Genomic DNA, 144,179 nt, shown 5'->3' with positions numbered 1-144,179 from the left:
TGACCGGCCCGGACGTGGGAGGCTGAGCGCCCCGGTGTGGGGGCACGGTCATAAGCCGTGTCCTGACAGAGGAGACCAGGGAAGGATGTGCTTTCCACTGGGCCTGCTCTGACAGGGTTCTGGCGACAGAGGGGGACGAGAGTGGCGAGGCTCGTAAGCGGCATGCACTGCCATCCGTGCGCTCTGGGGGCTCAGAGATGGGTGAGTCAGTTCTGTCTTTAACCACATTAGGGGGCCGCTGGCTCCCCCGGCCCTCCAACGGGGGAAGGAGTGGCCCTGCCACCACCTCCTCTACAGAACTGAAGCCCATCTTCAGCTGTCAGCTGTCCGCGTCAGGAGCGCTGGTTTGCCTGGCGTTTAGCAGGCTGCGGGGCTGGAGCGGACTGGGGCGCCTTTCTGCGACCACCTCCACGGCAGCGGCGCCTCAGTGGCGAACAGACTGAGGCAACTGTACCGGCGGCTGGGTGGAGGCAGCAGCTGGCCGCTGTGGCAGTATATGTTTAATGGCCTCAGTCTGTTTCTGGGCGGCCGAGAACTGTTGGGTGAAGTCCTCGACCGTTCCGCCGAAAAGGCCAGCCTGGTATATAGGAGAGTCGAAGAAACGGGTCAGCTCTACCCTCGTGCATGTCTCGGAGCATCCTGACCTGGTAGACCTGAAGGATGGCCATGGCATGCAGTGAGGTGGCAGTTTACCCCGCAGCTCTGTATGATTGCTCAAGCCTTGGAGGGGTGCTTAGGATCGCCACACCACATTGAAGCACTCTGAGGACACAGTTGCATCGCAACAGAGTGTTCAACAGGGGGAATCCTAGTGTACCCTTTAGCCCCAGCCCCGTCAAGGGTAGAGAAGGCGGAGGAGGTCGCCGAACGATCACGGGAAGAAAACGGGGACTTCCAGGATCTCGTGACCTCCTCATGCACCTCTAGGAAGAAAGGAACTGGGGGGGGAAATGCGCTGACGTGTGTCAGCGCGTGCAGCCCCCAAGAACCAATCATCCAACCGTGAGCGCTCAGGACAGGGCGGAGGGTTCCACTCTAGTCTGATGCTCGCGGCGGCCTGGGAAAGCATGGCTGTCAATTCCGGGTCGGACTCGGGCAATGCTGGCACACCCGAAGGCGGCAGAACAGCCGAATCTTTATCCCTGGAAGACTCCAGCCCACCTTGTGATGCGGCGATCAACATCATCTCATCATCTAAAGCCCCGAATGAGACATGGGAAACATCTGTAGATGGCCCCACGATCGCACTCGGAAGACTCACGGGTTGCGGTATATGGCCCGAGGAAGCATTGTCGGGGCGTTGTCCCACACGTAACCCTCAGGTCATCCTGGCCACCAGCCAAAGTATCGCCTCTCGTGGAGGAGATAGATTGGGGTGTGACAGAGGGGACTCTACCTCTATTGAGGTCACAGAGTCTTGACCGCAGCACCGCAATGGTCATGTTCCCACAGTGAGAACATGATTCATCCACGAACACTGCCCTAGCATGCTCTAAGCCCAAACACACAGGACAGCGCTCGTGCCCATCAGATGGCAAGACGGAACAACCGCACCCAGAAGTACACAGGCGAGACATCTTGAAAAAGACGTGCCATGTGCAAGCTCTTTTGTGAGAGGAAGCTCAACAGCTGTGCTGAAGCGCCCAGGGAGAAACACACGCTGTTGCAGACCACTGCACAGATCAGCAGGCAGGAATGTGAAACTCGCTGGAAGTGCCGTCACACCAACACAGACTAGGGAACTGCTCATCTTGAAGATTCTCAAAGATGACATTCAGAAACAGTCTTACAGGAGTGAAGAGGACCTCTTGCTCCGAAGCAAAAAAAATATCTGCATGTTGCCAGTGTACTTCCTTATATACCCACGAGGTGGGGCGGAGTTACGCTATGCAAATTCCGCAGACCCATGGCATTTCCTTGCCATTGGCTCGTTTTGTTAGAACTCGAAGGTGACAGGCTTTCTAAGCGAAACCCCATTCGTCAGTCACTGACGTAACTCGGAGTGACTGAACGAAAGGGAACTACAGACATGGAGGATGTGTGAGTCCGGCGGTTATGTAGAGATGCCTTGTCCAAATACCCACACTTGTGGTCTTTGCACTTGACCACTTGTCTTCTTGCATGATGTATTTCCTCTATTTGTCCCAAGTGTTCAAGTAGGTGTAAATACTGCAAGTGTGTGTAGAACTTTGATTACTCGATGGGTCTTATAGTCTTGCAAAAAATGCAAGTGTTTACATAGCTTTTATTTATTAGATTCTCAATACTTTGCATTTTAAAATAAATTTCTAAATGTCTGTTCAGTAGACATTACTCGATGTATGAATAGACATTAGTCACTATGTACCTAACAGAAGACACAAATTTAAAATAGTGGTGCTTCTACAACTACAACGAGGACCACAATGGAAATAAGTTTTTAACTTTCTTGTGTTATCCTCGACAGTTCTGATTAATGTATAATGTCACTGTGATGACTTCATGTTATGCATTTATTTTTTTACTGTCTAATAAATCAAATCAAATCAAATTCTAATAAAGTGATAAAAACATTTACAAATGTTGTTGTTTTGCTTAGTCTGTTTAATTAGTCATATCATTCACCTGTGTCTTATTAATCAACTTATTAATTCCTTTTGTTTGGTCATGCTTATAAGCCAAGTTCTCCCCGAGGATACGTTTACACGACAACGATATGCTAAAAAACTGACAAGTTTTTCCTTTGAGTTTTCCACATACAGAAGACACCTGGTTGTCAATTCTGAGGATTCTGATTGGCTTGCATGGCTTTATCCTTCTCCCTACACTGCGGCCCATAGGTTTGGCATAGTTATGATGGCGCTCGACGGCGTATTTATGCGGGTTGATGTAAATGGCAACTTTTTTTAAAACGATGTTGTGTGCACAATGTTATTATTGAAAACGGAGGGGGGGAAATATTTGTTTCTCTAAATACCCGGCTATGTGTAAATGTGGCCTAAGATGCATTTTGGTCGATCGGATCACAAGTGGACAGCGCTAAATTCAGGTGTAAACGGGCTCTAAAACATTTTGCGTTGTCCACTTTAAATCACAGAGGTAATGGAAAATGCATTCGACAGGATTGCTTTTATAGTGTAGACACTCATGTGTTTGAACAGCCACAAAAGATCACCTACTCTCTGCCTACTGACTAAATGTATAAACATTATGGGAAGCGCGCTAGCCAGACAGGATTTAAACTTTGTTGGCTGGAGACCCAAGTTTGGTTTGAAGACGAAAAACGTACCAAGCACAATGTTCTCTCACCATTCCTGATATCCAACACACACTAGCAGCGTTGTTATTAACCTCAGTAGGCCTATGTGAAAAAGCTACTTGTGATGATTTTTTACTTCTGTGGTGTTTTTGGAACTTGACCGACCATTCACTTATATTTTTTGGAAACATTCCACTAAACTTTTCATTTTGTGTTTCACATAAGAAAAGAGAGTGAACTTTTATATTCCATTCGCTATTCTTTTAATCCACTTCATCCTTTGTGTAAATATGCCTTTCTTTTGGAATGTCTTTTGGGAAATCTTTTTTCCTGCATCAAGAACATTCTGTATGACCTTCAGTGAATAGAGCCTTTTCATCCTGCATTCAAACTCTAATTCACAGCTCTTTGTGACTTCTTGCACAAGTGCTAATTGAACTAGCGGCAGAGTGTCTTTCGCCTCCCGCTACACAACTGCTCTTGAGATAAAAGCCAACAGATATGAAAGAACAGATTTGCTTCACTCTTCCATGCACAATTCTGATGAGAATTTGTTATTGTCATTTACACAGGAAGCTGGAGTCTCCTGTGAGATTATGGCCTCCCTAAATTGGAACAGCAGTAAGATGTCATATTTTTTTGACTTATCAAGGACAAAACATGGGCCGAACACAGTGCTTTCAGATCGACTGAAAGACCTGACATGGCATGAGAACAACAGTAACACAAATGCTTTCCCGTCTGTGTCTAAAGAGAGCAAACTGAAAGAGGACCCCTTTCTGATGAACAGAGTGAAATATATTCAAATTACAATGAAATGAAAGCTAAAAGGACGGGGCGGGTTAATGTTTTTGATGAAAGAAAACCCAAAAAATGACCCGGAAACCAATCAAGCTTAGCCATCTTGAAGGACATCTCAATTGCACGTGCTGTGAGACATGTCTTAGCGCACGCGAAGGCTTGTGTTGTGTGCAGAGGAGATTTCATGTCCGCGCAGGGTTTGAAATGAGCTCGAGAGTTGCCGTTTCTTCACGTGTAGATCTGTAATCATCTCGCGGAAGTAATTTAGTGTTCTTTTAGGCATTGATTTGCCACCATACAGCCTTCCCTCGCATCCTACAGGGGGTGGAGCTGAGACGCGAGGAAAGGAAGCGAGGAAAAGAAACGAGGATGCACAAATAAGAATTGAGAAGCACACCATGCAGAGGTGGAAAGTAACTAATTACAAATACTTTTGTTACAGTACTTGAGTAGTAATTATTTTTATTTTTTTTCTACTTTTTTGAGTAGAATTAAATTGTGGTACTTTTACTTGAGTAGAATAAAAATAAAGTATTCAACTTTGCTACATTTATTTTTCACCAAAAGTACAAAGTAGGCTACTTTGACAAAGGTGCCGACTGAGCAACAGGGCAAGCTGGCATTTGACAGACACCTTTCAAACTACTGCGGTGGAGCCCTGCGCTTCAGCCAATAACTGACAGGACTCGGGTGGAAAACCAAAACTTCCAGTTCGGCCTGGGGTTGGGGACTTCAAACTGCACTTTGACATTCAATCACTGGCGCTCGTGTTTTGAATCGTTAACGTTTCAATATTTTAGTGAATGTAAATGAGCTAAGCTCACATTCTGATTTTAAATTTTAACACATTAACCATACCCCACTTATTATTTTTTTTTTAAATACTTTTTTATTCATGTAGGACGTAGGATGTAGGAGTATCATAAGCTTAGACGCCTATCGCGGTTTAAACAAATAGGGCTGTGCAACAAACTGAAGCTCCTCTTCTATTATATAGAAATCCTCTTGTCTAATTAAATAGACATTTCTCTTCAAAATTTCTAATTTGCAACCAGGGTTTTGTTTTGCTCTTACCTCTGAGCTTCCACGTTCGTCATTACGTTGTGTGTCGGGTCAGGGGTTAATCTTCCATTCTAAATCGATGCGTACGGCCGTCTGGCAGAAGCTGGTGATTATAGTTTATAAAGTTTTAAATATGGGTATTTTCCTTACACAAACGCATGGTTTCACTTCAGAAGGTCTTTATTAACCCCCTGGAGTAAAAGTGGAGCACTTTTATCATGGATGGATGCACTTTTTGGGGTTTAAAATTTTCTCCAGCCATTCACTGCCATTATAAAGCTTGGAAGAGCCAGAGTTTTTTTTTTTTATATATATAACTCTGATTGTATTCGTCTGAAAGAAGAATGTCATATACACCTATGATGGATTGAGGGTGAGTAAATCATGGGCTAATTTTCCTTTTTGGGTGAACTATCCCTTTAAAGACATACATCATTCTTTTGAAAATACCTGAGATAGCTTGATGAACACAGATATATTATCGCTGTCATGTGTAAGGCATTTCATGAAACGTCATATGTTTAATACTTCTATGAATCTCACTTGTGGACTTTCTGCGCGAGGTATGAATCAGTACTGGGCTTCCAGTATGAATGAAACAGATTACATGAGAGTGTTTAATGCCCATATCCATATAGTGTCCATATCACTATCATCTCTCCATTTTTGGTACAAATAGAAAAATAATACTTAAGTACTTTGTAACGTAGTTACTTGAGTAGTTTTTAAGCAAACTACTTATTTACTCTTACTTGAGTCATATTATTTTTCAGTACTTCTACTTGTACTCAAGAAAATGATTACTTAAGTAGCAATACTTTTACTTAAGTACAATTTTTTAGTACTCTTTCCACCACTGACCCCATGTGTATTTAGTTCCTCTTGTTCATTCAGTGGCTACGTTTACATGCAACCAAGTAATCCGTTAGTAATCGGATTGACGGCTCAATCGGACTGAAAAGCCTTCATGGAAACACCTTAATCGATCCGATTGAGCTCGATCCGAGTGAAATTTCGATCGGATTGAAAGGGGTGGTTTATTGCTTTTCTAATGTGAGAGAACATATAAACACTTGATCGGATTGAAAACCGAAACTGAAAGGACTGCACATGTGCAATGAGTGGAAATCGCGAATTGACTTTTGACGTGCAGTATAAAGTGTCATAAAATGAGTGTACCGTCATTCTAAAATTCTCCTTTCACTTAGTGTCTGTGAAATGAAGTAGTACAACGTCCCACCAGTCCTTGTTTCAGATTCTCATCCACAGACGATGGACACGAGGAGGTGCATTTTTACAGCGTTATAAATATAAGCAGCACGGCACAGAAATGGATCAATATTAAGTCTGCTACAAATAAGTCTAAAACAAATAAATAACCAATGTATGAGAATGGTTGTTATGCGCAAACAGCAGGAAACTGTATTTTCGTGCAGTTTGCGCATGTCAAAAAATCTATTCCGTTTTGAAGCTTGTGACAAACGCGCACATCAACCCGATCACATGTTTAGCGTTCATGTAAACACTATGTTCGGATTCATCAATAGGAATGAATTCAGTCCGATTGAAACAAAAGTTTTGCATGTAAACCTAGCCAGTGTTTGTACGATCATAGTTGCATTTAGTGTGTGTTGCCATGCCTGTTAATTGTATTAGTATTTTCATTAAGTTCAAGTTCAAGTTTCACTTTATTTATCCTTAGAAAGGAAATTTAGTGTGCAGCAGGATATCTAAAAACAAGACAAGATAAGAGCACCACCAGATGCCAACAACATTATAAAACACAACACAGAACTCACATCAACACAACATCAACACAACAACGGAGACACTACTTCCTCAAAAACCAATGACAGAAACCAATACAATACACCATCAGAGTGTCATAATGAACAATGACAAAAATATAAAAATATACTATATAAAATAATTCATAAGATATCACCTAAGTGAATTCATAGTCCTAATAGCCACAGGAATAAAAGAATCCCTGGCACGTCTGGTTCTTAACATGGGTAGCCTAAAACGGCGACCTGAGGGGAGCAAATTAAACTCCCCAAAAAGTGGGTGATCAGAACAATTTAAAATGTGGTTAGCCTTACCCCGGACCCGTTTATCATATACATGTTGCGGCTGTGGTAGCTGTACCCCAACCACCTTAGAGGCAACATTTACCAGCCTAACTAGCTTATGCTTGTTGATCATTGAAAGGCCACTGTACCACGCCACAATACAAAATGTCAAGACTGATTGAATAAAACACTGGTAAAACAAAGTCATCAGAGTCCTACACACGCTAAATGATTTCATTTTCCTCAAGAAGAAAAGTCTCTGTTGGGCCTTTTTACAGGCAGCAACTGTGTTGCTCTCAAAAGATAGTTTGCTGTCAATGATGGTTCCTAAATATTTATATTCATCTACTGTCTCAACATTCATATTCTGAATAACAGTTTCTGAAACATTGTGCTGTAATCTACGAAAATCAATAATCATGTCCTTTGTCTTGGAAACGTTAATAGACAGATAAAAGTTGTCACACCACTCAATAAAATCATCAACTACAGGGCCATGCCCATCCTCATCATTATTCAAAAGGCTCACTATAACAGTATCATCTGCAAATTTCACACAGTGCCTATTCTCATACTTGCTCCTACAGTCATTCGTATATAGAATAAAAAGCAAAGGTGAAAGAACACAGCCCTGCGGAGAGCCTGTGGAGGTAAGGGCTTTTGAGGATGAAACACCATTTACCCTAACACACTGCGACCTGTTCGACAGAAAATCCAGAATCCAGCCAATTAAATTAGAGTTCAAGTTAAAAAGAGACTGAAGTTTCTCAGCCAACAAGAAGGGCTGAATAGTATTAAATGCTGAAGAGAAATCAATAAAAAGGAGCCTCACATGAGTTTTTGAGGATTCCAGATGTTGATAAAGGAAATTTAACAATGTAAGTATTGCATCCTCAACACCTCTACTAGGCCTGTAAGCAAACTGGAGAGGATCTAACTGATCCTCTACCTGCTTTAGTAACTCCTGCTTAATCAACTTCTCAAAAGTCTTCATCACCAATGAGGTGAGAGCTACAGGTCGAAAGTCATTTAAGACCTTAGGGTTCTTACACTTAGCTACAGGAATAATTGTAGAATGTTTCCAAATCTTTGGCACTGTTTGCGTCTGAAGTGATTGAGTAAAAATGACTTTAAAGATCTCACTTAACTGACCAGCACAAGACTTAAGGACTCGACCACTGATGTTGTCAGGGCCAGGACTTTTCCTAACATAACAACTAAGAACTTCTTTTCTGTTAAAAAAAGTATAGTATAGGATGCAGGGACGTCACTAGGATTGGAAGACGGGGGGCTTAGCCCCCAGGGTATTTGTAACTTGCGTTTATAGAAAATCTTACAGTGAATTTGAGTAAAAAACAACTTTGTATATGTTTAGCTGTATTTGTCTCTTCAACCTCGTTACCATCTTCAACCCTGTTACCCTAGTCTCAACCCCGTCACACCTCTTTTTTTATTATTATTTTTTTTAAGTTTATGAATAAGTAATTTAATGTTTGTTGAACTTAGTCAGAAATGTTCAGAGCAATCATAAGAATACTGATTTTAGTTCAAATTCTGAATTTAAGCCATATCTTTGATCAAAAATGATAGGGTTGCTGTCACAAAAAGTGCCCATTTCAGGCTTTATAGCATAAGTGTAAAATAATATGTAAATTTTATGGTGCATGGTACAATTTCTGGTAAGCTACGCTTTTGTATTATTTCAATTCAATTCAATTATTGTAATTTGATTTAATATTGACTAATTTGGATAACTATTAGGTACTCAAGATAGGCATTAATTTTTCTCAAGATAAAAACTCATCCAATTCTGTAAACATACAGACAGCCCTATCAGCTGGTAGTATTAAAAATAACTCAAATTAAATATAATGCGTTTTTTTTATTATAATAACAACAACTTTATTTAATGATATAAGTAAAAATATAATAAATATGTAATATAGAACACATATTTAGCAAAATACTCTCTATAGCTATTTTTTTCTTGCCAACTACGTGCTATAGCCTATGTTCATTAAATGGCTTTCCTGAGGTAAATGTGACATAATTGTTCTCCAGCTATGTTATTGACCTCTTCACGCTGATAAAAAACACTGATTGATCGATATTATGAATGAGAAATATACATTTCGGTAAGTTGTTGCCTACTACTGTATCTTTCAACAGTGTTTGTGTTTTTTTACTATTAGCTAGTAGAGATGATCGGTTCACGTGCGCTAGGGTTCCGTCACATCACATTTACAAGCGCCAAAACGGTATTTATTGTTTGAAATTCGTAATAAAATTGACAGAATCTGAGAGTTGAGATTCTTTTATATCATAAAGTAACCTGCTCTGTCTAGTCTGTCGGTCTCCGTGTCCTCTTTGCTTCACGATTTTTCTGTTTTGCGTGTGTCTCACGGTGAATGAGTGAGAGTTGGCAGGTCCAACTTCCGACTTTCCGGCTATTTTTTGTAGCTGGATATCATTTGTTGCGTCTAAATATGAATGAAGATACGGTTATTGATAAATCGAATTGTTATTGTTGTTCTTATTATCATTTGGGGGGCTTAGGACCATTTTGGGGTAGCTTCAGCCCCCCTAAAATAGGCCTAACGACGTCCCTGATAGGATGAGTAAAGTATTATCTAACATGCATATCACGTGTATAGTATTAATGGAATCTGAATGTACTACATCCACCACCATGTTAGTTAGCATTATCATGTGAGCTTTAGAGTAAGGTGTGTTGTGTCCTGCCATTATTCACAACTCTAAAAAAGCAATGAGACTTCACTGTTGTTGGCTGCCACTCTCAAATTGACTATTTCTCAGAACTCAGTTCTCATATTGAGAGAGCTAAAAGAGCGAGCAAGCAATAGAGAAAAAGAGAGTGAAAGAAATATATAGTAGAGGGAGAAATCGAGATGAAATAGAGTCATAGCAATATGGTGGTAACAAAAATAGTTCCTGTATGAATCTTGTTAAATTATCACTGGTTATGTAATGGGGTGACCCTTTTGGGGTTTCTGTGTGTGGGTGGATGGAGCTGGGCGGAAGAGAAGCTCACGGCACCTTTAAAAATGCGGGGATTTCCTTTTTGAAGGTCATTTTTCCTTTTTTATTCAAAATATTCACAAATTTGTTAGCTATGACATGAAATATCTGATACTCCGATTGTCAAATATATGTAAGTGGAAGTGTTTTGTTGTTTAAACACCTTTATAACGATCGAGTTAGTTGAGCAGTATGCGCGATGGGCGCCGCCATGTTAGTTTGTGCCGCAGACGCAGTTCAGAGAATCGGATCTGTTGGATTTACAACACGTGAATTCATCCACTTCTCCCGAAATACATAAAAGTAAGTGGCTGGTGAACTGGGAGAAGAATAGAGTAAACTTTAAAGTTACTTATACAATGTGTATCTGATATGAATAAAACGTGTCTAATTATAAGGGAAAGGATTATTATTGCCTCTTCCATAGACATCAGTGTGTATTTTACAAACTGTGTATTTTTTTTTAGTACTTAGTATGTTAATTTATATGTCTGAAAATTTAAATAAACATTATGTGGTTGAAAACACTGAAAAGTTGTGATATATGACAGCTCTGAGCACGCCTGTCTCTGGCTCAGCACCAGCCAAAGCACATTTTAATTTAGCAGTTGATGATCATGTGATGCACTGACCGTTATACTCACACCGGTGTGATCGTACGCTCCAGGGACCAGCCTAAACTGATCACACCAGTGTGATCGTACGTGCAAAAGGGTTAAGCGCCGTGGATAAGGAAAATTCCCATCTAATGTTGGACGTGGGCCTGAGGGTGTTCAAACCGTATCAACGCCATGGTATGTTGCATCAAATTATGTATTATTTTTAGTAGTGGCGTTTATTAATGGTGGCTCGTTTATCTAGTGTGATCCAGACGATATTGGTGGGTTATTCACCACTCTTACCGAGGGCCAGTCAATTGTGCTACAGGTAGGTTTTGTTAAGTTGTTTGCCATTTAAAGACGTACTTTTAGATTTAGTGTATGTGTGATTAATGACCAAATTGGGTTATTATTTTATAGAAATCTGTCCGTTACTGTTTTGCTGCTGTGTGGTGGTTCGTTACCGCGACCGGTGGTGCTGCGGGGAAGGCGTTGGGCTGCCCTCAAGTCCGCACTGTGCGTGTCCTCAAATCGCACCACATACAGTAGTAGCTCATTGTATGTGAGCGAGTGTCTTACACTCCTGTGTGAACGAGTGTGTATGTTGAGATCAGTCGGTGTTGTAGTATTTTTTTTTTTTTCCCTATTTGATTCAATTGTATTTCCTTTCATTTGGTATTTTCTGTTTATTGTTTTTTTTGAGTGCTGTGATTGGCTCTCGCCACTGATTATCTGCCGTCAAATCCCCTATAATCAACAAGGGTTAGTCGGTGTTGTATTTTTTTCTATTTGATTGATTCAAATGTACTATTTTCTTTAATTTGCATTTTTTTTGTTTATTGTTCTCTTGAGTACTGTGAGTGGCCATGACACCTTTGATTATCTGCTGTCAAATCCCTTAGGCTATTATCCGATTGGGAGGGTTTACTTTATTTATATTAATTTTGTCTGCTTGCTGTGTGGATTGTGGTTTTCACATGAGTTGTATTCATTTGAGTTGGGGTACTTTTGTTGTTTCACATATTTGTATGGATTTCGAGATTTGAATTGAATTTATTTGGATTTTCCTTCTTTTCCCCCTTCCTAAATGATGAATTATCCTATGGGATATTGATAGCTGAAGATACACTTTTACAGGTGGCCACTGGCTGTTATCAGGATTCTTTTTCTTTGGTATAAATTATATTGTACTTGTGTTTTGTGTATTTTATTTTTGTTCTCAACTTAGCCTATTGTGTGTCTTTTGTACAAGTATTTCTTAAACATCTTTAAGTGTCAATTAAAGAAGATTGTTGGTGTAGGCCTACATCTCTGCTTGTTTTCTTTCAATTTATTTGGAAAACCTATAGTTGTGAACATTTACCATAACATAACTATCTGTATGACTCATTTGTGAGATTTTATTTAATTTTTTTCTTCTTCTTTTTGGATTCCATGCTGGTCCAGGCTGGTTTATGCTGGATAGTGCAGGTCCACAATGTGAAATAATTGCTGTAAAACTACAGGAAATTTTGTACAGTAATGTACCGTACTTCGTAAATATGGTTGAATACTGTCGATGATGATGCATTTGAGAGGAGCAAATAATAACAGCAAGCTACTGTTCAGTCTGACGATGTTGCTCACTCACTTATCTGAAAAACATAATGTGTGTATAGTCAAACAGGTTTAAATGTCAAATCTACAATATTTTATTAAAAAGAGAAGGAAGAATAAGAAGCAGAATTAAAAAAGACTATTTACGCCCTGATTGCGGCCCTGCCAAGTGGATGGCGCTTTCTCCTTCGCCTATTTATTAAGGTAATTGCAAACTTATCAAAGTCAGTGTTTCTCTGTGATAAGTGGTTAGTTAATGATGAGCTAATCATTTACAAAACATTCATAAATGATTAGCAAGTGATATACTAACATTTTATGTATGTTTTGTAAATTTCGTTACAAGTCATTTACAAGTGATTAGTTAAAGCTACACTGTGTAACTTTTTTAGTTGATTCTTAGCAAAAAACACTTAGTTCTTTCAAAAATATCTGTGCTCATTAATGTATATTTACTTCTTTCAAGTAATAAAGTATTCTCTTAAGTTTATAATCTGCCATTGAAAGTACATACGGGTGAGGGGTTCGAATGCCGGTCGCCATGTTGCCCCTCCATCTTGAAACTACATTAGCCAAAGAGGGACATGCCTGTAAATTCAAGCTTCGCCTTTTGCGTTTTTCACTCAGTGACACCGTGACGAATGCGAGGGGGAGATTACTCGCGAGCTCGCGAGTGCCGGCAGATTTAAAAAAAAGATAGTGTGGAGTGTGTGTGCGTGCGTACTCACATTTGAAAGAGAGAATTAAAACGTCAACGCGACAGACAAATCATCAAGAAGACCATAGTCAATATTGGAGTAACTTTTCCCGGATGGAAAGAGCTCATGAGGAGAAAAGATTTTAAAACGGACGCCGAGGTTGCCTGCTTTCTTCTCGACAGGTAATTCAGCCTGTTGTAATTCATTTGTGTAAATTCGAAGTTTTATAGTTGCTTGTCTAACCATAGCATGGTTGTGCATAACGCCAGAACGACCTCTAACTTCATCCTCGCATCAATGGTGAAAAAGTATTGTTTACCTTGTAACATAAATCTGTGCTGCGACGGATCACAGGTAATGAATAGTTTTAAAGGCGCAATTTTTTAAGCTATATAAAAAAAGGACACTGTAAATTTTAGTTATTTTTAATTGCTTTTACTTTGTACACATTGTAACGTTAGCCTAATCTGATTATGCTGGGATAGCCGATTCCAAGGGTGACGTTTACCTCCTGACATCTGTCCTGTAGTTTTATTCATTTTAGACGTATTGTTTATTATTGTCATGGACGAAGTGATAACTGGAAGCCATGTTAATCTTGGAATAATACGGCCACCGTAGGAGTTAAAACGCCCTCGGAATTGAGAGGAACAGAATCTAATATTCACTGGGTAGTCATATACAATTTCACCGCTAGATGGGGGTAAAAATCACACAGTGTAGCTTTAAATGATTAACTAATCATTTATGAAACATGACTATGCATTCATAAATTATTAATACGTGATATGTTCATTATTTTATGTATGTTTTGTATATTCAGTTATAAGTAATTTAAAATTGATTAGTTAATAATTTACTAATCATTTACAAAACATGACTATGTGTTTCATAAATGTTTAATAAATTATGTTAAATTTTTTGGTATGTTTTGCTCACATCAGGTGCACAGTGGTTAAAGACTCCATGTGTTTCAGAGAAGACAGCTGTCTATACCCTCACCAGTCTGCACTTACACTGCAGTACACACTACAGTGTTCAACACCTGTTATAGATGATGTGTAAACGCATGAATAAATTATTTACAACACTTTCTGCATCCCCTAATCTAAAGTGTAAACTATTCATCACTTGTAAATGTGTTACACTTACCTGTTACAAATTATCTATACGTGTATTCAAGGCATTTACAACACATTCTGCACCCTCTAATTGCTACATACATAAAAAACAAAAACAAAAAAAACATTATTTATTAATCATTTATGAACGCAGTCATGTTTCGTAAATTAGTTAATCATTTACTAATCACTTGTAAATGACTTGTAACAGAATTTACAAAACATACATAAAATGTTAGTATATCACTTGTCAATCATTTATGAATGTTCTGTAAAGTTCAACATTAACTAACCACTTATAAATGACTTACACCTGAACGTTATTATAAAGTGTTACTTTTTTTTTTTTTTTTAACCATGCTACTATAACAGTGATTTATTAGATTTTCATATCCACGCTACTGAATGGTAAACAAATCAGCAAACTACGCAACATTAGCTTGTTCAGTTGTGTTTAACTTATGTCAATTTTGTGATTTAATCAAATTTCTGAGGTATGTGTTATCATCTGTTGATTTGTTATAAAATCTATGTGAAGGCCTGGGATCTATTTTACCATTTATTGTTTGGATTATATCAATCTTTCTGTGTGAAACTGTCTGTCTGCAGTTTTGTATGTCAAATCCACTAAATGTATCATTATAATGGCAAGCAAACAATCACTTAAATTATGTGTTCCTCCCTGCCCTCGCTACACCACGGGCAGTGATACACACGATTAATGTGTAGTTTGTTTGGGAGCGGAGCGTGCACGGTCAGCTCTCGAGGGGGCTGACTGTGCTCATTGTGAGCAGCTTCCACAGCGTAGTTAGGCTCCACTCCCGCAATGCACCCTTCAAGGAGGGTGCCCAGGCTCACGTTCCCTGCGGTTCTGGCCCCCCTGCTGCTGAGGTTATTGGTAGTTGAGATTGTGGGGTTCGCATATGGACGTCGTAGAGGGGTTAGAGACGGGTTCAGCCTTTTCTCTGCCTTCACCCATGGGGTCCAGCATTCTCTCTCTGGGTCTGGAAGCACACTCTGCGGTTTCTTCCGCTCCAAGTGAGGGCCCGAAGTTTCAGCTATCTTCCTCTGAGGAGATTGATGTGCTGAGCATCAAGGCAGGAGATTTTGAGGACTCGTCACCTCAAGCCCCTGCTTATGAGGAGTTGGTAAAGGGTTGTCACTTGTGCCGTGGCCAGACTGAACATCGATTGGCCAGCTGAAAGTCAGGACTTCCATCCTAAAAGCAAACTCGAAAAATGTTTTCTGCAAGTGCAAACCTCTGTGTCTGGGCCTGCCATTTTTTTCCAGATCTCCACTCCGAGGTGTCGAGATCGTGGAAGAAACCACTATCTTCCCATGGCTTTGGCCCCCAGGTTTCGAATTGAGGGTATTCCAAAGTTCATGGGTATGGGGCGATGCCTAAGGCGGAGCAGATGCTTGTGAGCTATCTCTCCCCTGACACGACATCATCCCTTAAGGCCCCGACCCTTCCCTTCAAGCCACTCGGAACAACTTCGACTTTGGTTGGGAAGGCATATATGGCTGCAGGTCAGGCCAATGCATATCTGCACACTATGGGAATACCGTAGGCTTACCAGGCCGACCTGCTGATCTTGATGAGGGTGAGGGATCTGTCTCTCCATGCTACTAAGGAGACGTCCAGAGCTATCGGCTGGTCTATGGCAGCCCTGGTAGCTTCTGAGAGGCACCTGTAGTAAAATCTTTCTAATATAAAGAAATCCACATTGCTACAGTACCTGAGGATGACGGAGATCCTCATGACTATACAATGCATTCAAAATTAATTATGTTGCTCAAAAATAAATCAAATCAAATCAAATAAAAATCTGTAAATGCGGCGCACAAGAAAAAGCAATGAACAGCAAAGGATGCTGCACTTAAACAACAACAGCCAATTGCGTTAACCACATTCACATCTCTGGCGCCCGATTATGTTCAGCTTCCACCAATGTTGATCGAAATTCAAAATATGGCTACCGATCAGGAGAGAAAATGTTGGTCAGAGGGGGGTGCAAAATGTAAGATGGGTTATGGAAAGATGCAAAAAACAAAAAGCCTTCCCTGCCAAAACAATTGTATCCAAATTTCACAAAGTGGTCTCACAAGGCAGACCACATCTCAATTGGCAATGAATGATCAAATTGGAACTTCTTGGGAGGCCCCATGATTTACAGATGTGGCAGAGAAACTCTGTCAGAACTGTTACATTTGCGCAGCGAATAACGTGGGAAGATGAAGTAAACCACAAACTTACTCCACCCACCCCACAAAAGAACTTCCTTTTCAGCACATCATGATGGATTTCTTCGAGTTGACACCATGCCAAAGTTATATGTATTGTCTTGTAATTGTTGACATGTTTTCAAAGTGGGTTGAGTTTTTCCAAAATAAAAAAGCTGATGCTACGGCTGTAGCAGAAGCTCTAATTGGAAAAGTTATCCCAAGATGGGTAGTACCAAAAAGATTGTCCAGTGATAATGGGACACATTTTGTAAATAAATTGAATCACAAAATTGGCAAGCGGATTGAGAATAAATTTGAAAACTCATCCACAAAGTGGAAAGGGCAAATCAGACTGTAAAAACCAAATAGACTTGATGGCCATAAGAGCCCGAAAAAGGACCAGGACAGACCTCAGCCCACATTAAATTCTTAAAGGTTGTCCTATGGGAGTGGGAATCAAGCCTCCTCCCCAGGAGGCAAGGGGTATAAATAAACAGGAGGCAAATAAACATAGCCTGGTGAGACAATGACTTTCCTTTACAGTAGGCCTATGCCTAACTTTATCGAGGTAAACGCGTACCCCCTGACGCCAGACATACGTCTAGGAGTGGAGAGGAGTGACAAAATCACGGTAGGACTGTACAGTGCAAACAAAGTATCTGTCTAGCATTGCCATGTCAGTGCAGCCGCGGCGCTACCATTGGGCCCGGGTGGATTTTAGGTCCGGGCCCACCCATTTTCTACTATGGTTTTGTACGTTTCTTCATTCGGATCTATTTGCGATCCATTCCATTCTAAACAAACAACGCAGTTTACATGCTTCATCCTTGTTACATTATTCATTAAGATAATAATTAATAAATGCACGCATAATTATCAGTGAACTTGATAAATGTTGCAGATATGTTTTACATGCATGCACAAACAAATGCCTTTCAACATATGTGTGCAAAATTCAGAATAAAATGAATGTACAGCAATTGTACAAATAGAGAGTCTGTAGGCATACTATATGTGTTGTAGCCATTAAATAAGCTCATTTAGTTTCATATTTGTTCAAATGTTATAATGTTATTTTTTCATCTGTGTTGATTATGAAAAGTGAACCGCACGAGTAAGATAGGATATACGCAATGTCGAGAGACATGGAGCGGGTCAGACATGATTTTGACCACTTAATTAAGTTTTGGTTTGTAGAAAGCCTTTTTTTAAGTGAATTTCGTTTTGTATAAATTGTATCTTAATTTTAATATTTTTTTATCAACCAATTGCCTGGATTTAATAAATAAGAAGCAAATATATAGCAGACAACATAATCATGGAGGCGCCCGCGCGGTCACTTGCATTGCTCGTGAACAGGAGCGCATCTCATCCTAACTTAACGAAACTCAGCATATGCCTCACAGACATGAAATATATCTTAAGAAAGCTTGAAATGTCTTTTTAACAATTTAAAACGAAAAGAAATAGGCTACTCTCTGGTTATGTAATCCATGATGTGCATTTCTCTCTATAGGCGCGTTCACTACGGAGATGGCGATCGTCAACTTCATCTTTACAGCTGTTGTTGCTGTTAATAAACTAAATATAATAGGCCTATAATTTTATTAAACAATAAATTAAATGAAATTGTAATTGTATTAAAAAAGCAACAAAGAATTCCTGTTTATTATTATTTTTTTAACCTATACTAATTACGCATAATTATTATTTTTTTTGGCTTATTTTAACTGGCCCATCCAGTTTTCTGGAGGCCCACCTACAATAAAAATCCTGGCGCTGCTAGTGTGTCAGTGTATTGATTCATTGTCCCTTCATAGTTTGCAAGAAACATTTAATAAACTGAGCGTCCTATTCATCTGTCAATATGAAACGCGACTTGGCCATTCTAATTAATGATCGGAAGAACGCGTATCGACCACCGTTACTGTAAAATATGCACGCATGTCCATTTAAACTCGATTTTGGTCAAATGTGGATTATATCATTATACTGGCAAGAATATGGTTACATTTAAAGATGCCGTAGCAAGTATGACAACGCTATGTTCAACTGCTTTCGAAATTACGGTGTTTTTTTCACTTCCTGAAAAGTAACCGTTTTGGACATAATGTGAGTTTCATCGGGCAGCGACGAAATGATTCTGATTAGTGTGACAACAATAGTCTCTATTCAAGTAATTTTGATTATCTAAATTTTTAGGATTAATTCTAAAGTTATGCCTTTGTTACTTACTCTGCTTATCATAGCACTTGTGGTTGTATATACTGCTAGATGTATTCATGCACTAATGAGAAAGAAGGACAGTGTGTGTGTACAAATGATTAAGTTGGAGAAAAATGTCTTTGATATTTGGAGAGCAGAGAGAAATGTTGACGTCAGATAATTTTTTAGAAAGAAACTAAGTAGGGGAAGATGAAGGTCAAAAGCAGTCATTTTATTGAGAATGTGATCGTATAAAAACAATCAGAGGGGGGAATGTGATAGAAATATTTTATGTAATGGATATTTTCAACATTAAATGTACAGAGAAATGCAGACTAAGGATGATCAGGTCAAAGGCCATATACTTAACCAAAAAGTGCTCAACACATTAGAACTAACAGTCATATGACTAGCTTAGATCATTACAAACCAATCACCAGAACAAATCACAGTGAAGAAGAATTGAGTGACATTGATTTTTACTCAACTGTATGATATAAATGTACGCATCTTTCTATTCATAGAGACTCACTTGGTTGTTGTGGCCAGTGATCTCCCGGACGTGAATAAAACTTAATTTCTACAAAAAGCAACTTGGAAATCATGTCAGGTATATGCTGCGCAGCTGAGAAATAGATTCTACGCTCAAAAGACAACAGCAGAACAAGTGTGATTGAGGTAGTAATAGAAGTACTAAAGATTCTATGCTCAAAAGACAACAGCAGAACATCAAGTGTGACTGAGGTAGTAAAGATTCTATGCTCAAAAGACAACAATAGAACATCAAAGTGTGATTGAGGTAGTGATAGTAGCTTCTTGACGGGACGCCGTCACCTTACTTCAAGGAAGTATTGTATTGTATTGTATTTTTAACAACTGCAAGTTGTTTAAATTGTCCGTGGTAAAGAAGTCAGATTAAGTAGGCTGTATATGTTGTATACGTATTAAGAATTTCCACAACAGTACAAACCAGTATTGTGATTAATTCCCTGTGGCTAGAGCCCGAGCTATAACCCTCTTACAGGCAAGCTCAACGTTCAACGTTCAGAGTTCTCTACGTTCACAGTAGCCAGGGAGGCTCACAGAGAGCACATGGGACGGAGGCCTCAGCACTACATCCTACGCCTGTAAAGGAGGCTACATCATAGAGCCAGCAGCTTTATACAATATCGGGCAGAGCTCAGGGGAGTGGAGGCCTCTAACAGAACGACTCTCTATGGCTAGAGGAGGCCTAGCAATGCTCTGGTTCAAGCGCAGTAGCCAAGGAGGCTCACAGAGAGCCTAGCAACTTAGCCCCTGGCTGAGCTCATGGGACAGAGGCCTCAACACTACGCCCTACACCTGTCAAGGAGGCCACATAATAAGCCAGCAGCTTGACACAATATCGGGCAGAGCTCAGGGGAGCGGAGGCCTCTAACAGAATGACTCTCTATAATGAGAGGAGGCCTAGCAATTCTCCGGTTTAAGTGCAGTAGCCAAGGAGGCTCACAAAGAGCCTAACAACTTGGCCCCTGGCTGAGCTCAAAGGATGGAGGCCCTGGCTTAACGACTCTCTTGAGAGAGGAGGCCTAGCTACATCCAATGCCTGTCAAGGAGGCTTCATAGAGGACCTATCAACTTAACTCTAGTAAACAGGCCTAAACAGGAAGGCTCTCTATAGTGTGCGGAGGCCTGATGACACTCCCATCCCAGGAGAAGCAAGGAGGTTCACAGAGAACCTGCCACTCAGTACCACTGCCTAGCCGAGCACTAAGAACGGAGGCCTCAGCATGATGACTCTTTAAAACAAGAGGCCTACTACATTCCACACTCAGGACAGCTTCCAAGTAGGCTTGTTTATGTATATATACATTTATACACACAAACAAATTAAATAAATTTCAAAAGTGCGAGAGATGTGTGGTTTGCAGAACTTCAGAAAGACTTAATAGTCTGTAAGAGTGTACATTTTAATATTAGAAACAGTAGTATTAGTTTGACAGCAGATATATTATAAACTCAATTTATGACTCTGGACAACACAGAAAAATAGCCTATTGTGTTGTTGAAAAGACTATTTGTGAAGCTGATTCGAACATAAAGCTTACATGAGGACTGCTTTCTCTCGATCAGCAGCAGCATGAAAGCAGGTTTAAATATTGGCAGCGGCTATTTGCACTAAGTTTAAGTAAAAAAATATTATATTTATACTAAGTGAAAATAGCAGCATTGTCTTAGCCGTATGCTATTTACAGTAAGTAGCTACAAATAGGGATAGATTCTATTTACACTATGTAAAAATAGCAGTAAAAATTTGCAATAAGTGTAAATAGTTAGATGTAGTGGCAGATACTATTTGCACCTCAGTGTTGTTGGACAGTAAATGGTATGCATTAATAACAGAGTATAAATTATTATATTTATTAAAATTATTCATTGGAGGCCTTTCAGGGACTTTATAAAGCCCTCCCTACACCTACCCCTAACCCTAACCGATAAACACTTTATTATAAAACACAAGTTAGACACTTTATTTATAATTATAAAACTGAACCAGTCCTTGATTCTGATTGGTTGAGCCGTGTTCAAAGCTGTTGTAAATTACTCAACAAACATACACCTGTGATCGCATTACATTAGTATTCCTGCTCAACTGCCGTTTGTGATTCTTTGTTGCTGCATGTATTGCTTAGCAACCTCTTTCGAACTACATTGCTTGGTGGAGGAATAAATGTGTTATAACGTTATATTTTTAAGTAACCGAGTAACCGTTTTATAAAAGCTAAGTGCCTAACAACGCCCCTTGGCTGTTCTAAATCCACTGTAAAACACAGCTTTGCGGGTCCACTATTAGACATAGTGGAATTTTTCATTTAGGAATAATATCGCGTGTGTGTTTGAATCCTGATTGTAACCTTTTAATGATTAATAGTGCATCCATATGAGCCTCTAGCCTATATATTTTTGTACCGGTATGCCATATTGGTATATGCCCACCCCCCACATCCATCTCCCACCCCCATCTCCCCCTTCTGCTGTCCATGTATGTAGGCATATACCTAATTGTATGTATAGCATAGTACCAGCATAGTGAACATTTAATCAAGCATAGAGGTCTGTTTTCAAAAGCATTAAATGAAAAGTTTCTTAAAGATTATTGGGTTGGGAGCTTACTTCCAGTTTTAACATGCAGTGTTTGTACTGGGAATAATTTAAGCAGAGATCTGGCCAGTATCTTGTAATTTCTCTTCCATTATGTAAGAAATTCAGAAACTCGGGACATGGGGCTCTTGAGATATAATTCAGCCTACAACAGCTGAAAAGAAAGGCCCATTCTTTATTTTCTCTCTCTGAAAAGGGCCTTAAATTCCCTGCAGTGCGAATTTGAATCCAAGCCATCCAGCACTTCAGCAAAAGCTTAAAAGTTTAAAATATTAATTTTTTATGATAGATGTTTTACAGGTTCTGTAGCTCTCACAGTTGACAAGCTATATATTTAAGAATGTGCACTTCACACTTAAATGTGCACAGTAATTGTTGTTGTCTGACAGGCATTACAGTTACTCCCATAGACACATTACTGCCAGTAACACACAGTATATAGTGCTGCAAACAATTGTTTTGAAATGGCACTCATAAAATGTTTCAACTACCTGACTGATATCACTGAAATAAGTGTTGTGAGAAATCACAGTTGTCTCTCTGAAAGCTCTGTGCACTGTGCAGAGCAAAAACGTATCTGACTGCAGCCTGAGCATGTTAACCAATCAGAATCTTGAAGGCATCCCTATCAAAATAGTATTCTGTTTATTATCTTTCATGTGAACTTTTAGCTCAACCAGTGGTGTGTGTTTGTGATATGACATGTTTGTGTTATTGGGTCCCCCTAACCCAGGCTATCTGGCCCTTCCCCCTACCCCTACCCCTCCAACCAAAAGAGAATCGAGACAACCCTACCCCTTAACGGGAACGCGCAAAACAGAGGGGTAGGGGAAAGGGAAGGGGTAAGGGGTAGAATTGGGATTGGGCCTTACATTACTTTTGGAGTAGTGCCTAAGGCTACACTGTTAAACAACGGAAGTAATGTTTTTATACTTCTTTATTCATAACCGACCATTCTACAAAAGAAGCAGGTGTTTATGATAAAGTAAGTCAAAACTGATTGACTGTTTTGGTAACACTTTATAAAAACTTGCATTAAATATAGCAGACCATTATTTAATGTACATTTAAATGCTTACAAATTTCATTTCACTTTAAATTCATATGATCAAACACTTTATTAAAATCTACAAATTATTTTTACAGATGGTTAACAATGATTAAAGCTTCCTTCATAAATCATTACAAAACATTATATAATACCCAATGGATTAGTAGTTAATATGTTCAAACAGCTATGAGATAATATACATAATCATAATGTAATGTAAATAAAATGCTAACAAATGTCATTAAACTTTATTACCTAATGCACTTTTTTTTACATTTACAAATATTGTGAAAAAAATGTGTTTAATTAATTTGAAATACTTTACACTGTTTCTGTTAACTTATTATCCATTAACTCATAACCACAGTCCGTAGAGTTCACACATTAGATCTTTGTTTGTTGTGGTGTGTATGCAGACTTTAACTATTTTACAAATCATTTATTCTTTTTTTTTTTTTTTTTTTTTTTTTTTTTGCAGTACCAAATCTAAAGTTAAAACTATCCATTATGATAACACTTTATTTTAAGGGTCCAGAATAATGCATTAGTTAAGCATTAATTAATGAATAACTTTACATTTTAAGGGTCCTTAATTATGCGCTAGCATAAATAAACTAGTAATTAACGATTTACTTGTTCACAATTATGCATTAGTTAAGCATGGACACAATAGTTATTAATGATTAACTTAATATATAGTAATGGCATATTAGCCATTATTTACAAATGATTAAACATTTGAAAGATACACATTCAAGCTATAAATAAAAAAAATAAAAAACCCTAGTAATTAATGATTAATTGAATGTAAAGTAAACGCCTTAATAAGCCATATATTATTTTTGTGTAGTGATGTAATTATATGTATGTGCCATTATATTAAGTTAATTGAACAATAAGCTAGTAGTTGTTTAATTACTGCTGTTTTTGCAGTTATAAATTGCTAAAATTGTGTAATAAAGACAATTGACCCCCTGTTCTAAAGTGAAAGTTATCAAAGATGGCCACCGTCACTCCGCCTGAGCCTTCAAAGCCTGTCCCTGAGCCTGTCCCTGAGCCTAAGCCCATAGCTCCGCCCAAGAATTTTTTTTTGGGGGGGGGGGGCTATTACGTCCTCGGCCATACTGATCATACTGGGCTCCCATGGAAAGGCAATGAAGGCTGATCCACCATGGCCGCCTGAAGAAGACTCACCCCCACCCTCCCTAGTTTCACCATCTTCGGCGTGAGGACACGCCTACTGGGAGGGGGGAGTACTGTCACTGTCATCTGTTAGTCACCGTCTGCACTACATGTCCCATCATCCTCTCCGGCTCACACCTGCACTCACTCCACCATTACCCGCACCTGCCAGCGATCATCGTTATCACCTTGTCTTCATTGTTCATCAGTGTATTTAAGTTTCTCTCTGTTCTATGTTCATGGTCGGTTATTGTTTGTGTTGCACACTGTTTCGTATGTTGGCTAGTAATCGTGTTCGGAATAAATCCTCTTATTATTTGTATCTTCATTGTCTTCATCATCCTTTGGGAACCAAGTGTTACACGTACGGTATTGAAAAAGATATTTTGAGCCACTAATCCCTAAACAAACCTAAAAGAGTTATAAAGAAAAACATAACAGACAGAAAAGTGTAATCATAATAATTTATTTATTAAAAGCGGTAACAATAGTAGTCTGAATGACGATGTGTTGCAGTCGCAGTCCTCTCTGGTGATATAATAGTTTTGTTTCAGGTACAGAGCAGGATTTAAGTTATTAATCCATGAAAAGGGTATCCCACTTCACTTCACGGCATGTCGCAATCTGTGACGAAGCAGGCGAGAACCAATGCGTTTTATATCTGCCATAAAACTTGTTGTGTCTAGCTTTTTGAGGCAGCAATTTTTGAATTCATAACAAGCTCGAGATTTGTTTACGGTCACTGTTGAGAATGGAGATGAAGATCGCTGAAATTTTATTTGGATCTGTTCCTTGCAGTCGTATGGATTCTAAAGATGTGGATTACGGCAAACACATTAAATTGATGTATTTTGTGTATTTATGTTGCGTTTTGGTGTATTTTCTAGTCCTGTGTCTGAGAAAATGCCTTTTGTGTCCCACGGTGAACAAAATAAGTATTACAAGATAAATAATGGTTAAACGATTAAGAAATGTTATTCATTTTAAGGTTTTAAAGTGCAGTTTTGTTTAACGTAATCCTTTGAAACGAGTTTGCAGCGGAAGTCACAAACAGAGTGAAATGTTTTTAGTGCTGTCAATATTGTACGTTTCAGTGTATGAAAACATAAGTAAATGTATGTGTTGTAGAACCACACTTTACGTAAAAATACACATTCTCGTGAGATCACGTTGCAGAATAACTAAACAAACCAATACTGTAAATTAGAACCTATCTTTAGAAAAAAGGGTAAAATTGTCTTTAGTACTGTATTAGTGACAGTTTAGCCTTAATTATTTGCTTATTCTGGTCAATAAACCTGAATATCACTCAATAAGTGCCATAACTAATGTGGATATTTCACTTTATAATGGGGTCAAAGCGTCTTTATTAGTACTGTATTAATGGCAGTTTAGCCTTAATTATTGGCTAATTCTGGTCAATAAACCTGAATATAACTCAATAAGTGCCAAAACTAATGTGGATATACCTTTCACTTTAAAATAGGGAGTCAAATTGTCTTTATTACACTATTTTAGCAATTTATAACTGCAAAACCAGCAGTAATTAAACATAATCACTAGTTTATTGATCAGTTAACTTAATAAAATGGCACAGACATATAATTACATCACTTCTCAAAAATAATAATAAAATAATATATGGCTTATTAATTTGTAAATAATGGCTAAAATACATTTACTGTGCATTTAGTTAATCATTAATTACTAAGTTATTTTTGTTTATTTATAGCATAAATGTGTATCTTTCAAATGTTTAATAATTTGTAGCTAAAATGCCCTTACTATATGTTAAGTTAATCATTAATTAATGTTGTGTCCATGCTTATCTAATGTATAATTGCGAACAAGTTAATCATTAATTACTAGTATGTTCGTGCTTAACTAGGTAATGCTTAATTGTGAACAAGTTATTCATTAATTAATGCTTAAGTTAACCGTTGCCAGTGCGCGGACACACTGAAGCGATTTTTTATTATTTAGTTCAAAGTTACTATCAGATTTAATGTTATACCTTGACAAACTATACATCATTAAAAAGATATAAGACTCAAGTTTCAGTATTTGACCACTATTGTATTCTGAGAAACTTATAGTGACAGTTATGTCTTAATTTGTGTCAGGAGTTATGAAATGAAAAACTAAGGCGATACCTTTAATATGAATTATGAGCATCAGCAGCTTTCATTCATAAAAAAAACTCTGTGCTGTCGTCATGACAGCGCTTGACAAAACAACGTACCTCAGGACGTTTAGCTTAAAAATGTGCAGATTTGGAGAAATATTGACAGATTCTCATAGGTTTACATCATATTTCTATAGACCGGAATAATATTTATTGAATTTATACACTGTAAAAAATTATTTTGTTGACTTAACTCATTATTTTTTGTTATCTTTTTGCATGGATATTTTTAAGTTAAACTAACTTATTTATAAAAGTGTACCTGACAAATTTGGAAAAGTTTACCTGACAAGTTATGAAGTACAATGAACTGATTTAATTTAGTTAAGTTAACTTCGAATTTAAGTTAAGTCAACTAAAGTTAAGTTTTCTAAACTACATCCAATAAGTTCAGCAAACTAAAGTTAAGTTTTCTAAACTACATCTAATAAGTTCAGCCAACTAAAGTAGTATTTTGAAACCTGCAGCAGTACCAAATTAATTACTACTAGAACATTAATTTGTAAAATACATTTGATTAAAAAAAAAAAAAAAAATGGAAAATTATCGATCACTGATACAATTTACAATAGTTAAGTCACCTTTATTTATATAGCACTTTTTACAATACAGATTGTATCAAAGCAGCTTCACAGTGATAACATGAAAATAATACAACAAAGTTTGTTTCTAGAAGAAAATTGCATCATCTTCCACCTTAATTAAGGCAGATCAATAATATTGTTAAATATTAAATGTCCCCAACTAAGCAAGCCAAAAGCCAAGGCAACAGTGGCAAGAAACCAAAACTCCATCAGGTGACAGAATGGAGAAAAAAACCTTGGGAGAACCCAGGCTCAGTCGGGGCCAGTTCTCCTCTGGCCAAAGAACGAACAGTGTATGATTATGATTCAGGCAGCGTTACAGGTCAGAAGTCAGATTGGATCAGAACATTCAGAATATTTATCCAGTTCCATCTGGTTGGAAGTCGGAGTCACGCCGGTATGTATACGAGTTTGTTGAGGATCAGTGCTGATGGCTGTCGTGTCGATGAGGCCTTCACAGGGCTGATGAGGCTGGCACTTCAGGGATGAGTTGTAGATGGGTCCAGGCGCAGGTCCACCACCTGATCTGGATACGGCCCGGATCCGGCTGACTTCAGTAAACCTTGGAATAAACAGAAAGACTAACATTAGCGTAGATGCCATTCTTCTTATGATGTAACGAGTACATCAGGTGTTATATACAATACAATTTTTTTTTGCAATGAAATTGCAGAAAACAACCTCATGGAAAGGTGTTTTACACCTGTCTCAATGCATGTCTTGTGGATTAATTTGTTAAATAACATTAAACAAGATCAACCCACAGCATTCAATATAGAAACATCCTTTGTTCCAAAAGAAACCGTTTAAACATTGTTAAACACATTAAAGACCTATGAATTGGCTTAAATGCCATTTTAATATCAACTAAGTTACCAATTATTTATGCACTCAAGCTTCAACAAATTCATCAATTAAACTAAACACTCTAAAATGCCACTCCCACAACATACCAACACATGAAACATCCTGTTCACAACATTCCTTTCAAAAAGAAACTCTGAAAAGCATTAAAGGTGTTGTTCCAACCCCGTAAGACTTTCGTTCATCTTCGGAACATCTTGATGAAATCTGAGAGCTGGCTCACTCCTTCATAGACTGCTGGGTAATCGATGTCTGCCAGCCCAGAAAAGTTAGTAAAAAAATTGTTACAATAGTCCAAGTGACTAAAGTGGCTTAACCTTAAGTTTATCAAGCGACGAGAATACTTTTTGTGCAAAAAACCCCCCCAGACTTTTTTCAACATCTTCTCAGTTCTCGCGCATGCATCGTGGCGCTCTCGTGAACTCACGTCAGAGGCCCACATGGAAGAAAATGAAGAGTTGAATAAAGCCATTATTTTTGTTTGTTTTTTTCGCACAAAAAGTATTCTCGTCACTTAATAAACTTAAGGTTGAGCCACTGTAGTCACTTGGACTATTTTAACAATGTTTGTACTAACTTTTCTGGACCGGCAGAATGAAATTGCCTAGAAGCCTATGGAGGAGTGAGACAGCTCACAGATTTAATCAAAAATATCTTAATTTGTGCTTCAAAGATGAACGAAAGTCTTAACCCGGATTTTCACCAACTGCGGAACGGCTGCGGATCAGCTCCGCTGCGTGTCGGCTCTGTGCTCCATCATCCTTCAATACCCACCAGGTCCGGATTTGTTGCGGAATGGCTGTGGCCATGACTGACAGCTGAGGTCACAAGGACCCACGAGATCTAAGTATATGATCGCGCGATATAAGTGCTGAATTGCTGCGGAGCTCTCCGGCATCTGGCAAAAATAGAAGCTCTGCGTATCTGCTCCGGAGGGCTGCGGATTGCCGGAGTTGGAACGCAGCCGTTCCGCATTCAATGAAAATACACACATTAACTTGTGTGTATTTTTTGTGTGTATTGAGGTTTAATGGAAACCTTCTGACTCCGCCGCCGTTCCGGAGTAGATCTGCAGCCGTTCCGCAGTTGGTGGAAATTAGGGGTTATGGGGTTGGAACAACATGAGGATGAGTAATTACAGAATTATTTTACAAGAAATGATTAATGCATGACAGAATTTTCATTTTTGGGTGAACTAACCCTAAATGAACTAACCCAAATATTTTTGCTTTCAAATGCCTAAAACTTCAGACTACAGGTTTATAAACGATTCACATGATGAATTTAGGAAGATGGTTTAAATGTGTTCTCAAATTACAAGTGACTCAAACACGCATAACATGCAGTGCGTGTCAATCACAACCATTTCCCATATTAATAAAAACAGTCACATTTAAAAGTACAGATATAATAAGTTACTTATTTTACCCACATCAATTCAAATTGATAGTTAATTTTAAGAATTCCCAAAGATTACAGTGAAAACTCACCTGCATCTGGTGCTCTGCAACTGTTATGTAGCCTAATGACTGAAGTAAAAAATCCAGTTGGTGAACAAGCTTTTAGTCAACTTGACGGAACCTGTCAACACGAGGAAATACAATGAGATAATCTTCTATGTGCAAAACACTCTGATTCGAAATACACTCAATAATCTTAAATTCGTGACAACATCGTGACTAATTCATCCTATTATCAAGATTTCTTAAAACATGAACATAAGCGCGACGACATGGCACAAGATCCAAACTCCGAATAACGTTAGTAATAATGAAAACATTAAAACCACAGACGTATTAATTGTACATCACCCATATCGATTCACGTTAACATTTACTTTTCTAATTCAAAGATTGTGGTCAAAACTTACCTATATCTGGCGCTCTGCAACTGAGTTGAATTGAAGTGACTGAGGTAAAAAATTCCGGTTGATGAACAAGCTTTAGTCGACTGAACCTGTGAGTCAACACGAGAAAGTACAATGAGCGAATATTCTATGTGCAGAAATACACTTAATAGTCTTAAATTCGTGACAACATCGTGAGTAATTCACCCTATTATCAAAATTTCTTAAAACATGAACGAAATGGCGCGAGGCCGGCAAAATCCAAACACTGAACAGCAGCCTAACTTGGAAACCGTGACATTTCAAACCACAGACGTATTAACGTTACTTGATATTTATCACCCATATCGATTCAATTTGACAGTTACTTTTTTAATTCAAATATTTTGGTGAAAACTTACCTATATCTGGCGCTCTGCAACTGAGATGAAACTGAGGTAAAAAAAAAAAAAAATCCGGTTTGGTCCGGTAACTCCGGTTGGTGAACGAGCAGCTTTTGACTGAAGCTTGAACACAAGGAAGTAAAACAAATCAGCGAATCTTCTATGTACAAAAACACTCTGACTCGAAATGGATAATATAATTCTAAAACGAACTAAAACCTTGCATCCACTTTCACTTACTCTGTGTCACTTCTTCTGAAGACACGTAGCAGCTAAGGTCCAACAGGGAAAATCATCCAGTTTCCGCGGGCTTCTCGAAAATTCTCAGAGAGAAAAAAAATGATTCACCGAATCATCTTGAGAGGTTCATTTTCATGAATCGCTCAAATCCGCCCATGATGGATTGAATCTGACCATGAATAAGATAAAAACTGAAACAGCTATACAATTTTTTTGTGTAATTTAATTAATTTGTGCTCATAATTTTAAATAATAGTAATGTTTTTAATGTAGGCTAACGTTACACACTAAAATAAAATTGAAGTTTAGGTTTTAATGCAGTCTACCAGACAGCAAGATATATAGATAAATTAAGTTTAGTTTACTAAGTTTACTTTACAAAGTAAATTTTCTTCTATTAAAGTCATTTATACTTCATTAGAATATAATTGAAGTAAAACCAGCAGGAAATTTAGTGCAGTTGTTTCAACTTAAATGTATAAGTTAAAATAACAATAATACTTGTTAATTCAACAGACAATCTAGTGCAGTTGTTTAAACATACATTTTTGAGTTAAAATAACAATTTAAGTTGTTCATTCAACTTTCAGTCTAGTTGAGGACAAGAAAACTTAAAATTTCTTGTTGTCTGGACAATCTAGTTATCTCTACTCACAAAAATAAGTTGAAATAACTAAATTGCAAAAATATTTTTTACAGTGTACCCAAATGCGTCGATGTAATCATTATGAGCGCTGTACACGCTGATTTACTGTGTTTTCAATACATACCAACAGCCTGAGGGCGCCCTATGCACAATAATAGTCCATATATGGAACATGAAGAAGAGCCATAATCATGTGACATTCCAGGAAGCCACGCACACACACAAAGCTATCAGAGATTGCAGTAATATGCAAATAAAGATGTTTTGAAGACAGTAAACATGATTGCAATGATATTTGAGTTACCTGTGTTTTTCAAGCCATGCCAGCTATTTTCATAATAATAGATTATATTTATAATGTAATGCTAATATATATAGACTTTATCATTGTGCAGAATACTATAAAATAATATATTTTCTGTCTGATTTTTTTATCTGAAGCCAAATTAGGTCACAGAAGATTTTTTAAAACACTCGACTTGCGTTATAAAGTAAGTTTGGAGCACAAACATGGTTTTAATCTCATAAATTGTCATGTATTAATGGTGTGCTAAGATAACATGCTAGCTAGCTCTGGGTGCACCTGCCACATAGCCGTTATTATTTTATGATTTTTTTCTAAATAGGAATGCTTACTGAAATGTTTCTTTATTCCAGAAGGACATTTGATACAGTTTCAAATGTAAGTGAGAACTTTGATAAAAGAAATTAGGGATTGAAACTCTATGAATAGCCTGTAAATAGGCAGTCGTTAGTAGCTATAATGCAGACAAAAGAAATGCATATTTAGAGCCATAACCAGGCTGGAGAGGTGTGAATGTGTGCATGGGGAGACTGAGACTGAATGGGGCTCGTTTGCACCACAAAACAATAGAGACAAAAGACTGAATAGATGACTTAGATGACTAAACATCAGTAGCATTGGAGCACAGGAGTCTAATCAAAATAAAGTCATGACATGATCTTGAAAAACATTTAACTAAATACAGAGTTTTAGACTTATCATCTTCATGTTTTAAATAGAATATGGTCAGACATATGGCTTTAGCTGCAGTGCATTTCTAGATTGCTACAGTGCCAACTTCAATTATATTTTCATGAAAATGTTTCATAAAAATACATTTCTAATAACTTTACAAAACTTTGAAGCTATTTATAACTATTTTTTTCATTATGACAATAATTAATTCTACATTTACAATAAACTGCCAGGTGTCAGCTTTCAAATGAGATCATACTTGTTTTTAGTGCAACGGGTTCATGAACTGTATCTGTTTCAGTTTGGGTATGTCATTTCTGGGGATTTTTCAAAAGTGGGGTTGCAGCTTAACAGGTTAACTAATGCATTATTCTGGACCCTTAAAATAAAGTGATACCGAATTTAAATTTGTCAGTTAAAACATTTGTTTATTGATGCAATTCAATAAATCTGCTGTTTTCTTCCAAACAGGACTCTGGTTGGAGGATTCTGTTAATACTAAGTTTATACGTATAATTATAGTTTAGTATAGTATAGTTATAAGTATAGTTTCAACATAATTATGTTAATGTTAATGGTGCAATGAAAAAATAAAACATTTAGTAGTGCGTACGTTGTAACTAAGTGCCCCTTTACGTTGCAGCTAGGCTAAGTTGTAACTTGCACACAGTTTATGCAACTGGCCTCTAGTAACTAAAGTCCTGTAGCTCTGATTTGTACAAAACTAGGCAAGGAGTCCAGGAAAGGTTCAGAGTGACTGTGGACCATAGGTTGGAGAGAGTTGAACCTGAAGCTTAATTTAAAAAGAGACAGAAGCAATCACCAGAACTGACAAACAAGTACTCTTAGCAGAGCCTCTAAAATGAATAGTGTAGAGGTGACCAACCAACCCAACGACAAGGTCTCTGAAAAGAGAGAGTGGGGTGTAAATGGAAAAAGTTTAAAGGTCGATAACAGAGCATAAAAATGCTCCTTGTAAACACTGGCAGCTGTGGACAGGATGGGTGCTGATGTGCAGGGATATTTGTGTGTGTGTTCGTGTGCGTGCTTGTGCTTGTGTGTGTGTGTGTGTGTGTGTGTGTGATTCTGGATGCTATCCTTGTCGAGACCTTTATTATGACCAGCAACGGACTCAAACACACACACACACACACACACACACACACACACACACACACACACACACACACACACACACACACACACAGAGAGAGAGAGAGAGAGAGAGAGAGACTGCTGGGTACTGCTTCACCGAGATTGGCCATCAGGGCAGTGGGAGAAAGCCAACTCACTTACTAAGGACTCAAGAGAGAAGTGATTTTATCGACCACCGTCACCATGCCACTCTTTCTTTCTTTCTCTTTTTCAGGTCAAATTGTGTGTGTGTGTGTGTGTGTGTGTGTGTGTGTAAGAGAGAGAGGAAGAGAGACAAAGAGAGATCTATCCATCCATCCATCCATCCATTTTAGTCACGGTCTAATTTCCTTAAATGCTCACTCATCAGAAAATATTTAACCAGAGACAATTTATGGATAACTGTAATGGATAACGTACTCGGTTACTAACGTAACCTTGATTCCCTGAGAGTAACGGGAACGAGTATTGCGTCACTAGACGCTATGGGAAAACTCCTTTTCTCGAGAATTTTGAAGCCCTTATTTTAAAACACACTGCAGCTGCACAGCCAGCACAGTGCAGAGCTGTATAGCATGCTGATTGGCTGGGCTGCGGGAACTGTAGAACCTATGGCAAAGCGGCGCAAACCTGTCAGTGTGCTTCCTGCCTCACGCGTGACGAAACCCACCAAAATGGGCGTGGCTACTGACTATATAAGTGGCCCATTTCGCCATAGGAATCAGGTTAAATCGACTGAAGCGACAGTACCTGAACGCGAAGCTTGATAGCATGGCCGTCTATGCAATACTCGTTCCCGTTACTCTCAGGGAACCAAGGTTATGTTAGTAACCAAGTACGTTCCCTTTCAAGAACGGTTCACTCGTATTGCGTCGCTAGACGCTATGGGAACCCATTTCAAATGGCTGTGCTATTAGCTGACGACTTCACTCTAAACTACTGTCTGGGACTGTGAAGGGATTCCTAGAGGCTTGGGCCCTTCAGGGGCCAAGATCTCCTAGATAGAAAGGACTCGTGCCTGCAGAGCCGGTACCTCCAAGTTGTAAAAACCTCACAAATGTGGATGGCGAAGACCAGCCAGCCTGCCACACAAATGTCTTCAATTGGTACACCACTGGACCATGCCCATGAAGAGGCCATACTCCTTGTGGAATGAGCCCTGATGCCTATGGGGCATTGAAGGCCCATTGAGGCGTAGGCCAAAGAGATAGCATCTACTATCCAACATAGACAATCTTTGCTTCATGACCAGGAGCCCGTTGGTGCAGCCGCCGAAGCATTCAAAGAGCTGTTCCGACTGCCTGAACAGGGCAGAACACTCTATATAAACTCTGAGAGCCCTGATGACCCCATCGTTTATACCTTGACCTTGGGACTTCTAAAACCAGTTGGTTTAAAGACTGCTAAGACCGGCTGTGCTCACGCAAGGTTAAAATCTTGGATAAATACTCCGGGGCCAGGCCATTTAGGGCCTTAAAAACAAACAACAAAATCTTAAAATCGATTCTAAAATGCACAGGGAGCCAATGTAAGGTGTAGAGGACGGCAGTGATGTGTGCACGCCTAGATGTATTTGTTAAAAACCGAGCAGCAGCATTTTGCACAAGCTGAAGGGGTGAGATGGAGGTTTGATTCAAACCAACATAAAGAGCATTACAGTAATCCAACCATGAACTAATAAAAGCATGAATCGTCTTTTCTAGATCATGCCTGTTAAGGAAAGGCTTAACTTTTGAAATGAGACGAAGCTGGAAAAAGCTCATTTTAACACCATTGCTGATTTGCTTGTCAAATTTCATGTTGCAATCAAAAGTAACCCCAAAATTTCAGACAGCTGGCTTAAGATATGAAGCCAGAGCTCCCAAACTCACAGCTGGACCATTTGGGGTGCCTGAATTACTGAAGATGATACACTCAGTTTTAGCTTTGTTTAAGTTAAGAAAGTTTTGTGACAGCCACAACTTAATATCATTAATACAACCAAGTAGGGAGTCTAGTGCGACACTGTCATTCGGTTTCATAGGCAAATAAATTAGCAAATTATCTGCATAACAGTGAAAAGACAGGTTGTGTTTTCTTATAATAGCCACTAAAGGCAACATATATAAAGAAAACAGGATTGGGCCAAGAATTGAACCCTGGGGTACCCCACAAGAGAGAGGAGCAGCTGACGAGGAGCAGTCACCAATCATGATAGAGAAATTCTATTTGCCAAATAGGAGCTAAAACATTGAAGTGCCGAACCTCGAATGCCTACACAATGATCAAGGCGAGAGATGAGGACTGCATGGTCCACTGTATCAAATGCCACTGTGAGGTCCAAAAGCACTAAAACAGCAGGATTCCTGGCAATGGGCTACGTGCACAAGCGTCGCGATGAACTTCCGCTATTGTCAGAAGTTGGCATATCAGTTTCCGGTTTACGACTGTCTTCATCGGCATCCGCTATAAACAAACAAGATGAGTGCTGCTGTTGTACGAAATAAAGAGATATAATGTGCGTGACACATCTAAGTTTCTAAGAACTGTAGGTGGATCTAACGGCCGTTTCACACATACTCCGTGTGCAGTGTGTGTGCGGTGCAGGAGCAGCACGCGCTGTAGTGCTTCACATATGATGCGTTTGCAGTGAATAACTGATTCACGGCAGTACCACAAACACTTACTATTTTTATTTAAAATCCAGAAGTTACGCTGCAACTTTTATTTAAAAAAAGTTTTGTCAGCATTGCGATTCTCTTTGTACACATATACACTCTTTAATGGACACATGCACGTTTAAGCACAATTTAAACAACGTAGGGCTATTATTCCATGCATTACTTATATTAAGTTGCTCAAGCAAGTGGCCAAATATTTAACTGTAAATTGACAAAAACAGCCGACTCTCATTCCTTTTCTTTTCCATTTAAATTTTAATAAAATAAATCTTGCATGTCAAAAAGAACTTGTTTTTCCACCTCCACGAATGAGACGAGTGTTGTTCATTATGTCGCCTTGTTGAAGTAAATTGTAGTTTACCTTGCTTTACCCCGGTCCTCTAAAAGTAAAAAGATGACTGTGAAAAATAATAGTAGGCCTATATAATTAAATGCATTTATGGTGAGATTACTACATTTTATTTAATTAAACGCATTCATGGTGAAATTACTACATTTTCAGGTCAATCTTTGTTCATTTTGACCACGAAACATGCGCTGTCACTTTAATTCAGCGTTTGCAGCACAGCAAAAATAGACTCGGTGCGGAAACGATCTCTGCACTGCTGTATGCTGTATACTTGCCGCACCTGGAACGGATCAACGGACTGCAACCACGTGCAGTGTGAAAGCTCTAACCTGTTAACATGGGTACGTCTAAGGAGCACTGCTGTGTGCCACTTTGCTCTGCTTCAAGTCGCTAACAGCCATTTGAGCTTCAATTTCGCAGCACGAAATAGACATTTTGGGTGACGCGCAAGTAGACCGGAAACAGATATGCCGACTTCTGGCGTCAGCGGTTGTTCGTTGCTACGCTTGTGCACAGAGGCTATATCATTATGTACTCTCAGCAGTGCAGACTCAGTGCTGTGACGTGATCTGAAACCAGACTGAAATTTTTTCAAGCACAGAGTTTTGTTGCAAAAAGGCTTGTAACTGTATAAAAACAACTTTTTCCAAAACCTTTTGACAGAAAAGGCAGATGAGAGACTGGTCTAAAATTGGACAACACTGTAGGGTCAAGATTAGGCTTCTTAAGTAGGGCCTGACCACAGCATGTTTAAATGCAGCTGGGACAGAACCTAAACTAAGACAATAATTAAAGAAAGTAAGTAGACTCGACCCAATGGTGCTATTAAAAACCTCCTTCACTCTCCTGGCTGGGACAATGTCTAACAGACAGTAGGTAGGGTTTGTGTGTTGCACTACCTCAGAAAGCATGCGTCAGAGAAACTGGCTTAACCTGTTAAGCTTCACCAGTGCGCGGACACACTGAAGCGTTTTTTTTTTTTTATTATTTAGTTCAAAGTTACTATCAGATTTAATGTTATACCTTGACAAACTATACATCATTAAAAAGATATAAGACTCAAGTTTCAGTATTTGACCACTATTGTATTCTGAGAAACTTATAGTGACAGTTATGTCTTAATTTGTGTCAGGAGTTTTGAAATGAAAAAAATGAGTCGATACCTTTAATATGAATTATGAGCGTCATGACAGCGCTTGACAAAACAACGTCCCTCAGGGCTTTCAGCTCAAAAATGTGCAGATTTGGAGAAATATTGATAGATTCTCATAGGTTTACATCAGATTTCTATAGACAGGAATAATATTTATTGAATTTATACCCAAATGCGTCGATGTAATCATTATGAGCGCTTGATACTCTGATGTACTGTGTTTTCAATCCATACCAGCAGCCTGAGGACGCCCTATGCACAGTATAGTCCATATATGGAACACATGAAGAAGAGCCATAATCATGTGACATTCCAGGAAGCCCCGAACACATACACAGCTAACAGAGATCGTTGTAACATGCAGATAAATATGTTTTGAAGACAATAAACATGATTGCAATGATATTTGATTTGCAAGTGTTCTTCGAGCCATGTCAGGTATTTTCATAATAATAGATTATATTTATAATGTAATGCTAATCGATATAGACTTTATCATCGTGCAGAATACTATAAAATATTATATTTTCTGTCTGATTTTTTTATCTGAAGCCAAATTAGATCACAGAAGATTATTTAAAACACTCGACTTGCGTTATAAAGTAAGTTTGGAGCACAAACATGGTTTTAATCTCATAAATTGTCATGTATTGATGGTGTGCTAAGCTAACATGCTAGCTAGCCCTAGGTGCACCTGCCACCTAGCAGTTATTCTTTTATGATTTTTTTCTAAATAGGAATGCTTACTGAAATGTTTCTTTATACAAGAAGGGCATTTGATACAGTTTCAAATGTGAAGAGAGAACTTTGATAAAATAAATTAGGGATTGAAACTCTATGAATAGCCTGTGAATAGCCAGTCGTTAGTAACTATAATGCAGACAAAAGAAATGCATATTTAGAGCCATAACCAGGCTGGAGAGGTGTGAATGTGTGCAGGAGAGACTGAGACTGAATGGGGCTCGTTTGCACCACAAAACAATAGAGACAAAAGACTGAATGGATGCTTAGAAGATGAAGATCAGAAGATCAGTTGCATTTTAGAGTCTAATCAAAATAAAGTCATATGACATGATCTTGAAAAACATTTAACTAAATACAGAGTTTTAGACTTATCTTCAGATTTGAAATGTAACAAGGTCAGACAGGTGGCTTTAGCTGCAGTGCATTTCTAGATTGATACAGTGCCAACTTCATTTTTTTTTTTTTCATGAAGATGTTTTATAAAAATACATTTCTAATAACTTTACAAAACTTTTTTGTAAAAAGGAGCTCCAAAAAGGCACTGTCGTTACCTGGTTTCAGCCATGTTTCCGTCAACAACAGAAAGTCCAGAGCATTTGTCGTGGGGATGGCTTCGGGGATGGCTTCCCAGGCCTTGGCCCGTGTGACTAGGGGCTGAATAAAGTCTGGGGGCGGGCAGCTGCGTGTTGGGGACCCGGCCGGCCAGGTGTTTTGAAGAGGAAAAGCTCTTTTTACTCTTTTTCTGAGAATTTTTGTGCTTTATTTTTGTCACTGTTGAAACAGCGTTTGTTTGCAAGGGTGCGTGAATGGGCCCTTTGGCTGCAATTAGAACATTTCCAGCCACCTGAACTGAAAAGGAAGAAGCACGCAAGCTCTTTTTAGGGGTGGTACGGCCACAGCGAGACTTAACCCACTCCTCTTCTTTTCTATCCTTGGACTAGGAAGGCTTCTGAGGCTCAGGGTCCAGCGTAATTTTAGGCTGGGGACCCTGGTTTTTCAGGAATGGAAAACGCTTAGCTGTCGCCAGGCGCTGGTTAGCTTCAGCCACTGGGTGGGGCTGAGAGACCAGCGGCGATGGTTTGGCTGGCTGCTGGGTCAGCGCGTTCCTGGGGCGACCTGAAGCAGAACTGGAGTGTTTGGGCAGAAAGTGTTGCATGGCCTGCGAAGATTTCTGTGCTTCCATGAAATGCTCAGCAAAGCCCTTCACTGCGGGACCGAAGAGGCTGGTGGAAGAAACTGGGGAGTCCAGGAAGGCAGTCTTGTCTGCGTCCTTTATCTCAGTAAGATAAAGCCACAGGTGGCGCTCGAGCACTACCAGACTGGCCATGCTTCTTCCAATGGCCTAGGCGGTGGTCTTTGTGGCGCACAGGGCAAGGTCAGTGATCGCGGAGATCGTGGAAGGCCGCGGAAGGCCGCAGGGTCTGTCTCAGACTCATCCATGTAGAGGAGAAGATTTGCCTAGAACACTTGGAGGACCGCCATAGTGTGCAGCGCTGAAGCAGCTTGACCAGCAGATGCATAGGCTCGGCCAGCAAGAGCTGAAGAGGTTCTGCACGGCTTGGATGGCTGACTCACTTTCGACCTCCATCTAGAGCTGGGCGATAAAACGATAACGATACTTATTGCGATATAATTTTTCTCGATAAAAAGATATCAAGAGTTCGATAAATGTTCGATAATGTTTATGCGCCAAAAGCGGAACGAAACTCATTTGAACCACGCGCCACACGGACCATTTATCTGCTCGGCCCAAAGTCCAAACGGCAGTGCAGAGCGAGCTCACTAGAGCAGATGCGTTTACTCTGATCGGTCTCGGTCACGAGATCCAGTGAGAAGCGCTTGAATTCAGCGAAGAACACAAATGTCTCAGTGATTTAAACCAGTTTAAAGGCAGATGAAACAGCGCTGACAAACAGGAGAAACACTGTGCGCAACGATACAGTCAGAAGGCTATTCCGTCTACAAATTACCATCATTTACCTTGGATTTACTGTAACGTTAGCCTAGTAATATTAACTGCACCATGAAATGTGGGATATACATATTGAATTGTAATATATTATTAATGTAGACAATGTATTAAAGGACTAATGGAATATAATTACAGTATTTAGTAATGTATTTAGGCTACTGTTTTTCATACAAATACCATAGAAACCATAAAGTTACATTTTGCCATGATAGTGAGGTGCTATAGGCTATGCCTGGTTTTATCTGTGGTTATCATGATCTAAATGCATGAGACTGGATGACCAATGTTTTCATTTTAATAAAACTCAAACAGTCAGAATATTACATTTTACCAAATAAAAATTAGCACATGCAGAAACTAAGAAATTAATTGTCCAATAAAGATATTTATTTTGTTAAGGAAAAATGACAAATGTTTGAATGTTCTACCTCAGATTTGTGAAATGTTCACCTGTTTGGCAAGTGTTTGTCATGATATGATATGCATAAAGAGTAGTTTAAAACCACAACACTCTGGTTTCTACAACTTTCACTTAGGAGCAAAAATCTGCCTTTAAACTTGAAAGAAATAAAGATTTGACATTTATCGTGATAATTATCGATATCGACTGATATAAAAAAAATTATCGTGATATTTTTTTTTGGCCATATCGCCCAGCCCTACATCCATCCAATGGTGGTGGGCGGGCAGAGATGCGCGGCCACCGCTTCCTCTAGGGTGAGTAGCTTCTCATACCCCTTTTCCTCTGCGCCGTCAAGAGTCGAGAGCGTTGCAGAGGTGGAAGTGCGTAGACGGGCCGAGTAGGGGGCCCTGGGAAATCTGGCAATTTCGCAATGAATTCTGGGATAGGCAAGGCTGCGAAAGATCCTTCTGATGTATCCTGCATTCACGGGAAAAGAAGGACGTATTTGCAGGCCATATTTTGAAGGAGTCTTCGATGGACCTTTGCATTGGGACAGCCTTTGTCGCGCCGCGGTGACGCAATCGGCTATACTTTCCACTAAACAAGGCTTGGTGCGTCCTTCGAAGGACGCGACCTTCAAAGGATACAGCCCCTGAATTGGGACACGGCTGGAATCGGCAGGCCCCCCACAAAGCCGCTGCAGTTTCCGCGAATCCTGATCATGAAATTCCTCAATTTTCGCGACTGACAGAGAGTCATTCAAGCTGCCAGGGCGATGGGAACAGTGAAGTATGAGGAACACAAAGTGATGTTTTTCCCGGACTTCTCAGTAGCAGTGAGGAAACAATGAAAGGAATTAGATGATGTGAAGAAGCGTCTCCAGACACAGAACATTTCATACAGATTTGCCTCTCCAGCCAAACTGAACTTTCTGTATAAGGGACAGTGGAGGATTTGCGAGACGGCAGGAGATGTACATAAATGCATACAGGAATTCGGAGAAGCGCCGGGAGAGCAACGAAGAGATCTTAGCATTTGACTGAAATGTTATGCAGTTTTATTTCTCAATGCTATTTTAAGCCCCCATCGTCGTCTTCGAAGCAAGCAGTTGTCTTCCCCAAGCAGTTCGACTCAACGTTGGTAAGGTGAGTAGCCTAGATATCGTAAGATAGGAATGTGACTGTATTTGAATTCATTTTGAAATGTTTAAAGTGTTTAAGTTACATGTGCTTTGAGTAAGGCTATAGATAAAACAATTTTTTTCTTGGCTGAATGGGCACCTCATCTAGCTAGCTAACGAACTGTTAACAGCAATGGTAGCTTTACCTAACAATTTTAAGCCAAGATTAGCTAAAATATAGTCAGTCTGTTATAATAGCTGGTAGTGGAGAGCATTAAAGTTATGTTTTAAACTTATCAGTGGATATTAAAGATATGGTTTACTAGTAACGGGCTAGCCGTTAGCGCTAGCTAACTTTCAGGCAGCCAATTCATTTTTGAGGGGTTGGGAGAGCGACTGAGTAGTGCTATGTAGGTAGGTATTAGCTTTGTATGTTTCCCAGTCTGCTTATTTGAACAAGTATGACACAACCTAGCTTTAAGTGAGGTGCACATGGTATGAGGCATGGTTGAGTGGTTGTCTTTCAGATTGTTTACAAGCTAACTGATAAGCAGCGGCATCCTTTAGGATATTTGCTAGACATCTGGACATCAAGGCTGTTTTATAATACCTATAGACAACTATAGACAACTGGAAGGCTGCTTGTTGTAGGTTAAGACAGACCACTTCCAACTAGCTCTGTAAGACTGGCTGCCTCTGAAGTAGCCTGTCGAATTGTAGATACCTGCAATGCAGCTTGGGTAATGTTGGCATACTGGGTGACTCACAGGTATCCACTTCCTTTCTAAGCGAAACCCCATTCGTCGTCACTGATGTAACTCGTAGTGACCACGAAAGGGAACTACTGTTTCCAATGCATGAAATTTCTCCAACTGTTTAATTGACACTTATTTGTTACTCCTTATACAGAGAAACTGATTTTTCTGTCCTCAGAGTTGGGTTTTTGGAAAGAGAACATGATGAAGAAGAGGCATTGCAAGCAAGGTTTGTACATTATAAATAGTAGTTACATAGTTTCTTTTTTTCTGATTAACCACAGTATATAATATAAGTGTGCTTGTCTTCAGTGTATTCTGATGTGATGCATTCAGCCTGTGCCCCTAATGTAATCAACATTTGTGTCTGTAAACTGAATGTCCCAAACAGTCAATACACAAGATGGCCCATCTTTTCATTGTATGGTCTCCAATAGGAGGTCCTGTCTTTTATTTGATTATATTATATTATTATTACCAAATGTAAGGTCTTTTCACACATACCGTAACTTGGATTAAAAACTAGACTGAAGGCTACGCTACATGACTATCTTCAATAAGCTGTCTTCCTATGAACTTTGGTCCAGCACATGATTTTTACATAATGAAACAAGAATTAGTTTTTTTAAACACTGATGATACACTCCATGAGTGCTCAGCTAAATTCACGAAATCTAACAAGTGTCATGTTATTGTTTCATTACAGCTTTACATCTATGATAATTAATGAGAAGGCATTGCAAATTGATAACAATCAAGCCAATGACACTGTGAACACTGTGTAAGTAACAATTTTGTTAATGGTACTATATATTTAGTAGTTAGTTATTTAGGTTTACCCATACTCACAGTCAATCCTGTCTATTCATCTTTTACAAAGTATAGATTGGGATAATGAAATGGTTACACTGTCAAAATATGGGGATGAGTATGATGTCGATGGCAGTTCAGATGAGGAACATGTGCCACCTTTATGTTTGTGGTATATTCTTTTTAATGTTTATGAATTTAAAACAAAAAAGTGACACATTTACTTTTCAGAATGAGTGGTTCACAAAGTATTCCACAAAGTATTCCTTTCATCATTGATTAGTTCCCTGTGATTGGGCTTGATGAAACTGTGCATGACGAAGTGGATTGTACTGAATCTGTTGATGAGCCCTTCACTGAGCAGGAAGTACATATTCTTTGTGAAGATGACCTTGTGGGAAAGCATGCTTCTATTGTCTATGATGAGAATTTGAAACTGCTTGCAAATGTTCCTCAGTTTCCATTGAATGCATGTACTTTCAAAGAACACACCCTAAATATAAAATGTGATGCTTCTCTACCCTTCACAATGAAACTAATATCAAGAGGAACTGCTACAGTCTTGCAATGGGTAATACTGCTGTTTGTTTTCTTGTAACTATTAATTCACAGTGTAGTTTAATGTATTTAGGATAGATGTTTGAAAGTTTTAAGTTAAAACACAGTTCTCTATTTTTTTTAGTTCTGTTCCAGAGGTCACAATGTTTGGACATGGAATTTGCAACCAAAATTCAAGTATGGTATGCAAGGAGGGGATTTCATGCTGGCAAGCAACATCTTGCTGTCTGGCAACAACTATGCAAAGATCCAACTTCTTTTAGAGTTCATGAACATGGGCGTTGTTGCCAAAAACACATTTTACAGTATTCAAGATGCATACTGCACAAATGCTGTAAAGGAATTCTGGACAATTAAGAGAGCTGAGGTGATTCAGCGCCATCAGTCCAAAGATGAGGTTGTGGTCCTAAGTAAGTCTTAACCTTTGCTGACATTTTTTTGCATCTTTGATACATTTCAATCCAAATTTTCCTTTTTGTTCACTTAATCGTGTTTGTACAAATAACAGCTGATGGAAGAATGGACTCTCCAGGTAATCTTTTTTTTTTTTTTTTTTCAACATACTGCTTACAAACAAAGTGTGTGGATGAATGTTAAATGTTGCAAGCCAATGTATTTGTGTTAAATGTATTTGTGCTTCCAGGAGACTCTGTGCACAGTACTGCATTTATACAACTATGGAAAATGACTCAAAGGACATAGTTCATGTGGTAACAATAGATAAAAGAGAGACCCAGAGAAACTCTGTTATCATGGAAAAAGAGGCTTTTATTCAGACTGTTTACCATCTTTATAAAGAACTGAAGCTGAAGGAGGTAATTACAGATGCACACAGGCAGATATCTGCTTTGATGGGTAAGCAATGTCTACCATTTGTAATACATTACGCTATTAAATGGTTTAAACCTGGGGTGTCCAAACTCAGTCCTGGAGGGCCACTGTCCTGCAGAGTTTATCTGCAACCTCAATTAACCACATCTGTGAACCAGCTTGTAAAGATCTAACTAGGCACACTAGAAACTTCCTGGCAGGTGTTTTGGAGCTGGTTTGAGCTACAGTAAACACTGCAAGACAGTGGCACTCCAGGACAGGGTTTGGAAACCTCTGTTTTGAAGGCAAATACTGTTATTATTACATACTGTTATTATGTGATGTGCAGATCCAGTGAAAGGCAGATACAAGGATAATGTGATTGTACATTCTCTGGACATGTGGCATGGAGCGAATAACCTTGTAAAAAGACTGCATGCTGTTAGTGTTGCAGTGCTGTATATGTTCTTTAGTCACATTGATGTTCACAAAACAGGTTACTAAAGACTGTTTTTTTTTTTTTTTTTTTTTCTTAGGCTGGGATGATAGCTGGCCAGCACATCATTTTGATCTGGATAAAAGACATTGTAAACCATTTCTGGTTTTGTTGTAAGGCAGCAGATAACAGAGAACAGTTCATGGTAAGGCTTACATGATTTATTTTTTTCTTCATAATAATTTAATATTACTGACAGTATTTGTGTTGTTTAGGATGTAACGCATGTGCAAGAATCATGATTCTGTTTTCCCTGCACACAAAACTCCAGAAGCCTTGTCATTATAAATTTTGGGAAAACAATTAACGTTTAACCTGTAAATATAACTCATAGCCTTGGCGCCGCTAGGTCTGCGCTTGTGGCAACTTTTACGGCTCCCCCGATACTTCATAGCACCCTAGACACACTCCAGAACAACACTTCTCCGGGCTTCACAAGCTTCAAAAGAATTGCAAGGCAACCCCCCTGCTCTCTCTCTACGTGACATTCCAGACACAGAGCATTCCATACACACACACACAACTGGTTAGCCCTGTTATGCGGTGGTTATGATTTTCTGATTTGTAACTTGGAAATGTTTCTCCTAATTAATGTTCTCAAATAGAATCATGGTTTTGTAACCCTACCTCTGACCAGGTCATAAAACTTTATGACCCAACTGGGATTTTCAGGAAAGCTCAGCTCGCTGGAATTCTTGTAAGGAAAGAGAAAAGTACCTTTTAAATGTATTAACTGTATTTCCTTTTGTGCTTAGATGTCTTCCCATATCAAATTGGAGTATCTGCAATTTTATCGTGTGTTAATCAAACTTTAAATGCTTATAATATGCATATCTTATGTAACTTTGTATTCCTATAATCTTCATGTGACGTGTTGGATATCTCTGTAATTCTCTCAATCTAACGGAGTCGAATTCCGATAGCAGAATGCAGTAATGTACATTGTTTTACACATTTCATGATTTGCCCTCCCTGCAAAAAGGGGCGTGGACGGGATTCCCTCAAAAGACGGAACTTGCCCGTTTCTCTTCCTCTTCGGTCAAACTTCGGGAAACACCAACTTCGGCTTCGGCCACCGTCTTTGGACGTGCACCTCCGCGTCACTCCCGACCTTTCTTTTCTTTTCTTTACTAAGTTTTATTTTCATACTCACCCTCCACAAGGGAGATGAACTCTGAATGATTTCTTTGGTAACTTCACGTTCGGTGAACCTTTAAAACTTCGCGCGAGTCTGCTCGCACCAGAAGACACGAAAGAACGCACAGCTCCGAAAGACCGACACGCGCGTCTTCTTGCTTCAGCAACACAAAAGACTATATGCAAGTATCCGCTATCGAACTTTTAATGTGTTTAAAGGTCCCGTATTATGCCCCTTTTCACAAGATGTAAAATAAGTCTCTGATGTCCCCAGAGTGTGTATGTGAAGTTTCAGCTCAAAATACTCAACAGATAATTTTTTACAGATTGTTTAAATTGTCATTTTTTGGGGCTCAGAAAAACGCGCTGTTTTAGTGTGTGCCCTTTAAATGCAAATGAGCTGCTGCTGGACAGCACAGGGGGCGGAGCTTCATGAGCTCGCGCTCAGTCTCTCAGGACAATTTCATCAGAAACTCTCAGTAACGGTGTTCATTTCGAGTCGGACAATAATGCCTACAGAGTCAGAGTGCTGTATAGAGATGAAACAGGTATAGTTTAGTAGTTCAATTACGGTTATTATAACGTATTTGTCATCTGCTTGTATGTATCCATTATTTATTAATAGCCTACAAGTCTGCTGTCTGAATGATGATCAAACATATACTGATGAGTTTAATAAAGTTTATTGTACATCACACAAAAGATGAAGCGTCAGTTTTACTCATAGACTGTAAAAAATAGGTTTTACTTCAGAAAATCACCGTGAGAGCTGAGTAAACACAGTAAGTAGAGTTGAGGGAGCATTCCTGTGGGCGGAGGTTAGTCAAAAAACTGTTCTAGTGACGTCATTAAAGAAGGAAGTAGAGGGATGTAGTCCAAACGGGCCATTTGATGTAGTCGACTTCTGTTAAATAAAATATCTCGCTTGGCATTGAACTTTGAGCTTTATAATTTTACAGATATTATTTATACTCTAACAACAACATTACACACTAACTAAAGTTTGAAACATGGGATCACGAAGAACGGGTCCTTTAAGATTGCCTGCACCACTAAGGTGATTTGATTTCTTGTTGTCTCTCTCAAAAGTTACCTGGTCTGTGATTTTTGCCTAACTGTGATCTTTCTCTGATCGCACATGTTGCTTTCACTTTCTCTCGTTCATTTCTCTCTCACCTCTCTCTCTTTCTCTCTCTCATCCTCTGTTAATTCGTGTTCATAATGTTTTTTGTTTTGTTTGTTTCGGGTGTATATACATACATATATTCTGTGTGAATTGTAGTTCGATGTATTATTAGTTCAATTATTAAAACCATTATATTATTGATTGCTTCTGTCTAAAATGCTCATATTACAAAGTCAATGAAATGTTTGATCTTAGCTACAAAGCTTTACGATTTGTTACTTTTCAGTAAACTAAATTTTATAAGGACAGGAGAATAGTTTCCATGACCAGAAACTATTTTGCCTGAAATTATAAGAAGTGATAACTTTATTGAGAAGGTGATAAGTTAATCTTACGGCCGTTTGCTGGACAAACAGATTGTTTGATAACTAAATTAATTCCATTAAAGTTATCTCATAAACTCGATCTGAAATAAGACTACTGATATATTAATGACGAACCATAACCCGTTGTGGTAGTCATTCATATGTGCGATCGATCTATTTTCAGCTTCGATAATTTAATGTAACTGTAATATGTGATATATATTAATCATATTCCTGATTGATTATTAAAATTCCCTATAGATCATTTGAGCTAATGTTCAATACCCAATGCGGTTACAAGGATCTTTGGACTGGTGTGCTTCATCATGTGATTAACAAACATACATTGGCCTTTGGACAATGTCAACATGGCAGTGTGGAGGCTGACCACAATAAGGAATGGATAAAACCTGGCTCCGTTGCACATGAGGCCTTGTCCAAGATTGTTCTTGATGCAAGATGGCTCAAGTATCTTAGATTCAGGTAATTATGTACTAATATGTCTCATTTTGAAATAAGTTTGTCTATCATGAACTTTTTCTTGTGTTCACAGCCGTTTATTGACCTTTAACATTAAGTGTCAATAGATAATGTATGTTTATGTTTTATATATAACTCCAGGACAACTGCTAAACTAGAGTAATTTCAAAATCACATTTTGATGTACGCCAGCAAGAGATTTACATTTTCACCACCTATTTATGAGGCACAAACCTTACTTGCTGCGCTGGACTACAATCATCACAATCATCGTCCAGTATTGGTGAATGCAGAGGGCAACAAAATGTGAGTAAACTTCAATAAATGTATTGTGGTCTGTACCATGCCAGTATGATCTTTTGATTTAACTCTACCTTCATGTCTTAGGTACAGGAGACTGTACAAAAAAAATTAAATAAAAAAGGTGGTGTGTTTATGCATTAAAAACAACATGTACATCCCAGAACCGCAAAGGTCTATCTAGATTACTAGATTCTGCTTCAGGTTTGTCAAGAAGGAGGACATTGAAGCCTGATGACCCCAGAGCCCTGGGCAACTTACCAGACGTTCCTCCTCCACCAACTGCAGAGTTAGTTCAAGCTCAACTTCACAGAGGAGATGTAAGTATGACATAATTACATAAATTGCTTGAAATGTGTATGCTGCATAGGACCAATATTTACTGTGTTAATGTTGTCTTTCTTTCACGATCTTGCATGATTTACTCACAGCTGTAATCACCTATTACAAAACAAAGTTTTCAAGGTAAACGTGACTAATTTGACATTCATTTATAATGTAATATCAATGGGTTGTTGGTTATACAGTACAAATATGCTTTTTTATCCTCACTTTCTTTTTCTTTTTCTGTCTTTCTAGCTTATATACTAGGTGGTTTGCTGTTATGCTCCACTACTGGATTAACATACAGTATATTTGTACAGATGCAGTGTACAGATTGTCATTAATTTATTTACACATGGTGGGACATGTGGATCTCCCCAAGAGTGTAACATATCTATGTAGTTTGAACAGTGTTTAGTAAAGATGTTAGTATTACAAATAGTACAAAAAAATCGACCTATTTTGAAGTGCAGTTTGTATCGGTCTGATTTGGTCAGTATAATAAAAATATTTGATAAGGAACTCAAGATTTCTTTATTTCTTTATTGTAGCCTCTTGAAACATGCAAACAAGTAAACATTAGCAACTATAGTTGTAATCCTGTAACAAAAAGAGAATACTAAATACAAAAGATAATACTTTTTGTATTCTAATAACTTGTTTACAGACAATGAATGGAACGGAATTTAAAGAATTAAACTGCACAAAATGACGCTTATAACAAATGATATTGCAAATACAGTAACACAATGTAAAATAAAATATATATCTTGCATTATTATGTTAAATGAGGTAGTGCATCGAATTTTTTAAGTAGAAATACATATTTGAATATTTTAATAGTGCAACATTATTATGTATTAATATTGAGGTCAAAAGAAATGTAACTAAAAATAAAATAAATAAATAAGAGTTGAGACAAAATGTAGCTGTCCTGCCTTATGCACCTCTGGTCGCTGGCCACAACATTTTCTTTCCAGGTCTGTGGGCATCTCTCTGCAGTTGTTGCAGGTACACCAGTGTAGTGATGATGCTGAAGGAAGGGGTTTTGCTTAGTGTACACAAAAAAAAAAAAAAGATTCGTTGAAATTATTTAATTTTTTTCGTAAGTGGTTGCAGTCAATTGATTTTATCTACATTTAAACAAATGCATTAAGTTGAACTTAATACATTTTATTTAGTTACGTTAGTATAAAACATTTGATAATTCCACCCCATTTACTTGTTACTTCTACATACATTATTGATTTCTTGTTTATTTATTTTGAGTGTTCAAATTTATCCAGCTTAATCTACTAGTTAAACATACAGCAGTATTTAATTGACAGTATGAGAGGTTGTTAAATGTCTTTCAAATACACACAGAAATGACTTTGTTTTTAAAATCTTATCTTTAATGACTACCATAAAAAAAAAATAGCGAACATGTTTAACAACAGTCAGTTTCTTTGTGGGTACAACACCCTTTCTGTAGAAATGTTAAAACTATTGTATATTGTACAATAGCTGGGTTTCAGTCACGTGATTATGATGACGCGCGCAAGGCAGCGCGATTTTAGACGGAGGGCAGGAAGTAAACATGGAGAATACGTCTCTGGAGGAAACTGTTGCAGAGAGTTCATATTGTATGGATTTAGATCCAGTTTCAAGACATAGATTTTTAAGGAGTTTATTAACATATGTTGGACGTAGCCCGTACCTCATGAAGATGAGTGAGTTTTTGGTGGAACTTAAAGGAGACATATCATGCTTTTAAATCGTTCCTTTTTACATATAAATCATACATTTGTGGTCTATATAAAGCAGAACTGCAATGCTTGGGTCTGAATTCCTCATTATTATTACAGGCCCATTTTCTACCCCTTTTCTGATGTGCGTCTGAGAGCAACTCGTTTTGGTGCGGTCTCTTTAAATGCAAATGAGACACTTCATACCCCGCCCCCTCTCCAGGTTGCAGAGGTGACACTCGGTTCAACTCCAGCCTTTTTGGCCATTTTTGTAGTTTGATAGCAGAGATACGATTATCTAGCGGCACATAAACTTTTTATTCGTACCTTTTTATTCGTACGTTATTAACATGAAACTTTGGTCTTCCGACCTTTTACTACTGTGTCGATTTATTTTGATTAATATGTGCGAGGGAGAGAGAGCAAGACAGCGCTTAGTTTGGAGACGGTGAAGTCTTGTTTACACTTTCGCCTGGCTCCGAAGAGAGGGTCTCTCTCTAGCGCACGACCGGGTCGCACTCTCTGCTCGTTCTTTCAGTTAAACATGCGCCCTGTCACAAGCGAGGCAGTTCATCTACATTACTCACCGATCAAATAAGACTTTGGCGGGACAAAAAAAAAAAAAAAAGCTTTGGTGGGCGCTAAAACAAGTTAAATGCAGGAAAAACCCTGTTATTGCAAACGGCATAATTTGTCTCGTTTCGTAAAATAAAGCCAATAAGCTTTAGATCGCCTCTTCCTCTCCATGATTACCTCCTCTGCTCAAATCACTTTGACGTCATGACGAAAGTTGTGAGTTCACGGTCTATGGCTGGGACTCGGAGCAGGAGCATTGATAAGAGGAATTGTTAACGTCGAGGGCATACAATATTGATTGTTCATAAAACTTAGAACCGGTTCTCGAGTGGAACCGGTTTTCAATTCCCATCCCTAGTCATGACACTCAACAACAGTAATACTGTTACAGACGTGTACTAAAAAAAAGAGAAAAAAAAGACAAAGGTACTGCTAAACCATGACCACCGTGTGTTTTAAGTAAAGTACTTTACTTAACGTTATTTACAGCTTACCGAAGTGCTCTCTTTGTCGCCTCCAAAGATAGAAGGAATTGACCCCTCAATCAGACGAAGTCTATCGGCAAATCCTTCTTTATACTGGCGGAGGTTGCTGAAGTAGTTATCCTTGAAGTGCTTCGCGCACACAAAAATGACTTTACCCACAGATGTGGGTACATTTCCGTGAAAAATAAAACTCAACCAGGCACTTCGAAGAGGTTCTGATGCTGGGAGACGGTGTAATGAATAGTGTGTGTGGGTTACTACATCCAACAACCGAACATTTTGACTTACCCTCTCGTAACTTCTGCATCCTTGAGCTTGGACTACAAAATCGCAGCGAGAAATAAAAATGGCGGATTGCTCGAAGTGTTGGGCCGGGAGTCGATGTCCTTATTTGGCAGTTCCGCTGCAAATACTGTGACATTATTGTTCAAAAAAACGTAATAAAGAATAGAAAAATCGGAACAGGTTGCAAAATATGACAAAAACAGAATATAAAGATATCAACGAAGCACCTGAAGAGACTAATTTAAACTTTTCTGTACTTCTAAACACTCCAAATATACAACAAAATGCATTTAAGGGCTAAAAATATGGATTTAGCATGATATGTCCCCTTTAAAGATTTGCCGACACTCAAGGCTGTTGACATCAACTATAGTTGTATAAAACTTAGTTTTTTGGTAACCGAGGTTGACCATCGGAGCCCAGTCTACCGACTCAACGTCACCCAAAGCGCTAGGGCAGCCTAACAAGTCCTAATGAAGTCCATATTAGACTACCAGTAACTTAATCATTACTAAATAAATGAGCATTTAACGACAACCTAATGCTATATAAACAACCACAAAAATCAAGTTAGATAGCTAACATACCTGCGAAGTGGTCGCTGCAGACACGGGCATTAGCAGACTCTGCTCCTCCCAACCGCAGACATACGTTTAAAATCCACTTTTTACGGCGTTGTTCTGTCAGCTTTTTACATTTCTCACCTTTATGAACGACAATCTTTGGTACTGTATAAAACCCATTTCCCTTTTCTCGGTTAGAACGATTGGAGCAGCCATAAACTACACAAAACATGGGCATTTTTTCAGACGGCAGAACCTCAGCAATTTCACTTCCTGCCCTCCATCTGAATTTCATGCTCTCGCGAAGCAGCAAATGTGACGTCACGTGAAACCAACCAATATGCTCTATGCACGAACGCTGCTGACGTATTTCCGGTAGAATCTCAGCAGCGTCTTTACTTCCGCATAGCGTGTTCTATAGCGAAGTGCATTACGGCAAAACTTCCATAAAATAATTCTCAGAAACGGAGACAACGATTTTAGAAACCGTTTCGCTAGTTGAATTTCGCATGATATGAGAATACTCACCCTCAAAGTTGTCAATGTAGCTCAAAATATATAATTTAAAGCCCTTCTCTTTCTTACTCTTAGGTGTGTGACAGCTAACTGCCTCACAATATTGTTAACATCATTCACGTTAACCGCTGGAAGTTCTTGTAAACAGCGAGTGTAATTTGCCATTATCTCCACTGAATGCAAAAACGGCTTCTGACACAGCACCGGATGTAACTGGGCGGGCTGAGACAAAATGCGGAAGCAATAGTGGATATCCTATTGGCCACATAAACATCCATCATATCAACATTGCCCTTATATTTGCCAGGGAAGTGCAGGACACAGACAGGTAATGCACAATAGACTTTATTAAGAGCACGTAGTGGATAAGGCAGATGATAAACTGGAAGTAGTAGTGTAGGATTCATGAAGTTCACTGATGGTCTTATCTGTATTGCATGGTGGATGATGAACCGGTGAGCCAGGAACCGGACAGACGAGACGGGGAACCAGATAGACGAGACGAGACGAGACGAGACACAGGATGAGACCAGGACCAGACGGGAACAGGAACGAGGATCGTAGATCATTAGGAGTCTGGTATCTCAGTGAGGTATTGACAAGACCAGACAGTGAACTGAAGTGAGCGTGGGTCTTAAGAGTGCTGGAGATGATGGTGATGTTTGAGTACAGGTGATGAGGGCAGGTGATGACAATTAGAAATCCAGGGATAGTGAGCGAGTGGGTGGAGTCTGGAACTGGTGCTGACGAGGGTGTGTCCGTGACAATATGGCAATAGGCCACAGTACATTTGTTTGTGAATCCTTAAAACAAGTGCTCAAACTGCACCAATGTTAAAAACAGAAGTGCCGAGTTTCATAACATTGCACATTCATATAAGAAGAAGAAGAAGAAGAAAATTCACAGGTGGGATTAGCCCACAATATATATATTTTTTTGTGAATTCCTAATACAACAGTGCTAAACCTGCACTAATGTTAAAAACAGAAGTGCTGACTTAACATTGCAAGTAAAAAAAAAAAAAAACCCACAAAACGTAATAGCAGACAACAGTACATTTGTTAGTGAATCATTAAAAAAAATTGTGCTAAAACTGCAAAAAACAAAGTCAAAGTCAAACAAAATTTCATGCAACAAATTGCAATTTGAATGGTAGTTTCAATGGTAGTTTTTGAATGTTACTTTTTAACTATAAATAGAGGTTTTGAAAGGAAATAAAGTGCAAGGTACAGGCCGTGACATCTGAACAAATTTTATGATAAGCCTGAACATCCATGCCTGCTGCAAAATTACAGCATTAAGGGGGTCGCACACCGGACAAGAAGCGCAGCGCCGCGCCGTGCACTTTCTCAGTTTATGGCCAGCAATATTGTTATGTTTAAGGACATTATGGAATTAAGATAATGTCTGTACTATGTTATGATTGTACTGTGCAATTAAATACAATCGTTGCTAAGTCTGCAGTCTGAACACTTTACCTAAGAGCATCCGTTAACTGAATGAATTGAGAATATCACTTGAAAATCCGATAACATCAGCAATTGTCATTCAAGCAACTGATTTCTGTGAATGAATGTAAAACTAAATGTATATTGCAGCACAGGGTGAAGTCAGTAGCCTATGACGATTTGAGACAAATACACTCACCTAAAGGATTATTAGAAACACCTGTTCAATTCTCATTAATGCAATTATCTAATCAACCAATCACATGGCAGTTGCTTCAATGCATTTAGGGGTGTGGTCCTGGTCAAGACAATCTCCTGAACTCCAAACTGAATGTCAGAATGGGAAAGAAAGGTGATTTAAGCAATTTTGAGCATGGCATGGTTGTTGGTGCCAGACGGGCCGGTCTGAGTATTTCACAATCTGCTCAGTTACTGGGATTTTCACGCACAACCATTTCTAGGGTTTACAAAGAATGGTGTGAAAAGGGAAAAACATCCAGTATGCGGCAGTGTCTTTCCATAATACTCCTATATTAATGGTGAGGTGTCAATTGGCCGCGATGTGAGATGCAAAATATATACACCCATACATACACATACATATATTCATACACACACACACACACATAGGCTACATATATATATATATATATATATATTCATTTAGTGCTGCGCATCAGAAGCTACAGAATACTTTCATGTTTCAGAGAAACCCAAAGTACAATTTACCCTGATCACCCCCAAAAAGATTATACCCCAGCTCTTAATGCATCGTGTTGCCTTCTTGAGCATTGGTGAATGTTTAAACCTTTGTAAGAGTTGTTTATGAGTATGTCAGTGTGAAAAGATTGATCTCAGAATCATACTCACTCCTTGTTCAAAGTGTTCAAATATATGTAGAATATGCTGGAAAAGCAAGAGCTGCAGGATTTTTCTGAAGAAACAGTGGGCAGTTTAACTGATGAGATATATAATGGTCCCCCCCCCAAAAAAAACAGTTGTGGGTCATCCAGGTAACATGGTAGTAATTTACAAAATTCACTTATGAATGTTTAACAGGATGTGTTCAATAAAGACATGAACATTATCGTTGTTTGTGTTGTTAGCTTAACCCTCTGAGGTCGACAAACGCGCCGGCGCGTTTTGCTGGATTTTCTCCACATTGTAGCACTATAAACTTAAATTTCTCCGTCATTTATGGTCATACAGAAAAAAGAAATATAAAAAAAGAATCTGTGGTATTTCTACTTTTGTATGTGTCCACTTCCAATCAAATCAAAACATTGTGCTTTTGTAAAATAAAGAAAATAAACAGTGTGTGCGTTCTGCCTCTCCGTCGCGGTGAACTTTTTTTTCTTGAGCACGTCTATAAACTGAAACAAAACTCAGCGAATACTTGTCACACATTTATGAGCCATACACCTTTATAAACATTTAAGTGTGTACTTTTAAATGATAGGATTCAAAACGAAAACAAATATTCTCTGTTTAAGTAATTTGTATAAAACCAACAAGATGTCCAGCTTCTCAAACGCTTCCTAATTATTTTTAATTCGGCCACGCCCACTCGCGCAAAAGAGATTCACATGCAAATCTCCACATGGAACGCGATCGCCCTCATTACCTCAACAACAAAACACTTCACTTCACTTTTCGTCGAGTTTGAAAGACGTGCCTGAGCTTACATTGGATTTACATCAGAAGAAAAAGAACGATATTTGAAGACAAGAAAGATAAGGTAAGAAATTCTTACATATTAGTTTGCTATTGTTGCATAAATTTCACATTGCAGTTGAACTGTTGCTAGATGGTGAATATTATAATATTTAGACCCGTGTTTACTGTTACTGTGTTTGTGGATATCTGCTCAAACGTAGATATGTATATGGTAGGCCTAACCATAATGTTTTATATTTGATCGCGATCGCGTTTTAATGTATCATATTCTTGATCGCGATCGCGTTTTAATGTATCATATTTTTGATCGCGATCGCGTTTGAATGTATCATATTTTGGAAAAGCAAAACGCTCCAAACGGCTTCATGTTTTTACTATTATCTCATTTCATATCATCATAACGAATGGAAACATTAGAAGTAACATGCAACAACACAATATATTTTTCTCTAGCTTAGTTGTTACTGAAATCTTTTTGAAAATATATATAGGCTGCTATATTGTTATTATTTTATGCAGCACTGCGCATAGCCTATGCCTACAAGGCACAACAAACCTGGTGTTCATTATATATTGTTGGAAACATTTGTGTGAGTGTGTGTGTGTATTCTGTGAATTTTAAAAAGCAATTTTAACAAGAAAAATCAAAAATGTATTCCCAAAATCGTGCAGGCCTTTCTCTTGATATCAGTATGTGCACTTTTTTTTTTTTTTTTTTCAGGGCCCAGATGCCACTGAGTCCTGCTGACTTCAACATTCACAGTACATGTCTCTGTACATGAACATGGTAAAGTGAAAATCAAACACCTTAGAAAATGAAAGGTATGTACAATGTTTTTAAGAATGGCACAAAGGTCTCTTTCTTCAATAAGTGCTTTTTTGTTGTGCATCTTTGGATTATGTTGTGTTGTAAATAAATCCAAACAATTTTAAAAGCCATTCTTTTTTAAATCTCCTCATTCTTTGTGCAAGGTTGGTCAGAATGATGGGCCCTGATAAGCTCCTAATAGGGCCATTAGGGAGGTTCTTTGTCTTTCTCAGGTGTGGAAAGCTTTCATATTAATGAGGTGATCCGCCCCTTCGCATATTGCTTTCTAACACAAAACACGTCGTAAAATTTTTAAATCAATATATTGTCTTCTCTGAATGAGCAGTCAGGGTGATTCTCACATAGTTTTAGAGCAAATATTCTAGGCTACGTGATACAATTTTCAAAAGTCTTGTGAAGAAATAATCAGTAGGGGTTTCATTACCTTATTTCAGTGAGAATTTATTTTTGTATTTTCACAAACCACGCATAAATGTCATTATCTCAAAACTACAAACTTTTACATACATGCTGCTGATATATTATTGTAGCAGAGTTTGTGCTGAATACAGTGTAATCAGACTTTAGCCATGAAAATGTCACAAGTAACAGAAATAACCACAAATGTCAGAGCATGTCAGAACACCTCCAGGGCCCAGAAAACAGCTCAGACCCCAGAGGGTTAAGCACATTGCGTTTGTCTATACTTGTAACTTCAGTGAAGATCAGAATATATTATATGACCAGTTAATGCAGAAAACCAACCAATTCAGAAGGTTTACCATACTTTTTCCTTTTACCATACTTTAAGATGCAAACACTCACCATGTACTCCTTCACTAGGCATTCCTCATCCTCACCTAGGTAGATACAAAGAGCTCTGAAGATAGCCTCTCTCCTTATATGGACATCACTTGTATGTAAATATTACAGATTTGATTATTTCAGTCCATTAACAGCTGGCAGGAAAATTTTGAAGGACTCACTAAAAATGAGCCATCTTAATTATATAGGGCCCTATCTTGCACCCAGTGCAATTGACTTTGTACACTGACGTATGTATCATTCCTATTTTTCACCCGCGCAAAGCATGCTTTTCCCTCCACAGAAGCACGTCGCTAAACTAGGGAATGAACTTGCGCTCCCCGGGGCGGTTCAGCGCAAAGAGGAGGCGTGTGCAAACGTTCCCTCATGCTATTTTGCAGGTTTAGAAAACAATTCCGCCACTGACCGAAAAAAAATTGTTTAAAGTCAGTGGCGCGTTGCGCATGTTATTCATATGCTATTTTAAGGGCGCATGCTTGGCCATAATCAATGTAGCGTGTGCACAACGCGCATACACTTTGATTCTCTCATCTACACACAGACGCAGCAGGTTTCATTTTTGCAAATCATAGCCTACATTATTACGATAGATAGATAGATAGATAGATAGATAGATAAACAGTTTATTATAAAAACATACATCTAGCTTACACATTTACCCAAATTATCATGCGCCTGTTTAACCAAAGTTAATTTGGGTGTTTCTCCATCCTCAACGTCCCTGACGAGAACGTCGGTCTCCTCGGCTGTGAACCGCTTCTCGCGTGCGCCTGGCAAATCCGCCGTTATAATAGGAATCCGCTATAGAACAAGCGCGCCTGCTCTTAAAGGGAATGTGAGATGTCGCTCTGATTGGTTTATTTCACGTTACGCTCAAACCACACCTATGAATAATGAAGCTACTTCAGACCAACCCATTTTAGATTTGTGTCGGGCGCAAGAGTCATTTATCCCACCGGGAAAATAGCAACAGCGCCCAAGACCCGCCCACAAAGTTACTTGCGCTTTGCGCTTGACACTTGTGTTTCAGATCGTTAAAATAGGGCCCATATGCTGCCTGACCAAAAAGTAATTTAAATAGGCAAATACTTAACCCATTTAATCCCACTGGTCAAAACTGTGACCACAATTTTTCCTCATATATTTTAGTGTGGTATTAAAAAGCAACTATTATTATGAAGCAGGTTAATTTATAATGCTAAATTAAGATGTCTATATGAGTTCTGGGCAGGTCTAACATTATTGGGTAATTTGGTCATGTGACCCCACACATTTATTTTACTGCCACCTTAACCCAATGATGATTGTCAGAAATGACAGGCAGTAATTTTTAATGTATACATACCTCATGTAAAATCCCAAAATATTTGACCATTTTCTGTCCAGAAAGACCTTTTTTTCTGGAGAACAGCAGTGAGTTGTGGAACATATTTGTCCAATTGTGCCATAAAGTTGTTTTCAAGGGGGGTGGTTACAATGCGTCGGAATTCAGCACCAATCTATTGTACTCAGAAGTATATACAGACAAAGATATCACATTTAAAAATTACAGTGCACTGTCTGGAAGGGAAGCAAGTTGCATCTATATAGCAATAATAATTATGTTTATTTTCTTATTTTCTCTAGTACCGACTGCAGAACCGGTAACGTCAGAGCTTATCGATACTGCCATCTTTCATAATTTAGCCCTGGGGCCCGTTTAATACTAGGTTTCGGTAAACCATAACCACAATTTCCCTTTCGAGAACGGTCACTTCGTATTGCGTAGCTATACGCAGTGGGGGAAACTCCTTTTCCTCGATTTACTGAAGTCTAAAATGTAAAATGCATTTGCAGCTGCACAGCTAGCACAGTGAGTGTCTGGCTCACTCATTGGCTGTGCTGCGGCAACTGCACATCCAATGGCGCGGGCATTTTAGCCATTTTACACCATTTTAAACGCCAAAACGCCATTTTAGCAGATTTTACTCCTTCAGCGACAACTTCACGTCTCTGAATCCTCTGAAAACATTCGCCGTTGAAACAAACCCTTATCAGCCTGAGCAAGCAGCATACAGCAGACTACGCCTTCAACACAGAAGTTTTTCTCGTTTCATTTTTCTCCTGTTGCCGTTCTCCTGTGGTCATCCGACGTCGATGCATATCCTTTCAATTATTATTGTGATTTATAAATAGCGAGGCAGCTCTCTCTGCGAGAGTATGCCTGTTCTATGACTGTGCATGCGGCTAGCTCTCTGCAAGTTGGCGACGCCGCTTCTCCTGCTCTTCTTTTTTCCGGAGGAAAAAGAAGCGCCGCAGCTTGAAAGAATGGTGGTAAGCGAGCACACGCCGGTCTAGTCCCCGCATGTCTCGTTTTCCCCATCTCAGTCTCACTTGCGGTCCTGTTCACTCAGGCAGACCTGGGCCCCTCCCTTCGAGCGGCGGGTCTCGTCTCACTCGGCGGATCGGCTTACTACATCATGTGCTCACTGCTAGCTCTCCTTTGGGACGGCAAACCGCCTCTCGCGCTCCCCCCATTTCTTCCCTCGTTGGAAGAAGCGCGCGGGTAGATGTTCGCGTGGCTAGCTCTCTTTACAACACAAGAGAGCTACCCCGCCCTCCGTTTTGCACGTCACACAGAAGCGCGTTTTCTCTGAAAATATTCTCTCTCATGCGCTTGCCCGCTTCCTTCCCTCATTGAGCAGCGACGGAAGAAGCACACGGTCAGATGTGCACGCAGCTATCTCTCTTTACGACACAAGAGAACTACCGCTCCCTTACATTCTGTTCATCAAGCAGAACCTTCTCCATGATTCAGACACAACAGCGCGGTTGTCATGCCTGGAATCAACCACGCTGAAACTGTTCTCTCTCACTGCAAGAACAAGCCGCCATTCTAAGTACTATAAGAACTCTTCTCTGTCAATCCCCCCCTGTGGCTCAGTGGTGGATTCTGAGACTCTCGCGCCAGAGACCCGAGTTTGAATCTCGGCTGCACTGAATCTTTTCACCAAAGCGAACGAGCTCACGCCGGCCCCGCCACCGGCGACTCACCCTCTTTGGCAACGTCTGAAAAAGGGGTTGGTCAGGCTCAATGTTTGACCCCCACCCCCCATCTAAACCCAGCATGAGTACAATTGGACAAAGCATGGCCAGCTAGTCATGTTAAATCACGATTCTAGCAGAGCTATAGCTGCAGTCTAGGGGCCCGCTGTAAACCGTGCACCGTTGCAAACTACCACTGTTCTCACAGCAGCTCAAACAGAGTGAGTGCACTGCGCGCACCTCTACAAACAAACACTGTTTTCACGGCGACCTACATAAAACACAAAAAGAGTATGTTCACAAACACAACACACGGGTTCACGGTCCCCCTTCATTAGGTGGCCCCCCTCCCAGTTGTTTCTCTGACATTGCCCCAGGCAAAATCCTTTATAGTCAGCCCAACACTCAGTATGTGCACAAATCACAATATAAGGGTATCAGGTCCCCCTGTGTTAGGCGGCCCATCCCGAAATATGTGTCAAACCCTAGCCACACGAGTCCTGACCTGGCAAGCCATTCCCGTTGTGTTGAGTTGGGTTATAAACACAATAAAGCAAGGCTACTCGCTCCAATTCGCTCACAGACCCCCAAAGTTTCAGGCAGTTTTCGAGACTTCGGTGAGAAGCAGCGTGGGTCATGTGCTTCACTCCGAAATACAGAATCTGTCAGCAAAAGTGGCGATAGAATTAGTCCCCCCTGCGCGCCTCTACAATAGAGTATGTTTCACAAACACAACACACGGGTTCACGGTCCCCCTTCATTAAGTCCAGTTGTTTCTCTGACTTTGCCCCAGACGAAAGCCTTTATAGTCAGCCCAACACTCAGTATGTGCACAAATCACAATATAAGGGTATCAGGTCCCCCTGTGTTAGGCGGCCCGTCCCAAAATATGTGTCAAACCCTAGCCACACAAGCCCTGGCCTGGCAAGCCATTCCCGTTGTGCTGTTCCCCCAAAGTTTCAGGCGGTTATCGAGACTTCGGTGAGAAGCAGCATGGGTCATGTGCTTCACTCCACAATACAGAATCTATCAGCAATAGGGGCGATAGAATTAGTTCCCCCTGCGCTAAAACACTCAGGGTTTTACAGCCGCTATTTTCTAGTCCAGAAAAAAGACGGCGGTCTCAGACCCATACTAGATTTGAGACATTTGAACAAGGCTCTCATGAGACGGCCTTTCAAAATGTTGACTACCAAACATAACCTTGCGCAAGTTCGCCCGGGGATTGTTTTTTTACGGTGGATCTGAAAGATGCATACTTTCACATTCAGATAACCCCTCGTCACAGGCCACTCTTGAGATTCGCCTTTGAGGGGCAGGCTTATCAGTACACAGTTCTGCCGTTTGGTCTGTCCCTAGCACCCTGTACATTACGAAGTGCATGGATGCAGCACTCTCTCCTCTGAGGCATCAGGGATTGCATGTGTTAAATTATCTCGACGACTGGCTGGTCCTGGCACAGTCGAGAACCGAACTGCTGACACACAGGGATTTGATTCTCAGCCATTTGAAATGTCTGGGTCTCAAAATCAATGTAACCAAGAGCAAACTGAACCCCAGCCAGAGTGTGATCTTTTTGGGCACAGTTATCGACTCTATGATGATGAAAGCGCAGACCTCTAAAGAAGTTTCAGAAACTTCTCGGTCTCATGGCAACAGCATTGTCAGTACTCCGTATGGATTACTGCGCATGCGCCCGCTGCAGCACTGGCTCAAACGCCATGTGCCAACCCATGCATGGCAGTCAGGCAGCCTGCGCATCATGGTGAATCATGGTTGTTCACGGACCCTGATTCCCTGGCGGGCTCAGGACTGGTACCACGAGGGTGTGACCATGGGGATATTTTCCAGGAGGAAAGTGTTTTTTACAGACGCATCCAACCTAGGTTGGGAAGCGCTGCACGAGGGAAAACCTGCCTCCGGCCTCTGGTCGAGCACGGAGCAGAGCTTACATATCAACTGTCTGGAAATGAAAGCAGTTTGTTTGGCCCTCAAAGCGTTTCTATCAAACCTCAAAGGACACCACGTCTTAGTCCGGACGGACAACACGTCAGTGGTGGCCTACATAAATCGCCAGGGTGGCGTCAGGTCGGGAAACCTGTACGCCACGGCGAGAGACATCCTCTTGTGGGTACAGACCAATCTGAGCTCTCTGAGGGCAGCACATATCCCTGGCATTCAGATGGTGCGGATATGCTCTCACGGGGCAACACTCCCCTAGGCGAGTGGTCCCTGAACTCACAGACGGTCACTCTGATATGGAGTGTGTTTGGCGAGGCCGAAGTCGACTTTTTCGCCTCGAGAACCAACACTCACTGCGCAGTGTTCTTCTCGAAGAACAGGGACGCGCTGGCCCAACCGTCCCTTTTATGCGTTTCCCCCAGTTTCAATGATCCCCCAGGTCATCAAACGGGTCAGGGAGAGCGGATGCCCAGTCCTCCTAGTGACCCCCCTCTGGAAATCCAGGCCGTGGTTTCCAGACCTGGTTCAGTTGATGGACAGAGTCCTCTGGCCTGTTCCGCTGAGGAAATACCTCCTCACACAGGCCAACAGGACGATATGGCATCCGCGACCCGACTTATGGGCCCTCCATGTCTGGCCCCTCAACGGGTACCCAGGGACCTTCCTGAGAAGGTCTTGAACACAATCACTGAGGCTAGGGCCCCGTCTACCAGGCACCTTTATGCTCTGAAGTGGTCAGTGTTCTCCAGCTGGTGCTCGGAAAAACTCTTTGAACCAGGGTCATGCGAAGTATCTGTGGTACTCTCCTTCCTATAGGAGTTGTTGGATGCGGGCTGTTCCCTGTCCATGCTCAAAGTTTATGTGGCAGCTATTGCAGCTCATCATGCTCTGGTGGCTGGCCAATCATTAGGAAGAAACGACCTGGTGGTACGGTTTCTAAAAGGAGCCAGGAGGATGAACCCCTCCAGACCTCCGTCTGTGCTGTCTTGGAACCTCTACATGGTCCTTGGGGCCCTGAAGAGACCACCTTTTGAACCGCTCCAGTCGGTTGATCTTAAACCTCTCTCGCTAAAGACTGCTCTCCTGCTGGCATTGGCATCTATCAAGTGAGTGGGGGATCTGCAGGCCCTCTCCGTGAGCCCTCCCTGTTTGGAGTTTTGATTGGATGACTCCAGGGTCATCCTCAAACCCAGACATGGCTATGTACCCAAAGTGCTCTCAACGCTGTTTAGAGCACAGGTTATCAGATTATTAGCTCTTCCCCCTTCTGTTAAGGATGGGGAGGCTAATTTACTCTGCCCTGTCAGAGCACTGAGAATCTATCTGGAGCATTCTGCGTCTTTAGACGATCAGAACAGCTCTTTGTCTGCTTTGGTGGCTGATCTAAGAGTTATCCAGTCATGAAGCAAAGACTGTCTAGATGGATAGTGGATGCCATATCTATGGCATATACCTCAGTGGGTCAGGTTTGCCCTATAGGTATTAGAGCTCATTCGACGAGAGGCATGCTCGCCCAGACGCAGACAAGCGTCTACACATAAACTGTCTAGAGATGAAAGCGGTCGAGAATGCCCTACTGTTTTTCCTCCCTGTGCTGAGGAACCACCACGTTCTAGTCAGAACAGACAATATGTCAGTGGTGTCTTAAATAAGCCGCCAGGGCGGCCTCAGGTCCCGGAGCCTTTTTGCAAGAGCAAAACGCCTCCTTATATGGGCCCAGCACAATCTGTGCTCGCTGAGAGCAGCGCATGACCCGACCGTCGTGAATGTGGGCCCAGACATGCTCTCCAGGGCCAAGCTTCCCCCAGGGAAATGGTCCCTGCACCCCCTGGTGGTACAAAACATCTGGGACATCTTCGGCAGAGCGGAGGTAGACCTATTCGCGTCACAAGCCAACGCTCATTGCCCAATGTTCTTTTCACAAGAAAGAGATGTGCTGGCCCTAGACTGGCCCAGACGCCCTCTCTATGCATTTCCTCCGGTCGCCTTGTTACCACAGGTAATCAAGCGAGTCAGGGAGTGCAAATGCTCAATAATTTTGGTAGCCCCGCTCTGGGAGAATCAAGTTTGGTTCCCAGAGTTGATGGATCTGGGGAGCACAGCTCCATGGCCGATTCCGCTGAGGAAGGACCTGTTGTCTCAGGCCGAGGGCGCAATTTGGCACCCATACCCTGAGCTGTGGGCCCTACATGTGTGGGCGATCAATTATTACCATTTCACCTCCCGGAGGGAGTGATGAACACGATTACACAGGCTAGAGCTCCGTCTACTAGACGGCTCTACGCGTCTAAATGGTCAGTGTTCGCTGAATGGTGTTCAGCTCATGAATTGGACCCGCTACATTGTGAGGTAACAGTGGTGCTTTCTTTCTTGCAAGAGCTGTTGGACAGCGGGAGAACCCAATCCACGCTCAAGGTGTATGTGGCGGCTATAGCAGCATTTATGAAACCTGTAAATGGCCAGTCGCTGGGAAAGAATGACCTCATAATCCATTTCCTCAGGGGTGCTAGGAGGCTGAATCCTCCTCGACCCCCCTCGGTTCCAGTTTGGGACCTTTCTACGGTCCTAGAGGCCATGAAAGATGGCCCATTTGAACCTTTACATGCGGTGGAGCTAAAATACCTTTCCTTCAAAACCGCTTTTCTGCTGGCAATGGCCTCAGTAAAACGGGTGGGCGACCTACACGCGCTCTCGGTGAGTGCTACGTGTCTGGAATTTGGGCCTAATGACTCTAAGGTCATCCTCAAACCAAGACATGGTTATGTCCCGAAGGTGCTTGCGACTCCGTTTAGAGTGCAAGTTATTTCCCTGTCAGCCCTCCCTGCACCCGGCAGTGAAGATGGGGTTAATTTCTTTTGCCCAGTTAGGGCCTTGAGGATTTACGTGGAACGTTCTGCTGCCTTCAGGTGGCAGTCATTTGGTGGCTGCGTTAAAAGGCTAGCCACCTCGAAACAGACCCTGTCCAGATGGATAGTAGACGCTATTGCGTCAGCTTACGCTTCCAAGGGCCTGGATTGCCCCTTGGGCGTTAGGGCCCACTCAACTAGAGGCATGAGTCGTGGGCCTGGACAAGCGGGGTTTCACTTCAAGATATTTGTATGGCAGCAGGCTGGGCCTCCCTGTCTACATTTATAAGGTCTACAACATGGAAGTGCCTGCCCTACAGGCTAGGCTGTTCTCAGTCTGAATATGCTATATTAACCCTCTGAGGTCGGCAAACGCGCCGGCGCATTTGCTGGATTTTCTTCACATAGTAGCACAATAAACTTCAATTACTCCGTCATTTATGGTCATACAGAAAAAAGAAATATGAAAAAAAGAATCTGTGATATTTCTACTTTTGTATGTGTCCACTTACAATCAAATCAAAACATTGTGCTTTTGTAAAATAAAGAAAATAAACAGGGTGTGCGTTCTGCCTCTCCGTCGCGGTGAACTTTTTTTTCTTGAGCACGTCTATAAACTGAAACAAAACTCAGCGAATACTTGTCACACATTTATGAGCCATATACCTTTATAAACATTTAAGTGTGTACTTTTAAATGATCGGATTCAAACTTACAACAAATATTCTCTGTTTAAGTAATTTGTATAAAACCAACAAGAGTCCAGTATCTCAAACGCTTGCTCATTATTGTTAATTTGACCACGCCCACGCGCGCAAACGAGATTCACATGCAAATCTCCACATGGAACTCGAACGCGCTCGTTACCTCAAAAACAAAGCATGAAAAAACTTCACAAGTCTCTGCTTTTCGTCGAGTTTGGAAGACGCGCCTGAGCTTACATTGGATTTACCTCAGAAGAAGAAGAACACGATTTGAAGACAAGAAAGATGTAAGGTAAGAAATTCTTAATTATTAGTTAGTTATTGTTGCATAAACTTCACATTGCAGTTGAACTGTTGCTAGATATATGGGGAATATTATAATATTTAGACCCGTGTTTTCTGTTACTGTGTTTGTGGATATCTGCTCAAACGTAGATATGTATAATATGGTAACCATAATGTTTCATATTTTGGAGCATGCTGTGCGTTTGAATGTATCATATTTTTGGAGCGCGATCGCGTTTGAAAAGCAAAACGCACCAAACATTAGGCTTTATGTTTTTACTATCATCTCATTTCATATAATCATAACGAATGGAAACATTTGAAGTAACATGATAATCCATATATTTTTCTCTAGCGTAGTTGTTACTTAAATCTTTTGGAAGATTTATAGGCTGCTATAGATTATTGTTATTATTATTTAATGCAGGACTGTGCATAGCCTATGCCTACAAGGCACAACAAACATGGTGTTCATTATATTATATATTGTTGGAAACATTTGTGTGTGTGTGTGTGTGTGTATTCTGTGAATTTTAAAAAGCAGTTTTAACCAGAAAAATCTAAAATTTATTCCCAAAATCGTGCAGGCCCATATTTTCTCTTGATATCAGTATGTTTTTTTTTCAGGAACCAGATGCCACTGAGTCCTGCTGACTTCGACATTCACATGAGTCTCTGTATATGAACATGGTAAAGTGAAAATCAAACACCTTGGAATTGAAAGGTATGTACAATGTTTTTAGGAATGGCACAAAGGTTTCTGTCTTTGGATCATTGTTTTTAATAATGTGTTTTTTGTCATTTGTTGTGTATCTTTGGATTATGTTGTGTTGTAAATAAATGCAAACAATCAAAAAGCCATTCTTTTTTAAATCTCCTCATTCTTTGTGCAAGGTTGCTCAGAATGATAGGGCCTGATAGCTCCTAAAATAGGGCCATTAGGGAGGGTCTTTGTCTTTCTCAGGTGTGAAAACCATACATATTAATGATGTGATCACGCCTCCTCGCATAAAGCTTTCTTACACAAAACACATCTTACAAATTTTAAATCAATATATTGTCTTATCTGAATGAGCAGTCAGGATGATTTTCACATAGTTTTGGAGCAAATATTCTAGGCTACGTGATACAATTTTCAAAAGTCTTGTGAAGAAATAATCAGTATGGGTTTCATGGCCTTATTTCAGTGACAATTTTTTTTTGTATTTTCACAAACCATGCAGAAATGTCATTATCTCAAAACTGCAAACTTTTACATACATGCTGCTGACATATTATTGTAGCAGGGTTTGTGCTAAATACAGTGTAATCAGACTTTAGCCATGAAAATGTCACAAGTAACAGAAATAAGCACAAATGTCAGAGCATGTCAGAACACCTCCAGGGCCAGAAAACCCCTCAGACCCCAGAGGGTTAACTACGTCTACCCAACTCTGTTCGCTTAGACTGTTGATATATTGCAATGTCCTGTGGGCCTATGCAGTTTCAAGGTTGATATATTGCCTTAACTGTATATACGTGTAAGCACCTATCTTTCATAATACCGAGTCATCCCGCCCCGTTCTGCCGCTATGCGTCTATTCCACTTATACATGAGCCCCGGGCAAACTGGCCTTGGGACATTGGTGTTGGAATCTTAGCACGCACAGCGTTTTACATGGGGTTCCCGTAGCGTAAGCTAAACTTACGCAACACGAGAGTACTCTCGTAAGAGAACGACACTCGGTTACTGACGTAACCTCGTTTCTCTCTAGAGAGGGAACGAGTGTTGCGTAACCTGCCATGCTTGTGCTGCGTTATGGTTTCGCTTCCAGTCGACTGAAATCATAGTGCAACCTGAGCGATGGGTATTTATAGGCTTAGGCCACACCCATATTGGCGGGCCATGATGTAGTGCAGGGAGAGCTCATTGGCGCTGAAGTCATGGCAGACGCACTGACAGGTTGCAGCAGTTGCCGCAGAGCAGCCAATAGGCGCGCAAGCTGCCTCGCTTAGCTCTGCTGCTGCAGCAAATGTGTTTTAAATTATTAAAAATTAAGGATAATTTTTTGCTTCAGTATTCTCGAGAAAAAGGAGTTTTTCCCGTAGTGTAAGCTAAACTTACGCAACACTCGTTCCCTCTCTAGAGAGAACCGAGGTTGCGTTAGTAACCGAGTGTTGTTTTAAGGGATATAATTATTGACTTCAGGGGAGAACAAAAACTGGGTGGGACACCAATAAAATGCACATCAAATGACCCTTTGTCCTTTCTTTTAATCATTTAATAATTTAATGGGGCACTTTAAGGACACCTGTAGAGCACAGTGATTCTGATGTGTTTAGATGCAAGTAATACAAAATAATTCTGATGAAAAACAAACCAAATCAGGTGTAAATGCATGCATAAATTAATCACCAGAAGTCATTGAGCAAATAAGGTTTGATGGTTGAGATGGTGTTAAACTCAGAATGCCTACTGAGAGTTGGCTTGTGAAGCAAGCGATCTGCACAGTCCAAGCTGTTATTTGTGTTGCTTCAAAACACACACGTAAAAACACACAGAAAGAGAAACTGTAACGCAAGAGCAACACCTTAAGATATGATTGATGGGACACTCAGAAAACTGTATATTTACTTAGCAGACAGCTAACAGCTAACGTTTGATGTTTGCCTCCATACACACATCTTTAGCTGTCAATGTGAGCTTCTGTAGTAGAATGTAGACTGAAGTCTCAAATAGTGTGTGTGTGTGTGTGTGTGTGTGTGTGTGTGTGTGTGTGTGTGTGTGTGTGTGTGTGTGTGTGTGTGTGTGTGTGTGTGTGTGTGTTCATTTATCTGTATAAGAAGCCTCAGGGGACTAGTTAAGGAAAAGCAACACATATCATTAGCATTCTCAGAGAGATATAAAGCTGGAAAAATTCAGGATTAACTCCCCAAGTGCTGACATGCTCTACTTCTGTCAACATGTTATTAAGTCACAGCAGACATTACATAAATCACATCTCCACCGGTACTTAGACCAATAAAAGCATTTACATAAATTAGCTCATTAATAATTCACATTCCTGATGCACACTGTCCTCCTATTAATGATTGTTAAGTTCAGTTACACAGAACACGAAGAACAGCTTTCACTCTGACTAATTCATTCATATCCTCTCTCGCTGGTTTATCCACCCGTCCATTCATCCATCAACCCTACCTCCCACCTTGATGGAAAAATTACCATCAGCATGACAGCTTTTGCAAAATCTTGCTGGTGAATCGTCATGTGGCCAAAGTCTTGGCTGGCCAGCAGCAAGTGAAGCATAAAATCATATTGCAGGGCAATTTAAATTTCCTCCCATGCATAGTTAATAAAACACTGCTTAGATATTTGATGACAGAGAATGCATGAGCCCGGATCTAAGTGATGTGATCCACCAGCAGGACTCCATCAAGAATTCAATTTCATTTAAAAATTCCATAATGAAATGAGGCCTTGTGTTGTTGCATATGCAAAGATTTCAAATTAGAGATGTTATACTTTAAATATTTAATATAATGGCCTGTTTTGTATAGAATCTCATTCTTGTTGATAAATAAAATAATGTTTCTTATTTTTCAAGTCAGTGGTTTGAGGTGGATGGGTCAATATACATTTGTTACAATGGATATAAGTTTAAGGAATATTTCAGTTAAAAATTAACAAACGAACCATAATTTAAGCCACCGATAGCATTCTTCTTCATTTGGATGCTAATTGGATCAAAACGGAGCAATTCCAATTAGCCTACGTTGTTGTTTTTTCATGTTGCTCTGATTTGCTATCGTTCTAAAGCTGTATTAGCATCTATATCAGTAATCTTTGTAGTTTAGAGAAGACTGTACTCTGGCTCATTTTTTAATGAAAAAGTTCTCCATGTCCACATATATTGAAGTCATGTTATACATAACACCTGATTTACTCCTGAAGATTTACCTCTGCTCAACACATGCTTGTCCACTCTGTCATATATATATATATATATATATATATTGTTTTTTTCCTCGAGATATTGGATATAAGTCATGGCGTCTGCCATGATGTCTCTCGAGGAAAAAACAATATCGCACTCGCACGTTCGCAGCTTATTTTCTCGTGGGTGGGCCAAATTCTCTGGGCGGGCAAAGCAGAGAAAGGGGAGGTAACCTTTCCCCGTATGACAACATACAGGGATGATTCCAGATTGGGCCAATGAGCTTTCATTTTCTGAGCTTTCATTTTATCATAGGCGGAGCAGGATACCCTAGGGCTTGGTTTACACCTATCGCCATATCTAGCAACTAGGGGACCATAGGCAGGCTAGGGGAACTCATATTACTGTTAAAAATTACTGTTTTCATGCCATGGGACCTTTAACATTAGTTAACTACCTTAGTTAACATGAACTAAGAATGAACAATACTTACAACATTTATTAATCTTAGTTAATATTAATTTAAATATTAACAAAGGTTGTATTTGTTAACATTAGTTGAACTAACATGAACAAACAAGCTGGATTTTTATTAATTAAGAATAACAAAGATTAAGAAACTGTAACAAATGTATTGCTCATTGTTAGTTCATGTTAGTTAATACATTAACTAATGTTAACTAATGAACCTTATTGTAAAGTTTTACCAATATCTTTGAACAGATTGATATACAATGAACAGATTGATATACAATGAACAGATTCAGTTTAGACTTACACATATGTGACCCTGGACCACAAAACCAGTCACATGGGTCATTTTTTTAAAATTGAGATTTATATATAACCTGAACGCCGAATAAAACATTGATGTGTGGTTTGTTAGGATAGAACAATATTTGGGCGAGATACAACTATTCAAAAATCTGGAATCTGAGGGTGCAAAAAAAAAAAAAAAAAAAAAAAATCGCCTTTAAAATTGTCCATTTATGTTTGTGATTTTGCTGCATTCACTCACGCAAATAAATGTTTTATATATTGTACAAAATATCTTTATGGAATATGATCTTTACTTACAGTTTTTTTCTCGATTGCTTAAACACTATAACCAGGCTTTTGAATTAAAATTTCAAAACCATAACGCCATTTATCAAAAAGCACAGCCATTTCCCGAAACTATAAACACTATTCCCTGTTTTGACACATGAGTCAGATTTGTTGAACTTTCACTGCAAAACTCTACACACAAATCCCTTCATTTCTCATTGCCTACACCATGTTGTCATTTAGAAAGCACTAGCATTCAATATTGTTCACTCAAGTCAGCACAGCTTCAGCTCAGTTAGCACACAATTACCCAGGTGGAAACACTAAGAGTCAAAATTTAACACACATCAACCAGATCCTTCAATAGATATATAAAAGGGCCCAAATCAGTTTATTGAGTTTTGGAACAATGTATCCAGAAAGACATGAAGGAAGAGATCGAGGAGGAGGAGGAGGAGGAGGAGGAGGAAGGGCAAGAAGACAAGCAGTCTCAGATGAAATTCAAGCCACTCTAGTTGCCCATGTCTTAGTCAGTGGTATGACTATGAGGGAGGCAGGGCTACGAGTAAGGCCAAATTTGAGTCGCTTTACCGTCACCTCGAGAGCCTTCAGGGAGGTGTGGTGACAAACAAAATTCACTGAATAAAAGACAAACATTTCCAATAGTCTTTGATGAGGTTTGTTTTCTTGCAAGAAGAGGCCAGCAGTCGTACAGAGTGGCTGCAGAGTGTGACAGTGAAGGCATCCTTTCTCCTTTATAGTCTTGACTCCCAGAATGTTATCTTTCTAGGCAAATGATGGTATTTCAACCATATGTGGAACATTCTTAGACGTGTTCATCATATTGTATCCTTGAGTGGAGGCCCCCCTGTCACGTACCAACATTCTTTACCATTCCAATACACTTTCATATTAGAATAAGGTTTGTGTGTGCTCTTTTACTGTCATATGATGGTCACACACATCTTAAGTAAATATAAAAAAAAATTTAGAGGAGAAAAAAAGGAGAGGGGGGGACCACAAGCAACATAACTTACCAGTTTTGGAAATGTTGTTTTAAATTTATTGCACCAGTGTGTTAGACTATGTTGTAGTGTGTGTGATTTTGAGGGCTTGTGTGTCCTGTCTGAGGGCAAAGTTTGGTTTTTCAGCAAGAGTGAATGGTTTTGAGTGTAGAGCTTCATTTTGACCTGAAAATAGGATGTTTGGGGAATTGGGTGAGACGTTATGGATTTGTGTTTACAGTTTTGAGAATACGAGGCATAGTTTCCAGAAATGTGTTTAAGCAATCGAGAAAAACTGTAATATCCTAATGATGTTTGGCATAAAAGAAAAATCGATCATTTTGACCCATACAATGTATTGTTGGCTATTGCCACAAATATACCCGTGCTTAGGGTGGCCATACTTATCAGATTTTCAAAATGTGAGAGGCCACAAATATGACAATAATACAAAAAAATCATAGATTTAACAGTTTTGTTTCTATAGTTTGTGGAGTGCCACGGTGTGACCAAGACAAAACAACCAGAGTCCCAACTCTGAACATGGGAAATCTTGCAAAATCTCTCGTGGTCAAACATGACTTAGATGTTAGACAATTGGAAAGGAAAATGGTGATAATTGTGTTTGGACTGCTTTTTACAGAAAATTTGCTGGGGAAAAAAGAAAGAAGAAGGTTTGGATGAAGTCATTTAATGTTTCCGTCTTCCGTCAGCCGTTTGGTATCGTTCCCCCCACACAACAGGATTTCTGATGTTGGATATTTACGATTTGAGATCGGTGCCGCCCCGGCGTTCTTTGGAGCAGATTCAATCACTATTAACACACATCACACCACAGGAAAATCTAATAGGATAATCTGTAGAATCATCAAGATAATCAGGACTTTACCTAGGATTGTCGGAGGGCTCAAAATGGGCCCTACTATCTTGTAGTGTGTGGGTGCCTTAAGTAGATCAGGTAAGTTGTCGGTAATCCACATTAGAGACTAGACGATGAGTGACTGAGAAGTGTGTGCTCTTATACCGTGGTTGGTGAGGTGGTTAGAATTCTGGTGAGAGTGAGCGCTGGGTGTGTGTGACAATTATCCCCTATAACTAAGGGTTTAGTTCTCATTTAGTACTCATTTAAAAGGTTTGTTACAGACGGCTGCTGGTCATAATATGACATGCAAGACGACTGACAAGAAACCTAACAATGTAGCCCATATATTAGCATAAATGTAACACTAATGTCTGCTGTGAAGTAATTGAACGATTTGTTATTGCATAACCAAAAGCAGATGTAGTGGTATTACTTTAATTGTGCATTGTATGCGATTTGTGTTTAACCCTCATAGGGTCTTTGGTGTCTGTTCAGATGATTAAATAATAAAAAAAATCCTTTCATCTCAGTGGCATGAGATTTTGTGACTTTTGTTGCATTAACTACACACACACACACACACACACACACACACACACACACACACACACACACACACACAAATATGATTCGGTTGTTTTGATATAAGGTATGTAAAAAAGAAACAAACATGCTCACTCTCTCTCTCACACCCTCTCACACACACACACACACACACACACACACACACTCACTCTCTCACACACACACACACACACACACACACACACACACACACACACACACACACACACACACACACACACACACACACACACAGAGGTGTGACTGCAACAGACAGCATTTCTATAGAATTTGGCAAACAAAATCAGCCACAAAAACAAAAATGCTGATACAATCTGATTCTTACATTTTTTTAGTGGCATGCCAACAGCTGTTGTTTTAAATTGTGCTTCATAAATAAATGTGACTGATTAATTGACATACTGTGATGTGAACACTATGTTACATAACTCTCCCATTACCTCTAGATGATATAATTTTACTGAATTGTTCCTGTGAATGAGAAATTCCCTTAGGCTACCCTTTTCATGCTGATCATCCACTAGCATAGCCAACCCTGATAATAATTTTGAAGACTGTACGAGGTTCAACAAAAAGTAAAAAAAAAAAAGTTTAAACTATATCCTGAATTCCAATTGTCTATGACCAGTACAAATGTTAAATCTCTTTTCTACACATTGCATTCAAGCTTAATTGAGCAATTGAACTGCTCTTTTGAACTAGCACCAAGTTAATTAGACTGACCTTTGGAGTGAGCTACCTGATAAATGTGAGGAAAAAGCTGTTTTACAGCACTGGTCCTTAAAAAAAAAGCATTGGTACATGTTAATATCCAACTACTGTTACGGAACATCGACTCAGATCAATTTAAAATTTAAAGGTAGATTATTTAAAAAAAAAAAAAAACTCCCATAAAGTAAAATTAAATGTCCATTTATCATAGCAGAAGCGAAGCAAAATAGTGCTTCTCAAAAATAAAGCGAAGATGATGAACGAACGACAAAGAAGCACAAAAAAATGAACATACAGTACACAAGTAAATACAGTAAGTAATAAGTAAACTTTATTTATATAGCACCTATCACAGATAGAAATTGCAAAGTGCTTTACAAAGTGCAATATTTTAAGTAAAAGATCAATAAAACACAGATAACACTATCAGAGATAAAAAACAAAACATAAAACATAAAAGCCCTATCAACTAAACGCTTGTCTAAATAAGAGTGTCTTCAGCTGCTTTTTAAAAGAATCAACAGATTCAACCACACGCAGCGACAGGGGCAGAGTGTTCCAGAGTTTGGGGGCAACTGCGTGAAAGGACAGGTCCCCTTGAGTTTTAAAGTGTGTTTTGGGGACCATCAGGAGGTTTTGACCTGAGGACCGGAGAGTGCGGGAGGAGGAATAGTGACAGGTCTGTGATGACCTGGGGGGCCTGTCCATGTAGTGCTCTAAAAGTCAAAACTAAAATTTTATAATCAATTCTATGTTTTACTGGAAGCCAATGGAGTGTGGATAAAACCGGTGCAATGTGTGTCCTTCTGATGGTTCCTGTTAAAAGTCTGGCTGCAGCATTTTGCACAATTTGGAGACGACTCAGAGAAGATTTGTTAAAACAAGTAAAAAGAGAATTACAATAATCTAAACGAGAAAAAATAAAGGCATGAATAATCATCTCCATGTAAGCTTTGGACAACAATGTTCTCAATTTAGAAATATTTCTCAAATGATTTTTCACATTTCACATTCACAGAGTTAGTTGTTAGTCGCCAGCACAGCAGCTCCAGACAAACAATAGCCGCGTTTCCATTACCCTTCAAATTGCGCAAATTGAAATTGCGAATTGAAAATGCGCTTAATGGAAACACGTCAATTTCGCAAAAACTCGCTTTTATCGCAAAAAAGTTTTTACGCTCGCATGAGGTGGTTTTTCAGGCAATTCGAAAAAGAAATATTTCGCAAAACTGCAATGGAAACAGTTTTTGCGCATTTACAGGTCACCTGACTTAGAAGGCGCGGTGTGTTTGGACAGAATATGAGACGGAGTTCTTTATTAAATTCATAAAAGACAAAAGAATGACAGAAATACTGGATTCTAAACATCAAAGAAATGCCACAATCAAGACCTCGGAGCAGAAATGAGTGAGAAAAACCCAAAAACACTTCATATGTGCCACTCACAGACACAGTATAAGGTCTTTCCTTGCCATTAATGCTTGGATAACACGCCTACGTTTCCTTCCATTAATAATAATAACGTCTAGTGCGGTACGTGGTTGTGATATATATATATATAAACTTACCAACGTCCGTTGCCATGATTTTTGGAATGACTTATCGCGAGAGGAAAAAATGACGTTTTAGTCGCATAACATCGGTTAATGGAAACACCATCATTTCGCAATAGTTTTTTATCGATATTTAGAAAAAATCGCAAAAGTTTTGCGCGAATCTTTAATGGAAACGCGGCTAATGACACTCAAAACTGTCCTGTTACTATAGCTAGCATTACAACAACAGCATTTCTTGGTTCTGTGAATCCGCAAAACTAATGTTACTCACGTATGGAGCAGAAACAACGCAACCTCTGTGTCCATTTTCAGGCCTTTCAGGCCTAGGTCTCTATATATCTGGAAAGCTTTTCTAATATTAACACGGGTCGTAAAGCTCTTGCTGTCACAGTTATCTGGACTCATTCATCTTTAGTTTCACTTTCATGGACTTTCAGATTGTCAGTTTGTTTTCATCAGTCACACTTTGTCTTTTTTCCCGCCACTCATCTGTTTCCATGGACACTAATCTTCCACCACAGCTGCACATCATTTAGTTTGTTACCTCTGTGTATTTAGTTCCTCTGTGTTCAATCTTTAGTTGCATTTGATGTTCATGTATACATACACTCACCTAAAGGATTATTAGGAACACCATACTAATACTGTGTTTGACCCCCTTTCGCCTTCAGAACTGCCTTAATTCTACGTGGCATTGATTCAACAAGGTGCTGAAAGCATTCTTTAGAAATGTTGGCCCATATTGATAGGATAGCATCTTGCAGTTGATGGAGATTTGTGGGATGCACATCCAGGGCACGAAGCTCCCGTTCCACCACATCCCAAAGATGCTCTATTGGGTTGAGATCTGGTGACTGTGGGGGCCATTTTAGTACAGTGAACTCATTGTCATGTTCAAGAAACCAATTTGAAATGATTCGAGCTTTGTGACATGGTGCATTATCCTGCTGGAAGTAGCCATCAGAGGATGGATACATGGTGGTCATAAAGGGATGGACATGGTCAGAAACAATGCTCAGGTAGGCCGTGGCATTTAAACGATCCCCAATTGGCACTAAGGGGCCTAAAGTGTGCCAAGAAAACATCCCCCACACCATTACACCACCACCACCAGCCTGCACAGTGGTAACAAGGCATGATGGATCCATGTTCTCATTCTGTTTACGCCAAATTCTGACTCTACCATCTGAATGTCTCAACAGAAATCGAGACTCATCAGACCAGGCAACATTTTTCCAGTCTTCAACTGTCCAGTTTTGGTGAGCTCGTGCAAATTGTAGCCTCTTTTTCCTATTTGTAGTGGAGATGAGTGGTACCCGGTGGGGTCTTCTGCTGTTGTAGCCCATCCGCCTCAAGGTTGTGCGTGTTGTGGCTTCACAAATGCTTTGCTGCATACCTCGGTTGTAACGAGTGGTTATTTCAGTCAAAGTTGCTCTTCTATCAGCTTGAATCAGTCGGCCCATTCTCCTCTGACCTCTAGCATCAACAAGGCATTTTTCGCCCACAGGACTGCCGCATACTGGATGTTTTTCCCTTTTCACACCATTCTTTGTAAACCCTAGAAATGGTTGTGCGTGAAAATCCCAGTAACTGAGCAGATTGTGAAATACTCAGACCGGCCCGTCTGGCACCAACAACCATGCCACGCTCAAAATTGCTTAAATCACCTTTCTTTCCCATTCTGACATTCAGTTTGGAGTTCAGGAGATTGTCTTGACCAGGACCACACCCCTAAATGCATTGAAGCAACTGCCATGTGATTGGTTGATTAGATAATTGCATTAATGAGAAATTGAACAGGTGTTCCTAATAATCCTTTAGGTGAGTGTATATACTGTATGTGTGCATGTTTGCACACTGTTATGCCTTTTGGGTTAAACCTTGTTAATATTTGGAATCTGGAATTCGTCTGGTAACAGATCAACCGACCAAATGGAATATGCAGCACGATTTTCTGTTTTGGCTTGTGGGAGCCAGGATTTTTTAACGTTCCCTGGACAATTCTGCCTTATTGCCATCACCAGCTCCTTTGACAACGAGACCCTGAATTCACTGTTCTGGATTGGGGTGAATTACCATCACCCCGTAAATCTCCCAGACATCCCTGGGCTGAACTGAATAGACTCTATCATCCGGTGTCTGGAGAGTGTTTACCACTGGTCCAGAACACAGCCGGACCCAGGGTCTGTTCCACCACCATCGACCACGGAGGAAATGTGTGAGCCCGCGCAGATGAAGAGCTACCACCCGCCGTGGCGCGTCAACCAGTGCCCGAAGATAAGAGGTCAGCGTAGACCCTCGCACCAGAAGAAGAGCCCCCCAGTGAGTCTGACCAGGGTTGTGAGCCCAAGACATCAGTGGCAGAGGGTATTTTGGTGGAATTTGAGACTGAGGACTGGCTGATTGACTTCAGCACGGAGGTTTTGTCTCCCACTTTATACCACCCCATTTCAGATTTTTCTTCGCTGTTCCTAGACAGCACCATGGACTATTTGAACTTTTTATCTGTTCCTTCTGAACCTACATCGCTGTTTAGACAGCACAAACACCTGCATGGACAATGTTGTGTTACCTTCGACCCTGTCTAGCCTTCATCTGCCTCCGTCACCGCCCTTCTCTGCCATTCCTCCAGCATCACCTCTGCTGGAGGTTGTCAGCCCTTCGTCATCTCCTGCGATGCCAAGCACTCACATCGAGCCTCAGGTCCTACAACCACCATCAGCGCCTGAGTGGATAAATTCAGTGGCTCCACCTCCGGCCTCAGTTCGTCTCGCTTCGTCTCTGCACGTCGATCCCATAATAATTTTGAATGGTATTTAGTACGTTTTTTCTCTGCCCGTGGACACAATTGTTAAGGGATGAGATTGGCCAGAAACTATATATGTTTATATGGCCTTTACGCATCTTTACACAGGTTTTCACAAACCTTGAGAATTGACCATTACTCTAATCTTGAGTGACTACAAATGCTTGGAAGAGGGGCAAGATGCCAAAATTATGCTGGGGAGGTGGAGTGATGCCAAAACAGCTGATGCCGGAGCAAGGTGAGTGGCTGCTTATAGGCAGTCAATTGAAAGATTAGTTAGGTTTAAATTATGTTTAGGAACTTTTGATGGTAATATACATGGTTAAAAGATGGGTAAGGCATTTGAAGAAACATTTGTCTGTCAAAATGAGCAGTAGCTATAGTGTGCTTGATGTGTTTTTTGATCTAGATTAGCAGCTGTTGCTAGTTAGGAGTTTGAACTAAACTTCTAAGACTATGAAGGTAAGATCTGGGGCCTGTACCATGATGGTAGTTGAACAAACTCAGGGTACAGGATTAGTTTCAGTTTGACAAAACCAAACCAATCCAATCAGGCTTTGTTGGTACCATGACACGGATCATCAACTTTCTCTGTCAACTCGGGCTTTTATCCTGAGTTTAGGAGTTCAGGTGTGACATCAGTAGCGAACAGCCAATCACATGCTGTGGAACAGTGAAACAGCAATTCACAAAATATTTCATATTAAATAGTTAATATATTGTCCATGGCAGATGGAAGTACAAGCACATCCGCACACATCCGCACACACCAAAGCTTCTACGTTCCCCTGCCATGTCCTGTCCTCAGCCTGGTACCTTCTCTGTTGGACTGTGGAACTGTCAGTCAGCTGTCAACAAAGCTGACTTCATTCTGGCCTTTGCCAGTCAGTCAAAACTTTTTGGCTTTGACTGAAACATGGACCACAGCAGACAACACTGCAAATTCTTCAGCCCTCTCCATCGGCTTTACTTTCGTCCAGCTGGGTGGGATGGGGGGATAGGTCTAGTCATTTCCACCACCTGGAAGTTCTCTTCTGTCTCTTCTCCCTGCAATTACACCTTTATTAAATATCATGAAAGCTTCTTTTTGGTCTCATCCACTTCTGTCTCTCCTGGAGTAGCTTTAAGTATTCCCTCACCCAGCGCTTCCAAAAGAGGTCAGATAGAAACTGTACCTGCCTCCGTCTTCTCTTCATGTACAGGTCATCCTTACAAAAGAGCCCAAGAGGGAGGTGTGGCTTTGACTTTAAGAGCAGGATGTGGTTGGGTGTAAGTGCTTCGAGGTCATTCGCATCATCAGAGGCCTTTGTGATGGGACGACTATTGAGAATGGCTTCGAATTCGCAAAAAATGGTTGTTTAGAGTCTGAGCGTGGAAGAGAGGACCCTTTTTGCAAGATGAATAAGACGCTCCCAAACCCCCCCATGGTGAGACCCGGCTGGAGGGTTAAAGGACCATGTTAGACCACTCTGCAGTAAGGCATGCTGAATCTTCTGGTGGTCTAACTCAGCAATGGCTTCCCTTAACTCCCGCTCAGCTCCTATGAAGTTGGTGCCATTGTCTGATGTCAGGTGTGTCACCTGACCTCTGCGACACATGAAGCGGCGAATGGCATTTATGCATGAGTCAGTGTCTAAAGCATAAGCAACTTCGAGATTAACTGCCCTACTCGCCATGCAGGTAAATAGGACGCCGTAGCGCTTCGCTCTGCCCAGGCCTTTCTTCACCTCCACTGGCCCAAAGTAGTCGACGCCCACATTTGTGAAAGCAGGCAAGTCTGGCACAATTCTCTCTACTGGTAGGTCAGCCATTTTCTGTTCTCCCATCTTTCCTTGGAGGTGGCGACAAACTACGCACTCAGAGATGACCTTCCTGCAATCAGAATTGGCATGAGTAATCCAGTATTGCTTCCTGAGAGAAGAGAGCATGTGATTTCTACCTGCGTGACCCAGCTTTTGATGGATATGCTTTAAGAAGAGTTTGGACACAGAAAGAATGACAGGATGTGTTTCAACTTCAGGCATGGCAGCCTCCTAAGTCTTCCTCCCACCCGCAGCAATCCGTCCTCCAACACTGGGTCCAGCTTGTAGAGTTCGCTGTTTTGTTTGACAGATCCTCCGTCTTTCAAAACATCAATGCCATCAAAAAACCTATATTGCTGGGAAAAGCTTTGCATTTTTTTGCATTTTCCCTTTGCATTTTGGCATAAAGATAGTTGTTTCTTCGGCCTCCATTATCATGGCCAATACTTTCAGACACGTCAAGAACCTTTCTCCTTTGGGACAAGGTTAGAAGCACGTCTCTGAGTCTGAGCATCCATGCCACAGATGTTCTCAGCTTCTTAAAATCTGAAAAGTAGCTTTAAAAACACTTTTGTTGTATTCAGTGGAGAAAGGCATTCACCAGTGGGTCTTTCTTCACCTCAGGGTCATCCACAGGGATCGAAGGTTGTTCCATGATGGTCTTAGGCCATTCCACTTCCCCCCTCAAGATAAATTCTGGTCCCTTCAGCCACTGCTCGCATGCAATGAATTCTTCAGCACTTAGACCTCTGGATGCCTCATCTGCTGGATTCAGTCTTGTGCCAATGTGCCTCCACTGTGCAACATCTGTTTCATTTCTGATTACAGCCACCCTATTGCCCACAAACGTATGAAACCTCCTAGTCTTGTTTACAATATACTTTAAAACAGTTGTGCTGTCTGTCCAGAATACTGATGGGTATAGATCCAGCTGCAACTCCCTCTTCAGCATCTTGTCTACAGATTTTCTCCACATTGTAGCACTATAAACTTAAATTACTCCGTCATTTATGGTCATACAGAAAAAAGAAATATAAAAAAAGAATCTGTGATATTTCTACTTTTGTATGTGTCCACTTACAATCAAATCAAAACATTGTGCTTTTGTAAAATAAAGAAAATAAACAGGGTGTGCGTTCTGCCTCTCCGTCGCGGTGAACTTTTTTTTCTTGAGCACGTCTATAAACTGAAACAAAACTCAGCGAATACTTGTCACACATTTATGAGCCATACCATACACCTTTATAAACATTTAAGTGTGTACTTTTAAATGATCGGGTTCAAAACGAAAACAAATATTTTCTGTTTAAGTAATTTGTATAAAACCAACAAGATGTCCAGCTTCTCAAACGCTTGCTCATTACAGTTAATTTGGCCACGCCCACTCACGCAAAAGATATTCACATGCAAATCTCCACATGGAACGCGAACGCGCTCGTTACCTCAACAACAAAACACCAAAACACTTCACTTCACTTTTCGTCGAGTTTGAAAGACGCGCCTGAGCTTACATTGGATTTAGGCTACCTCAGAAGAAGAAGAACGCGATTTGAAGACAAGAAAGATTTAAGGTAAGAAATTCTTACATGTTTGTTATTGTTGCATAAATGTCACATTGCAGTTGAACTGTTGCTAGATTTATGGGGAATATTATAATATTTAGACCCGTGTTTACTGTTAGGCCTACTGTGTTTGTGGATATCTGGTCAAACGTAGATATGTTATATTTGAGCGCGATCGCGTTTGAATGTATCAGATTTTGCAGCGCGATCGCGTTTGAATGTATCATTTGAAAATTTGAAAAGCAAAACACACCAAACAGCTTCATGTTTTTACTATTATCTCATTTCATATCATCATAACGAATGGAAACATTTGAAGTAACATGATAATCAATATATTTTTCTCTAGCTTGGTTGTTACTGAAATATTTTGGAAGATTTATACTGCTATCTATTGTTATTATTATTTTACCCAGCACTGCGCATAGCCTATGCATACAAGGCACAACAAACCTGGTGTTCATTATTTTATATATTGTTGGAAACATTTGTGTGTGTGTGTGTGTGTGTGTGTGTGTGTGTGTGTGTGTATTTTGTGAATTTTAAAAGGCAATTTTAACCAGAAAAATCTAATATTTATTTCCAAAATCGTGCAGGCCTTTCTCTTGATATCAGTATGTTCACTTTTTTTTTCAGGGCCCAGATGCCACTGAGTCCTGCCGACTTCAACATTCACATGAGTCTCTGGAACATGAACATGGTAAAGTGAAAATCAAACACCTTGGAAATGAAAGGTATGTACAATGTTTTTAGGAATGGCACAAAGGTCTCTGTCTTTCAATAAGTGCTTTTTTGCCATTTGTTGTGTCTATTTGGATTATGTTGTGTAAATAAATCCAAACAATTTAAAAGCCATTCTTTTTTTAAATCTCCTCATTTACAGTATTGTGCAAGGTTGCTCAGAATGATAGGGGCCTGATAGCTCCTAATAGGGCCGTTAGGGGAGTGTCTTTGTCTTTCTCAGGTGAGAAAATCCATACATATTAATGAGCTCTCGCATAAGGCTTATTCACACAAAACACGTCGTAAAAATTTTAAATCAATATATTGTCTTCTCTGAATGAGCAGTCAGGGTGATTTTCACATAGTTTTGCAGCAAATATTCTAGGCTACGTCATACAATTTTCAAAAGTCTTGTGAAGAAATAATCAGTAGGGGTTTCATGGCCTTATTTCAGTGAGAATTTTTTTTTTTTTGTATTTTCACAAACCACGCATAAATGTCATTATCTCAAAACTACAAACTTTTACATACATGCTGTTGATATATTATTGTAGCAGAGTTTGTGCTGAATACAGTGTAATTAGACTTTAGCCATGAAAATGTCACAAGTAACAGAAATAACCAGAAATGTCAGAGCATGTCAGAACACCTCCAGGGTCCAGAAAACAGCTCAGACCTCAGAGGGTTAAAGGAGCAACCCTGGCCTTGCCCAAGATAGAAGCAATACTGACATGGTTTCTCTCATTCTCCATCCTGAGATATGATGCAATTCCGTAGCCATACTCACTGGCATCGGAGAAGTGATGCAACTGCAGGTGAGTAGGTGTTCCAAAGTCCTTTGGCTTGATGCACCAGTCCACTGTGAGCTCAGTGATGTGATGGAGATTAGCCAGCCATTTCGACCACTGCTCAGAGAAGACACAAGGTATGCTGGCATCCCAGCCGATGTTCAGCCTGCACATCTCCAGTAGCATCCTTTTAACAGGCAAAGTAAATGGTGCAAGAAAACCCAAAGGGTCATAGATAGACAACACCACAGACAATATGCCATGTCTTGTATAAGGGCGCTCTTCTATGGCTATCCTAAAGGTCAGAATGTCTTTGTAGTCTCACACAATTCTCCGCAGTGCATACTCTTCACAACTGGGCGAATACACGGCCCCAAAGATGTGAACTCTCATCCTGTATTGCATGGAAGCTTGTCTTGTATCACCATCAGGATACCACAAGAAGCGTAAAAAGTCTGTGTGCTCCGGAGACACCCTCACCTGATGGAACATGGCTTGGATGTCTGCCATCAGCGCTACACGTTCCTGTCTAAACCAGGTAAGTACGCCAAGCAAGGTGCTTGTGAGGTAAGGCCCCTGCAACAGCTGTGAATTCAATGAAATTCCTTTAAACATAGCAGCACAGTCAAAAACAACTCTAAAGGTTTTATTTTTCGGATGGTATACCCCATGATGGGGAATATACCACACCTTGCCGTCAGCTCGCTTTAACTGCTGATGTGGTACAAACTCAGCATAACCCTTTCAATGACTTCGGAGAGGAAAGCTGTGTACTCTTGATGATAATCTTTGTTCCTCTTGAACTTCCTCTGAAGACTTAAGATACGCTGCTCTGCGATGCTGTGGTTATTTGGCAAGATGACATCTTCAGCCTTAAAAGGCAAATCAAAGCAGTAGTGTCCTTCATCAATGTGAATTGAAGACTCCATTATTTGCATGAACTTTTGATCCTTTCTGGAAAGGCACACATCGTCTTTCATTAAAATCCTGATTGTATTGGGCAACCAATAAGTCTTGTAGCTTAGCGACTGAGATCCTATTGGCAGTGACAGTAGGATGGCCCATCTTGCCTTTGCGCGGCTCACCACCTCTCAGTGGACCATTCACGACCCACCCCAGTAGAGTCCTGACAGCATATGGTCCTTTGCCTTGGCTATTTATTATTTCCCATGGTTCCATGAGCTTCGGCGCATTGGTGCCTATCAGCAATTCCATCTCTGCCTCAAAACTGGGAACTCTAATGCCTTCAAGATATTTCCATCCCTCTAGGTCCTGTTGAGTGAGAATGTTATTTCTGCTCACAGGCATGGTCCTCTGAGTGTAGACTTCGGGTAAGTCCAGGAAGTTTTCTTCATTCAAGCCAGAAACCTCAAAACCACTAAGCAAGAATGTGTCTACAGACCTCTCTTGGCCAAGAGTACGAAGAAGAATGCTAGTCTTGACTCCTGAAAGATTCAGTTTTCTCATGAGATGTTGGGTACAGAAAGAAACTGAACTCTCAGGGTCTAGAAAGGCATAGATGTTCATAATCGTGCTCCCGGACTTGGCCTTCACCTGTACAGGCACAATAGAGAGAACACATTCATCACTTCCGGCCCCAGTATGGCCACGTCTCCAATGACACAGATGCATTATTGACTGACACTTCCTGTGTTTTAGATTTGATGTGTAGGACAGTTGGATGTTTGTGTTTACATATATCACATGTCAAAGGCTTGTCACATTCCCTGCTCATATGACCTCTCCTCAGACAGCCGAAACACACTCTGCCTACTTTCAAAGCCTCCAATTTCTCCCTGTGTGTCATCTCATCAAGCTGTGAAGCTGCGAACACTTCTCCACCAGTGGTCTTTCAAAGAGGGGAAGCTCATTTTCGGCCTACATCATAAAAATTGTCCATTTATTTATATGTAAATTCTACGTTCCTTTTCTAGGAAATGCTCTTTGACCCTGTCGTACCAACTAGGTGTATTTTCCAGTGACTTGACCAGTGTCCTCTCAATGGCCAGCAGAGTTAAATATAATTGTATAAATGTAATAATATAATAAATGTATTCATAATAATATAATAAAGTATAATAATACTACTACTAATAATATATATTTTTAATTATTTTAATAATTATTTTTTAATTATTACTAATAATAATATAAAAAGTATAATAAGAAATAATATAATAAATGTATAATTGTGTGAAATGTATTATGAAAATTGGCTAGCAATTGCGACAAGCAAATACCAAGAAATAGTTTGCAGCAGTTTGTGTTTCTACTACACTTGAAAAATCCACAATGGGACTGAGCTCGAATAGCTTCAGGATCAGCGACTTTTTATTGTACGAAATCGCTGTCAATCAAAAGGAGATGCAGCCTTTCGACAGACCCTCCAATCATCACGCAGAAGCCCGGAGTCCAGGCCAGCCCACTCCTCATTCACCCCCAGAGATGCTGAGCGTCCGTGGGCGGGACATAATCACAGCATTTATCCAATGACCGTCTAGTTTCGAAGCACTGAAAGAAACTGTTCAAAGCAGCCCCATTGAAGTCAATGGACGCTGGGCTTCAACAGGGAAATGCACTGTGATGCTACGGGAATGTATGAGAATGAAATCGAGTCAGCTGACCTGATATATGTAACTGATTGTGAAAGAACTTGTCTTTGAGGTGAATGTTTTTTTTTTTTTTTTTGTCAATAAAATGTTAACACAATTGTACATATTTGACCATTAATTTTTTGACATTATAGGGGAAGCCGAGCTTCCCTTGCAGTCTTAAAGAAATCCCCACTGTTCTCCGCTGAATGCTGGCTCTTACACACACAGCATGACTCTTCATCATTCTTTTGTGAAGCTGGCCCTCTGCGCTGTTGGTGCCAAGCTGCTGATGTGGTTGGTCCTGAGGCAATATTAATAGCAGTAACAGTAGCTTGACCTCTTCCGGTATGTCTACTCTTGGGTTTAGAGGAAGGGTCAGGTGGCGCTGTAGGTCACCAAAGAGAGGATCAGACAGAATCTTTACCTGACGCTCAATGAAGGCCACAAAGTCTGGGAACATAGTTCTGTAACCACAGCAGTCCTGTAGCTCCCAGGCGACAGACCTCCATTTTTTCCTCAGTTTATATGGCAACTTCATCATTATCAGGCGAAGATTGGATGGCACATTCATCTCCTCCATATGATGTAAATCTTCCATGACATTGCAATAGTCCCTTAACCCCCTGAGGTCGACAATCGCGCCGGCGCGATAGGCTCGCTTTTTTTCAGTTCAGTTCAAAAGAAATTAATTTTGCTCTGTTGACTTTGATATTACAAGCAAGTTTCATACATCAATCGATTCTGTTAAATGTGTATTATTTTTGTGTATACTCACAATAAAAACAAAGTGTTGTGCTTTTTGCCAAATAAAGAAAAATAAACGTGATGCAAGTTCTGCCTTCTCTCTGTCAGTGAAGACCATTCTGAAACGCGTCCGAAAATGAACTGTAACTCAGCGAATACTCAGTCAAACAGGCATACAGACACACAGGCATGAAGCTTGAATTCTCTTCTTTTAAATGAGGTAATTTATATAAAAAACAAATATTCTCATCTTGTGAAATCTTTATTAAAAGAGAGCGATTCCAGTCGAGCTAATTAGAGCTCATTCAAATGTAATGTGAACACGCCCACGGAGAGCGCGTGCTATTCAAACGCAAATTACTGAGGCAATCCAAGCAAACCTGTGAACGCCCCCATATCAGCTCGAGAAAACACAAGTTTAATCATTGTAGCCTACGTGTTTACACCATCTGGCAGCGCTGTGAGGAATAATAATAATGGAAAATCTACCTCAGAGTGCGGGTATTGCAGGAGAGAGGATCCGAATATGTAGTAAGTTTTTTTTTCCTTCTCAAGTTAATCGCGTTTCTGTGAATGAATGAACGGCAGCCGCAGAGATGCGCGCTGTTTACCACAGCTCGCAAAAAGACAGTTTAAATTTAAATTGCGTCTCTGTGTGAATGAATGATGATGTTTTAGCAAACTGTATTGCTATACTGAGTTGAGTAAAAATCGACTGAAATATGTTGAAATAAAATGTAGGCTATTTGTAAGCAACGTATTAAACTGAAAATGAACATTTATATGCCCTAATATTTCATAAAAACAACGTTACAGTCAGGCGTTTCTGTTTGTGAATGAATGTTTCGGTTTTAGCAAACTGTATTGCTATACTGAGTAAAAATCGACTGAAATATGTTGAAATAAAATGTATTTGTATAAGCAACGTATTAAACTGCAAATTAACATTTATATTTCTTATAATAAAAATGAAAGACCTATGTTACAGACATATGAAAGACAACATTTCGTTGATTAGTTTTGGATAGATTATACATTTTTACTGTAAAATATCTGCCACCTCAAATAAGCTTTTGTTTGCCAATATTTGCTCATGTTAAATATAGTATGTTTTGTCAAAAACAAAGTAATCAAATAATCAATCAAATCCTTAACTTTGAAATATGTATGATAAAATGTATACTTTAGTTTTTACAAAGAAAGATTACACTTGAATTGTTGTTGTAATTGTAACCTTTTTAATAAAAAAATATATTTACAAGGTAGATGTAAACAAACTATTAAAAGATAAATATAAGCCTTTTCTTTAAATAATTTTTATTGTGTTTTATTAGTGACAAATTTGGGGAGAGGATAAATATTCCAAAACTGAAAATACAGTATGAGAATTAACTGCACAATTACTAGACATGTTTTCCTTGGATATTATAGGCCAAATTGCAAGCACAATATGTGGAAAAATAAAAAAGAATTGAGATGCTTCCAACTGTTGCTCTTGCATTCTTGTGGCTCAGTGACTCACCTGAATGAATGGCTAATTAAGTATGCAGGCCCCATTGTCTCCTCAGGTGTGAACCATGATCGTTGACGCCCACTCCGCATATTGCCTTTCCAAACAGAAAGTGCTTTGCAAAATTCAAATCAATGTATTGTGTTATGTGAATGATAAGGCAGGGTGATTTTCACATCACTTTGAAGAAAAAACACTAGGTGATGACATCCATTAGACAAAAGTCTTATTGGCACATATTTAGAATGTGTTTTATGGCCTTATTTCAGAAACTTTAGTTTTTAGTTTTTTCAATAACCACGCATAAACATTATTCTCTCAAAAATTTTTTTGCCATTAATATGTTTATAAGCAACTGAAAAAAAGCACAAATGTCAGGGCATGTAAGAACATCTCAAGGACCCCAAAAACACCTTAGACCCCAGAGGGTTAAAACGATTGAAAAAGACTGCAGAGCATTAATGTCATCAAGCCTCATTGTAGGCCACGTCATAGCCTTCCCCATATAAGCTACAGCAATTTTCATTTCATTACCAAAGTGTTCTTTCAATAGATTCTTTGCTCTCTCATAGCCCTGCCCAGAAGCCATGTTATAGCAACTCCGAACCAGTTCTCTTGGCTGCCCTCTGGTATGTTGCTCAAGGTAATAAAGACATTCTTGTTTATCTGTAGTTTTCCTTTCAATAGCTTGCTCGAAAGCTCTAATGAAGGCAGCATATTTAAGTGGATCACCATCAAACTCTGAGATAGCTTGTGGCGGTAGAGAGGCTAAGGCTTGGTTCTGAACCAGCTGAGCGGTGATGTTAGTTTGCTGTTGCATGAGGTCATATAAAGTAAGGTGTTGAACATTGTCAAGAGAGGAATGATGATGCGACTGTAATTGCATACGTGTACTCCCTTGTGAGGTCAATGGCTGAAATCCTGCTTTTAAAGCGTTGGTGAGTCTGGATCCGTTTCCCTGCACTTCAGACTCATGCATGTGGGTAGGCCGACTCCCTTGTGAGATCGACGGCTGAAGTCCTGCTGGTGCAACGTTGGTGGGTCTGGTTCCAAGGAGGTCCACCGCACTTTAGACCTGTGAGAAGATGGTGCATATGACACTGAAGACAAAAGAGTTATCAGACCTTACTGAAGACTGGGCTTGTGGAATATGCGGCCTTCCCTTAGGCCGTACAGCCAATGGCAGAGAATGGTCCTGTTGGAAAGAGACAGTTTTAGGAAGCTGCAAGACAGGAGCTGTGTTCAAATAACTTGATGTTTGTGATTTTAAATGAGCATGAAGATAGGCATTCATGGCATCTTCTCCATTATCCTCTTCATACTCATCCAAATCTTCACCACCACCCACATTTTCAAACACAGACAATCTAGCTGTTTCAGCAGCCAACTTGGCCTCAACCTTTAGCTGTTCCTTTTTCCTTTTCAGCTTTGCCTTTTCCATTTGAAGGGCTTCTTCTTCAGCATCAATGTCATGCATTTTTCTCAAAGCAGCTGCAGACTGTAAAAGTGTAGCCCTTTCAGCCTTTGCCTTTAAACATACAGAAATAATATTTGAAGCCTTTGAATGGACAGAAGAGTGATCTTTATGTTTTGACCCTTTACTTGAAACATTGGATATACTATCTTCAGGCCTTATGTCAGAATTTGTTATAGACAGCACATCAAGTGTTACGAAGTGGAGGACGCAGTAAGATCCATTTGCAGCTTTATTAGAATATTTAACAGGCAGGGTAAATCAGGGGCAGACAGAACAACGGAGGTAATCACAAAGCAGAAGTCGATAACAGGCAAGGGTCGAGGCAGGCGGCAGGAATCACAGTCCAAAGAACAATCCGGGTCGAGACAGGCAGCAGAGCAATCAGAGGTCGATATAACAGTCCGAGTCGAGGTAGGCAGCAGAAGAATCAGTAGTCGATATAAACAATCCAAGGTCAGAGATAGATCAGCAAACACAGGGAAAACGCTCAGAAATTGTACGCCGGGGCAATGCAATACTTCGCAGTGAACTGAAGAGTGACAGAGGTTTATATGGGTGTATGTGAATGAGCTGCAGGTGTATGAGATGAGTGTGGATGAGCTGCAGGTGTATGTGCAATCAGTCCCAGGTAAGCGGCATGATGGGAAGTTGAGTTTGTGATGTGATCAGTCTGGTGTGGAGTGCCCTCTGGTGACTCTCAGAGGCACTCCAGCTGGTGATCGTTACATCAAGATTCTCATCATAATTTTTTGCAGCAGCATCGGCCAACCATTTCTTCACATAATTCTCAAATGTATTAATTTCCTCTGTTTTCTGTGCAAGCCAATGTTGTTGCTTGTCGTGTTCAGGATCTGGCATAGGCATTTCCAGCAAAGTAGTTTGAGTTTCTAAAGCCTCATTGCACAACGTGGCATATTTGCTTAGGACATTTCTTCACATCAAACACAGTTTGAGATGTTCTTTTCCCAGAAAGAACCTCATTAATCCTTTGCTTAATTTTATTAGCTTGCATAAAATGCGATTTCGGATTTTCAAACAACATTGTAAATCCTTTAGCTGTTAATTTTCTTGTGCGTTTCCCCGAGTCATCAACGGCAGCACTAGACTTATCAGAAATATCATTTTCGTCTGTAGCCACAAAGCAATTTTGGCTTTATCAAGCAAGGTTTCTTCCTCTGCACTCATCTTTATGCATTAAGTGCGTCAAGTTCAAAGCGCTCAATGAAAACAGCACAATTAACTTTACTTATGCAGAGGCAACCAACAGCACACACAACACAGCACTTTCAATTTTACGAAGCAACAACACTGAAACAGTCTTTCATTTAAATTTCGAGAGTCCACCTTTTTCCAATTCCATCAGCAGAAATATATGAAAGTGTACCCACCAGCTTTCCGTGATTGCGGTCTGCATGAGGACTTACAGGTGTTTCAATTATGACTTTCAGGCTCCACGACAGGTAAGCAATCCAATGAGATGGGCAGTCCTTTCAATATCCAAACGATCAGGACCCTCCTGTCCAGTTCAGAAGCGTATCCAAAACGAAAAGGAATCGGTTCTTACTTTGTAGAGGCTATCCCATAAGCCTCGGCATAGATGGCATGGTGTTCTCAACGCGTAGCAGAAAAATCCTGAGTACAAACATTAGCTCTCTTTTGGGGTGTTCTCGTTTATTATAAAGGTAAAAAAGCGTCGCTCAATCAGTGACCTGAAATGGCCGGAGGGAGCCTACATTTGTAATATTGAGTTGAGGTAGAGATAAGCTGTTCCACTGGTAGTGCTGAAAGCCAGCATTGAAACTTTAAATTTAAATTCTGACCATAACTGGGAGCCCGTGGAGTGAGACCAGGAGGGGTGTGACATGAGTTATCTTTGTCTGAATGAAGACTAAATGTGCTGCCGCATTCGGTTTTTGAGATGTGGGTGGAAATTCTCAGTTGGTCGTCAAACATAACCCCCAGGTTCCTTGATGTCCTGTGTTGGACTTAGCTGCCAACCTACACCCCAACTGCTGAGAACATCACATCTTTCAAGAAGCAGCTGAAGACACATCTCTTCCGCAAGTACTTAATTACCCCATACTCTTAAACTAATGCACCTTAACCACACACACACACACACGCACACACACACACACACACACACACACACACAGGTCAAGTCAAGTCAAGTCAAGTTTATTTAAATAGCGCTTTTCACAACGTAGGTTGTATCAAAGCAGCTTCACAGTATTAAATTAAAACAATACATCAATGTTTGTTTCTAGTGGAACGTCCACGTTTGGTAATGCTGATCAATAGCATTGTTGATTGATTAATTAAATTAAATATCCCCAAATATCCCCAACTGAGCAAGCCAAAGGCAACAGTGGCAAGGAACCGAAAAACTCCATCAGGTGACCTAATGGAGAAAAAAAAAAACCTTGGGAGAACCCAGGCTCAGTCGGGGGCCAGTTCTCCTCTGGCATTTATGAACTAGAGGTCGGATTTAACTGTAAGATTAAAAGTATTATATGAACACAGGAACGGACTGACAAGCTGTGCATTCGGGAAAAGTCCAGAACGGCCGTCCAACCGAGGGCAGTCGGCACAAAAAAAAAGTCTAATAAAGCAATATGAACAGCCAACAGCAGGGGCACTTACGATCACTTATATGCTACGTGTAAAAAAAACTGGAAGAAGAGTCGGCCTACTAGCCAATTTGTGATTTGTCCCCGGCCACTCAGTCGTATTAAAATCGCGTCAAATCGCCGGCAGAATGGCTAGCAGAAAACCTAAGGAGAAAGGTGGATGGGAAAAAGTAAAAGAAAAGAGGGCCAAGTCTCTCGAGACTGATGCAGCAAAATGTAAAAAGCTCACAGAGCTTTTTGGTTGCAGTGCAACTACGAGCAGGACTGCATCGCTTAGCCAGAGTGTAGAGGACCAGCAAGTGGAAGCTGAGCCTGAGCATCCACAGCCTGGTCATGATGAGGGACAGACAGCAGAGTTAACTTCACATCAGCAAGAGGTCCTGGTAAGTGCCAGTAGCAGGACACATTATAATAGGCTCCCTTTATCCCTGTCTTAGCGAATTGCATAGTCAGCTATCAAAATGGGTGTGCAACATGAATATGAAAATTATCGTGCCATTTAGTGCTGTCAAACTTAACGTGTTTAATCATTTCTGTTAGGTTTATTTGAAACATTAAACGCGTTCGAAATTTATCGCGGGTTGACCGCGATTTCACTTCGTTGTATATGAGAGGTTGTAGTGAGCTCACTTTTTCTGCAAGAATGAAGACTATGGTATTGAATTAAACAGGAAAACATCAGGCATGCATTGCTACCACTCTAAACGTGCTAACAAACAGGGAAGGGGGCTAAATAATTCACCAAATTTTAGTTTAACCAAAAAATCCTAGCTTGCACTTTCTGTCTGTCTTCCATCAGAGTGCAGATTTTCCTTGTCTTTCATATTTGTGTTTACTAATTGTGGAACTGGCAAAAAACTGGTGGTTGGTTGTGAAAGCTTCACAGACTAAATTGATATTTTATTTTCAATGCAGATGTAATGGCATTGTACATTTTTTGTTTTTATTTGAAGGCTGAGGCTTCGTTAATAAACATAACCCCAATTATCATCATTGGTTTTGAGATGTTACTTGCTGTGAATACCTTGTCTGATAGGCTACATACAGTATTGTGGCATAGTATCAGGACATCCTGGCTAGTCTCTGTCGTGCACGGCTAGGGGCGAATGGCCGGATGATGGGCATATTTGGGAGAAAGTCCAAGGCTGTTTTTTAGCCACAGTCTGTCCCTGCACACACACACACACACACAGACAGACAGACAGACACACACACCCACACACACCCACACACACACACATTATCCTCTGCATTTCTTATTTTATCTTGCTGGTTTCATAATCTAGTTGTCTAATAAACCTGGCAGTGTACTACAGTGATTGTTGGCTCTTTAATGAAATCTTTGTTCTTCTTTTGTGAGTCATCATGGATAAAACATCATACTTTCATAAATCTAAATGTAATGTAAAAAGGTTTTCAAATGGATTTGTCAGTCCAGTCATTGCTCCTGCTTCCGAAACAATTAATTATATGCTATTGGATACCAGAATATGAAGGACAGCAGCTGCATTAGATCATAATGATTGATCAGAGATTCAACAACTACACAGAGGTTCTACTTATTGGCCAGACAAACCTGTTTGGCTGTTACGAGTGTATCGTGTGTGCATGTATCTCAATACTGAGTGGTAATCAGACTTGTACATCTCTCAGCGCTGTAAATTCCCACACCTCTGACAGACAGATACTCTTTACACTTGCATACACACTCCTAATCTCCCTTCCCAGAAGGCCAGATCACAGAGCATAAATACACATGTACGACCTAGCAGGAGATTGATGGTGAATTGATGGTATGTTGTTGTCTTCTTGCATACTGCAAAATATATATATTTTTCACCACCAAGTTGTTAGGATGGGACAATATTTGGCAGAGATACAACTATTTGAAAATCTGGAATCTGAGGGTGCAAAAAAAAAAAAAAAAAATCTAAATATTGAGAAAATCGCCTTTAAAATTGTGCTGCATATTTAAGGTAGGAAATTTACAAAATATCTTCATGGATCATGATCTTTACTTTATATCCTAATGATTTTTGGCATAAAAGAAAAATTGATCATTTTGACCCATACAATTGCCACAAATAAACCTGTGCGACTTATGACTGTTTTTGTGGTCTAGGGTCACACTTGTCAACACCAAACATGGTTAAAAATTGGCTTTGGTGAGTAAATAAACTGTTTTGTAACTAGGAATCCATCCATCCATCTGTCAGTCTTTGTTCAAATGTTTGAAGTCGGTAGGGTGAAAATTCTCTTATTCTCACCAAGGCTGCATATATTTGATACAGTAAAAATACAGTAAAAACAATACTATAATGATATTATAACATTATAAATATCTTTACTGTCACTTGTGATCAATTTAATCACTGCTGAATAAAATTGATTTCTTTAAAAAGGTGTTTATGTAACAGTATTACATATAACTTTAAAATGTATGCGTTCATGTTTAAGTTCAAGACTTTCAATTTGCCACCATTGGCAAAAAGTTAATTTTAGTCTCTGGTTGTAATCAACTATTGGCATGTTTATGTCTATAAGTCTGTGCCACATAATCATTTTAATCATCATGTAATCCCACATATGCATAGTAAATTATTTGCCAGATCTTCTGATTCTTTTGCACAGCTTTAAAAGTCATTAATTTGGTCTAATGGTTAAAACCTGCTGTAATGGCTGTGCTGACTGCACAATAATTAATGTGTGTCTCTTCCTCATTCTCTGACATTTTCTTTTCTTGCGCTTCAAGTCAGCCAATTAAATTATTTACTCAAGACAAGACAATTAATCTGACTGATGAAAGATGTGAGACGCTAATTCCTAATTACTAGAGTGTAAATACATGAAATTCACTGAGAACAGATAGAGCCAGTGTGGTGCTAAGTGAACTATACGGTGGGTTGAGCTGTGAATTGTGTAATGATTTAAAACAATCAATGAGCAAACGTAATAATCTATAACAGCAGGTTAATTTCAATGTGTATTACAGTCACTCAGTGGATAGCATCTTGATCTTTACCTACTTTTGAGGCTTTTGCTGTCTGGTCTAATACGGAAAAGCCTTTCTGAGCCTACCTTTTAAAAGTCAGTTAAAGTCTTTTGTTTTAAAATGACACAAGCTTTTATAGCCTTGGGCTCTTTTTCTTCGCCATGCGCAATTAGAAGCGAGAAAATCTCCCCTCACCTCATGCAGTCCGATTTACACACATAATTACATTGTGTTAGCAGACTCTCGGGTATGGCAATCTTCCAGCTTAGCCACAGTCACTCTGGGCCACTGCTGTTGTTCAACCAAATCAAGACCTGTAATTTTTATTTGGGCATGAAACATTTCGTTAAATAAAAAACAGGGAAAATCTGGACTGAAGGGATGGATTCAAGGACCTTGGGCGGTCTCCTCTGCAATGGGATGACTATTTGATCAGGGTGATGTCAGGCCAGAGCCTGGCATCCTTGGCACAGGCTTATAAATCATAGTAAATCAGTGCAGAGTGGACAGATGATGAATACTGATCGGCAGAGGTCACACTTACCTGATTACACTTTGTCAAATGTATAAATTGTAAAATGTTTTGTTGTGTAAACATATTTCCAGTGCAGTATCTATATTTCCAGTACAGGAAAATAAGACTCAAGCCTGGGACACACCAAGCCGACTTCAAAGAACTAGCGGCGATGAAAAACAGCGGTGTTGTTACCTTGCGTTGGCTCCATCTGGACCGAAAAGCTGCGCTTGAACACACAGCATGTAAGGAATTAACTGTCTATATAAGCTGTAATGATATTAGCTCAAGGGGAAATATTAATAATAATCCATAATTACTAATTATGATTATGTATCAATATTTGGGTCAGTTAATTAGGTTAACTTTGAGGTAAGCCAATTAATATTACAATCAATTAATCAGTTCCAACAAACTCTTTGATTATTCATTTATTCTAAGAAAAGTGTATCTTTCATGGTTACTGAAAGATAATTATTCCTTAGCATGTACAGTGCTTAGAGCATGTAACAAGATCAAGATCGTAAAAGGGACTTTGTATGCAAGCAGAGACACTTAGAAACCACATCCATATTGTGCACAAGTTTTAATAACTAACTTACAAACTTAACTAACACTAAACAAACAAACGAACATACATACATTCATCCATATATACATGCATAGGTAAAGGGGTGAGTGTCATGGAACCGGAAGCAGGAAATTGAACTATGGAGCAAGATCTATTTTAGTATGAAAAGAACCATCAGCTTATTTCAGAGCACCTCAATAAAATGATACTTGCAAGTCGGTTGCAGTGGATACAATTCTTGAAGTGGTTGAAATTGGAGTGCGTTGATGGGTCCCTGAGTGTCAAAAGTCACTGGTGCAAGTTGCCATCGTGTGGTTCCGACGCTGTTGTGGGTCGGAGCTCACATGGTGGCTTCGATCACATGGCTGTTGTGAGTCGCCTGGCCTGCTGAGGGCACGCTGGACGTCCCGTGGAATCCTGAAGTGCCGAGAAGGACAAGAGTTGATGGTTTCCCGTTCAGTGATGGTAGGTTTGCAGTTTTGCAAACCACCCCCCCCCCCCCTCCCCCCTCCCCCCTCCCCCTTTCCAAAGGCCTTTTTAAAGCTTGACAAAGGACAACCCTATGCAGGCTGGCTCACCCAATGAGAAGGGTGGAATTTCTGGCGGGAGTTTCCTCTGTGACGAAGATTTATGAGCCATTGTCTTAAGCATGCTCACTCTGACTGGCATGCTGAATTGGTGTTTGCTGACACAACTAAGAAAGATTCTTAGTAATACTAATATGTTGCACAGCTATTGGCATATCATGTACACAATCATTCCGATCTTCAAAGTACCAATTTATCGAGACCAAACATGGTATAAGTGGGGTACACTGACCGTTGGTCCTGTAATAACTACATAGTATCAAAGAGATCGTAGTATCAACAGAATTATTAAAAAACACAACACACAACAGTAAATCATTCTCAAAATGTTCTGGAATGCGTGTTAATTTCATGTTAGTCAATTCATCAATAAATGAATGCAGGAGAGTCTGTTTTGCAGATTGTTTCTGTCTTTCCATGGTCTCTCTCTCTTGCATTTGGCCACATTCCTTTAACACCCATAAAACTAGGACCATCTTGGCCGGTTTGGGGGATGGGACACAGATCCCAGAGAAGTTTGAAAGTTTTTATGGTACATGTACCAACAATTGTGTCTGATTTGATCTCATTCGCTACAAAGCCGATATCAATAGTCTAGGAGAAACCAAAAGGAGAAACCGGAAAAAAAAATGAAAAAAAAATGAAAAAAAATAAAGATATACAAAACATAAACAAAGCAATGCATGCTTACCATTTTGAACATCAGTTATGTTGATAACTTTCTTAATTTGCTCATGTTGTCATGAAAATATTAACATTTTGGAATGCTCGGTTAGGATAACATAAGATAAGCCTTCTGCCTGTGTCGTCTTGATTTACTTGGTCTCTTTCATCTTTAATTCTCATGTACTGACTCCTTTGCTAAACTGAATATCTAATCAGAGTTCTCACTCTCTCCGATGTGAACATGCTGAATCAGGCAAACTGCTGCCGATGTGAGCCTGACAAGGCAAAAACTAGCTAGAACTAGCAAGACACATGCTTGCCGATGACCCGAAATTGGCTGATAGCCGACCGTCGGCTTGGTGTGTCCCGACCTCCCAGTCTCTCTCTTGAAACCAACATGGAAGTGACTTAAACTGCAATTCATCAACTGGCCACTAGAGGTTGGCTGCAAAAGGGAGTTGTAGATTTGAAAATCATGATTTCCCTGTTATTGTTGAATCACGGAAGCTACACCAGATATTTTGCCCAGAGATTTCTATTTATTGTTTTATACATGTATCAGACAGAGAGAAACAGGCATATAAGAATAAGGCTACAATTAATTGTAGGGGATTACAACAAAAGGTTAATCATATTTGTTTTTTCATTCAACGTGAAAAAAACTAAAACAAATTGGGTTCCACTTTATTTTGGTGGTCCCATTAACACATTCTGTTGAATATAAGTAACATTTCTCCAACATGTCTACTAACTCTCATTAGATTATTAGTAGACTGTATGCTTAAACCTATAACAGTTAACTGTTATGTGACAAATAAACCGTTTGGTTGAGCATGTTTTTGAAAAATTATTAAAAACATACTAAAGTTTTTTCATGGCACCAAGTAACATAATTTTGTAAAGTTAGGGCTCTTACAGTGTAATATGTAAAAAAAAATATGCTTACCTTGCAAAATTTCACCAAAAACAGTTCACATGGCAGGAGTGATTTTTTTGTTTCTGAAATCCATGTTTGAGGAAGTGTTGTGACGAGTGCTGTTGATTGACACTGTGACATCTAGTGGATTTTTTTTTTTTTTTTTTTTTTGGCATAACATACCTCAGCCAGATGGAAGAGATGGCTCAATCAGCTTGAATTAAAGGGGTGGTTGATTATGATTTCACTTTTCTAACTTTAGTTAGTGTGTAATTTTGCTGTTTGAGCATAAACAACATATGCAAATTTACAATGCTCAAAGTTCAAAGCAAAGGAAGATATTTGCTTTTAAAGAAATCATTTTTTGCGGACTACAGCAAATGGCTGGTAGGGACTAAACGAGCTTTCTCCGGGTTAGTGACATCACTAACTGTACTGGCTTCGTACCCAGCAAGCTAAACACATCCACTCAATAAACAATCTTGACACCGGAGTCGTCGTTCAGATTTACTGAATAAATGTGTAAAACTGTAACACAATATAAAAACAAAAAGAATACATAAATAAACTGTAACATGGTAAATGTCGAGTCCATCAATGTACAACAGGAGAAAATAATACAAGTGTTCACACAATATAATGCAGAACTATGAAAACAATCACTTTATATGCACTCCCTCAAAAACATACAAAATGCCATATTCAAGAATAATCAAATTCCACTTACAGGCAGTGCCTCGTTTAAGAGTTGTTGTTGCTATGGACTGACGGCAAATTCAACATGCTCTACCATGTGTTGTGTTGTTCTTTTGAACCCAACCCCGGAAACTGAATAAAACCAATTCAAAGTGCAGAATATAGAAAGACCAGCAGGGGGTGCAAAAAAAATGCTAAGATAGGCAAAGCCAGAACACTCCCCGTCTGGTATCTCAAAGATACCATTTACACCAACAGTTACTCGACTAAACAGCCTGATCTGAAGACAGGTGGTATACTAATTCAGATATAGGTCTGCGATAGGTTTTGGTTGTCCCATGTTGAACAGTTTTCACATCCACTTTCCTCACCATACCGTCTGTACTGGGAACGGCCTTCACAATTATCCCCATTGGCCACTCATTCCTTTTGACATGTTTGTCCTTGAGCAGTACAATGTCACCTTCTTTGATGTTCGGATGTTTGTGAAACCATTTGCAACGGCTCTGAAGTGTTCCGAGATACTCCTTCCTCCACCTATTCCAGAACATTTCTGCTAAGGCTTGAACCCGTTTCCATTGAGATTGGAGCATGTCTTTCTTGCTGAAATCTTCTTGTGGAGTTGTGAGATTACCAGGTTTTTGTGTCAGAAGCATAGATGGTGTTAGAATGAAGGGGAATTCAGGATCTGTGGAGACTGGGACTAGAGGCCGTGCATTAATGATGGCTGTGACCTCAGACATGAATGTTACTAAGACTTTGTGAGTAAGCTGTGCGTACCTGTTTTCTAGGAGCATTGAATCTAGGATTTGCCTTGTAACACCAATCATGCGTTCCCAGGCGCCACCCATATGAGAAGAGTGTGGCGGATTAAAGACCCAGGAACATCTTTGCTCAAGCAGGTATTCTCTCACCTCTGATTGTTCGTTCTCACTCATTTTAAGCTCTCTAGAGGCACCAACGAAATTCGTCCCACAGTCGGAGCGCAGCTGCTTGGCAGGACCTCTAATAGAAAAGAATCTTCTGAGAGCATTAATGAGACTTAAGGAAGTCATTGACTCAATCACCTCTATGTGAACTCCTCTGGTACACATGCAAGTGAACAACACTGCCCACCTCTTGCTATTTGCTAGACCACCCCTTGTGCGCCGTGAGTTCACCTCCCATGGCCCAAACACATCTAAGCCGACAAAGGAAAAGGGTGGATCCATTTGCAGCCTTTCCGCTGGCAGGTCAGCCATCTGTTGTTCCTCCATCTTGCCTCTTAGTTTACGGCAAGTAACACATTTTTGGATAATACTGCTAATGCATCTTTTAGCCCCAATTATCCAAAAGCCATTAGATCTTATAGTGCCCTCCGTAAGATGTCTGGCCTGATGCTGCACACGTTCATGAAAATGTCTGACCAGTAGGACTGTGATATGATGGCGAGCCGGGATGATTAGGGGATTTGTTTCTTTATCTCCTAGCTTTGCTTGTCTGATGCGTCCACCAACTCTTAGCAACCCATTTCTGTCAATGACTGGATTCAACTTTAAAAGTGGACTATGTGAGGGGATTTCACCCGTGGAAGTGATGCATTTCAGCTCCTCTGAATACACTTCATGTTGTACACTGTTGATGATGATTTCCTCTGCTTTCAAGAGATCGCTTACAGATAAGCCCTTTGAGCAAAAATGCCAACCGGTGCACTGACTATCGTCACTTGGTTCAGTGAAACAATGAGCAATGTGGTGCAGCCGCGCCACAGCTCTGACGACTGTTCTCCAGTCTGAGAATTGCTCAAATCTTTTGGTACCTAACTGGTCCATTTTGATGTGGGTAGACAAGACTTTAACCTCAGAGCGGATTTCAACATCTTTCTCTGCATCAATAAGGTCATATGAGCTCGGACTATCAGGGAGCTGCTCTGATGGATAGTGCAAAAATGAAGGTCCTGTGAGCCAAGTTGTGGCCTCAAGCTTCGCAGATGAAACCGAACGAGAGCCATGATCGGCAGGATTTTGTTCAAAGGAAACGTACCACCATTGTTCAGGCTGAGTAGACTGTCTGATGCGCTGCACTCTGTTGCTCACATAAACATGGAACCGTCTTGACTCATTATAGATGTAGCCTAACACTACTCTACTATCCGTGTAGAACCTTATTCTATCCGGCTTCAGATTAATCTCTTCTGTAATGAGTTCAGACAATTCAACAGCTAGGACTGCAGCACATAGTTCCAACCTAGGTACAGAGAGATCAGGTTTTGGAGCCAACCTTGCCTTGCCAAGAATAAAGCCAACCTCTGTGTTGCCATTCTGATTCGAGGCTCTCAAGTACGCAACAGCTGAGACAGCCTTCATGGAGGCATCCGAGAAGACACATATTTCAGTGTGTTTGGCTTCAGAAAAAGGAATGGATACATACATGCTTAGAATGTTTAGACTTCTCAAGTCTTGCAGCGAATGACACCATCGTGTCCATTCTTCATGTCTGTTTTCAGGTAGTGGTGTGTCCCACTCATGTGTTTGTGATGAGAGTTCTCTTAAGAGTAGCCGGCCCTGAATTGTGATTGGTGTCAAAAATCCGAGAGGATCAAATAAGCTGTTCACTGTTGAAAGGACTCCTCTACGTGTGTATGGCTTTTCAATGTCTGGCACTTGGAAGGAGAAGGTATCCGACATTTGATTCCACTGTACCCCCAAGCTTCGTTGATCTGGTAAGTCATCCGTTGAGAGGTCAAGGCATTTGATATCCTTAGCTAAATCGTTATTTGGAAAAGCATCCATTACTTTAACTCTGTTTGCAGCAATTTTGTGAAGCCTGAGGTTTGAGGCAGCTAGTGCCTCTTGTGCCCTTCTAAGCAAATCGATGGCCTCTTCCTCAGTAGGAAATGACTTTAAGGCATCATCCACATAGAAATCTTGTTCAATGAATTTACTCACATCACTACCATACTCGTTTTCTTCTTCTCTGGCAGCTCGGCGAATTCCATAAATAGCCACTGCCGGTGAAGGGCTATTCCCGAATACGTGAACTCGCATCCTATAGTCTACGACCTCCTTAGTCAGATCATTGTCACGATGCCATAGAAAGCGTAAAACATCACGACAGTCCTCTCGGACCAAGAAGCAGTGAAACATCTGCTGTATGTCAGCAGTGATGGCAACAGGATCCTTTCGAAATCTTATGAGGACCCCTAACAGACTATTGTTAAGGTCAGGGCCAGACAGCAGTACATCATTGAGAGATACTCCATCAAACTGTGCACTAGAGTCAAATACAACTCGTATTTGACCTGGTTTTTTTGGATGGTACACGCCAAATGATGGAAGATACCAGCTCTCCTGGCCATCTTGTAAAGGAGGCGCTAGCTCTGCATGGTCGTTGTCGAGTATTCTTTGCATGAACTCCGTGAAGTCATTTCTCATCTTTGGTCGTTTGTCAAGATTGCGACGGAGAGACATGAAACGTCTTTTAGCATACTCTCTGTTGTTAGGCAAGCGTCTCCTAGGCTTACGAAATGGCAATGGTGCTACCCAGCTGTTACTCGAGTCCTTGAAGAATTCCTTTTCCATGATATCCAAAAATAACTGATCCTCTACCGAAGGGGCAAATTTATTGTCATCTTTGGTCTGCTGAAAGACTGACTGGCCAAGTCTGCAGCTTAATGGGCTTACTTGACAGTATGACAAGTGAGGTGGTTTTTGGATCTGTTTTTTCTCATTGAACATCTCCTTCAGTACAATGTGATTATTGCATGGACTGAAGTAGCTTGGTCTGCCATTCTCTAAGATGTGTGTTCTCATACAGTTCACTGGAGAGGGCTTGTGACACTTTCCTAGACACACATCTCCCACAATGACCCAACCAAGGTCCAATTTTTGGGCATATGGAGCATCATGAGGACCGTTGAGTTGCTTGCGGACTTTATGCGCTCTTATTACGTCTCTTCCCAACAGGAGCAGTATTTTAGCATTTGGGTCAATAGGTGGTATCTTGTCTGCTATCACTTTTAGGTGTCTATGATGCAGGGCAGCAAGAGCGGTTGGTATTTCATCTCTGTTATCTGGCATACTATTGCATTCGATAAGAGTAGGAAGTGGAAAATGTATCTCACCATCTGCAGATTCAATGATGAACCCGTGAGCTCTTCTTCCATTTGCTTGCACTTTTCCTGCACATGTCTTTAATGTGTATGGTCCAGAGGTTCCTCGTACACTGAACATGTAAAAAAATTCAGATCTGGCCAGAGATCTATTGCTCTGCTCATCTATTATGGCATAGATCCGCTTGCCTTGGTTGGGGTCACCAGCAGGATAAACATTAACAAGGCAAATTTTGGAACACGACTTTTCGCTAAACCCTTTGCCACAAACCTTGGTGCATTTTGATGACACATCACCACCATAAGACTCCTCTTCCTCCCCGCCATGCAGTGAAAAAGGTGTAGAACCAGAATGCCACGGCGCTGGGCCCGGGTGAAGAGCAGCCAGGTGTTTGTCACTCTCACACTCTGAGCATTTGACTGACACATCACAATTCTTAGCCACATGTTTAATTGATGAGCAGCATCTAAAACAGATAGACAACTCCTTCAAAATCCTTTTTCTTTCTTCTAATGGCTTTTCTCTGAAGGCTCTGCATTTCTTGAGAGGATGAGGTTTATGATGTATTGGACATTGCTTATCTATCTCATTGGTCGCTCTCTGAAGACTCTTTTCATAAGAAAGATTAAAGGGGGGCATCACATCTGTTTTATGAACTGCAACAGGTTTATGAACATGGGTGTGGCTTTCACTATACCGGTTCAATCCACCAGGGTTTATGGAGAGGAAAGAAAAATTAAAACTTGGATCACTGCGTGCTCTTGCTTCTGTACACACAAACCCAACAAAGAAGGAGAATGGTGGGAAAGAAACTCCATATGTGTACTTGTAGTGTGAACCCTGCATCATCCACTTTTCTTGTAGTCCAAAGGGCAACTTTTGCACAATTGGATTAACACCTCTGGCTGTATCGAGATAAGTGAGCCCGGATAGATCACCTCCACTCTTAGCAGCTTCTATCTCCAAAAGCAAGTCTCCTAATTCGCGAAGCTTATGATGGTCTTTAGCGGTTATCTTTGGAAAAGTCTCTATTTTTGTGAAGAGAGCCTTTTCAATAGCTTCTGGAGACCCATAGGTCATATCTAGCCTCTCCCAAATCAGTTCAAGACCAGCAGGTAAATTCCTTACATTTACAGACTTAATGCGACGGGCATGATCTGCTGAATCTCTCCCCAGCCACCTAATCAGTAGATCAAATTCCTCACCTGCTGTAAGATCAAGGTCTTTGATGGCATTGAGAAATGATGATCTCCAGGCCAGATAATTTTCAGGACGGTCATCAAATTTGTTGAGCCCTGATGTCACAAGCTGATTTCGTGCTAAAAACTTAGCTAAGTCATACGTGGCTGCATCATGACCAGAGGATGATTTGTGTTTCTTCTGGGATGGTGCATGGGAGCAGCTGGATTCTTCGTATGGAGTGAGAAGCTATGAGAAGACTGGGGAAAAGGAGGATTACACTGCTTCATTCTCACTGCCACCGTATTGACTGGCATTCCACGAGGACAGTACTCGATACACAGGTGAAGAAGGCTTTTTCTCATCCTCTAGATCTTGAGGTGATTCAGTCTTTGAATTGCCTTTGGTTGGTACAGTGTCACTAAGTTCACTGTGTTGTTTTACATACTCTTCAATACGTTGCCTAGGACTTTGCTGTGGAAGGTGAATAGTTAAACTATGATGTGAACTTTTCACCTCTAGATCTGCGACAGCAGCTTCCATGACTGCGGCTTCTGCCATTGCAGCTTCCGCCTCTCTCTCCTTCTCCATTGCGTCTAATGTTGCTTCAAGGCGAGCTTTCTCTATTTTAATTTCCATTTCCCTTTTTGCAAATGAGGCCCTTGCTTGCGCAGCTTCTGCTTTTGCTCTTGCTTTAGTCGCTGCCATGCTGGCCGTGGACTTGCTGGAAGTCATGGAACGTCGAGATGAAGCTGACTGACTTTTGTTATCTTCCATGACTGGTTGAAAATTCAAGTTTGATGGATTTTACCGTGGATATTCTGCAGTTGTCGTGTGAGCCTCTATGCCATGGATGACAATAGCAGGTGAAATCCAGTTTCCATGATAAACAGCTCTTGTATGAAGCTTGCCTTTTTACTGTACTGGCTTCGTACCCAGCAAGCTAAACACATCCACTCAATAAACAATCTTGACACCGGAGTTGTCGTTCAGATTTACTGAATAAATGTGTAAAACTGTAACACAATAATAAAAACAAAAAGAATACATAAATAAACTGTAACATGGTAAATGTCGAGTCCATCAATGTACAACAGGAGAAAATAATACAAGTGTTCACACAATATAATGCAGAACTATGAAAACAATCACTTTATATGCACTCCCTCAAAAACATACAAAATTCCATATTCAAGAATAATCAAATTCCACTTACAGGCAGTGCCTCGTTTAAGAGTTGTTGTTGCTATGGACTGACGGCAAATTCAACATGCTCTACCATGTGTTGTGTTGTTCTTTTGAACCCAACCCCAGAAACTGAATAAAACCAATTCAAAGTGCAGAATATAGAAAGACCAGCAGGGGGAGCAAAAAAATGCTAAGATAGGCAAAGCCAGAACACTAACCCTGTAAATTACATAAACCCCACCCCCGGGAACGAGATTTATAGATTATCATGACAGAATATGCTAATCAATGACTAGAAGATAACTACACATAAGCTACCTAAATTCATCAACTAACCATTTAGAAATGTCCTGTTGCACTCTACATGTTGTCACTTCTTCTTGAGTCTCCCCATCATTGTCTGACTCCAGTTTGAACATAAACATTGACATTTCCAGTGCATGTCTGTGTGAGGTAAAAGGACACAAGCTCCGCCCCCTGTGCTGAGAGCAGCAGCTCATTTGCATTTAAAGGGACAGACACAAAAACGGTGCGTTTTTTTTTTGCTCACCCTCAAAAAGTGACAATTTTAACATGCTATATAAAAATATATGTAGGGAATTTTGAGCTAAAACTTCACATACACACTCTGGGGACATCAGAGACTTATTTTACATATTGTGAGTGAAAAGGGCATTATACCACCCCTATATGTTAGGTACTCCTCTCAATAAAATATAGTGACTCAAAATATGCTCAACAATTTGGTCGAGCAGGCAGACAATTAATATCTGCTAACTCTTTATTGGGATGGTCCCCCAACAGATATTCTACTAACTATAAGCAACTTTGCAATACATGTCAACTTATTCTAACCCTAACTTTACCCGAACAGTACACTTCTCTACTAACACTCTAATGAGAGTTAGTTGGCATGTAGTTGCAAAGTTAACAAAGTCAACAGAATGTTCAAAATGGACCATCAAAATAATTGCAACTTCAACAGCATCGACTCAAGGAACCATCAAGACATTCTCCTGAGACTGCATCTGGGTGCTCTTTCAACGTCCTTGACATTGCAAGTATCATACAAAAAACTAATTAGACAGAGGTTTAGTATGAGCTGTGAACCCATTTGTTAACCAAAGGTGCTTTGGAGTAAGAAACTGATGGGTCTTTCAGATGGTTAAATGACTCTTCTCATTAGCTTAATTTTCCTATTCTTTTCTGGTTTCATTCACTTTCACTTTTCCATTTCCCATGTAAGTGAGATTTGTGTGTACGTGTTTGTTAAGATTAGTTATGTGTTTGTGATTTAGTTAAATACAGCTTGTGTGTACATACGAGTTGCTTGTAAATCAACATCAATTCAACAATGCAATCAACAATGCTGGACAAACCAATTAATTGATTGTAATATTAATTAGGCAACACCAAGTTAATTCTATTAACTGATCCAAATATGTGTAATTATAACGAGTTTAATGAAATAATTTGCTACACCATAGCTCACCCTCAGCGGCGGGAGTGTGGGTGGGGCTCCATTCCATTCCCTCAAACTCCACGGGCACACCCACTGGGACGGATGGTGCTGGAGGCTCACGGACCGTCCCTGCATCCCAATGTCCATACTACCCATCCTAAATAGCATGTGAGATTAAAATAAGTGTGTCTCAAGGCATATTATGTTGAAAAGAGTATGCCAGAAGTCGCCGAATGGTCTACTATTTCCGGTAGATTTTCGAAGTGTGGATCCATGCACTCTCTAATGGCTAATATTGCACACAACCCATTGTGCTTCGGAGGAGGATTTATTAACTACAAACACAAGTAAAAAGTGTAAAAAAATAAATAAATAAAAAAACCCTACAAAACATGGCTGATTTGCACGACCGATGGTTAAGTAGAAAGGTTCAGAAAAAGGGGTTTGAGTGACTAATAATCATCATTTAAGCTAATAAAAAATATTTATTTAATGTCATCGGTGTTATATTTCATCTGCAACAACAATGTGAACTTTTATAAAGATCCGTTTGGCCATTAACTTTTAAATGCATCGTTATGCATTATGAGGAGAGTTCTACGCATGAAAGACCCGCGACTCTCCAATATGGTAGGAAATTAAATGAAATAAACTGTGGAGTATTTTAACTGTGACGAGATGATTGACATGCCAGTTAGTAACAGGATGCGTGTAGCTAAATGACAGAAAGCAACCGTTAAATGCGCAATTTTATGACATGATCGTATGTCCCAAAGCGTGTCTACTCTTCTGCTACACACTCAAAAGTATGTACTTTTTCTTCACGAAAAGAGTACATACGTGTACTTTTAGCATGTGGTATAAGTAGGCAAATTGGGACGCAGGACTGGCCAGACTCCTCATCTGGGGCGATGTTGTGCTCAGGCATTAGGCTCCATGCAGGGTGTGGGAAGTGGCTGGCTGGGCTCTGGATCCGGAGTGGGGCTGGTGATTTCCTCCTCAGCAGGGCAGATGGTGAATGCCGATCTGTACATTACAAATACAGTGGGAATATTAATCTCACATCAAATCTTACCATCAAATTCATTCAGTCCTACACTATTTAAATGGCCAAAAAAAGTAAGATTAAAAGTCTAGTTTGTGATATAGTATGAAATACAGGTAAAATAAAAAAAATTAAAATAAAATGTAAATAATTTTTAGCAGTATAACACTACATGTGAACAGTAAAATGCATATAAATATTAGATGTCAACATCTCCCAATAATGTTTCTTGTAGGATGATATTTAAATGTTTTATGATTAGATTCATTATCAAATCTCTGTAAAACCAATGGGGGGAAAACCAATGCAATACACTGATGATTGAGAGATGTACACATAAACATCCTGATGTATCATATCATCATGTATCAAAAGCCTGTTGTATCATATTTGATACATACATTTTAACATTTTTCTAAAAATGATGTATGGGTAATCAAGTAAACCTAAGTTGCTTTAGTCCAGTAAGTGTTCATCTTGAAATAGTGATAACAATATAAAAGTTATTGTTACATTTACTTTATAAAAACTATTTAAGATTTCACAGCAAAAAAAAGGATACATGTATCACTTGCCACATGCTGGCTTAACTTGATTATCCTGATTAAAGAGGCTTGACACAGATGAACGATGAAATTCCATTTTATAAACACAAGAAACCATCACAAGAAACACCAGCACAAAACATTAACACAAGACAATGAACAGACGAAAACTAAGGGTATTCACAAAGGTAACAAGAGCCTGAATGAAGGACATGTTTTGGTGATTAGTTGACATGTTATCAAACAAGGATATCAAAGTCATTGAACAAAGAGACACAGGGATATCGTGACATCACTTGAAGGTGGCCATTTTTATAAATATACTTAGTAAAAAAGTATGAACTATTAATCAAAGGGCAGACGACATGTAGAGGATTGCGTAGCCTAGAACAGGCTTTAACCAGCTTTGATTTTTTTTTTTTTTTTTTTTTTTTGGGAAATTTAGAGGCCTTAGAAATTCATGCAGGTATATCAAATAAACGAAAGTTTAATGGTCATAATGTTGCTAGTATGTTTTATGTTGCCAGCATGTTTTAGCATCTGGCTAGGCATTTTTAGCATGTAGTAAAGTGTTGCTTGCCTGCTCTAACATGTTACTATGATGTTGCAAGGCATAATCTAAGTCTATAGGAATTCTGGCTTCCAGTACCGGATCACTTAGAAAAGATATAGCAACATGATTCCGACCAATCCAAAGGTCTGTGTTAAGTTTGGTAGATGTAGCTCAAAGGTTCTAGTAGGATTTAGAGCAGTGATTCTCAATTCCAGCCCTTTGGTACCTCTCTCTTATGCGACACGCTCAGTTTAGTTCATGGAGCTCTTCTAAAATGCTGATGATCTGAATCATGTGTGTTAAATAAAGAAGACATACAAAAATGTGCAGAGTGGTGGGCCCCTGGAACTGGAGTTGTCAGAGATTTTAGTCTCAGAAGAAAATATAACATATTTTGGCTTTCATCAAACTAATAATGAACATGCTTCCATCAACAAACATTGATGGTTTATTCTCTCACACAGATTCCACAAGCTGATAAGTAACAAGGTGGAGAGGAAGTTCTCAAATAAAGACTTATGACTATGTATCTCTAGCCCGTAATGGTGAGAGAGAGATGGCCAGTGCAAGGGCTGATGACAGACATCATGGAGGAGAGATGGAGGGTTGTTCACAGGGATAACAAAGTCCTCAGCTAAATGTACACAGGTAAAAACATCATTAAACTTACTCCCTCTCTCTCCATCCGCTCTTATCTACTGCCTCCAGGCCAATTTTTATTTTTATTTTTTTCTATGATGTGGTGCAGGACGAGTGTGCACAGGTACTAGGTTGATCTCCTAAATGAAAAATCAATGGAACCGACAGTGTATTGGAGAGGAAAGGCATAATTTATCAGTGACATATTAAACAAGAGAGTGTTGATGTTGCTGAGATGCTTTTAAAGCAAATGCCTGTGCAGTAATGAATACAAATATCTACCTCAAATACACACCCCACCTCATTGAAAAACACTGATTATGTGTTGAGAATGCCAATGTGTATTTTTCTTGTGTCCACAAGTTCATAAGAGGGAGAGTGGGCTGAAATCTACATGCAAAATAGAACCACATGCATCACTTATTATCTCTCTTACTCTCAGTATTTACCTTGTTTTCCCTCCCTACAAAGGCTAAAGAGTTTTAATTTGCAGATTGCATTAATATGGTAATGTATTAATCATATTTAATTTGAATCCTGTTTACAGAAGATAGGAGATCATAGTCTACTTTCTGAGATCTAAACTCGTGAAAGTAAATATACAGACAACTTTCATGTTGACAGTCTACTTAAATAGGTTTAAAACAGATATATCCATTGTAGTGCAATGGGGTACAAGGTGTAGGACTACAAATTAGTTGGACTACAAACCCCATATGTCAAGACACTAAAAAAATAAACCCAACTTTCTGGGCTTACTCTATGTGGTACCATGTGCTGAGCACCCAGCAAACACAAACATTCCCCTAACAATCCCATATGGTTCCCATTTGGTTATTTTTGGGGGGAACCAAATAAGAACATTCCCTATTAGATTTGTTTTTTAACCTAAACGTTCCCCTGCAGGTTTTTAGGGGTTTTATTTTTATAACCTAAAGAGAAAGTTAACTTCAACTATTAACTCTTCCGACTTCCTCCCTTCTCCTGTTTGCTCTGCGTGTCCTCTCCAGCTCAGGGCTGTCAGGCCACAATCGGCACTCCAGCCATGGGAACAAAGTCAAACCAAGCATGCAAGTTCATCACCAATTCTTCAGTCAATGCTGAATAAATCAATTGAGACTCATGGGACCACCAAAAGCCTTTTTCAGGAACTTAACGAAATGTTTCACTGCAAAGGCCATGCAAGTATACATTTAGGTGCTCTGAAAATGATAAGCTGATGGTTCTTTTCATAGTTGAATGGATCTTTTCCATAGTTCCATTTCCTGCTTCTGGTTTAATTCTGTCACTTACCATTTTACCTATGCATGTATGTATGTGTGTTTAGTTTAGTTATGTTTGTGATTTAGTTAACCTGTTAACCGTTGCCAGTGCGCCCGCGCACTGAAGCGTTTTTTATTTATTTAATTCAAAGTTACTATCAGATTTAATGTTATACCTTGACAAACTATACATAATTAAAAAGATATAATACTCAAGTTTCAGTATTTGACCACTATTGTATTCTGAGAAACTCATAGTGACAGTTATGAAATGAAAAAATGAGTCGATACCTTTAATATGAATTATGAGCGTCAGCCGCTTTCATTCATAAAAAACTCTGTGCTGTTGTCATGACAGCGATACACAAAACAACGTCCCTCAGGGCTTTAGCTCAAAACTGTGCAGATTTGGAGAAATATTGATAGATTCTCATAGATTTACATCATATTTCTATAGACAGGAATAATATGTATTGAATTTATACCGAAATGCGTCGATGTAATCATTATGAGCGTTTGGTACTCTGATACTGTGTTTTCAATTCATCCCACTAGCCTGAGGGCGCTATATGCACAAAAATAGTCCATATATGGAACATGAAGAAGAGCCATGATCATGTGACATTCCAGGACGTCACTGATACACACAAAGCTAACAAGAGATCGCGCTGTAACATGCAGATACAGACGTTTTGAAGACAATAAACATGTTTGCAATGATATTTGAGTTACCTGTGTTTTTCAAGCCATGCCAGGTATTTTTATAATAATAGATTATATTTATAATGTAATGCTAATCTATATAGACTATCATTGTGCAGAACACTATCCAATAGTATATTTTCCTTCTGATTTTTTTATCTGAAGACAAATTAAATCACAGAAGATTATTTAAAACACTCGTCTTGCGTTATAAAGTAAGTTTGGAGCACAAACATGGTTTTAATCTCATAAATTGTCGTGTATTGATGGTGTGCTAGGCTAACATGCTAGCTAGCCCTAGGTGCACCTGCCACGTCTAGCAGTTATACTTTTATGATTTTTTGTTTCTTTATTCAAGAAATGCATTTGATACAGTTTAAAATGTGAGGTGAACTTTGAGAAAAGAAATTAGGGACTGAAACCCTATGAATAGCCTGTGAATAGCCAGTCGTTAGTAACTATAATGCAGACAAAAGAAATGCATATTTAGAGCCATAACCAGGCTGGAGAGGTGTGAATGTGTGCAGGGGGAGACTGAGACTGAATGGGGATCGTTTGCACCACAAAACAATAGAGACAATATACTGGATAGATGGTTAGAAGATGACAATAAACATCAGTAGCATTTTAGCGTCAAATCAAAATAAAGTCACATGACATGGTCTTGAAAAACATTTAACTAAATACAGAGTTTTGGACTTATTATCTTCAGATTTTAAACATAAAATGTTTAGACATGTGGCTTTAGCTGTAGTGCATTTCTAGATTGCTACAGTGCCAACTTCAATTTTATTTTCATGAGGATGTTTCATAAAAAATAATTTCTAATAACTTTACAAAACTTTGAAGCTATTTATAACAATTTTTGTCATTACGACAATAATTAATTCTACATTTACAATAAACTGCCAGGTGTCAGCTTTCAAACGAGATCATACTTGTGCTTTTAGTACCAAGGGTTCATGAACTGTATCTGTTTCAGTTTGGGTATGTCATTTCTGGGGATTTTTCAAAAGTGGGGTTGCAGCTTAACAGGTTAATAAAACTTGTGCACAATACATATTTGATTCTGATTCTCTGCTTGCAACAAAGTTTATTTTACAATTTAGATTTTAATTACAGGCTCTCAGCAGTACTGTACAGTAAGAAAGACATTTCCCTTCCCTGGAAATGAACATTTCATAGAATTAATAAACATAACTAGCCTGGCTAACGTCAGACCAAGTGGTTTACGAATGCCCAGAGCCGTTTATTGGGCGCTATGAATGTCTATCAAATGCGCCTGTATGTAGCTCATAGCCAATCGCTTCAATTATACCAGATGACGTATGTAGAGTGACAGAAATTCGACGAGGAAAAAGACGATGGGTCAAAGATTTATTTGTACACGATGGGGTTTAGCGAATATTACCGTTTGTGCAAGATAAACATGAGGGTAGAAGGTAACGTCGAGTCTGATATAAACAAACTGCTTCGGTGTCGTCATCGTCTTGCTGCTCCCTCCCCGTTCTGTGATTGGTTCCCTTTTTCAGGGGAAAATTTGGTCCATGGTGTCCAGACTGCCTAGCAGCGTTAATAAAATCGCGCTGGGAGCAAGGCAGTATGGGGAAACCCAGGCTAAAACATAACACTGAGCTCTATATAAATAAACTAGAAAAAAATAAAATAATAATAATAAATAGAAATGAGAAGCACCCAAAGACTTTCATTGACATCATTCTACCATCCATCAACTGCCATAATCATATATCTACTCACCTGTTTGTCTCCTGCACCCACTGTGTGATCCAATACAGCTTGTTTGGATTAACTCACCCACTTGCTCAGTATTTATATCCAACGCTATCTCACAACCAATTAGTATGAATTCGTATGACCTCACTCATACGAATTTGAATGATTTGTCTAAACCACAGTGATGGGTAGGTTTAGGGGTGGGGTCAGGGGTAGGTCATATTTGTCAAATTGCTGTGAGATCAGGGGTGCGTTTCCCGAAAGCATCGTTGGCCAACTATGGTCGCAAGTTCATCGCAATGTCCATTGAACTCTATTGGTAACGACGGAACTTGCGACCATAGTTGGCCAACGATGCTTTCGGGAAACGCACCCCAGGTTGGTATATCCTGACAATATTTTTATGATTGGACATTTGACACAAAATCTACACTGAGATATAGCTCATGTGATAAGTAGCCTCATGTCCTCTTATGCTGATATAAACCACCTTGAAGACTTGGCCTTGTCCTTGGTATTAAAAAGTTTAGCACAACTGCCTTTTGATAAAAAAATTAAAAAATTCCAAGGAGTAAGACAGCATCTTTTAAATATTGCTCACTTCCTAAAATTAGACTAAACCTTGGTTTAAAGCATTATAAAATCTCAAGTTTTTTCAACTGATAAGAGCAGAAAATAAATCTTAAGTCTTGAACAAACTCCACTGAGGGGTCAGAGGGCCACTGGAAGCCATCAGAGGCAGAATGTTTCGGAATAACTATTGAAGGGTAAGAGGTCACTAGTAAACCGGAAGTTGCTATAGTGTCTCATGAACCAAAGCTTTCTGACTCAATTCAGACTGGGGAACCCCAAATGTAGTGATTCAGGTAGTTAGTAGTAGTATTTTAGCCTTTAGTTAAATACATTTGTTATGTGGTGATTATTTTATGATTATTTCAATTCCTTTTCTATGTAAAGCACTTTTTCCATTGTGTATGAAATGTGCTATATAAATAAACTTGCCTTGCCTAATTGCATTATGCATTAAATCATGAAGACTACAGCTCCAACTGACTTTCCCAAAGAAATCTGTGTGGTTTAATGATCAAAACCTTTTTTCTGCATGCAAATTAATGTGTATTGGAGGGACTTTAAAGGAGCTGCATTTCCCTGGTTGCAAGGCACCCTGTTGCTTTTGCACCCTTTTCAGGAAACTTCAGTTCTCTGATTTAGTTGTTTATTAATGACAGACTTTTTTTTTTTTATTGCCCCATGTGTAAACTGAACAGAATTTTGGGTATGTGTCCAGACTCATTAATGTTGGTCTTTTGAGTGCAAAATGGTTGAAATTAAAGATAGAAGAGATGGGAGATATTTGAGTAAAAGCCAGAGAATAAAATCTGGAACAAGAAAGTTACAAATGAAGACTTCAGATGCAAAAGCCTCAAAGCGCCATCTGAAATTTTCTTCTAAAATTAGCATTTTTTTCAAGCTCGTATGTTTAAGTTCAGTAATTTCACTTTAATGACAATTAATAGGTCATTTTCATTGCTATTAAAGTGAAATAACTGAACATAAACATACAAACATTCAGGAAATTTCAGATGGCACTTAAGGGCTTTTGCATCTGAAGTCTTCAAATTTCAACTGAATAAAATTATATTTATTTTACAGCATGTTCTAAAACACTTGATTCATGGAACACTGTAAAAAAAAAACCTGTAAAAAAACGGTATTATTCCGGCAGCTGGGGCGCCAGAAAATTACCGTAAAATAACGGCAAAAAACAATCTCGTTAAAATACAGTAATTTTCCATAATTAAATAACAGATTATATCTTTAATATTACATTAAATCTTATGTAATTATTGGGATTTTTAATGTTTTAAAAAGTCATATACACCTTTAAAACAATTAAATACTGTAAATTTAAGGTTTTATAAAATTATTTTATATAATAATGCTGTCTATCTACAGTAATTTTCTTTTAATATAGTTATGTGTAAAATAACAATGAAATTATGTATAAAAAATGCACACAAGTACATAAATTCAAATACAAATGTTTGTAAATTTACAGTTTTATTTTTTATTTGTACAGATCCAATTTCACAACATCTCTAATTAAGTTCTTAATAATAGCAAATGTACAGCCAATTTCTTTTAAATTAACTAAATGTATGAGTACAAATTACCTGCATATTTACAGTATTAGTAATTGAACAAACACTAAACATCAAGATAAGTGATTGATAGGAAATAGAAGCTTAGTATATAATTTAGAACATGTAAAAATATCCACAATAAAAAGCAATTACCGTATACCTTTACAGTATAACTTATTTTAACATTTACAATTACATTTTATCCAAAGTGACTAACCAATTAAGATAATAATTAAAGATAATAAAAAGCAACAAGTGCAGTGACAAGTCCCAGTTAGTCTAGCACAGTACACATAGAAAGGTGTTTTTTTGTTTGTTTTTTTTTTACAAAGATTTAGTATTATTGGGTGAAGTGTTTATGAAAAAGATGGATCTTTAGCAGTTTCTTGAAAATGTGTTGCGTTGCGCCGGTCATTCCACCACCAGGAAACAGTCCAGGTAAATGTCAGTGAAAGTGGTTTTGTGTCTCTTTGGGATGATGGCACCACAAGGCGCCGTTCACTTGCAGAACACAAGCTTCTGGAGACAGATCTGAAGCAGTGAGTTTAGGCATAGGGCTACCTTTAAAGACAACTCTTGCTGCAGCATCTGGATCAGTTGCAGAGGTTTGACTGAAACTGGAAGAGCTGCCAGGAGAGCATTACAATAGCCCAGTCTGGATAGAACAAGAGAGTTGTGTAGCTCAGATAGGAAGGGCCTGATCCTCCTAATGATAAGGCAAATCAGCAGGATCACAGCAAGTATGTTTTGGCTGAAAGCTGAACCATAAGCAGTTCTGTCTTGGCAAGGTTGAGTTGAAGGTGAAGGTCATTCATCCAGCAAGAATTTTCCATCAGGTAGGCTGAGATGCGAGCAGCAACCGTCAGATCATCTAGCTGGATTAAAAGGTAGAGATATGTGTCATTAAGATAGTAGTGATAGGAAAAGTCATGTTTCTAAATGACAGAGCCCCACTAAGCAAAATGATGTCCGAAAGACGTCTTTTCAATGTCTTTGTTACAAAAATCAAAGGTTGAAATGCCGTCCACTGAGGAGCCAGAATGAAAGTTATGACGTCTTTTTTTGACGTGTTCTGCACGTCCGATATAGACGTTCATCGAACCTTCGTACAAGGTTAAAACTAGTTAAAATGTGGCCATTGAGGACATATTTCAACATCATTTATGGTCTCATTTAGACATAATTACTTTGACTATTGCTGTCTTATGATCTTACTGAGAATTAACAGAGGTTTAGATGTTGATATTCGTTTAATTTGAAGTGTCACCATTGTGGCGATCCGTGTTTGCTTTAGTTGGGCTCTTGGTCCCCGTTCCTTTTACTTTAACTTTTCTTTGGCTGCTGTAACAGTGTGTTTGTGTAACACAATTGTTGTGGCAGAGAAAGCCTAGAAAAAGTATGAGGTGTTATCAGTTCAATGTTGATGATGACATAATTATCACAAAATGGGCCTTTAATATTGTGTTTAAAAGTTTTGTGTTTATATTTGCCATTAATAACCAACAACCTTTTGGAACTGCATTATTGGTGCCAAAAACATTAAAATGATCCCTTATTTGAAGGTGTATAAAAAGCATGTGCACATGATGTTTTGAGCAAGAGTATCATACAGTCACACACAGACATCAAGATTGTGCATATGATTTCCAACAATGGTGACAATTTAAAAAAAAGCTTCATGCTGCAATGCATGATGGGTAGCTTTCATAGTACAAAACTCATCCTTAATTCCCAAGCTTTTTTTGGTTGTCACCGTTGTTGTGATTCATATCCAAAATCTTGATGTCTGTGTGTGACTGTATGATACTCTTGCTCAAAACATAATGTGCACATGCTTTTTATACACCTTCAAATAAATACACCTTCACCAATAATGCAGTTCCAAAAGGTTGGTGGTTATTAATGGCAAATATAAACACAAAACTTTAAACACAATATTAAAGGCCCATTTTGTGATAATTATGTCATCATCAACATTGAACTGATAACACCTCATACTTTTTCTAGGCTTTCTCTGCCACAACAATTGTGTTACACAAACACACTGTTACAGCAGCCAAAGAAAAGTTAAAATAAAAGGAACGGGGACCAAGAGCCCAACTAAAGCAAACACGGATCGCCACAATGGTGACACTTCAAATTAAACGAATATCAACATCTAAACCTCTGTTAATTCTCAGTAAGATCATAAGACAGCAATAGTCAAAGTAATTATGTCTAAATGAGACCATAAATGATGTTGAAATATGTCCACAATGGCCACATCTGAACTAGTTTTAACCTTGTACGAAGGTTCGATGAACGTCTATATCGGACGTGCAGAACACGTCAAAAAAAGACGTCATAACAACTTTCATTCTGGCTCCTCAGTGGACGTCATTTCAACGTCTGATTTTTGTAACAAAGACATTGAAAAGAAGTCTTTCGGACATCATTTTGCTTAGTGGGTAGTTAAAAAAAATTAAAAAAAGAAAGAAAGATGGGTGGAATCTAACACAATCGTAATCTTGCTGTAGCAAATCCAAACCTTGTGCATACTTTTAGTGCAATCATATGGAATCAGAAGACTGTTATGATTTTTATGTTTTAATGAATTCTTCCCATACCTTGTTTGCCATGATCATCTGCTTTCCACGTGACCTGAAATCACACACACACACACACACACACACACACAAGTTATTTTAAAACTCAGTATTAGATTTACACATGTCAGAATATGTTCCATTGGGACAATGCAAAAACTCAAATTACTATGATCTTGAAGCTGAGCTGGAAAGGCTAACAGTAATATTTTGAGCTGCCATGTGATTTTAGCTAAGTTACATTTATAGAAAGTAATGTTAAATGAATATGATTTACTGTGACCTAGCTGCACACCTAGTAGGCCTATTTTTAGTAAAACTGTGGCTATTACAATGGTAAAAAATCAGCTAAAAACGTGTTTACTACAATTTTATTATAATAAAATAAAGTATGTTTTTTAAGAGAAAAGTTTTCAGCTTCCAGACAGTGTTTCAAAATATCCCGCCATTTATTGGTTTAATGTTACTGACTATCATAACGAAGATTTTATACACAATTATGGACTTTAATATGAATAACAATTCTACTAAAGATTGTTTTAGGTCTTTAAGTTAACAAGTAGAGATGTGGGTTGGGTTCAACTGATCTTTCTTAACACAGATCGATAATTAAAAAACGCATGCTGCATTTTCAGTGTTTTGCCCTGACCCAGTTATAACTGAACATCATTTAAGAATGCTAACGTTAGAATGGAAACTGTCTAATCACTTAACACAAATGTAATATAAAATATCGTACACACATGTAGTATGAGACTCTTACCTCAGCCGTTGATCGGTCGGGATGAGGTCTGCTGTGACGACGAACCAGGCTCACTGAAAAAGGGCGCGTTATTTCTAGACTGACTGACACCCAGACTACAAACAACTAATGTGTTCAGCGCTCCTGCTCACGGCTGGCTGCTTCTGTCGAATACGATTATAGCTTTGATCCACTGTGATCACAATCCACGACTACTTCACGAGCGTAGACTGAAACTTCAAATCTCCCGCTTGCCCTTGACACAGATCGACGACAGAGACAGATCTGTAGGTAGCTAACTGTTGTGGGCGGGACTAGCAGCAACGAAACGTAATGGCGGATAATTTGAATCTGCGCGCGCGCGCGCGGGCACACACACACACACACACACACATACATACATACAAACGCACACAAAGCCACGCAGATTTGGAAAAACGATTCATAAAAGACATAAAATATAGGCCTAAATGAAATTTTCGGGCAAATAGCCTACAAATGATGATCAAAATGAACATCTATTTGCAAGACAAAATTAAAAGACTAAATAATTAAATAGGCTTGCCTAATGTGTGTACAAATCTTAAAACTCACTTTAACCCCCACATGCTTAATAATCTTTAAGGAAAACATGTTTAGTGACTGCTAATTTCTGCAGTTATACCTTATTTTCTTTGTTTTCTAATTCCACAGAAATAATCTGTAAAATATTACTTAATTTTGTATGTAAAATTACACATAACCCTATAAAATTACAGAGAATTTCCTTTAAAAAAAACGTAAAATTAATGTAAAACCAAAATAAAAGCAATTACCTGTAAATTTAATAGTGGACCTTTAAATTACAACAAATATCTGTAAAATAACAGGTATTAACTGTATAATGACAAAACGACAAAATTCTGTTAAAAAATACAGACCGTTTCCTGTAAATTTACAGTTTTTTTTTACAGTGAAGCTCACAATCATCATACCCACCCCAACCCAACCCAACCCAACCCAACCCAACCCAATACTTTCATCAATAAAATGTCACTCTTCTCCCAGTCCATTTAATGAAAAAGCATTACCCACATCCAATCCCATGGGAGACCCCTCCATATACAACCACCCTCAGAGCTCTGATGGAGAGCTCATCCAAAGTCAATGCACACATGATCAATCAAATCCAGGGAACAAAGGCTAAAATGCATTGATCCACGGATGTAGCATGACATCTCCAACTGGCATAAATTAATTGAGCTTCATGAGTAAATGGAACTCAAGTCAATTAATGTTGTAGCTTCACTGACGTCGCTATAAAATGATGGGTTGGGGCCATTAGGTGACTGGTAAAAGGGATAGTGTTTATGTCAGCTTAAAATGTGTGAAAAAATAAATAATTCACCTAAATTTATAGAAAATCTGCATAAAAAGATTAGATAATACAACTTATTATCTAAAAATCTTGACATATGCCCTAACACTAATGAGAAAAGTAGTGCCACAAGTTGGCTGCGTACATGCATGAAGATTCAAACAAAATAACCTTTAATCCAAATATATATATATATATATATATATATATATATATATATATATATATATATATATATATATATATATATATATATATATAAAATAAAACAGGAGAACTCAGAAAAGCAGACATAACATACCTTAACATTGACAAGAACAGACACCAACTGAAAGAAACAGGAAGCATAAATACTAGAACAAATGAGGGTGCTGATGAGATAATTAATCGGAGTATCGGACACAGGTGAATATAATGACTAAATAAATAACTTGACTGGAAAACTAGGTCACAGGACAGAACCAAAAACTCAGTGAAGGAGGGCACACATACATGTGACCGGTATAGATTCAGGAAAAAATAGTTTTTAGTCAGATCTCTTGAAATTAATCAGTTGAATAATGATTTAAATTATAGTTTGTTTCTTATATAAAATGTAAAAGGTAAAATCATTTGTCTTCAAAAGATATACACTGCCGATCAAAAGTCTGGAGTCTGTATTTTGGTGTCAAGATTTGTTAATGCTTACATAAGAAGTCTCCTTTGCTTATCAAGGCTGCATTTACAGTAAAAACAGTAATATACACTGCTCTATTGGGAATTTTGTGAAATATTATTATAATTAAAAATGACTGCTTTCTTTTTAAATTATGTTTTGAAATGTAATTTATTCCTGTCATGGCAAAGCTGAATTTTAAGCAGTTTCGTTTCCAACCTTTAAAATCTCATATGGGGGCACTGATGAATAGAAAGTGAACATCATTTATTTGAAATGCATTTTTTTTGTAATAATTAACATGAGTCTTTACTGACACTTTTGACCAATTTAATGCACCCTTGCTGAATTAAAGTATTAATTTCTTCATTTTGTGTGTAAAAACAAACAAACACAACATCAAACAAATCATCAATTTAAAGGCAAACCACAATCAAAAGTTCAGTGTCCTTTGCCATTGGATTGCCATTAATATAAAGTAGATTCACTATTCTATTGCAGCTCCAGTGTGTCTATGTTTCTGGTCAGTACATGACTGTCTGTGAGACCTCAAGTGACTGACCATCCATCCACCACTATTATCTCATATCCAGTTCTGGAGCCTTATTCAGATGCCTTGGTATAAGAGCGTGTGTGTGTGTGTGTGTGTGTGTGTGTGTGTGTGTGTGTGTGTGTGTGTGTGTGTGTGTGTACCTGTAAGAGCATGAGGACTTAATTGGGCTGAGGCGAAAGCAACAGAGACCAATTACCCACACTCCTATGGTGCTCGAGAGGCCTGTCAAACCTTTTGTCTATCGTGTTTTACGGTTTGCTGAGGCCAGAGCTGCTCTTTTGTGCATTGTCACAATCTGCAGCCTTTGCATTTAAATGAAGCCATCACTGAGCTCTACGCAAAAATAATCTAGCTTGAGGTATCAGAGTGTGAAGGCTGTGTTATTAAAGGGATAGTTCACACAAAAATGAAAATTTTGACATTAATTACTTACCCTCATGTCGTCCCAAACCCATAATAATGTTGTTCATCTTCGTAACACAAATGAATATCTGTTTGATGAAATCTGAGAGCTTTCTGTAATTCCCATTGACAGCTACGCAACTACCACTTTGACGCTTCAAAAAGTTCATAAAAAGATTGTAAAACTTACCTATATGAATTGAGCGGTTTAGTCCAAAATTTCAGAAGAGGCATGAGTGCTCTACATGATGAACAGACTGAATGTAGGCATTTATTCACATATAAACATTCATCAACTCACACATCAGTTGTGATAAAATGGAAGCTCCATCATGAGCTTCCACAAGAACCAATTAGGTTTGTTTTTGCGCATCAAGCAGGTTCAGTTGATCTTCTGTTTATGTTCATGATCAATGTTTATAAGTGAATAAAAGCCTAAATGCAATCTGTTCATCATATAAGGCGAGTCTCTTCAGAAAATTTGGACTAAACCACTCAATTCATATGGATTAGTTTACGATCTCTTAATGACCTTTTTGAAGCGTTAAAGTGTTAGTTGCGTGGCTGTCAAAGGAGAATACAAAAAGCCCTCAGAGTTCAACAAAAAATATCTTCATTTGTGTTCCGAAGATGAACGAAAGTCTTGGAATGGCGTGAGGGTGAGTAATTAATCCCAGAATTTTCATTTTTGGGTGAACTGACCTGTTTATCAGTTCAGTTTCACATGGAAGACAAAAAAATTCGTACAAGTATAACCAACAGAGACAAGCAAGTATATAAGAATGTGAGTCACATGAATGTGAAGAGCATTTGTTAATATGTGGGTGTAAGTTTTGAGTCAGTGAAGTGCTGAACTGTTACACTTCTAATGGACATGTCTAATTAGAGACTGCAGCTTTTGATGGGTAGTATTGCAGACAGATACAACATACAGGGATGTTAAAATTACTTGAGACAGTTAATCCAGAATTAAAACATATTTGAACGTAATTGCATAAAAATAAAATATCAAACCAACTGACATGCACACTGATTAAAATTAAGTAAAGCAAAGAAAAAATATAATTGACAACTTTCTGGTTGTCAATATGTAATGCTCTAAAGGGTGCATGAAGCTGTCAAGTTGAGATGAAGGAGGAGCAAGGACTCAAAGATGCAGAGTAATATGGGCTTTTATTATTCGAAAATAAAACAAAACAAACAAACCAAAAAAAAAAAAAAAAAAAAACTACCCCGTGGGGAAAAACAAACCGGCAAGGCAAAGGCAAAGCAATGCAAATCTCACACAAACACATGAGTATGGGGATCCTGTCACCAACATAAGAACAAGACCAATTAAGGTTGCCAGGACCCTTACAGAGAGAAACTGAATTTATATACAGTATCTACAAAAAACTGCTATACAGAAAGTGAAGTTAGTTCTGAGAAAAGATCTAGCACTGATCATATAACTTGACCTTGGCATCATAATACTTGACCTTGAACTTGACCTTGAATGAATACATGGTGGGCTGTCCAATATGTTTGGCTGTGTTTTAGTGAAGTCTGACACCATAATGACTGCAACGCAAAATGTGGCCCGCCCTGGGTACACAGCTTACTGTTACCTCTGTTGTGTCTCTGTTCCCTATTAAAGTCAATATGGAGGAAACAAGATCCCGTATGGTAAGTGAGCTCTCTTTCTATCTCAAGGTTGATGGGCTTTTACAAACATTTAATGTGAAAATGTATGCAGTTCTGTGGAGTGTGTATGGTTGCAAGTTAACAAGAAGAAAGAGACATCTTATGAAAAAAACACATAAGTTACATATCCCATTTCAAACTCTATGTGCACTTTATGTGATGACATGATACAATTGCACAAATACACTTATAAAATGACTAGTTCCAGTCCTTGATTCTGATTGGTCAATAGACCCTTTTACAGTTGGTAAACATGGTGACGTATTTGTGTGGGCGGGGCTTAGCTGGAGGCAGAAAGATCCCTCTGGCCGCTTCACTAACATTAGTTTGCCAGTTTGATAGCTTGTTTTTTTAACAATGACTGGAGAAAATCCAATTTTATCTTAATGTGCAAGGTCACTCACTGTCCAGGACCGCGATTGTTATTTGCAAAAGTTAATTTTAACGGACGGAACCAGATTGTCTGACCCGTACACGCTCAGTCAATGGATGGACGATCTGACAGGATATACGGGACGCCTAAGTTTACTTCACTATATTACAATTAAATCCTAATTTAATCATGACAAACTATATATCGTTGGAAAGGTCTAAGACTTCTTAATAGATATTTCAGCACTGTTTTTTGTTACAATTTATGCAGGAACAGTAATAGATGAATTTATGACAAGAGCGCACCTATAAAAATCTACATCATAACAGGCGTTTCTGGCGTTTGTCACAAAAAGTCGACGCACACACTTTTAATAATTGAAACTTTGGTTTTCATGTTAAAAGTTCATAATAAAACATTTAATCTAGTATTTGTCAATAAAAAAAATTTATAAAATAATATTATCCTCTAAAAAGTATAATATACATTATCCTCTAAAATATAATATTATCTTTTTTATTGCCTTTTTTTATTACATCACATATTTTAGTAGTTATCATAAATTAGGTATCATTTGAAAGCTTACGATGTCAGAATTCATCCTGTGAAAACTGTTTTGAAATTGGACATTGTGTTACCATAGAAACGGTACTCTAAATTATTTTATCAGGCTCCTCCCCTTTTGGGCGTCGTCATGTTTCATAATTTATGATCAAAATATTTTCTAATCTTGACAAAACACATATTGTCAGAAAGGTCTGAGTCTCAAGGTTCCATATTTTGTGACAGAAGTGATATTTGGACAGAAATTTATTAATTTGTTATGGTAGAATGCATACAGTTAAATTCAAGCGGCAACCTCCCCGTCTCTCTCTTGAAACCAACACGGAAGTGAGTTAAACTGCAATTCGTTGACTGGCCGCTTGAGGCTGTTGTCAGAAGTGAGTCAAATCTGTATCTCCTCCATGTTAAAATGCCAAATTTTACAGCAGAAAAAAACGTGTTTAAAGCCTGGTGTCTGTATGTGGATTTGGTCTATACAGCTCATTTTGCCCTTCATAACAACTGTGAGGGGGGTGAATTATTTTATAACTCGTCCGTTTAGTTGATTAATATTTAAATTTAAGGGTGTGGCGCTACTTGAGTGACAGATGGATTGCCGCTGTCAGTGCTAGCTGTTTGTCTGCTGTTAGCCGTCACTTCACCTCAGCAATGTTAGCTGCTGAACTTGCCATCTCTGCAGTGTTTGTGCTTTTTTTCGGGATTATTATTTCATACAATTTAATACTTGGGTAACGTTACAAAGCCCACGTCTTTGGATTCCGTCGTTATCGTTCGAGAGAAAAACCAGAGCTGTATTTCAGTTGTTTTCCTTTGTGAACATGCACTAATGGATGTCTGGCAATTTTGTGCTTTTTGGGGTTTTCAAATTTAAAACGTCAATAAATGCTCGTTCGTTCTGCTCCCATGGAACAGATGGATTATAATATGCTTATGTAAGTTACCGTCAGATGAAATCATGCAGGCGTCGGCGCTTTCTCCGTCCGTGCAATAAATGCACATGAATGAGCGCGGATTTTCTAGCACATTTACTTGCACTTCAAAGGCAATGTATCTATGGTTTAACGGTTAAACCATAACCCATTTGAGAGACGGCCAACATCAGAATTTAAAATGGACTGAATTAGCTCTCTACGAACTTGAGCGATGCCGCGCTGACGGACCATGAAAGAGTGACTGACATGTATGCACATAAATCACCTTCATACACAAACACTCTCGAAGTAATACACAGTCTCACTTGTAGCCATGTCTTTTAACTATTATAATATTTCGAAGGGCAAAAATAGGAACGTTTAATTGGCTTTACATCATCAGCTAACTCGATCACGTCGAGCTAGGTGATTTCAGATAGCCAGGCTTCAGCTCCACTCACGCCCCGCCTGTTTGTCTATTTTCTGTTATCCGGGAGTGACGCAAAGCCAAGATGGCGACGGCCGGCTCCGCCCACTTTAGGCTTCAAAAATGCTCTTCAGAAACCTACGGGTGACGTCACGGACACTACGTCCATATTTTTTTACAGTCTATGGTTAAATTCAATGAAATTCAATGACACCCGGTGGCTATTTTTGGTAATACGCCTAAACAAAATCTCATGGGAACTTAAATTTTTGTGATATCAACTTCAAATTTGGAACACAACTTGGTTAGATATATGGCTTTGATTTTATAGTCATTTTTTTGTAAAACATATTTTGTAAAATATTTATTTTAAATAAAAGAAAAATATTAAATAAATTATATTTGATTTAATGTAAATTTAAACTTCCATAACTTTTTCATACTTTAATTTTTTGAAGTGCTTTCACTTCAGTAATCTGCTGTTTTTTCCCTTTAAAACAAGACCAAACTTGGGTCTATACTCCAAAGCATTCTTGAATTACAACCATTTAAGCTTGAATAGTGCATTTTAATGTCCATTCTCAAAAAGGGGGGTGACAGTTAAGGGGTTAACGTTATCGCTACCAACGGTTGAGTGGCCTGACTTCTACACCTACCCGATAGAGAAACTGAGGACATATAAATCTTTAGATGCCTATAACTATGTGCTGAATGGTCATGTAAAGATTTGTGTGTACGATCCGCAGTTCTGCCTAGCAAGCGCCAAGAAGACGACAATGTAGAGAGTGACATATTACGGTGCAAATTTAAAGATGTGGATATTTTCTAGAAATAAAAATTCCAGATACAGCATACTCATTTTTCATCGATTCTTGCACCCAACAACACAACAAGATGACATTTAATAATAAAAATAATAAAAATAATAATTTAAGCTCCTTATTATGTAGCCGAATCTGTGCTGGTTTGTATTGGCCGCCTCCAGTTTTCCGTTTGTTTTGCCTCCAGCTAGCGCCGTGACCATAGACTGTAAAAAATATGGACGTAGTGTCCGTGACGTCACCCGTAGGTTTCTGAAGAGCATTTTTGAAGCCTAAAGTGGGCGGAGTCAGCCGTCGCCATCTTGGCCTCGCGTCACTCCCGGATAACAGAAAATGGGCAAAGAGGCGGGGCGTGTGTGGAGCTGAGGAGCTGAAACCACGCTCACCCCTCGACGTGATCGAGTTAGCTCAGGCTTGGGAGGTAATGCTATATGCTACTGAAAGTACCCTATGGAAAGTACCAAGTCTGCGACTGCACAGGGCCTCGCACTAAAGTGACAGTTGATGATGAAAAGCCAATTAAAAGTTCCTGTTTTTGCCCTTTGAAATATTATAATAGTTAAAAGACATGGCTACAAGTGAGACTGTGTATCGTGATTCTGTACTATTCTGCTAGTTGAAAATGTATTATGCAGTAACTTAATATTACTCTGAGAGAGTGTGTGTGACAGTGATTTATGTGCATAACAGTTACATGTCAGTCACTCTTTATAGTCTCCGTCAGCGCGGCATCGCTCGTCAAGTTCGTAGAGAGCTTATTCAGTCCATTTTAAATTCTGATTTCGGCCGCCTCTCAAATGGGTTAAACCATAGATATATTACCTATGAAGTTCAAGTAAATGCGATAGAAATCCGCGCTCATTCAAGGATTTATTGCATGGACGGAGAAAGCGCCGACACCTGCAGGATTTCATCTGACGGTACATAATATTATAATCTATCTGTTCCGTGAGAGCAGGACGAACGAGCCTTTATATCTATAGACCTTTTTTAAATCTGAAAACTCCAAAAAGCAACGAAATTGTCAGACATCCATTAGTGCATGTTCATAGAGGAAAACAACTGAATACAGCGCTGGTTGTTCTCTCGAACGATACTCGACGACAACGACGGAATCCGAAGCCGTGGGCTAAGTAATGGGTGTATTAAATTATATGAAATAATCCCGAAAAAAGCACAAACACTGCAGAGATGGCAAGTTCAGCAGCTAAAATTTGCTGAGGTGAAGTGTGACGGCTAGTAACAGCAGACAAACGGCTAGCATTGACATCAGCGGGAATCCACCTGTCACTCAAAAGTGGACACACCCTTAATTATGCAGAACTTTAAATATTAATCAACTAAACAGATGAGTTATAAAAAAATTCACCCCCCTCACAGTTGTCATGAAGGGCAAAATTAGCTGTATAGACCAAAGCCATATACAGACACCAGGCTGTAAACACGTTTTTTTCTGCTGTAAAATTTGGCATTTTAACATGGGGGAGATACAGATTTGACTCACTTTTGACACCAGCCTCAAGCGGCCAGTCAACGAATTGCAGTTTAACTCACTTCCGTGTTGGTTTCAAGAGAGAGACGGGGAGGTTGCCGCTTGGCCGTGACGTAACTGTGACGTCGGCGCAAAAGGGGTCTATCGTGAATAAAACACAGCTATGACTGCTTCACCCAACGGTTCTATGTATCACTATGCATCTCATAGCAACCACTCTTAGCAACGTAAACATAATATTTTCTCATTGATAATGTTCATTGAAGCTTAGAGTCGAGTATTGTCAGAGTCGAGTAAGCAAGTGTACCTGTATTTACAGAAGATATAGCATTTTCCTTCAGGTCAGTCCTATATTTGTAATAATACGCTTGAATATCCGCTGTGATATCTTGTCCTTTTAACAGGGTTTTCCGTGCACTGACATGCTAATATAATTTGTCAGTTGCGTCTTGCTTCTCTGTGTTCACAAGTTCAGTCCTTTCAATATAAAAGTCTTCTCTACTGACTGACTCACTCATAAAGACAGTCTTTGCCGCCATCTAATGGTGAAATAATGTAACTTCTGTTGCTGTTCATGGTCAGGGACTATTTTTTTTTCCAGCGGAAGGAAGGCTTTTAGTGATTTTACTTAATGAAAGTTGCATTGATACATATTTTTTGGCTTTAATATTTTTATTGTGTGGTAACCGCTTTACCGGTTAAAAGGTATAAGGCTAGTGTTGTATCATGACACTAGTGACTAGAGCCGTGACTTAGCCTATGCCGCGTTCCAGGCAACCTGTAACCCGTGTTTTTCCAACTCGTAACTGGGAGTACATCGATCTAGTATGAGTTCACGGGTGGGAAGTCACAGGTTTGACTGCCGTTCCAGTGCACTTTCACGGGTATAAGGTTGGAAAAACACGGGTTACAGGTTGCCTGGAACGCGGCATTATTCACGATACAGCACAGCCTCTCGCACCTATGCTTAGGCTACATATTCCAGATGCTATAGAAATGGGCCAATAAGAACACTTAGCCATTATTAATTTGTTCTGTTAACTAATGTGGTGATCAAAATGGTGGCTCCATGTAAAATTAAGTAGCTTGTATTAGGCTACATTATATTATAATACTCATTTTAGCCTATATGAGTACAAATTTATTTACTCATGATTTCTACTACTCATAGTAGGCTACTCAGTTTTGTATGGGCAAACTTATCATTTCTACCAGAATACCATGAGACTCAATGTATAATTGGAGATCTGGTAGAAATTAGCCAACATTTTGGTGTAAATATTCATGACAAAAAAACACACAAAAAAAACATGTCTATGCTATTGTAGAAATGAGCCAGTATAAGAACACTTAGCAATGATTCATTTATTCCGTTAACTAACGTAGTGATTAACAAAATAAACCAATTATCATTGAGCTGGCCATGTGATTTCAAAATGGTGGCTCCATGTTATGACTGGAATCTTCATTTCATAAGTCATGATTATAAACATCCTAAAAATTTTTGGGAACAATTTTTACAGTTGAAAAAAGTGACTATATACCTACCTTATGTATTGTCGCTTGTGTGCTTTCCTCTACTAACATCAGTGGTGTGAGTGCACTTGTTTTCATCTGAGTTCATGTCCTATAACATGCCCTCTGAGATCCCAGCACCTCACACTCCTCCCCAGTGCTGTTTAACATGGCTCACACTCTGCCTCATTCCCTTCCATGTTGTTTAATCGGGAAGAGAGTCTGTAATTAAAAATCAAGAGAAGCCACAGTTGAGAGTCATAATCACCATTATTATCATTAGTGTAGAGAAAGTACTCTTAAATTTCAAGTGCCACAGACCTCCGTCTGTTCAATTAGTTTGAAGGAGTGTGTGTGCATGTACGTGTGCAGTGTGTATTCATGTGTGATTGTAAATGTTTGGCATGTGTAAGTTTTGGAAGACACAGACATGCCTTTTAAAATACAACCTCATCTTTGTAATCAGTGTGTTTATGGGTTCAACGGCACACTATGCGGTTTCCGTTATTCTCAAACAGCAACCCCTAGAGTCGCTGTGGAGTACTTGTATTTAACGTTACTGTTGTAAATACCACTCATGCAGAGCCATCTCTGCACTCTTCCGACGCGCTTTCTTCGTTTTCTTCGTCGACTCTTCCATGATTCACGTCTGAAATGCGTGCTAGTGTCTTCCATGGAGGCTGCTTCATAAGTTGTTGATGTAGCCTATGTGACGTCGTGCCGTAAAGCAAGTCGTGATTCTCGCGAGATTTGTCGGGAAGCCACCTCTCAAACCTCCCCGCCCGCTGCTTTGCTATCGGGATGATTCGCCCTACTACGAGTTACCATCAAAATGATTTCGAAGCTGTTATATTAAGGTACAAATCTTGCATAGCGTGCCTTTTAAGTCAGTATACGTGTGTGTACATACTACGCAAAAACCAAGCATTCCCTGGAAAATCTTAATGCATCTTCATTCTCCAATCTGTCCCAGTGAGAGATGATTGTTAAATGCATCAGCAGTTTTTAATATGTGTAGGTCACGTGTCATTTGCCCTCTGTGTTCTCTCATACACTGAATTAAGGCCTAACTCCACACACATCTTTATGATTTCACTCTCTTCTGGATGTGGTATGAGGCGTATCTGACATGCCTGTGATTTCCCATGTGCCCAATGACTGTTTGTTTCCTGTCACACTTCCATTCTGCTTATCGGCCCGTGTGAAATTGTGGCTTCTTGAACAGCTGTATTAAAGCAAGTGGTTATGCGTGTAAAAAATCAGATTATGACTATTTCATTTTCTCAAAATGAAATGCACTGTCAGTGAATGAAACATCAAGTTATAACACATTTAAATTGTAAGTCATTCTTACTTTTATGTTTTCCCATATGCCTGGGAAATGTATGTCTTCTGCCAGGGGATATCAGGTAAAATAGGCCAGATAAGGTTTGGAATGTTGTTATTGTTCTTTCAGACAGTCGTGGCAAATCTGTAAGGGTGGGTGATAACAAAATATTCATCCAGAAATAGACCTCTATATACAATGAATTAATAATAAATTATAAATGTGTTCAGCATTCTGCAACAAATATTTTTCAGACTTTCTAGACTATTTTAAGTTGTAAAGTGAGCAGGATATATTAGAATGAAGCGCATGGATTCGGCAGGCATGTAAAACCTAAACCCAGACCACGGCTGCATTCCACTCCAAATTTGTATGCCCTTTACTCGCAAACATCCCTTCGTCTCATGGACTCGGATGTGCGCCATTGCTTACGTTGCACGAGTGCCCACTACTGGCGGAACGTGTGCAAAAAGTTTAAATGGAATGTACTAAGCCCTTGATCACTTGGAATTCACAATGGAGCTGATTTATTATTTAACCCCTTTTTTACTTATGAATTTGTTTCATGCACCATTATATGCATATAAGTTGTTGGAGAATATATAAAATCCTCTCTCACGCTGTTGGAGAAAAAATTTAATTACAAAAAACAGTAAAAATGATTCTCCTCTCTCATGGGGATCAGTCACTCGATGGCCATACACATAGGTATTTAGACCTGGTCCCCTTTGTTTACTATGACGATGATAGCTTCTGCATATATTTCTGGGCGTGTTTGAATCATCAAACTCGTGCACACCTGCCCGTAGAGGAACCTCAAGGGAACTTCCAGAAATACATGTGTGTTTTTGCAGTGTGGATCCCCCTACACCATCGAGGAGAGTGAGAAGAGAAACAGTGACCCAGCCGCAACCACCAGCCCAGCTACAGACCAGCCTGAGTCCACCGCAGACCTACTAGCTCTGCCTCGAACCTCCAGACCATAGACTGTAAAAAAAATATGGACGTAGTGTCCGTGACGTCACCCGTAGGTTTCTGAAGAGCATTTTTGAAGCCTAAAGTGGGCGGAGCTGGCCGTCGCCATCTTGGCCTTGCGTCACTCCCGGATAACAGAAAATGGGCAAAGAGGTGGGGCGTGAGTGGAGCTGAGGAGCTCAATTAAAAGTTCCTATTTTTGCCCTTCGAAATATTATAATAGTTAAAAGACATGGCTACAAGTGAGACTGTGTATCGTGATTCTGTACTATTCTGCTAGTTGAAAATGCATTATGCAGTAACTTAATATTACTCTGAGAGAGTGTGTGTGTGTGACAGTGATTTATGTGCATACGTGTCAGTCACTCTTTTTTCAGTCTATGGTCCGTCAGCGTGGCATCGCTCGTCAAGTTCGTAGAGAGCTTATTCAGTCCATTTTAAATTCTGATTTTGGCCGCCTCTCAAATGGGTTAAACCATAGATATATTACCTATGAAGTTCAAGTAAATGCGCTAGAAATCTGCGCTCATTCAAGGATGTGCATTTATTGCATGACGGAGAAAGCGCCGACACCTGCAGGATTTCATCTGATGGTACATAAGCATATTATAATCTATCTGTTCCGTGAGAGCAGAACGAACAAGCCTTTATAGACGTTTTTAAATCTGAAAACTCCAAAAAGCAATGAAATTGTCAGACATCCATTAGTGCATGTTCACAGAGGAAAACAACTGAAATACAGCGCTGGTTGTTCTCTCGAACGATACTCGACAACAACGGAATCCTAAGCCGTGGGCGAAGTAACTTAATGGGTGTATTAAATTGTATGAAATAATCCCGAAAAAAAGCACAAACACGGCAGAGATGGCAAGTTCAGCAGCTAACACTTGCTGAGGTGAAGTGACGGCTAGTAACAGCAGACAAACGGCTAGCATTGACATCAGCGGCAATCCACCTGTCACTCAAGTGGCCACACCCTTGCAGAACTTTAAATATTAATCAACTAAACGGAAGAGTTCTAAAAAAATTCACCCCCCTCACAGTTGTCATGAAGGGCAAAATTAGCTGTATAGACCAAAGCCATATACAGACACCAGGCTGTAAACATGTTTTTTTCTGCTGTAAAGTTGGTAATTTTAACATGGGGGAGATACAGATTTGACTCACTTTTGACACCAGCCTCAAGCGGCCAGTCAACGAATTGCAGTTTAACTCACTTCCGTGTTGGTTTCAAGAGAGAGACGGCGAGGTTGCCGCTTGCTCCAGACCCATAACTCCACCTTGGCCTGTCGAGCAGTTGGCTCTGCCTTGACTCCTCGCTCAAACTTTAAACTACTTCAAACTACTTTAAACTTCTTCAAACATTCTGTTTTTTTTTTTTTTTTTCTAAACTCATAAACTCGTACACTTATAAACTCATGAATTCATACACTTATGAATTCTTAAACTCATAAATGAATAAACTCTTATGCCTGGTTCAGATTACACGATTTTGGCACGATCCGTTTGACGTAGGGTGTCGTGGGGATTCGTAAACGACAACGGGCGTCGGGACGCAAGATTCGATCGATTCATCTCGTATAGTGTGTCATAATGGGTGACAACCCTAGCAACCGCCTAGCAACACCATATCAACCACCCAGAACACCCTAGCAACCACCCAAAATACCTTAGCAACCGCCTAGCAACCGCCTAGAACACCATAGCAACCACCCAGAACACCATAGCAACCATCTAGCAACACCATAGCAACCACCAAAAACACACTAGCAACCACCCAAAATACCTTAGCAACCGCCTAGCAACCGCCCAGAACACCATAGCAACCGCCTAGTAACACTATCAAACATAAAACTACTTCAAACTATACATTAAACTTCTAACTACTTTAAACTACTTTAAACTAATTTAAACTTCAAACTAATTTAGACTTCAACTACTTTAAACTTCTACTACTTTCTGGTCTAAACTTTCTCGACAAACTTTTGAATCTAGTTTTTTGTTGTTATTAAGGTAGTTTGGGAGGGTTTTCACTAATTTAGTTGTTTCCTGTTTTTTTCAGTTAGTTTCTTTGGTTATTCATTGTCTTATTATTTGCACCTGATGTTCGTTTGGTTAATTAATTATGTTATTTGTCAGTTCTCACAGTGTGTACAGCATTTGTTCTGTTTCTAATGTTTTGAGTATTTTGAGTTCTGTTAAAAATACACTGCTGCGAATATATCCATTCCCTCACCTTTATTGAAACTGTTCGTAACATAAATAGCCCTTTGTTATATATATATATATTATTTTTTTATTTATTTTTTTATATATAAAATAAATAAATAAAGCAAATTTTGCCTTAATTTCCCCTATGTATACTAGAAATGACACAGTGCTTTTCTTCATTTGAGAAAATTAGAGGAATTTCTCTTTTCACCCTCCAGGCTGTATTATGCAGTAAAGGTTGAGTGTAAAAAAAAAAGGGTTAAAAGGCCTGCCACAAGAACAAATATAAATCAATAAATTCTGTGAAATTTTATGTAAGAAGTATTGACCCTGCTTTGTTAAATATGTTTTGGCACAATCATGGATTTGAATTTTGAGGATTTTTGTTGCCCAGCTCTTGCCAATTAATTAAAAAGAAGACCTTAACTAACCCACATTCTATAATTGAGAATCCTCTCATTCCGTTCCAATGTACTCGAAGGGTATCAAAGGGTCTTATGCACTTCAGGCTCTTACTTTTCACAGAGACTAGAGAAGACTCCTGATCAGGTCAAATTTGTAGCAGTGATAAGACACAGACGTTGAAAATCTGAACTAATTTAAAGACTTGGAAGAAGTTTTATGAACTGCCTAACCTGTCTTGCCCAGTTTAGCACTCTCCATTTTAGAGACTGTGTGTTCACAATGACATTTTCACAGTGTTTGTACAAACTCACACATGGATATCCCCTTCACAAAGGACTCATAGGTTGGCGTTGGCAATGTTCTCTCCTGACTTTGGTTCTTCATATTGATTGTATCTGCTGAATTAGCATTTCACCTCACATTTTCCTCCACAGAGTGTATGATTGCCAATACCTCTCACTTGTTCTAAAAACAAACTGAAGTAGCGATACAAATCAGCTACTCAAATTAATGAGCACATTTGCATTATGTAAATAGTTCAGATGTTGATTGCCTTCTGTTTTATGGAAAGGTATGCAAGAGAGATTCTCTGTCGTACTATTGAATCAGAAAGGAATTTATCCGTGTAGGCTATGTCTGTTATAAAGACTGGAATAATGATGCTTAAAATGCAGCCTTGTCATCACAGTAATAAATTACATTTAACGCATTAAGATAAAAAAAAAAAAAAAAACCCTAATCCTACTAATTTTAAATATGACTGTTTTTACTGTATTTTAAAAAAGAAAACAAATGCAGCCTTGGTAAGCATAAAATACTTTTCAAAAACATATATTTTGTAATAATTTTCCAAACTTTTGACAGTGTTACAGAACACAGACTCAGAAACAGGGAACTGCAATCACAGGTTCTTTATTCGGCAGCACGGAGCATAATGGTGGAAAACAGGTGAGTGAACTCAAAGTCCTTTTTTAGGCAAGTCGTGCCACTCGGCCGCCATCTTGGCAACGCCTCCGGGCAGCTATTTTGGACTAACAAGACCAGGCTCCTATCTAAATGAATGGGCAGAGAGTCAGAACTGCACTTTCACTGGTCACTGGGACATAAAAACTGCATGTATAGAAACAGCAGTAAAATATGATAAAAATCGCTGAAAAAGTTTGATGACTTTGCCCCAAAATAAGGTTTAAAACGCCTTTTTCCCCACAGGTTATACTTTTAATACGCATGCGCAAGGGTTCACGACACCAACTTCATTTACGTCTCCATCCAGAATGCCGGTGTTGTGCCAAGCACTTAAACAAATGCTCAATGTCATTTGTTTTATCAGTGTACAGTACAATATTTTGAATTATAATTTTTTTGTGTCTTGTTCTTCTTGTGTCTCACTTTTTCTTTGCTTTGTCTACCCCTGATATGGACAGAATTTTTTGTAATCTCATTGTATGTGTTATGTGTTCTGTAAAATAAAATTATTTTTTAAAAACCCTTGAAGAAATGCTGTGCTTATTGACGTTAAGGATACAGTCAGCATATAACCAGAGACAATTTATATAACGTTACCATCTATATTTACACAATGCACACATACACTGCATATCAAATATGCCGCCTTTTCAAACAGTAACGTATTTTGGCAGACAAAAATAACGTTAGCATCAAGACAGAGATTTGTACATTTCTAAAGTTACTCCATAACTTTAAAGTAAAATATAAGTACATGCCACGTTTATGTGCCTTCTATGGGTGCCATAACAGAGTGGGATGTGGGCGATCCTTTTTCTCCTTCCCAAAGGAGAATAAAAGGTAACGTCTTAAATATTTTAACCGTTAGACTCCCGGTAACGTTAGCTTGCTTACTATTGACATCTGATCTTGCACACACCACAACTCGCTGTCACCAAATTGTCTCCGCTGTCGCAAGACGATAGGCTTAAATGTTTCCCGGCTTGACTGTTAAAAGCAGATGATTGGCTTTCCAGCGGGAGGGGCGGGACATGTGCATACAACTGCCATCTTTGCCGTTACGGGTTTTCCTTATATAGTTGTATTGAGGATTGAGGAAGTGCCATGTCTCTTATATAAATTGTCTCTGGTGAACTGGACAATGAGAGTTATCATTAACTTGAGATGGATGGTAATGGAAAGTATTTGTCTTTTTGTATTTGGTGCAGGAGATAGTGGATGACATACAGGATAGCTGATGGAAGCATGGGATGGGATGGTAGGTGAGAACACCAGGAAACACAAATGGATGAGACGCTGGAGAAACTCGGGTGATGAATGACATAGGGGAATAATTGCTGGAGTATAACATTAATAAATCGCACGATTGAGGTAGGTAGTCCAAACGATATCTATGAACGAGACCAGACCTTGAACTGGTGAGAGGTGTGTGCATAGTGAGCTGGAGTTAAATGGCTTTTTGGAGTTAAAAACTTAAATTACATCAAATCATAACTGAGAAGTTACAACATTTTTATATTCTAATAAATAGAAATATTTATTGTGGATGAAATGCTTTTGAACACTTTTCCTGTGGCATGCTGTGTTTTAATGTTTTAACTACAGAGAGGATTGCTTACCATGATAATAGCAGATTGTCTGAGAAAATATTTGCGTGCAAATAATGCACAATAAGGCCTATCTGTTTCCATTAAAAACATAAATCAATTAAAAATATTTGGCCAGTGGAAAAGTTTGAGAAAAACTTTCTCTGAAATATATTTTACACTATTTGTTTCATTTATTCAAAAACAAGGAAAGGCTAGGCTACTAAATGATTTTTAGCAATCTAATGTGACGCACATCCGTATCTCATATTTTCCTAATGTCTTGTACCATTAAACATGGTATCAGGCGGATGAATATGCATATGCAAATGATATGCAGATGAGGATATGCATAGTAAAACTAGGCGTTGTAAGCTCCATATATAGTTATTTTGGGTAGGAAACACGGTGGAGACGCATGTGCGCACAATCTTCCACTGACTGGGATTTATGAAGGGAATTTAGCACAGGTTCTGGCATACACATGGTTTTATAAGTCTGAATATTTTTTGGTGTATTACATTTTTGGCTTTTGGGCGCACGTACACTTTTAGTAAGGGGTCCGAAAACCAGTCAGTATCTGGTGTGGCCACCATTTGCCTCACGCAGTGCAACACATCTCCTTCGCATAGAGTTGATCAGGTTGTTGATTGTGGCCTGTTGGTCCTCTCCTCTTCAATGGATGTGCGAAGGTGATCCAGAGCATCCCAAACATGCTCAACGGGTGACATGTCCAGTGAGTATGCTGGCCATGCAAGAACTGGGATGTTTTCAGCTTCCAGGAATTGTGTACAGATCCTTGCAACATGGGGCCGTGCATTATCATGCTGCAACATGAGGTGATGGTCGTGTATGAATGGCACAACAATGGGCCTCAGGATCTCGTCATGGTATCTCTGTGCATTCAAAATGCCATCAATAAAATGCACCTGTGTTCCTTGTCCATAACATACGCCTGCCCATAACATAACCCCACCGCCACCATGGGCCACGCAATCCACAACGTTGACATCAGCAAACCGCTCACCCACACGATGCCATACACGCTGTCTGCCATCTGCCCTGTACAGTGAAAACTGGGATTCATCCATGCAGAGAACACCTCTCCAAAGTGCCAGACGCCATCGAATGTGAGCATTTGCCCACTCAAGTCGGTTACGACGACGAACTGCAGTCAGGTCGAGACCCTGATGAGGATGCCGAGCATGCAGATGAGACTGAGACTGTTTCTGACAGTTTGTGCAGAAATTCTTTGGTTATGCAAACCGATTGTTGCAGCAGCTGTCCGGGTGGCTGGTCTCAGACAATCTTTGAGGTAAAGATGCTGGATGTGGAGGTCCTGGGCTGGTGTGGTTGCATGTGGTCTGCGGTTGTGAGGCCGGTTGGATGTACTGCCAAATTCTCTGAAACGCCTTTGGAGACGGCTTATGGTAGAGAAATGAACATTCAATTCACTGGCAACAGCTCTGGTGGACATTCCTGCAGTCAGCATGCCAATTGCACACTCCCTCAAAACTTGCGACATCTGTGGCATTGTACTGTGTGATAAAACTGCACATTTTAGAGTGGCCTTTTATTGTGGCCAGCCTAAGGCATACCTGTACAATAATCATGCTGTCTAATCTGCATCTTGATATGCCACACCTGTGAGGTGGATGGATTATCTCGGCAAAGGAGAAGTGCTCACTAAGACAGATTTGTGAACAATATTTGAGAGAAATAGGCCTTTTGTGTACATAGAAAAAGTCTTAGATCTTTGAGTTCAGCTCATGAAAAATGGGGGCAAAAACAACAGTGTTCAGTGTAGTTATAGCAAGGTCAAGGTCAGCTCAGGAGGTATAATCTATGTAAACCAGGTTGGTAAATTCATCAAACCAACCCAAATAATTTGTGCTTAATCTGTTTGCTGTAGACCATAGTCTTTAATTAATCCCTCTCCAAGAACATCCACACCTTCATACATGATTTGACTCACTCCTGATCGCTCTTCAAACATTACACTGAACCGGTCAAACTGACCTGGCAGTTTTAATGAATGGATAAATGTTTAATTTACTAAATTTTTTCACAAGGAGGCAGGATGCATTTTGCGAGATATAAATGAGAGAAGGCTGAGAAAAACGGACTGATCTGAGATCAGTATAATAGGGGCACAGCCTCTGGTGCTCTAGAAACATAGCATGGCAGAGTCAAGTTTCTATAGGTAACTTGAGAATGTGACAGTTTCAGCTGTAGGAGTAGGAGTTTATAAATAGCATGTGTGCACTTGGTGTCAAAACAATACTACATAATGTGGAATGCTTCTTACAACAATTTATTTTATTACAGTCAGGTTATGTATTTATTGATAATTATTAAGAGAAACATCTTAAACAAGACAACAACTCTGCTTTGTTATTTTAAAGATGGCTACTGAATCCTAATGTAGACTATATGGATTCTGAAGCCATTTGTTTAACAAAACTATTTGACATACTATAATAAAAAGCATGGATAATAGTCAGTTAAAATAGTCCCTTGCTGAAAAAAATGGATATGAGCCATGTAATGCATGTTCTAAAGGAGGCATACTGACAATTTTTTATTGCAAACTAACATTGTTATACATATAACATAATATAACTGAGTGACAGCAGTATGACATCAGCTAGTGGTTTATGTTGTAATACACTGGAAACAGCCCATGTTATTTCCAGCTTTAGATACATTCACTTAGCTGCCATGACTGGTCCATAGCATACTCTTTCTGTTAAAGTTTTCAGGTTTCAGGCTATTTCCAATAAATTGCAATAGCAATATCTGTATCTGTTTTGCAAAGCTCTGTGTATATCCATATTCTTTTGAGTGGCCATACACTGTAGTGCCCCTGGAACAGACAAAAGTTAATTGCTACTCTTGACATCATTTGTTGTCAATGGACTGCAGAGAGGAATATGGACAGATGGTCAAGTGCAGGACAGTCCCTGTTAAGTGTTTCAGGATGGCCAACATGGACAACATTTGCTAATTAATTTTAGGCAAGATTCCCAGAGATCATTATATGATCCATCTATTCTTGTATGTTGTTGGATTGATATTAGCACATAACTGGAATATTCTTTCTAAAACAAAACTAGGCCAACAATATTAGTCCAAACTACATATATATTTGAACATTGCAATCTCCACACAGCATATTGTGTTGTTTTTATTATTGTTTTTATTACTATAACTTCCTCGTAACACCCTGCAATTTTGTACCTGCTTATTTTTGCACATATGAATACTCTATTTCTACTATATTTTATGTACTATTTATTTAATGCCCACTTGAATCTTGAATATGATATTCCTATTTTTTTTTTTTTAAACCAGCAGTTTCAGCAACATGCTAATGAAAAAAACGTTTTATTCCTTTATTTCACTAATCAAGTTTGAGCCCCCAAATCTCCACTTGCTCATCTTATTCAAAGGGGAAAACATTGTTTTCTGTTTTCCATATTAGTTGACATTAATGTTTTTTTGCTCTGTGACTCACATCTGCCTTAACCTCCCATCAGTTCCCCTCATTTGTCTCTCCTGTTCATTTTTCCTACTGTACCAACACAAAACTTTAAATTTGATTAACATGAGTCACTACCTGATATGTAACTCCCATACAGTGTTTGTTGTAATCTTTGTATTTGACTAATGGATGAGGCTATGTCACTTCTGACCTTTACACGCAAATACCCATTAGCAACAAAGACTGATGTGTCAAGCAGAGAGTGTTATAAAAAGTTTACCTTAAAGGTCAATTATTCATGTTTCTCACAAGTGTCGAATATGCATGGTATAACAAACAGAACACCAAACTGTGGCAAAGAACAACAGTATATCTCATTCCAGAGGAGTTTATCTAAAAATAGAACTGAGTATAACTGCACAGTCTAGCATGTCTCAGACTGACAGCACAGTTTTTCAACATGATGGAATGCTGTAGATTAAATCTATGCTGTTTGTTTATCCAAAGACTGATGGCCTTGTAATCATTTAGGGCTATGTCAATATCACACATCATGTCAGTGTAATGTTTATGTTTACCAGTATTGATAAGCAGCCAATAAAAAGAAGCTTGAAGGACGTATAATAGCCCACACTATGGGAACAATCTACTGTGTGGTTCCAGAGAAAGAAGTGTAAATGACATGCAAGTGTTAAAAAAAAAAAAAAAAATACAAATGAATGTATTATTAACAAATTAACACTCATGTTTTGTGAATATATATTCCATGTTATCATAAAATGGTCAAATTAACTGACATAAAAACATTATATATATATATATATATATATATATATATATATATATATATATATATATATATATATATGTGTGTGTGTGTGTGTGTGAAGACTTCAGATGCAAAAACATCTATGCCATCTGAAATTTTCTTCTAAAATGACCATTTTTATCAAGCTCGTACATTTAGGCTCAGTAATTTCACTTTCATGACAATTATTAGGTAATTTTTATTGCCATTAAAGTGAAATAACTGAACATAAACATACAAGCTTGATAAAAATGATCATTCTAGAAGAAAATTTCAGATGGCACTTAGAGGCTTTTGCTTCTGAAGTCTCCATGTATATACTGTGGTACTTTATTTGGTGGACTTTTATATATAATAAGTTAGAGAAGATTTTCATTGTTTTAATGAGTTTTTTTTTCTTTATTACGACATTTACACACTTTTTTTACTTTATGTCCTCCAAATATATAAAAAATAATTTTACTTTTAATTTATTCATAGAAGAGGTGCATTCAAGTCATTTTATGATTGAATTGCATTTATATTGCATTTTAGTGATAAATAAATGGAAAAGTAAATATCAAATAAAAAATGTGCTGCTCACCCAGTAGTTTCCCCAGGTATATAATATGTAGTAATAGAAAAAGAAAATGTGGGTGATTTAATAGTCCTGCCCTACAATAAAGACTTTTTTTAAATAAAAAATCGATGCCAGTGCCTGGACGTGGAATTATATCTCTTTTATGCGATAGGATCCACCTATAATTGTTAAAGAATATGTGAAAATGTCTTACACACATTAGAATTTTCACCACAAAACAATGGTTTTAAGCCAGTTATTTATATATTTTGCTGTAGTGTGTCAGTAGGAAATATCAGTTTACATTTCCAAACATTCCTTTTGCCACACCATGTTATCCTCTTTTTAAAATTTGCACCCTGTTGACTTCAATGGGGCAAGTTTTAAACCTGCTTTTAGCCTCTTAACATCCTTGATGTGTCATTACAAGTGCCCAGCCATGTGAGTGATTCCTTCAGAGTCAACACGCGGTGAATCTGACTGCAGTAGATGTGAAAGATATGAATAAAAATGATGTTTATTCAGCCAGCGCACATACCTGTATTTACTTACTGTTTTCGGTTGAAGTCCACAGTAGTCAACAGGGTGCAAATTTTAAAAAGAGGATAACATGGTGTAGGCAACACCGATTTTTGTCGTTGTTCTCTGTACTGACAGCACTCCAAATGTACAAAAAAATGGTTGGGCACTTTTTCCGCTCGGAGTTACTTTATTTTTCAACTGCAAAAACGCGAGGCGCAGCAGGCGCGCGTAAACAGTGCGCAGAGCACTCACTGCCATAGGAAATCAATTGAAAATAGGCACCTCTCACTGCAAAAAGCGCGTCAGGTGTGATCAGGGCCTTAGACTGCCATTTCAAAATACAGCCCTCCTGTAGTACAGGGAAAGAACACAATGCACCCCTTTGGATGTGCATTCTCATTCTGTCCATGAAGAGCACACCTTGTCTGGCTGGGCATTTGATGTGACTGTGACACAACAGGCAGTCGGTACAATAGACAATGGACTACTTTCTGCTACACCCAATTAGATCTGGATTCCATAGCCTCATTAGCTGCCCCATGCTGGAGGAAACCCCACTCCCCAAACATGCCTCTGCTCCTAACGAAGCTCTCTCACTTTATATTGCTCTTCCAATTACCTTGTGAAATGTGGATGGAGTGCAGGCCTGGGGTGTGTATCTAGGTGTCTGCTTCTGGGATGACCAAAATAAAACATATTTTGTTGATCCTGGAACAACATTCCTGTCTGGAAATTGTATCCTAACCTATAAACCTAACCCTACCCATAAGTTATCCCTAAAATCAGAGGGAAATGATAGGTGCATGTATAGCACTGATGTAGAAGCAACTAACCCTGGTTGTAAGCCTAAACTTGACTGTAAACTGTCCTTTAAATCTGAGCTTGATTTTCTAAAAAGCATCCTGTTTGCTTCAATAGAAGCAAGGAGACTGACCTTTTGCACAAATTTGATTAATATTGCACAGATTTTATTTGATTAATGACAATGACATTTTAGATTAGTTTTCTTTTTTTCTTTTCTTTTCTTTTCTTTTCTTTTCTTTTCTTTTCTTTTCTTTTCTTTTCTTTTCTTTTCTTTTCAGTGTCGCATGGTCTCATCGGCTCTTCAGCTCCACCTTGGTCTCCACCTCCGTCTGTCGTCCCCCTGGTTAAACCTCCATTATAGCTTCTTCCTTCAACTCCGCTGTGGGCCTTTGTCTTGGCAGTGGTCTTGGTCCCTGCCTGGCTCCTTCTGCATTCCTCTCCTCTCTGGCCCCTCCCACTGTCA

At 39.3% G+C, this 144,179-nt stretch overlaps 1 long non-coding RNA gene across 1 annotated transcript; it reads right to left on the bottom strand.

Annotated features, from left to right (window-relative positions):
• Window positions 1–27,135: 27,135 nt before the first annotated feature.
• Window positions 27,136–128,660, bottom strand: LOC307173405. The gene is made up of 2 exons (XR_013823844.1): window positions 128,617–128,660; window positions 27,136–27,362 (listed from the first exon to the last, which is right to left on the bottom strand). It is a non-coding gene; the product is annotated as an uncharacterized lncRNA (long non-coding RNA).
• Window positions 128,661–144,179: the final 15,519 nt, after the last annotated feature.

Source organism: Squalius cephalus (genome assembly GCF_949319135.1).
Source record: "Squalius cephalus genome assembly, chromosome: 2".
Classification (NCBI taxonomy): Eukaryota; Metazoa; Chordata; class Actinopteri; order Cypriniformes; family Leuciscidae; genus Squalius; species Squalius cephalus.
This window is presented reverse-complemented; position numbering and strand designations above follow the sequence as displayed.